General features: G+C 45.2%; 2 protein-coding genes across 5 annotated transcripts; both read right to left on the reverse strand.

The window, feature by feature from the left end:
* Positions 1–818: 818 nt before the first annotated feature.
* Positions 819–102,088, reverse strand: ube2kb (ubiquitin-conjugating enzyme E2Kb (UBC1 homolog, yeast)). Of its 4 annotated transcripts, none has more exons than XM_038791386.1 (7): positions 101,942–102,088; positions 85,589–85,682; positions 40,872–40,930; positions 36,814–36,896; positions 11,149–11,248; positions 9,673–9,801; positions 819–1,867 (listed from the first exon to the last, which is right to left on the reverse strand). In XM_038791386.1, the coding sequence occupies exons 1-7, from the start codon at positions 102,071–102,073 to the stop codon at positions 1,793–1,795; spliced, it is 672 nt and encodes a 223-aa protein (XP_038647314.1). In that variant the 5' UTR covers positions 102,074–102,088; the 3' UTR covers positions 819–1,792. The 4 variants fall into 4 exon arrangements, with proteins under 4 accessions (XP_038647314.1, XP_038647316.1, XP_038647315.1 ...); XM_038791388.1 differs by lacking the exon at positions 101,942–102,088 and adding an exon at positions 101,745–101,765; XM_038791387.1 differs by lacking the exon at positions 101,942–102,088 and adding an exon at positions 101,338–101,687.
* A 37,596-nt stretch (positions 102,089–139,684) lies between these two features.
* On the reverse strand, positions 139,685–141,765 carry LOC119963731 (POU domain, class 5, transcription factor 3-like). The gene is given in 1 exon segment (XM_038793038.1): positions 139,685–141,765. A coding segment is annotated over 1 exon segment (660 nt). The 5' UTR covers positions 141,184–141,765; the 3' UTR covers positions 139,685–140,523.
* Positions 141,766–144,179: the final 2,414 nt, after the last annotated feature.

Below are 144,179 nucleotides of genomic sequence, written 5' to 3' on the forward strand. Positions count from 1 at the left end.
CTATACATCAACATCAATTAACGCATTTAGGTGGAAGACGTGACAATGAAATCAAGAACAATTAATTCTCCATCAGGGTCATTGGTTCATGGATCCTTTTCCCACAGTGCAAGTTGATAAACAAAGCTTAGTTGACAGCACAGTTGCAGAGGTACTGCTCTTCAAGCAGAGGGGAGGTATAACTACCACAGGATGCTCATGTAGATCTTTCAGCAGTCAATTTCAGTCCAAGAACTGCATGTAGGACTTGGGACAATGGTGAGGATTTGTAGGGCAATAAGGGTTGGAGTTTAAATGTAACACAAGATTTTCCAAGACAGAGTTACAATTCTAGGGAATAAATTTAAGTCAGTCACAATGCACCAGCCTACACACAGAATGGCTGAAAAGCCGTTCTTTATCCTAAATTCTTTTGAGCCAGAAATGGAAATCTGAATGTTTAAATCACAGTTCCATGGTGGCAAAGCTTTAAAAAGGTGAACTGCATCTCAGTTAAATAAATAAAAATGTAGGCATTTTCTAAATATACAAAGCTACATTGACTCCTGTTCTATTTCCCAACAAGCGCTAATCAGCAAAAGAGCAAACTCTTCTGAAGATATAGGCAAATTCCACAATTATGAAATTTCAAATCATGGTTTTGAAAATGTATATTATACTCGTCAACGGGACACATTTTATCAGCCAATAACTGTCCATCTGTTTATCATCACAAAAAAAAATCATCTTTACTCAATTCAGCAAAGGGAAAACCAATAAATATCTCAAATTTTGAGAAATCAATTATTATATTAAATGACCCCAAGGTTAGTGGAAACTTTTAGGATGAAATACCATTTTAATACGAATAGAAAGCTTGGCTGTATATACAGGAAATATCCCATTGTTTGGAATTTTCAGTGATACCGGACAGAGTGCAGACAATCTGATCATTAACACACCTCTATTTCTATGTGAACTTTAAATTATATACAGCAAGAAAACAGCCACCTCAACCTCCAAAGTAGATTATAGAAATTGTGAATCACAAGTAGGGTGTGAATATTCAAGCACCTGTTAAGTAATTCAAAATAGTGATCACATTACTTAACAGCTACAATGACTTAAGAAAATCTAGCCTGTCAAACACTTTTTGATTGTGTCATAGCAAAGATTTTTGGAGAACAATGTAACCATGGGAGGAAATCCAAGTAATCTAGTCATGATCAGGCACACACTTGAACCGTTGATTTGATACCCATAAAAACGTAACATTCAAAAATGCCATCACATTAACTCGTGCATTAATGCCACGACTAAAGACTGAAGCAGCCTCTCACTAAATATCAAACTAAATAGAAACTCTGATCAGAAGTATTACTACAAGTAATGGCTACATAGGCCATGACACAGTCAAAAAATAGAAAACAACCATTTTCTAAGATGCAGGCCTCATTACATGTTTTTATTATCAAAAACAAGTTGATGCAATTTAAAGCCTTGGTCACTTGGTTAAACTGTACTAAAGCAGGTGTATTTGTCATCTTCAGGATGAATGCAACTCAAACTCAGGATCCTTACATGGAGAGTAGGAAAAAAATTAAAAAGTATTTCACGTTTCCCCTTTGTTTTAATTTACACAGATCTTTTGAGAGCTTTATTTACAGAGCATCGAATCCAGTCTCATTTATAGCGATTATCACATATTACAGTGATGTTTAAAATGGAATCTATGCAGAACCCAGAATAAACAAAGGGCAGAGGTGTTTGTCAATGAAAGGGCATCTGGGCTATATAAGTGATTCCAAATTCCTCAGTTACTGAGCAGTCGTTCTGTTGCACATTCCACGTCCCAGGATTGTGAAGACAAGGCCACTATTACTGCATTCTGTAAAAGAAATACAAAAGTTATAATCTGCAGAAGCCAGCATCAAGATTACATTTTCTAATTTTAAATTAGCTATAATTAGGTATACCAAAAAGGGTTGATTGGTCAAATGGAAACCATGGAATGACATACAAAGTCAGATAATAGTAAATAAAATTAGTTAAGAGTCCATAATTAAGCAATTTGTATACAAAGTCTAGATAAAGTTAGCTTGTTAACATAAACAGAGCAATGCAAACTCTCTTAAAGCACCATGAAAAGGGGGGGTGGAGGGGAGAGAGAGAGAGGGGAGAGTACCACAATACATGCATTGGTAATAGCAGAAACTCACTTGCTGCACAATCCCTCAAATCTTAATTGCGACATTTATTGAAGCCAAAAACTGAGGGTCACGTATTTATAAATGGAAGACATTTTATGAGCAATCAGGTAGTGCAATCCTTACATAAGAACAAAGAAGCAGCAGTAGACGATTTTTCCTCTTGAGCCTGTTTCATCATTCAATAATATGATCTGTGGCCTAATTCCAGATACCCACCTTTGTTCCATGTCCCTCAATGTTTGCGGTTCGGAGAAATCCAACAATCCCAGATTTAAAATTAACAAATGACTCAGCATCAATTGTCATTTTGCAGAAGAGAGTTCCAAACCTCGTAGAGGTTATTTCCTAACCTCACTTTTGAAAGACTTTGTTTTATATTTTATGCTATGTCCTCTAGCCCTAGACTTTTGAACCAGCCAAAATAGTTTCACTTTCAGTTCCGAGTTTAGGTATGATTCTCGCTAATCTGTACTTCACTTCCTTCAAAGCCAATATATACTACCTACAGTGAGGTGCCCAGGACTACTTGCAATATCCCAACTGCGAGCAGGGTATAGCCGAAGCATGATTTTTACTCCTTGTATTCTATTCCTCTATATATAAAGGCCTCTACATATAAAGGCCAGCATTTCACAAGCAGTTTCAATTATTTTTGTGCCTGCTCTGACATTTCAATGGGCTATGTACACAGACCCCAAAGTCGTGTTTGGCCTCAACTATTGCTAGCTTCTCACTGTTTAGAAAGTAATCTGACCTCCTTTTGCAGGACCAAAGTGGGTGCCCTCACACATGTCTGTGAATAAATCTATTTGCCACAGTTCTGTCTATACACTTAATCCATTAATATCTCTTGGATTTTTGGCAATCTATCCCATCTTTCTGATGTAAACTGTCTCTGAAGCATGTTAACTTCTTGTCTTTTTTAATTTTAATATAAATTTAAAGTACCTAATTAATTTTTTCTCCAATTAAGAGGCAATCCACCTACCTGGCACATCATTGGGCTGTGATGGTGATACACATGCAGACACAGGGACAATGTGCAAACTCCACAAAGACAGTGACCCGGGGCCGGGATCGAAACCGGGTCCTCAGCACCGCGGGGCAACAGTGCTAACCACTGAGCCACCCATGTTAAATTATTTTTGATCAACTCCCATTGACTTGTCATTTCAGCCATTAAAAATTTGAACCGTTTATAGTGGACAGTATCTGTCTTATCTTGTTCAAGCACGCCTTATCTAAATCTAGCTGCTCCATATTTTTCCTTTCTTAAAAAATATTTTTATTGATGATTTTTCATTTTTAACATAACCATATAAAAACAGATGTCACAGGTTACACTATAAAAGAAACACAACCAACAGTGTAGACCACTTCCAACCTCCAAATAACTGATGGTAACTAACTCTTGGCTGCAGTTCAGGTAAAACCCCCAACCAACCCCCTTGACCGTGTATTTGACCGTCTCCAAATGCAAAAATTCCATAAGGTCACCTAACCAGGCCGAGAAACTGGGCAGAGTAGGAGTCCTCCACCCAAGCTGAACTCGCCTCTGGGCTAATAACGAGGTGAAGGCGAGACCATCCGCCTTCACCCCCCTCTGCAGCACTGGCTAGTCCGATACCTCAAAAATGGCCATTAAAGGACAAGGCTCCAGCTCGACATTAAGAATTACTGACATGGTGTTAAAGAAGGAGATCCAAAGGTTTAGCAACTTGGGACATGGCCAGAACATATGACTGCAGTTAGCCGGCCTCGGAGAACACCAGTCAGTTGGTCTCCACCCCCAAAATGAAACCACACATCCTGACCTTGGTCAGATGGGTTTCCTCTGGGTGCTCCGGTTTCCTCCCAGTCTAAAGATGTGCAGGTAAGGTGGATTGGCCATGCTAAATTTCCCCTTAGTATCCAAAAAAGTTAGGTGTGATTACTGGATTACAAGGATAGGGCGGACGTGTGGGCCTAGATAGGGTACTCTTTCCTAGAGTTGAATGGCCTCCTTCTGCATGGTAGGGATTCTATGAGCTGTGAAAGGTACACAGTAGGAGGGGGGCTTTCGGCACCCTTTAGCAACCCCATGATTCTGCCTCCTCGAGCGGTTTTCGAGATGGGCAACCGTAGCATTTTATTCTCACCAGAGCGCTTTCAGCCTCCAATTCGCCATGCTTCAACAAAGCCATTTCCATGCCCTTAAATCGCCGCACCATGCTTCTTTACCTTCTGAGGTTTTCTCAAGCTTCGACAGTAGGAGACCCCCGGCTCCTCTATCGATTTTCGATGGTCCTCAGACATAACTCTCCATTGCTTCTCGAACGGTTTCTTGAATCAGTTGCTTGTACACCAGTAAGCATATCGGTCGTGTTTGGAGCAGCCAGAATCACAGGAGTAGGCCCCATCATTTTCTCCAACAAAGAGCCTTGTGAAGATGCCGAATCCGTCGACAAAGTTCTATCTGTAGGTTTCTTTCCCCTGGCCTTTCTTGGCATCTCTTTAATATGTACACCTTAAATTATCTAGGATTTTACGAAAAAATAACCCAGATTTCTCCCTACATGCCGCCAACGGAAGTCCGTTTCTCCTTTCAAGCACAACTTTGAATTCCATCATATTATGATTGCTATTAGGTAAATAGTTATCCGCTTTTTAGACTAATAATTAAATATGGTGCATTAACCATTCAAAATCTAATGTTCCCTGCCTCCAACACCACAGAATCACTGCCACAGCCGCCTTAGGCAATTCCTTTCTATTTTTCTTCCAGAAGTTAAATTGGGCAATGTTAATTCAGGCAGAGCTCATTTAAAGCCTGATAGTCCATTAATACAGCGTTAGCAGAATCTTTGTAACATATTCCATGATAACAACCATGGACAATAAGAACTACTTGTAATTGTACAACTCCATTAACCTAATAAAATATTCAACAGATTTTTAGAGATAGTATGAAATCAAATATGACACTGAGCCACACATGGAGACACGAGGGCAGATGACCAAAACCTTGGTCCAAGAGATAGGTTCGAAGGAGTATCTCAAAAAGGGGAAACAAGGTAGAGTCAGAGATCTTTAGGGAGAGAATTCCAGAACGTAAGCAGCTGAAGGCACAGCCGTCAATGATGGAGCAATTATCAGGGGCGTTCAAGAGGCTGGAATTTGAGGACTTCAGGTACCACAGGTTAGGGATGAGGCCATGGCGCAAGTGAAAACAAGGATAATAATTTTCAAATAAAAGCATTGCTGGATTGGGAGCTAATGTAGGTCAGAGCACACACAGGTGATGGGTGGACAACATTCTGTGCAAGTTAGAACAGGGAAATGTTGACAGCATTCAGAGGTCAAAACAGTCACAAATTTTCTCCAACTGGGGGGGGGGGAAGAGAAGATTTTAGAAAGTGCTCGTGTATTTGAAACTGTAAATAGCAGAAAGTTGTGCTGTTACATGGTATATTTATCTGAAAACTAAACTACAGCTTCGTTAAGATCAACTTTTTCAGAGACACATCTACCCACTTTCCATAAAGTTCAAAATACTTCTGAACAGAAAGGTTAATCATACTGTCTCTAAACGTGAACCTTTTGTCTTCACATATGCCAACAGACTTGCTGAGTCTTTCCAGCAGTTTCTGATTTTATTTTCGATTTCCAGCACCCGCATATTTTGCTTTTATTAAATGGCTAGACCAAGTTAGTCTAAGTTTCCAACGGGCTGCAAAACGGGGGGAAAAAAGCCCTTGAAGCTAGGTTTTAGCCTATTACTTATATTGTACTATTATATTGGGCAGTGAGAGCCAGGAGGAAACAAGAAATAAGTGATGTTGAAAGTTAATTTCAAAATGGATTCAATGCATATTAGAAATGCATAATATTTCTTGTATTTAAAACTACTGTGAATGTAGATTTCAATGACATGGGTTAACTGCATTAGTAAACTTGCTTCTGTCACTTTTTTGCTGTATGGTAAGTCTTTTGCCCCTTCTCACCTTAAAATACTGCAGTTGTTTGAGGCAGTGGCTCAATATGCTCAAAAAAGGTTAGGAGGGGTTATTGGGTTACAGGGATAGGGTGGAAGTGAGGGCTTGGGTAGGTTGGTGTGGGCTTGATGGGCCGAATGGCCTCCTTCTGCACTGTATGTTCTACGTTTCATGCAATAATAATAATCTTTACTGTTGTCACAGGTAAGCTTACATTAACACTGCAATGAAGTTGCTGTGAAAATCCCCTAGTTGCCACACTCCAGCCCTAAAAACATTTCGGCGCCCTCTCCATATCTTTTTATAACAGTGGCCAGACATGTCTACCAAGCTTTGATACATGTTTAGATAACTTCTCTACTTTTTAATTCTGACCGACGAGTGCTTGGTTTGAATTTTGTACTGTCTTATTAACCTGTTCAGTATTACATATTCAGTTCTATCTATATTATAGATCCTTCACTCATCTATAGCTACCATATAATTTACTCCTCCAGTGCTCTGTTGAACTTGTGAAGTATTTAAGCAATGTCAGTTGCAGCTCTTGGCTATATTTGAGGGGCCAACAATATTCAACGTTTTGCTGCCCCAAGTCCCACTACTTCAATTCTGAAGCATTTCACTTCAGACTACCAATAATACAATAAATATCAAATTTGTTACTAAATTGTAACTTATTTGGCTTGTTGAAATTTTGCTTTCTAATAAAGCCCAGAACATTCCCAGAATAGTTAAATGCTGATAAAACCATCTTAAGGAAACCATCATACTGCAGCCTAAACACACAAGGCAAAACAAAAAAGGCAGTCATTCCATGACTGTAGCTGGACACCCAGGACACAAATGCAGAAGTGGGTTTTCTACTCACCAAAGGTTTAAAAACCCATTGCAACTGCAAGCCCAACACTTTTTCGCGTCAGGTCTGTGCACAATTCCAATTCTAAAAGCCACATTCATTGCCCAAATCATGACAAGTCGTTCTCATTTGTACAATCGCCAGAAGTTCCACCATCCCTGATATTGCCAGCTCAATAAATAGATGCATTTTAAATAACAAATTCTGGTTCAAATAACCAGCAAAAATATATCCATAAAGACCAATGCATCAACACAGTAGGGATGTGAATAGAAGAGGACATTCCAATGAACAGTGCAAGAGGGCATGCTAGGAGCAGCACCAGACATGCCTAACAATGTGTCAACCTGGTGAAGCTACATGACAGGAAAACATGCATGCCAAACAGCAGAAGAAGCATGTGACAGACAAAGCTAAACAATCCCACAAGCAATGGGTCAGATCGAAACACTTCAGTCCTGCCACATCCAGTTGTGAAAGGTGGCGGACAATTAAACAAATCACCGGAGGAGGCGTCTCCACAAATATCTCTATCTTCAATGGTGGGGAATTCCAGAACATTAGCTTAAAAGAGAAAGTTGAAGCATTTGCCAGGTATCTTCAGACAGAAGTGCCAGCCAGATGTTCCATCTTGGCCTCCTCCTCGAGTCCTCAGCATCACAGATGCCAGTCTTCAGCCATTTTGGTTCACTCCATGTGATGTCAAGAAATGGCTGAAGGCTCTGGATACTGCAAAGGCTCCGGACCCTGAAACATAGCAGCAATAATATTGCTTCGGTATCTGAGAAATCACAAATGGTGCTGAACATTCTGCAATCATCAGCGAACATCCCCACTTCTGTCCTCATGGAGTGAAGGAATGAATGAAGTTTAAAAAAAATTTTTTTTTAGAGTATCCAATTATTTTTCCAATTAAGGGGCAATTTAGCGTGGCCAATCCACCTACCCTGCACATATTTCGGCTGTGGGGTTGACACGGGAGAATGTACAAACTCCACATAGACAGTGACCCAGAGCCGGGATCGAACCCGGGTCCTCGCGGCCATGAGGCAGCAGTGCTACCCACTGCGTCACCGTGCTGCCCAAGGAATGGATGAAATTGAAGGGATGGGTGCAATCATTTTAGAACTATAAGCTCAATAAGTCGTCTCAATAAAGTGATATTGAAAATCCTAAAAGAATGAAATAATAAGAAATTTGAAGCAAAAGTTGAAGAGACATGGACTGTATTTAGGCCAGGAATTGCAATGAGAGGGGGGATATTTAACCCAAGAACAATCTTTGATAAACATATGGAAGTAAAGAAAAACATTCACATGTGCCTCATTGATGACAAAGCTCTATCTGCAGAATCGGACGAGGCTCTACAAAATATAAAATCAAGTAAAATCTAGAAACTTAGAATACGAGGCTGAAGTTCAGTTCAGAACAAACAAGATATCTACATCAACCCAAATAGCACAGATGGAGTCAATAGCAAGGCTCAATAAAGATCGTTTTGTGCTTCCCAATGCTGAATAGGAGTAACTTGTGATTCACTAAGGACTTCTTCAGCACAAGATATTAAGGGTTGAGAAAAGAGACACAGCTCAATACCATCAGGTTGCAGTTGAAAGCAGACCTGGTGATTTTCTATAATTTCACCAAGAGGTAGCATGTAGGTTAGGGGGCAGACCCTGACGACAGATCCTTAGAGAACCTGGAGAGGAATAGTGCAGGTGGAGGAAGAGGAGGATAGCGATTTGTGATATGGCTCGGATTGGTAGAAATAGAACCAGTCCACAGAGTTAACACCTGAGAAAAAGCATGACAGGAATGGCATGACCTACCAGAATTGTACACTGCGGAGATGCCAAGGAGCACAGTACACCACTGCCACAGTACCAGCAACAAATATTAGCATTGTGAACATAATAGGATACATAATATAAAAATCATAAATTTTAATCATGGTCAACAGTAAACCAGTTGAATTTCTTTCCCTCTTTCACAGAAAGAGATGTTCAATCTGATTTTGTTTTCAGGAATTTGTCAGAGAAATGTATCACTTTTTTAGATAAGGAACACATTTTTTTTCCCCTTACTGAATTTCTTCTTTCATAGAACTCGAGGATTCTCATAAATGAACTCGGTAGTTTCAATGCGTTAAAAAATTATTCCCCCTTTCCAGGACAAGAACATGTAATTTATAAATTTACTCTAACGATTTGATAAGCTTTGCCCATTTAAAGTTAGATTTTCCAAGCCCTTACATTTGGATAGGACATTAGACTAAGCTTGCTTCTCTTTGATTTATTAAGCTGGCTGTATTCAAAGAAGTAAAGATTCTCCTATTATCTTGATCAACATTTACTCTCCCAAGAGATATCAAACACAATAAATATATAGATTAAGTGATCTTTTTATTTCATGTTTGTTTGTGGGTCACCAGGGATACTGATGGCTGCAATTCTGTCCAAAATAGTTATTGCATTTCAAATGCAATTCTTTTGTTGTGTAATTTGACGGTTTCAACACAATGCGATGCCATATATAGCAAACGTACAAAAGGCGAAGAACCAGATATAATGATTATGCTAAAGTTGTAAGTGCAAAACTGTCTATAAGCGAGCACTTACTGCATGTGTTAGATAAAATTACTCTTAATACTTACTTTATCAAAGCCCATAGCACACAGTTTGTCTACCTTTCTAGTGTACTCGGGGCTAGGAACTGGTGCTCCAGCATACACGTGCGCCCAGAGTCGGGCTGTCTGTTTAAACATCTCTGGATTTTGCTTGTACTGCAGAAAGAACATACTCCATAAGCACATTGCTCAAATAGAGGCTATAAAGAAATTACATTAACTTACTGTTACTATCAATATTTTCAGAAAGACAATTTTTGAATTTGAAGATGAATTAAACGTATGCTTTAAAAATATACAAAGGTGTGGCAGCACAGTGGCTAGCACTCCAGCCTCATGGCACAGAGGTTCAAGGTTCAATCCTGGTCCTGGATCACTTTCCGTGTGGAGTTTGCACATTCTCTCCGTGTTTATGTGGGTTTCACCCCCACAACCCAAAGATGTGCAGGTAGGTGGATTGGCCACTCTTTTGAGGTCCACCAACAAAACAGAAGAAAGGAAAACAAACTGAGGGACAAAGCAAAAAAGGGCCGTTCCTGTTAGGGGTACTGCCCAAAAATAACAAAGATCAACGGAAACTTAAAAACATCAAATAAGAGTGCAGTTAAAAGGGGCCAATAAAGCACCCCACCCCTTGCAGTGCCCATCAGGCTCAGAAGGCCTCAATGGTGCTCGTGGACACCGCATGCTCCCTTTCCAGGGACATCCGGCGCGAATGTAGCCGCAGAAGAGGGGCAGACAGTCTGGCCGGACGACCAGCTTGGTCACCCGCTGCCTGGACCTATCGTCAGACCCAGGAGCAGGTTCACAAGGAGGTCCTCCCCCTTCCCCGCCCCTTTCCACTCCGGGTGCCGGTAGATTAGGAGCGTGGGGCTGAAGTGCAAACAAAACTCCAGCAAAAGATTGGTTAGAAAACTAAAAAGGGAGTGCAGCCTAAAACATGCACATAGACATATCCACGGACTCCACAATGCTGCAAAAATGGCAGGCTACTTGGGAGTCCTTGAACCGGTGCAATCGGTGATTGTACGGCACTGCTACATGCAACACCCTTCACCCCAGGTCCCCAAGATTGAGGGGGAGGACTCCTCCAGAGAGGGACCTCCAGTGGGGACGTCCACCGCCAGACAGCAACAAGGCACACCATGGCGTGTCCGGACCTTTTTTTTTTTTAAAACCTAATACTCCATTTTAAGTTAATAATTGTATATGGCAGTTTGAACGATCACAGGATTTGTCCTGTCGAGATTGATTACAAAAGAATGCTGAAATATAATTCAATGTTTAGCAGCGATTTCTTTCATTTTTTGTAAAACTGGTTATTTCCCAGATAATTCCTGGGTAAGAACACCCTGTGATGTAACATTAACAGTACAGGACAGGAAGGTTCTCAGTTGTTCTGGAAACTGACCCGTCCCAATATTTGGGTGTTTAGTCAATTTTTTTTAATTCAAGAGCATAATTCAACTGCATTGTTCTGGTTGCTGCCATGTCTTTGCTAACCTGTTGTGCCACGACTGCATCCTGTGGGTCATCTGGTTCAGCTGCTGCCAGTAAGGCTTGTAATGATAATAAAACTGTTCTTAAAGTCATAGCAGCTGCCCTAAAAATAGAATGGAGCAACAAAGTCAGTCACTGAACAGAGGACAAAATTCCAGATAGTTCAAATTCAACAAATTCCCGATCTTGTACAACTCACTCCTGAAAATTCATTTTTTTAGATTGTGAAAAGCACGAAAGTATTAAATAAAAAAGTGCTTTCAGGCTTCCTCCTAATGAGGATTACAAAAGGCAAAGGTCTGGGGCAGATTCCTCATCAACAGTGTTCAGAATATAGCACTCTAGTGTAACCTAGAATGAGGGAGAATAAATAATGCTATTCAGACAATAACTTAAAATAAAATATCATACTGGTATCATCTTTGAGAATACTTGAACTCCCAAGTTAGCTTGGTCATAGTCATGGAGTTTTACAGCACGGAAAGAGGCCCTACGGCCCATCAAGCACCTAACTATTCTAATCCCATTTTCCAGCCCTTGGCCCGGAGCTTTGTATACTATAACATTTCAAATGTTCATCTAAATACTTCTTAAAAGGTGTGAAGGCTCCTGCCTCTATCACTCTATCAGGCAGTGAGCTCCAGATTCCAACCACCCTCTGGGCGAAAAGGTATTTCCTCACATCTCCTCTAAACCTCCTGCCCCTTAACTAAATCTATGCCCCCTGGTTATTGACCTCTCCACCAAGGGGAAAAGTACCTTCCTACCCATCCTATGTCCCTTATAATTTTATAATGTGGAGATGCAGGCATTGGTCTGGGGTGGGGACAATAAGAAGTCTTACAACATCAGGTTAAAGTCCAACAGGTTTGTTTCAAACACTAGCTTTCGGAGCGCAATTCCTTCATCAGGTGAATCAAGAGGGGAGTTCTACAAACAGATATATAGATAAATTCAATGATGCAGGATGATACTTTGAATGCGAGTCTTTGCAGGTAATTAAGTCTTTACAGGTCTAGGAGGTGCAACTGTAGAAAGGGATAATCCCAGATTAAAGAGGTGTCAATTGTCTCAAGCCAGGGCAGTTGGTAGGATTTCGCAAGCCCAGGCCAGATGGTGGGGGGTGAATGTAATGAGACATGAATCCAAGGTCCCGGTTGAGACCGTGCTCATGTGTGCGGAACTTGGCTATAAGTTTCTGCCCGGCGATTCTGCGTTGTCGCGCATTCTGAAGGCCGCCTTGGAGAATGATTACCCGAAGATCAGAGGCTGAATGCCCTTGACTGCTGAAGTGTTCCCCGACTGGAAGGGAACATTCCTGCCTTGCGATTGTCACACGATGTCCATTCATCCGTTGTCACAGCGTCTTCATGGTCTCGCCAATGTACCACACCTTGGGACATCCTTTCCTGTAGCGTATGAGCTCCATATGAGGTAGACAGTGTTGGCCGAGTCGCACGAGTATGTACGGCGTACCAGGTGGGTGGTGTTCTCACGTGTAATGGTGGTATCCATGTCAATGCTCTGGCACCTCTTGCATGGCAGGTTGTGTTGTGAGGTTGCCATGGCAGGGTTGTGTGGCGTCATGGTCGCTGTTCTCCTGAAGGCTAGGTAGTTTGCTGCAAACAATGGCCTGTTTGATGTTGCTCGGTTGTTTGAAGGCAAGTAATGGGGGTGTGGGGTTGCCGTGGCAAGATGTTCGTCTTCATAGATGACATATTGAAGGCTGCGAAGATGTCGTCGTAGTTTCTCCGCTCCAGGGAAGTACTGGACAACAAAGGGTACACTGTCGGTTGTGTCCCGTGTTTGGCTTCTGAGGGGGTCGGTGTGGTTTTTAGCTGTGGGGCGTTGGAACTGTGGATCGATTAGTCGAGTGACATATCCCATTCTTACGAGGGCATCTTTCAGTATCTGCAGGCACTGAGGGTGTATAATTTTACACACCTCAAGCAGGTACCCCATCAGCTTTCTCTGCTGCAGGGAAAACAACCCCAGCCTATCCAATCTCTCTTGATACCGAAACACCCCAGCCCAGGCAACATCCTGGTGAATCTCCTCTGCACCCTCTCACTTCCTTCCTGTTGTGTGATGATCAGAACTGCACAGAGTACTCCAGCTGGGCACCAACCAGCACTTTATACTGCTCCAGCATAAACTCCCCACTATTATATTCAATGCCTTGGTTAATAATGGTAAGTGTCCCCAAGGCCTTTCTAACTACCTTATCTACCTGTCCTGCTGTCTTCAGAGATCTGTGAACATGCACACCAAGGTCCCTTTGATCCTCTGTGCTTCCTGGGGTCTGACTATTCCTTTGCCTTCTTAGTCATCCCAAAATGCAGTAACTCTCACTTTTCAGGGTTAAATTCCATTTGCCCCTCATCTGCCCATATAGCCAGAATCTATATCATCCTGAAATCCAAGGCCTTGCTCCTCACTATTTACTACACCACCAATTTGTGTCATCATTAGTTTCGGGACTTCCAGTAGCGGGGGGGTGCTGAGCGGTTGCAGGAAAGGTGGCTCTCCCCTCCTGGACGTTTGGCACTTTTAGACCTAAAATAGACCACTAAGCCTGCAAACCAACCAGCCTGCAAACCAACCAACCAACCCCCCCCCCCCCCCCAACTTCCTCCTCCAAGATAACCACAGATACAGAGAGATGTCTGCGAACAACTCAAAAAGCAAAAGTGATGATAGAGTTAGCAAGAGTTTGGAGAGAAAGAACAGGGCAAACACACAGAGCAAGACACAACAGAGCGGGCCGGGTCGCTGATGTACATGCCAGACTACCACCGCCCCGCCAATAAGGCAGTGGATGGAGCACATAACGCAGGTGCTCCTAAATCATTAAACTGGAGATGATGGCAACGGTGAAGGCAGTGGATGCTTTGACCTCATTCAAGGAAAAGACAGAAGCGCAGAAAGCAACGATAAGTGGGCTAGGACTATCCAACCTGGCGGAATTTCAGGTTGGAGAAAATCCAGGGATCGGAGAAATGTTCACCAACTTGCTCCAAGACCTGTTCATAACCAGTAACCAATAAGGTGGGGGGGATGAGATTCAGGACAAGTCACAAAATAGGGGAAAGGAAAGGGACAAGAACATTGGGGGGGGGGCAGGGGGAGAAGAGAGAAGACAAAAGCACACAAGAAAAACACTTGACAGGTAGAGGAGAAGAAAAACGCAAGGGACAGTTTGCTTGTAAATTACTGCCTGAACCACAGTGGCTACAAATGTTTGTGAATACGTGTGTTGGTCTTGTTATGCAAAGTTTGCAACGCAATGTGAAAACACTAATAAAAAAATGTTTTTAAATTATTGGTTTCTGTACCGAGGAATAGGAAACAATAGCAGCTTCACGTTAAAAGGTCAGAATTTAGTATACCCACAAAACAGGAAATTCTAAGCCCAAACTATGGAATTCTAGTATATTCAGTGGTGCCCAGTCCTGACATTTTCAATCATGTACAATTCTCAGCCAACTCTATTATTTTTGCAGTCAGACCTGCTGAGATTGTCCAGTATTTTGTTTTAGATTCCAGCATCTGCAGTTATTTGCTCTTATCTTTTTGCTCGTGGGTTAAAAAGGAATATGGCTACTGTAAAAGCTGCAAGTTAGTTGGCAGCTTTGCACAAATTTTAAGTACAACTTAATAACCATTTAGTTAATAACCACTTAGTCCAAAGCAAAATCTAAAAGGTGCCTGATGAAAATGCTGATTCTATTTCCTTGAGCATATTTTTACAATTTTGCCACTTGCGCACAGAGTACTGGTCAGTATAAATGCATACCAGGGGGCAGCATGGTGGTGCAGTGGTTAGCTCTACTGCCTCACCGCACCGAGGTCCCAGGTTCAATCCCGGCTCTGGGTCACTGTGTAGAATTTGCACATTCTCCCCGTGTTTGCACGGGTTCCGCCCCCACAACCCAAAGATGTGCAGGGTAGGTGGACTGGCAAATTGGCCCTTAATTGGAAAATATTAATTGGATACTCTAAATTTATATTTTTTTAAATGCACATCAATGAGACTGTTTTAGTTTTGCTCAGCACCTTCAGAGGAGAAAAAACTTGGTGAAAAGTGTTTAAAAACTGTGTACTAAATGTTAGATTGCAAAACAACTAACGGGAATGAGAGGAAAGGAATGAAATTCCCTCGTTAAACATCATGTCAAAACGACTTGAAATATCACACAGGACAATTTCCATACTGCTAATATCTGTTGCAGAATAGCCAAATAAAGTGAAACTTACTGAACCTGGCTCTAAATCCATACATTTCAATTGCTGCCCATCTCTGTCTCCTCTTCCTCCTCCACTCCTGTTGCTCCAACAGCCCTCCCCACCACCACTATCAAAATACAACTGAGCACTTCACAGCATCTACAAAAATAAGTGCAGTCAGCCCATAACGTCACATGTGGCCGATTTCATTTTTTTTAAAAACCTATGAAGGTAGACTATTAACAGGCAGCAAACAATTGTAGCTCTTTAAAATTGTCCTAATACTAAGTAGCAACAGTCCTGAAAAGATCTGATTTTTAAAAATCTTATGTTTTACTTAGTTAAGATAAAGAATGGATTCTCCTGTGGCTGCAGATTTTTTCCAGCAAATGTCTCAGCAAAGAAGAACTTCCCCAAGTGCAATGCTCGGTCGCTGCTACTTTGTTGCGATAGGTACATTTCTCAAATTAAGGGAAGGAAAAATTATCCAGGGGTCCATTCCTTACTGAGACTGGAGGAGAAAAGGGAAACAAACTGCAAGAGTAATGGAAATAAATGAAACTTATTAAGGAGAAAACAAAACAGCAATTTAAAAGAACATTTTTGCCATCATTGACAAGTATCAAGACCGTTTTTATTACACGTTTCCTATTTGCAAACTGAATTCTAGCTCCTTTTTTAAGATTTTGGACAATCAATTTATTTATTAATTAGTAATCTATACAATATATGTGACTACAGATCTGCAATATTGAGGCTTACATTTAACTGCCCTCTAAAGTAGCTTAGCTAACCACGCAATTATATCAAAACCGCTATGAAAACCGCAATCAAAATAAAACCAGAGGAACCGGACATCAACTGAAGGACAGAATTCTACACATCCAAGGCACACCCAGGACAGTGAACCCTGTAAGGGTGTCCTCACTAACACCTCGTAACTTGTGCCAACATTTTTGAGAGTTGAGCTAGGTAGAACAACGGACAGCCTGGAAGTCATAGTCTCAGGCAACATCGCAAAGCTTCTCCATCACCATCCCGAGTTATGTCCTGTTCCACCAGCAGGACAGACACACCAAGAGGAGACAACACAATGGTATGCAGTCAGGAGCGTATGGCCCTGGGAGTCCTCAACAATAATTCCAAATCTCATGTAACCTCCCAAGTGGCAGGGTCAAGGATGCCATAGAACTGCTGTAGGGGAAGGGTGAACAGCCTAGAGGTCCCATTTTAGGAACTATGACAAAGGTAGAAAGAGAAATTACATCCTGCAAGCAGACTTTAGGGCCGAGTTGGTCAAACTCAGGGTCGCGACCCACAGGCAGGTGTCGGGAGGGTCAATCGGACGTGGAGAAGTGCCCAACAGCCACGGCCAGCTTTTAGATCGAGAATGCCGGCCGCAGCTACCAGCAATCGCAACATTTTGCCTTCCTCCATCCGATTGGCATTCAGATTATACAATGGGTGATTACCTTTCCTAACATCACATCCGACGTCTAATTGTTCTTCTGACCAATAGGAGCAAGTGGGGGCGGCATTTCCGGCGGTGGACTGTTGGGAGCCCGGCCTGTGAAGGGCATGGAGAGCGACAGAGTGAAGTTTGTGTGAGGGACGAGAATGGCGGGTCACAATGCTGGCAGTCAGCACCTGTGCACTGGCTTCCACAAGTACTTCAATGCCTACACCATCACAGGGAGGATGAATTATGTGATAGCTACATAAACACGGATTGCTGCAATTTGTTTGTTCTTCTAACTGAGATCCAAGAAGAAGGCAGCAATCACAGAAAATAAATGTGTGGTTATCCCCTGGGACAGGCCAAGTGGAATTTAAAGGCTAGCATGTTAAATATGTGTGAATGTTTGAAACCTCTGCAATCTGGTCATTATATTGGTGTATTAGAAGTTATCAGTCTTCACAAATAAAATCATGGGACACGGTGTTGTTTAACAAAAAAAGAGTGCAGTCTGCATGCATGCCCCCTCAGGCAGATCCGGCAGTGCTCAGGCCCTGTGCCCGATGTCAGCGCGTATCCCAGTACCATCTCGTCCTGACGTCAACGTGCTGTCCCAGGACCAAATTTCTTTTTAAAAACGGCAGAGTCTTTGCACCAGAAGTGGTGAGCGAGCAGGTCACATTCCAGACATGTACACGGATGTCAGTCGATCCCTGCTTTGGCCGCAAAATCCTGGAGGAGATTCCTCCGTTTTCTAGCTGCCAGCAAGCAAACAACAAGAGTGAGTGAAGAACTGAAAATTGATCGATTTGTAATAAGGAAGAGAAGGCCAGAGACACAAACAGGCCAGGATTTCACAACTGAATGGATAGCTTCTCAGAAGACTTCAACGCAGGTCAAAGCAGTACTGGTGTAAGCTCCAGGGCCTCTGATGAACAATCCATTAAGAAGCTGAAAACGGAAACAAAGCAGTATAAAATATGTTTTCTTGATATGGCTTTATTAATAATGCCAACACAAATCATGATGCAAAGCCCATGTGCATTATGTGCAGGAAAGTAGTGACAAATGAAAGATTAAACTTTCAAAACTTCAAAAGCATTTGAAGACTAAGCATGGCGAGTTCGAGGACAAACCTCTTGATTTTTTTTCAAAGGATGCAGTGAGAACTTAAATCGTCAGCTGAAGCCCTTAGCAGAAATGTAACATTTGAGTGATGAAGCAAGTCAGATTGTGGGGTCCAAGTCGGCTCATGGGTCACAACGGTCAGCCAGCGCGGGTCGCGACAGTCGGCCAGTTGGTAAAAAATGGGTCCCAGGCAAAATAAAGTTTGAAAAACACTGCTTTAGGTAGGAAATTGAAAAGCAGGACTTTAACATTGGTAATCCGGATCCGGATAACCCCTGGTACCACGCAAGAGTATAGGATTAGAATTCGCGGTTTGTGAATTGCAGTGGACTTAGGCATTCTGGGAGTATAGAGTTGATGTGTCTCATGACCAACCTCTCAAAGTACTTCATAATGATCGATGTCAAGGCCACCAGACGATAGTCATTGAGGCACGTTGCCTGGTTCTTCTTTGGCACTGGTATGAAAGTGGTATGATCTTCTTCTTGAAGAATGTGAGGACCGCGGGACGGAGTAGGGAGAGGTTAATGATGTCTACAAATACATCCACCAGCTGCTCCACGCAGGATCTGAGTGCACGACCAGGGAACCCGTCGCTTTCCAAGGGTGCACTTTCAAGAACCTGTGACGATAGGTATAGCTGTGTCCGAGGCTGCTGGGGCAGTTGACAACGGTTTCCTGCTTAATCGAGCATAGATTGTATTAAGTTCATCGGGGAGGGGTGCGTTGCTGCCGAAGATTCTGCTCAGCTTCGTTATGTCCCCACCCAGGGAGGAGACACCAGAAGTGATCATCTCCCCCGACGCAGAGAAGGCCTTTGACTGGGTGGAGTGGAAATATCTCATGGGGTACTGGTACAGTTTAAACCAGTGTTCACTTCATGGGTGAAACTGCTGTACATCGCTCCCATTGCATACGGACGAATGCCAACAGCTCAGGCTACTCCCAGCTGCACAGAGGCACGAGGGAGGAAGGCCCATTGTCCCCTCTGCTTCATTCTGGCAATTGAGCCGCTGGTTATCATGTTCAGACCAGCAGAGGGGTGGAAAGGCATTCACAGGGAGAGACAGGGAAGAGTCTCTCTCTTTACGGATGACCAGCTCCTCTACCTAAATAGCATTGATAAGACAATCGTCTCCGAGGGACTTCGGAGCCTTCTCAGGATTATAAACTCAACCTGAGCAACAGTGAAATCTTCCTGGTGAACCCAAGGGAGGAGAAGCAGAGCTGGAAAACACCACCGTTCAAACAGACCTAAGCCAAGTTCAGGTACCTGGGGATTCAGATAGCCCACAACTGGAATCTGCTCCACAAGTGGAACCTGTCCAACCTGGTGGAGGTGGTAAAGAGGGACCCGCAGAGGTGGGATTAGCTCCCACGCTCCCTTGTGGGGAGAGTGCGGATAATAAAAACGAACATACTGCCAAGGTTCCTCTTAATATTCAGATCAGTCCCAATCTTCGTCCTGTAGCCACCTGGGGTGGCCACGTCCCGATTCCAAAATGGATACTCGTAAAGAGTGCAGGGAAAAATGGACAGCACTAGAAAAACAAGCAGATGCAAGGTTTCCTGTGGACTGGAACTTGCAGAACCCAGACAGAACTGAAACTACAAGCCATTAGCATAGTAATGAGCTATCTCCGGGGACAAAAAGAAACATTTAAGCAATCGGTACCAGGACAGACTTCCCGGCGTCAGTGGAAGCTAAAACAAAGGCAGGCCAACGGTTACCTAGAGCCCGCCCAACAATCAGGGAACGACCCCGTTATTGGAGAGAATCGATACAAACGATTGGGACATGGTCCAATGAATTGGGACCAAGTCCAGGGTCCGCCCAGAAGGGCGCGAAACCCCTTGGGGTATAAAACAGAGTCGCCAAGGTCAGTTCGCTCTCTTGAGAACTCTTACTTTCTCCATCTTCACCTTGGTATTTGGCTCTCAGCGACGAGAGGCCCGCCAAGCACCAGCCAAATAAGTATAAGGTCCACACATGCTACGAGATAGGCGCTCCTAGCTACTATTCTATACCAGTTCGAAGCCAGCAGTATCAGAACCGGACAACGGCCATTGTTCCTCTGACTGAGTGGGCCACTCGAAGCTAAGTATAGGCTTTTAGTAGTAGTTGTAGTTTAGTGAGTAGAGTTTGTGCATGAGTAATAATTGATTGTGTGTGTAAATAAATGTGCATTGATTTCAAACTTACTAATTGATGTATCGAGTCATTGATCAGTATTCGGCTTTGAACCCTGTGGTGGTATCAGAAAGATACCTGGCGACTCTTGAGCAAAGGTAATTAAAACAGAGCAAATTAAGGGAAAGCACAACGAGCAACAGTCCCCAAATCCTTCTTCACCAAGGTGGACAATCTAATCTTGGCCTTCCTGTGGATGGGAAAGAATCCCAGGATCTGCAAATCCATCCTACAGAGGGGGCAGCGCTTAGGGGACTGAGCACAGCCGAATCTCCTGTTTTACCATTGGGCAGCAAAAATGGCTGGGGGAGCTAGAGACGGAATGGGTACAGATGGAAGAGACCTTCAGTATTGGTACGTCCCTGCTGGCACTGGCCTCCATCCCATTCACAACCCCAGCCAAGTACTCGATGAGCCCGATAGTGGTAGCCACACTAAGAAGCTGGAAGCAACTCACACATCACTTCAAACTGAAAGACATGTTCGTCACAGGCCCCATCTACACAAACCATTGATTCATCCCGTACAAAATGGGCACCACGTATAAAACCTGGAGAAGGGAGGAAGGGCTGTACAGGGTGTATATGCACACGGTAGAGTAGACACCCTGGGGGAACTAACATAGAAGCTGGAGCTCCTGAAAGGGAACAAACTCAGATGTCTCCAAATGAAGTCCCTTATCGTTCCCAGAGTTACCCAGACACACCTGACTGGACAGAATTAGCACAGGACGAATTACGGACGACTCGAGGAGGTAAGGGCCCCACTAGATTAAATAACAGGTGGAAGAACTGGGCATCTGGTTAGGGGGAGGATTCTGGAGCGAGATACGACACAGGGTGAATTCCACCTCCTCGTGCACAAGGCGGAGTCTGCCAGCAGCTGAAGGGGTACATAGGACACACCTGACCAGGACATGCATGCACGGGCTTTTCCCCAGAGGTGGAAGGATATGTGAGCGGCGCCAGGGTGATCCAGCCAACCACTCCCACATGTTCTGGTCATGCACAAGGCTGGCCAGATTCTGGACCACCTTCTTCGAGGCCATGTCCGATGTCGTGGTGGTGGAGCTATGCCCATTACTGGCTGTCTTCGGGATGTCAGAGCAGCCAGGATTCTTCAAAGGAAGGGGAACCAACGTCAATCCAGACCTACGCATCCCTAATTGCCCGCCAACTCCTCCTGCTAGGATGGAAATCGGCAGTGCCACACAAGGCCTCGTACTGGCAGAATTCCTGCAGATCAAATACATAAAATTTGCCATCAGGGAGTCGAATGAAGAGTTCCACCTCAGGTGGAGGCAGTTCATCGGCATCTTCGAAAACCTTCGGCATTCACTCACACCACAACGAAGGAAAAAAAATGTTTGCACTACACCCGTGGTATGGGTGCTTAGAAGCAGTATAGTAACACTGCCCTGTGAATTGTTCAATTCTATCTTGAATACTCTAAGTTGCAAACATCCATTTCTTCATGTTATAGATTTTGATTATATTTTTTGTTTATTATACATGAAACACTTCTATGGGCAGCATGGTGGCACAGTGGTTAGCGCTGCTGCCTCACGTCACTTAGGACTCGGGTTCGATCATGGCCCCGGGTCACTATCCATATGGAGTTTGAACATTCTCCCAGTGTCATAGAACATAGAAAATTATAGCACAGAACAGGCCCTTTGGCCCACGATGTTGTGCCAAACCTTTGTCCTAGATTAAGAACAAATTAATCGACACCCTATCATTCTACAGTAATCCATGTACCTATCCAATAGCCGCTTGAAGGTCCCTAATGTTTCCAACTCAACTACTTCCACAGGCAGTGCATTCCATGCCCCCACTACTCCCTGGGTAAAGAGCCTACCTCTGACATCTCCCCTATATCTTCCACCATTCACCTTAAATTTATGTCCCCTTGTAATGGTTTGTTCCACCCGGGGAAAAAGTCTCTGACTATCTATTCTATCTATTCCCCTGATCATCTTATAAACCTCTATCAAGTCGCCCCTCATCCTTCTCCGTTCTAATGAGAAAAGGCCTAGCACCCTCAACCTTTCCTCATAAGACCTACTCTCCATTCCAGGCAACATCCTGGTAAATCTCCTTTGCACCTTTTCCAAAGCTTCCACATCCTTCCTAAAATGAGGTGACCAGAACTGCACACAGTACTCCAAATGTGGCCTTACCAAGGTTTTGTACAGCTGCATCATCACCTCACGGCTCTTAAATTCAATCCCTCTGCTGATGAACGCTAGCACATAGGCCTTCACAGCTCTATCCACTTGAGTGACAACTTTCAAAGATCTATTAACATAGACCCCAAGATCTCTCTGCTCCTCCACATTGCCAAGAACACTACCATTAACCCTCTATTCCGCATTCATATTTGTCCTTCCAAAATGGACAACCTCACGGTAGCATGGTGGTTAGCATCAATGCGTCACAGCTCCAGAGTCCCAGGTTCGATTCCCGGCTGGGTCACTGTCTGTGTGGAGTCTGCACGTCCTCCCAGTGTGTGCGTGGGTTTCCTCCGGGTGCTCCGGTTTCCTCCCACAGTCCAAAGATGTGCGGGTTAGGTGGATTGGCCATGCTAAATTGCCCGTACTGTAAGGTTAATGGGGGGATTGTTGGGTTACGGGTATACGGGTTACGTGGGTTTAAGGAGGGTGATCATTACTCGGCACAACATCGAGGGCCGAAGGGCCTGTTCTGTGCTGTACTGTTCTATGTTCTATGTGCTCACACATTTCAGGGTTAAACTCCATCTGCCACTTCTCAGCCCAGCTCTGCATCCTATCTATGTCTCTTTGAAGCTGACAACAGCCATCCTCACTATCCACAACTCCACCAATCTTCGTATCATCTGCAAATTTACTGACCCATCCTTCAACTCCCTCATCCAAGTCGTTAATGAAAATCACAAACAGCAGAGGACCCAGAACTGATCCCTGTGGTACGCCACTGGTAACTGGGTTCCAGGCTGAATATTTGCCATCCACCACCACTCTCTGTCTTCTATCGGTTAGCCAGTTTGTTATCCAACTGGCCAAATTTCCCACGATCCCATGCCTCCTTACTTTCTGCATAAGCCTACCATGGGGAATCTTTTCAAATGCCTTACTAAAATCCATGTACACGACATCCACATGCTTGGTCACCTCCTCAAATAATTCAATAAGACTTGTGAGGCAAGACCTACCCCTCACAAATCCGTGCTGACTATCCCTAATCAAGCAGTGTCTTTCCAGATGCTCAGAAATCCTATCCCTCAGTGCCCTTTCCATTACTTTGCCTACCACCGAAGTAAGACTAACTGGCCTGTAATTCCGAGGGTTATCCCTATTCCCTTTTTTGAACAGGGGCACGACATTCGCCACTCTCCAATCCCCTGGTACCACCCCTGTTGACAGTGAGGACGAAAAGATCATTGCCAACGGCTCTGCAATTTCATCTCTTGCTTCCCATAGAATACTTGCATCTATCCTGTCAGGCCCGGGGGACTTGTCTATCCTCAAGTTTTTCAAAATGCCCAACACATCTTCCTTCCTAACAAGTATCTCCTCGAGCTTACCAGTCTGTTTCACACTGCCCTCTCCAACAATATGGCCCCTCTCACTCGTAAATACTGAAGAAAAGTACTCACTCAAGACCTCTCCCATCTCTTCAGACTCTATACACAATCTACCGCTACTGTCCTTGATCGGACCTACCCTCGCTCTAGTCATTCTCATATTTCTCACATGTGGGCAGCACGGTAGCATGGTGGTTAGCATAAATGCTTCACAGCTCCAGGGTCCCAGGTTCGATTCCCGGCTGGGTCACTGTCTGTGCGGAGTCTGCATGTCCTCCCCGTGTGTGCGTGGGTTTCCTCCGGGTGCTCCGGTTTTCTCCCACAGTCCAAAGATGTGCGGGTTAGGTGGATTGGCCATGCTAAATTGCCCGTAGTGTCCTAAAAAGTAAGGTTAAGGGGGGGGTTGGGTTACGGGTATAGGGTGGATACGTGGGTTTGAGTAGGGTGATCATTGCTCGGCACAACATAGAGGGCCGAAGGGCCTGTTCTGTGCTGTACTGTTCTATGTGTAAAAGGCCTTGGGGTTTTCCTTGATCCTACCCGGCAAAGATTTTTCATGCCCTCTCTTTCCTCTCCTAGTTCCTTTCTTCAGTTCCCTCCTGGCTATCTTGTATCCCTCCAGCGCTCTGTCTGAATCTTGTTTCCTCAGCCTTACAGAAGTCTCCTTCCTTCTCTTAACAAGACATTCAACCTCTCTTGTCAACCAGGGTTCTCTTCCCTGCCTGGCAGGGACATCATATGTCTGCGTGGGTCTCACCCCCACAACCCAAAGATGTGGCTAGGTGGACTGGCCACGCTAAATAGCCCCTTAATTGGAAAAAACATTTTCAAAAATGTTTTTAAAATAAAATAAATGGAGGGCAGCACGGTGGCGCAGTGGGTTAGCCCTATTGCGTCACGGCGCCGAGGTCCCAGTTTCGAATCCCGGCTCTGGGTCACTGTCAGTGCGGAGTTTGCACATTCTCCCCGTGTTTGCGAGAGTTTCACCCCCACAACCCAAAGATGTGCAGGGTAGGTGGATTGGCGACGCTAAATTGCCCCTTAATTGGAAAAAATAAATTGGGTACTCTAAATTAAAAAAATAAAAAAAATAAATGGAATATATTCAGAACAGATCTCGAAGCTCAATTAGTTGGGGGGGGACGGGGGGGGGGGACAAAACTGAAGTATTTGCCACCACATTCAGTCAGAAGTGCCAAGTGGATAATCCATCCTAGCCTCCTCGAGGTGCGCAACATTACAACTACAAAACTGGAAGCTGCCCACAGAAATTGTCAGATATGCCCTGTCCACAAAAAGGTCAAGTCAAATCAGGCCAATTACCACCCTTTCAGTCTTTCTGATCCATCAACAAGTGGTGGAGTCAGCAAGAGTGCTACAAAACGGCCAATCCTGGCCAACAAACTGTTCACTGATGTAGTTTGAATTTTGCTATAGCAACCCAGCCAGAGTCAAATAAAGTACAAAAGAGCAGAATGCCAGGGGTGAGGTGAATGCTCTTTCCATCAAGTTAGCATTTGGCCCAGTGTGGCCGAGCCCGAGTAAAATTGAAATAAATTAGAATTAGCAGGGAATAACCGTTCACTGACTGGAGTCATAACTAGCCCAGAGGAAGATGGCTGTGTTTTTTGGAGGCCAATCACCTCAGCCCTAGGTCACTGCTGCAGGAGTTCCTAGGCCTGTGTCCTTGATCCAACCATCTCCAGCTATTTCATCAATGACCTTCCCTCGATCACAAGTCAGAAGTAGGGATGTTCACTGATGCACTATTCAGTAACATACGCTACTCCTCAAATAATGAAGAAATTTGTGCCCCCAATTTTTTTAATATAGAAATTTAGAGTACCCAATTATTTTTTCCAAATAAGGGGCAATTTAGCATGGCCAATCCACCTCGCCTGCACATCTTTTTAGGTTGTGGGAGTGAAACCCACGCAGACATGGAGAGAATGTACAAACTCCACACAGACAGTGACCTGGGCCGGAGTCGAACCCGGGTCTTTAGCACTGTGAGGCAACAGTCCCAACCACTGCGCCACCGTCGCCACCCTGCATTTGTGCTCAAAGTCTAACCACCTCCTCTTGACAATCAATGGGATTACCATCATCAAATCCCCCAACAACATCCTGAGAGTCACCGGAGACCAGAAACCTAATTAGTCCAATCACATAAATGTTGTGGCTACAAGAACAGGTCAGAGGCTGGGTATTCTGTGCTGAGTGACTCACCATCTGACTCCCCAAAAGCCTTTCCACCATTTACAAGATACAATCAGTATTATGGTGGGATGGAATACTCTCCATTCATCGAGATGAGTACAGCTCTAATACTCAAGCATCTCATCATCCTCCAGAACAAAGCAGCTCACTTTACTGGCACACCAATCACAACCATAAGCACTCACTACCTCCATCATAGGTGCGCCATGGCAGTAGCATGTACCATCTACACGTTGCACTTCCGCAACTCGCCAAGATTCCTTTGATAGAACCTTCCAATCTTAAGTCAGATCCAAAAGTTCATGATAATATTAAATCTTTATAGCATTCAATCATACCTATGAACTACAACTTGCACTCTGTTGCACCAGCACGTTATGTTCATTTTCAACATTACCTGATGTTGTGCCAGGAGTCTGGTTGTAATCTCGAATTGATGTGTACCAAACTATGGGCAGTTAGGGAACTAATTTGAGACAGCTATTATTAATTTCATGCATCTATACAACTGGTTAAGAAAAAGTTCTCATCTCAGGTTTTTTTATAAACATTTTATTAAATAATTTATGGTTTATAACAATAAATACAAATGTAAACATAGTTCAGTGCGTAACCCATCATTCAACCTCCCACTCTTCCCGCCTACTCTAAACACAAAATAGCCTAACTAGCCTCTCCTCTCTCTCTCTTCTCTTCTCTTCTCTTCCCCCCCCCCCCCCCCATCTCCCCTTATTGAATCTGCTGACAGTTTAGTTTTCTCCAAGGAAGTCGATAAACGGCTGCCACCTCCGGACAAACCCTAACATTGATCTTCTCAGGGCGACCTTAATTTTCTCAAGCCTAAGAAACCCAGCCATGCCACTAACCCAAACCCCTGATTTTGGGGGCTTCGAGTCTCTCCACGCTGGCAATATCCGTCTCCGGGCTACCAAGGAGGCAAAGGCCAAAATGTCAGCGCCTCTCGGCCTCTGGACTCCCGGACCTTCCAAACATCGCCACCTCTGGACTCGGCGCCACTCTCGTTTTTAGCACCGTGGACATGACATCCGCAAATCCCTGCTAGTATCCCCCAAGCTTCGGGCATGCCCACAACAAGTGGTCATGGCTTGGGGGCCCTCCCGCTCACCTCACACACCTGTCCTCCACCCCAAAGAACGTGTCCACCCGGGCCACTGTCATGTGTGCCGTGAGCCACCTGGAATTGTATCAAGATGAGGACACGTTGTCTCTGCTCAGAGCATCCTCCCACAGACCCACCTCTACCTCTCCTCCGAACTCATGTTCCCATTTACGCTCACGCTCACCCATCTGGGTTTCCTCACACTTGATAAGTTCTTTATAGATTTCCGTACCTTCCCCTGCCCCATCCTAGAAACTAACCCTGTCCTGTATCCCCTGTGGCGGTAGGAGCGGAAAGGTCGAAACCTGCCTTCGCACAAAATTCTCTATCTGCAGATATCGGAACCCATTCCCTCCCGGCAATTCAAACTCCTCCTCCAAATCCTCCAAACATGGAAAGCTCCTATCGATAAATGGATCCCCAGCCTCTCATCCCTGCTCTCCGAAACCCCCCATCCAGCCTCACCGGGACAAACCAGTGGTTGCCACAGATTGGAGCCCACACCGACGCGCCCTCCACTCCAATCTGCTTCCGCCACTGCCCCCAAACTCTGAGCCACCACTACCACGCGGCTTGTGGAGTACCGGGCCAGCGAGAACGGCAGAGGAGCAGTTACCAATGCCCCCAAACTAGTGCCTTTACATGAGGCCGCCTCTACCCGCTCCCACAACAACCTCGCCCCCACTACCCACTCATGGTATATTTGCCGCCCAGTAATAGTTTTTAAAGTTCGGCAGTGTCAGCCCACCTACCCCTCGACTCCGCTCTCACTTTCTATACTCGCGGGGTTTTACCCGCCCACACAAAACCAGAGATTACCCTATTCACCCGCTTAAAAAAGGTCTTTGAGGGCAGCACAGTGGCGCAGTGGTAGCACTGCAGTCTCACGGCACTGAGATTCCAGGTTCGATCCCAGCTCTGGGTCACTGTCCGTGTGGAGATTGCACATTCTCCCCGTGTTTACATGGGTTTCGCCCCCACAACCCAAAGATTTGCAAGGTAGGTGGATTGAGCACGCTAAATTGCCCCTTAATTGGAAAAAAATAATTGGGTACTCTAAATGTTTTTAGAAAGGCCTTTGGTATAAAAATAGGGAGGCACTGGAAAACAAACAGAAATCTCGGGAAGACCGTCATTTTTATGGTCTGTGCCCTCCCCGCCAGTGACAGCAGGAGCATGTCCCACCTCCAAAAGTCCTCCCTCATTTGTTCAACTAACCGGGTCAAGTTTAATTCATGAAACTGCTGCCATCCCCGTGCCACCTGAATTCCCAAGTAAAGAAAACTCTCTCTCCTCCCTCCCTCTCCCTCTCCCCCTCCCTCTCCCCCTCCCTCCCTCTCCCCCTCCCCCTCCCTCCCACCTCCCCTCCCACCTCCCCTCCCACCCCCCTCCCCTTTATCAAATAGCTGTAGTGGGTGTACCTTTAAGAAATGGGTGTTTATCAAATAGCTGCAGTGATGTCAGAGTGTGGGTGGAGCTGGGTTTTGGTCTGTGGCTTTTTACTTTCGCTTTGAGCAAAAAGCTGGTGTGTGTCTGTGTTTTACTTTCATTTTCAGAGTTGGAACTGCATCCAACCAAACAAGGCTCTCTTTGTTAAAGAGGGTAATTTTCATATTGGGGTTGGTAGGAAAGATTAAGAGTCACTTATAGAGTACTGTATTTTGGGGGAGGGGGGGGGGGGAAAGAGTATTTGAGTTGATAGTTGCTAAGATGTTTACTGTGTGTTTATAAAATGTTATCTGGATTCATAGAATAAACATTGTTTTGTTTTAAAAGTACTTTAGATCTCTGTTGCATCACACCTGTAGAGTGGACCCTTGTGCTCCCCATAACCAAAATCTATTAAAAGTTGTGGGTCAGACGAACTCCATGATACACTTTGGTGTTCTCGAAACCTTGGCCCATAACATGAGTAAATTAGGCCTTTAGTCTCTGCAGTGAAGTCTATAAAAATAAGAGGCAATCTCATTTGAAACATAGAAGATTCTGAAGGGGTTTCAGAGGGTAGATGCTGAGAGATTGTTTTCACGTGCTGGGGAATCTAAAATAAGTGGGTGGGGGGGGGGGGGGGGGGGAGAAGAGAGAGAAGAGTCTCAGGATAAGGAGATGATCAGTTAGGACTGAGATGGGGAGAAATTACTTCACCCAAAGGGTTGTGAGAATCTTTGGAATTCTACAGCCCAGAGTGTTGTGAACAGTGCCTTTCAAACAGTGCTTCAAAATTAAATACATTTAAGGCTCAGAAGGACAGATTTTTGGTCTTTCGTGTAATCAATGGATATGGGAAGCTGGCAGGAAAGTGCAGTTGAAGCCGGAGATCATATTGAATGGCGGAGCAGGCTCCAACAGGCTGTATGGTCTACTGCTGCTCCATTTCTTGTGTTCAATTGACCAGTCTGCAGTTACTAGGAACAAACTTGTACCCTTTCTTGAATAAGGGCATCATGTTTGCTTCTCTTTTAGGGTCCTTTTAATCTTAATTATAGGGGATGGTGGTGGCGTAGTGGTGTCACCGGACTAGTAATGCAGAAGCCCAGGCAAATGCTCTGGTGATACGGGTTCAAATGCCACCACGCTAGTTGATGGAATTTCAATTCAGTTAATAAATCGGCAATTAAAAAGTAGTCTCAGCAACAGTGACCATGAAACCACTGTTGATTATCAGAAAAACCCATATGGTCCATTAATGTTCTTTAGGGAAGGAAATGTGCCGTCTTTATCTGGTCTGACCTACATGTGACACCAGACCCACAGCAATGTGGTTGATTCTTAAATGCCCTCTGAAATGGCCTAGCAAGCCACACAGTTGTATCAAGCCACTACGAAGTCTACAAGCGGAAATGTAACAGTAGATCACCCAGCATTGAGCTATGCACAGGAAACAACAATGGAAAATCAAGCCCAGTTCACCCTGCAAAATCCTCCTTGCAAACATCTGGAGATGCCAAAATTCGGGCAGCTATTCGACAGATTGGTACTGCAGCAGCGTGACAGTCATACTCATAAAACCATACCTTACAGATAATGTCCCAGACACCGCCATCATTATCCCTGGATAGGGCAGCATGGTGGTGCAGTGGGTTAGCACTGCGGCCTCACAGCGCCGAGATCCCAGGTTCGATCCTGGCTCTGTCTCACTGTCCGTGTGGAGTTTGCACGTTCTCCGCATGTTTGCATGGGTTTTGCCCCTGCAACCCAAAAACTTTTATTTATTTTTTTATAAATTTAGAGTACCCAATTCATTTTTTTTTTTTCAATTAAGGGGCAATTTAGCGTGGCCAATCCACCTAGTCTGCACATCTTTGGGTTGTGGGGGCGAAACCCACACAAACACGGGGAGAATGTGCAAACTCCACACGGACAGTGACCCAGAGCCAGGATCAAACCTGGGATCTTGGTGCCGTGAGGCATCAGGGCTAACCCACTATGTCACAGTGCTGCCCCCACAACCCAAAGATGTACATGCTAGGTGGATTGGCCATGCTAAATTGCCCCTTAATTGGAAAAAATGAATTGGATACTCTAAATTTTAAAATATAATAATAATTATCCCTGGATATGTCCTGTCCCATAAACAGAATAGACCCACAAGTGGTGGCAACACAGTGGCACACGCTCGGGAGTAAGTTTCCCCGCGGATTTTCAACATCAACTCTGGACCCCATGAAATCTCATTGCATCAGGTCAAACATGAGCAAGGAAAGCCCATGCTGATTACTACCTATTGGTCCCACCTCAGCTGATGCATCCATGCTCCTCCATGTTAAACATCACTGGAGGAAGCACTAAGTGTGGTTGGGTACAGAATGTACTCTGGGTGAGGGGCTTCAACGTCCATCACAAAGACTGGCTCAGAGGCACCACAACTGACCGAGTTGGTTAAGTCCTAAAGGACCTAGCTGCCAGACTGGGTCTGCAGCAGCTAGCAAGGGAACCAACAAGAGGGAAATACCTACTTGACCTAATCCTTGCCAACCTATTTTTCGCAGATGTATCTGACCATGACGGTATTGGTAGGGATGTGACCAATGCACAGTCCTTGTGGAGCTAAAGTTTCGTCTTCACATTGAGTGTTGTGTGGCACTGCTACTATGTTAATTGGGATAGATTACCAACAGATCTAGCTACTCAAAACTCGGCCCACAGCACACCTCGATGCCATCAGAGGCAGCAAATGTGTACTCAACTGCCATACAGGATCCATCCTGGTTCAAACAAAGTCCAGGTGCAGCATCAGACAGATCTAATGATCTAGATATGAATCTAGAAAAATAAACCTGTTAAAGCTACAACACAGGACTAGCTACAAGCCAAACAGCAGCAGTGGCATGCAATAGACAGAGAGGTAAGCAATCTCACAACCAACAGTCAGATCCAAGCTGTCCTGCCACATCCAGTCGTGAATTAAACAACTCACTAAAGGAGTAGTCTCCAGGGAGAGGCCCAGCATATCAATGCAAAAGAGCAGGCTGAAGCTTTTGCAACCATCTTCAGCCAGAAGTGCTGAATGGATGGTCCATCTTTGCCTTCTCCTGGGTCCCCAGCATCAAAGATGCCAGCCTTCAGCTAATGCAATTCACTCCACGTGATATCAAGAAATGACTGATGGCACTGGGGACTGCAGAGGCTATGAGCCCTGACAACATTTCAGCAATAGCACTGAGGACTTGTGCAGTGCCCTTAGCCAAACTGTTCCAGTACAATTACAGCATTGGCATGGCAGTGCAGGCATGTCCTGTACACATAAAGCTAAACAAATCCAGCCTGGCCAAATACACCTGACATGTCTACTCTTGATCATCAGCAAAATGAGGGAAGAAATCATCGGCAGTGCTATCAAGCAGCACTTTCAACAATAATCTGTTCACTGGTGCTCAATTTAGAATCCGCCAGTGTCACACTGTTCCTGACTTCATTACAGGCTTGGTTCAAGCATGAAAAAAAAGCTGAAGTCCAGAGGTACGATAGCACAGTGCACTGTTGCTTCACAGTGCCAGATACCTTGGGTCACATTCTGTGCGGAGTCTGCACATTCTCCCTGTATCTGCATGGGTTTCCTCCCATAAGTTCCGAAAGACATGCTTTTTAGGTGAATTGGACATTCTGAAATCTCCCTCAGTGTACCCGAACAGGCAGCGTAGTGTAGCGACTAGGGAATTTTCACATTGCAGTGTTAATGTAAGCCTACTTGTGACACTAATAAAGATTATTAAGAAGGCCTCAGTTTGGACCCCGATACGGGGCAACCACCGGTTTTCACCAGGGACAATAGATAGTGGGTTTTTGAGTTGGCATAGGACAGGCATCAGGCGGATGGGGGACCTTTTCCTCGACGGGAAGTTTGCGACCTTAGAGAAGTTGGAGGGGAAGTGGGGTCTCCCCCGGGAATACTTTCAGGTATATGCAGATTAGGGCATTTGTTAAGCGGCAGGTGGCGGAGTTTCCACTATTGCCGCCAAGGGGGGTGCAGGATAGGGTGCTCTCGGGGACGTGGGTTGGTGAGGATAGGATCTTGGCAATTTATCAGGTGATGCAGGAGGGGGAGGAGGACTCGGTGGAGGAGCTGAAAGGGGTAGGAGGAGGAGCTAGGGGAGGAGATCGACGAGGGGACGTGGGCGGACGCCCTGGGGAGGGTGAATTCGTCCTCTTCTTGCGCACGGCTCAGCTTAATTCAGCTGAAGGTGCTGCATAGGGCACACATGACTGGGGCCAGGCTGAGCCGGTTCTTTGGGGGTGAGGACAGGTGTGGGAGGTGTTCGGGAGGCCCGGCGAATCACACCCACATGTTCTGGGCGTGTCCAGCGTTGGAGGGGTTTTGGAAGGGGGTGGCGGGGACCTTGTCCAAGGTGGTCGGTTCCAGGGTGGAACCGGGCTGGGGGCTCGCTATCTCCAAAATGCACTGTAGGAGCTCATCAAAGCATCTTCCAAATCTGCAAATCTACCACATGGAAGAGCAAGGGCAGGAGATGCATGGGAATAGCACCATCTGGAAGTTCCCCTCCAAGCCACGCACCATCCCAGCTTGGAACTATATCACCATTCTTTCACTAGGTAAATATCCTGGAACTTCCTCCCCAACAGCACTGTTGGTGTACATACTCCACATGGAATGCAGCAGTTCAAGAAGTCAATACACCACCACCTTCTCAGGGGCAATTAGGAATGGGCAACAAAAATTGCTGACCTAGCTGGTGACACCAATGTCCCTTAAAGAATGTAAAATATAAAAACTGCCATTGTTTTATTCTGTTTTTCATTCATCAGTCTTATTTTCATCGTTACTTCCCAATTCAACCTATTGCACTTGGCCTGATTCTCACTTGAAGAATTAAGATGAAAACACATTTGGATTCTCAGTTCACTCAAATTTGCTCGTACCTACTAAAAGAGAGCATAGGGGAAAGAAAATGTTCATGCCAGCTGGCTCCTGTAGGAACTATGTGGTGTTCCTTTTCATGATTTGGTGGTTAGTGGTGGAGGCAGAGACCCTAAACCCCTTTCAAAAGTACCTTGGCCTTAAGTGTTGTAAGATACGGGTCTATGGGTCAGGTGCAGGACGGTGGGATTAGAAAGGGTACCGGGGGGGGGGGGGGGGGGGGGGGCATGATGGCACAGTGGTTAGCACTGGTACTACAGCACTGAGGACCCGGGTTCAAAACCAGGCCCTGGTCACCGTCCGTATGGAGTTTGCATATTCTCCCCGTGTCTACATGGGTTTCACCCCCACAACCCAAAGATGTACTGATTAGGTGGATTGGCCACACTAAATTGCCCCTTAATTGGAAAAAAAAATAATTGGGTACTCTAAATTTATTTTAAAAAAGATAGGGCACCTGGGTGTCCTCCGGCTGGCATGAAGATGGGCAGAATGGCCTCCTACTGTGCTGTAACTTTTCTATGGCTTCTATGATTTCTACACAATTGCTATTTCCACCATTTGAGGTATTCAGGTCTGCACTTTATAAACTACATTTCTAACTGTTGAAAAATGCAAAAACAAAAAACTTACATATTTAGGAAATATACACAAATTTACTGCTACAGCCCCAAAATTACATAATAATAATAATAATCTTTATTATTGTCACAAATAGGTTTACATTAACACTGAAACGAAGCCACTGCAAAAAGCCTCTAGTCACCACACTCCAGCACCTGTTCGGGTACACAGAGGGAGAATTCAGAATGTCTAACAAGCACATCTTTCAGGACCTGTGGGAGGAAACCCACGCAGACACAGGGAGAATATGCAGGCTCCGCACAGACAGACCCAAGCCAAGAATCGAACCTGGGAAGCAACAGTGCTAACTCCTGATTTCTGTAAAGTACATTTCAAAATTGCTTCAGCTATTTCTCCAATTTGAAACACTTGTTTGGAACAATATAATCATATGCTTAGTGAATCATTGAAGCCTTAGGTCATACTATAATATTAAAAGTGATCAGCATCATTATAATAGTATGGAATTTAGCCATCTAAGCATGCTTCACATTTATGCAAAATGGTTCACACCCATGTTGAGTTGTCATATAAATGTGGAGTTACGATGCAGCTCAACTTAAGGTGTGGAAAGAGATACTGTGAAAGGGTAGTCTCACATTGCTTATATTTGGTACTGAATGGAATGCAATTCCTGTGCAGTGACAAGTTTTTTTTTTAAGTACTCATGTTCTTTATAAACCTCCTGGACAGTTTAAACGCTCGATAGTGCAGACACGAGTTTCTAGGAACACAAACATTTGTGATTACCAGGGAGAGCAACTTCACATACACATGCAATGGCATAAGAGCGGAGCTCTGTGCTGAGTTCCACCCAGGCCATTAAATACTACATACTGTACCTATTGCTGGGAACAAATGCACCATCTACCCAGTCAGAATAGCTCATCCAACTACTTCTAGTAGTTTATGCATCAGCACAAACATCACAATAGAACGGAAAATCCAGGGGAAGCAAAAGTGGTCTGCAGAATATTCTACACAAATACTGTGCACTTTGTTCTATTGAAATACAGCAATGACCACAGTGCAACACTACAATAAAAAGTTATTACAGCAGCATTGAATCAACTACAGTGCTTTATGCCGAGAATTTTTAATGCAAGAGAAAGAGACAAAAATAGCAATGAAAAGCCATTTAGTTATCAAGATCTTGAAAAAACTGTAAAGGAGATACACTAGAATGGTGCGTAGAATAAAGGACATGAGGCAAGAGAAGCTGGTACTGCTCCTTTTATGTCAAATAGAGATTTAACAGAATTGTGCAATCCCATGGACAGTTTCACTCAGTAGATGGGAGAAAATGTTTTGATTTAATATAAACAGCAAAAAAAAATCTAAGGGGGAAACAAGGGGACTTTTTTAAAAAATGTACTACATGAAAAGGTGATGGATGAAAGTTTAATAGCAACTTTAAAGGGTTATAATAGTGGAAAAAGGGACAGCATGGTGGTGCAGTGGGTTAGCACGGCTGCCTCACGGCACCGAGGTCCCAGGTTCGATCCCGGCTCTGGGTCCTGTCTGTGTGGAGTTTTCACATTCTCCACGTGTTTGTGTGGGTTTCGCCCCTACAACCCAAAGATGTGCAAGCTAGGTGGATTGGCCATGCTAAATTGCCCCTTCATTTGAAAAAATGAATTGGATACTCTATAAAGTTAAAAACAAATTATAATAATAGTGGAAAAAGCAGGAGAGGGTGGGACTAAATGAATAAGCTCCGTCAAAGGGTCGACACACACGAGACGGGCCCAAACAGAATTATAACAGAGTGGAGACCAGGAAGGAAAATCCTCAACGGTTACAGTGAAAGTTAGAGAGTGTTCCTTTTTATATATGAATGCATCGCAATGTGCAGCCAGATTTTTGTGATATAATTAGATCCTACATAGTGTATATCTGTCAAATTATATTCCTGATTCAATTTAGAAAATTACGGTAATTCATTAAAGACTTAAAACCTAAAAATCCTTACTTAGCATTGGTAGCTGTGTTGCTGACCAGAGCAACTTAAATAAAACGCTAAGTGAATCAGATTTTCCTAATACAATGTAATGGCTGTAGTTATGTTCTGTCGGGCCTTTCTCATCAGAAAAAATGTAAAACATTTAACCCTGTAAATGGAAATATTGGGCAGCACGGTAGCATAGTGGTTAGCACTATGGCTTCACAGTGCCAGGGCAGGTTCGATTCCCAACTTGGGTCACTGTCTGTGGAGACTGCACGTTCTCCCTGTGTCTGCGTTGGTTTCCTCCAGATGCTCCAGTTTCCTCCCACAAGTTCCGAAAGACGTGCTGTTAGGTAATTCTGAATTCTCCCTCTGTGTACCCGAACAGGTGCCTGAATGTGGCGACTAGGGGCATTTTACAGTAACTGCATTGCACTGTTAATGTATGCCTACTTGTGACAATAAAGATGCTTTTTTAAACATTCCTAAATTCCAGAGATAAGCCGCAAAGCCAAGAGGCAAGGTTGGGTGTGGGAGAGGCAAAATTGCATCAATCGGATCACACAACCCCAGATCAAACCCAAGACAAAACAACAAAATCCCCAATACTGAACACTGATACAGGTCCCATTAAGTGCACAACATTGAAATGGAATTACCTAAAACGGAGCAACTCAAAACAGGGATTTGGGACTTATTATACAGTTCCATAAAACGAGGATTTTTTAAAAATCATGAACAGTATACAGATGTTCTCATGATTTTAAAAAGGTAAGATTGCATGCGATACAAGAACAAAGACTGAGGAACTTACCATTGATCTTTCAGAATATCCAAACAAATGGCTCCTGTTACTGAACTAATGTTTGGATGCCAGATTTTTGTAATAAACCGAACCTGAAAGATAGAATCATTTTCCAGTAAGGTTAATAAAAAAAAGGAAACAAACGTCAATTCCCGGAACATCACAAATAATCAAAATAATTTCCTGAATACAACTGGAGAATTATGAACCCAAGTAAGACTAATTAATATCCACTTTCTGCAGTGAAGCAAGTGATTACCTACAGTATTTGTAATTATCAAAATTATCCTAACAGTACATCAAGTACAGTAGAATCTGTGTTATCCGGCATGCCCAGGAAATGGGTGGTGCCAGTTAATCAAAAATACCAGTTAATGTGGAATTACATTACTCTAGACACAAGAAAAGGTGTGGGATACAAAATTGACCAATTAAGTTAATAATTTCAATTTAAAACTCTCAGAACAACTTTTCAGATTTACAATTTTCTTTTGATTCGTTCAAGGGACATGGGCTTCGCTGGTTGGGCCAGCATTTATTGCCCATCCCTAATTGCCTTTGAGGGGGCAGTTAAGGGTCAACCACATTGCTGTGGGTCTGGAGTCACACTTAGGTCAGACAAGGTATGGTTGGCAGATTTCCTTCCCGAAAGGACATTAGCGAACCAGGTGGATTTTTATGACAATCGACAATGGTTTCATGGTCATAATTAGACTTTTAATTCCAGATTTTCAGCTAATTCAAATATCACCATCTGCAGTGGCGGGATTTGAAAGTTGGTCCCCAGAGCATTACCCTGGGTTTCTGATTTACTATTTCAGTGACATTACCACTATGCCACCGCCTCGCCTTTTCTTTTAAAGAATGAATTATCTGAACACAAAGTGATCAGCTTTTTAAAATATTCGACCCATCAGATTCCAGTCGGTAGAATGGCAGATTTAATCAAATTCTTATTAAACATTCTATATGCCAAGTATTCTGATTATGAAGTTTGAGACCCTTGAATGTTGATTATTTACTCAGAGTGGGTGAAAACCCTCGTTCACATTGTTAAACATAGCACAATATTTTTAAAATTTCTACAATCTACACCAGGTGACAAAACTTGCCTATGGTACTCAAGTTAAAATGGCAAAAAAAATTGTGATGAGCCAATTGGCTTTCGGATTGCCAAAAAGGCATAGACTGTAACTGGCACTTTGGGAATACCGGTCTGAGTTTTCCCACAGGCTTCAGACCTCCGAAATCAGGACTAAATAGGGGCCCACGGCCACACTTGCCAGCAGTGAGGAGTCAGTCTCCAGTTGGCCACCTCCTCAATTGCTGTCCAGTGGGCTCCTGACAATGCATACCCTGAGGTCAGTCCCATTGGGTGAGATGGGGACAACTAAAACAGGGCGCAGGTCTTGAGAACACATCGACCTTGAGGCACCTCGCTAGCCTGCACAGAACACAGTCAATGAAGACACCTGAAGCCAGTAGGGAAATTATGATGGAGGGGAAACACATCATAGGATCGGACCGGCCACAATTGCATCCTTTCATTCACGCTGCCCAGTTATTGGAGCATGGTGCCTCAAGCTCCAACATCCTCAAGACCTGTACATGGAGAAAGCCTGCAAACGAACTTGCAGTTCCGGCACATTGGTGCTGCTCCAAAAGTGAGTTCCAGTGGTGTTGCAAGGTTAACCACCTTAATACTTTATATAGAAGCAAAATACTGCAGATGCTGGAAATTTGAAATAAAAACAAAAACCATAATTAGCTGCCTGCCTCAGTGGAGGGGACAGCGAATTAAGTTATCAGCATGATCCTTATCAATTGTGGTGGCAATCTAAGGACTTGCCTTCCCAACAGTTTTCCCTATTTTCCAGGCCTTACACCCCTCATCTTAGGGAATATCCACAGATATTTCTATCATGGTGGTTAAATTTCACACTGGTGATAAAGTAATAATTTTTCAAAACATATTATGCTTGTATAACAAGCATATTTTTAAAAACTCAACTTGAAAACCTTACTTCACTACTGATGCAGAATTTGCTTTTGCTCGCTACAAATTAATGCAAGAATATAAATTTCTTGACTAGTCAACTCAACAGTTTACATAACTGTTGAGTTATGTAAAAATGCATTCAGTACTCAACTTTGCTTATGTCAGACTGTACGTTTTAAGGCTGCTAAATATATTTTCTTAAATGAAAAGGTTTCATCAACTCAACATGGTAGCAGCTGTCCATGTGTGGAACAACTGAGAGGTGCTCTAATCAGTTAGAAATATAGGCTGCACACTTGCCATGACAAAATGCTTATGTGCGCCTCACTAATGTGCAGATATAATGTACTTCTATTACACAATTTGCAAATGTATACCATCATGGTTAACCTCAAAATATGCAACAATATTTTCTAACCAAAAACAACTAGTATTGAGGATTACATTTTCTACCAGAGGGTAAGACAATGAGAAATAATTTAAAATTAGGAAGTTAGAGAAAACAAGGAATCTTAAATCTTTATACCTCTTTTGATTTACACTCCAACAACCAGGGCATGAGGTCAATCAGTATTACCAGGCAGAAAATTACTTCTCAAATTCAAAATTTACAAGCACTTCTTCACCTCCTGATTGTGGATTATTCCTGTCTAGTCACCAAATACCATACACAAGGCCTTGAAAATGCAGAATACATGGTACAACATTTGCACACGTAATATCTAACGATTTTTAAGATATATACACACAACTCCCTCCAACAAAAGCAGACCGAACTTCCATCTTTAAGATCATGACCACTTTTCTTTAATGCATTTGTAGTTTTCCATTTCAAAAATGTCAAATTTCTGTCAAAATGGTTTACATGTTGACATTGCAGCATGCCATAAAATTGTTTGCCATTGAGATAAAGGGCAGTAACAATGTGAATATGGATCAAAACAGAAGCATGCTTAAAGAACTTGCTGAAACAAAATTTTGCGACTTCGCTAACAAAGAAAAAGATGAAATATACTCAGGTATAGAAAAATAAAATGACGAGCATCCGCATACAGTCATGTCTTTCCTGACCTCGTTATGTCCAAAAATAGGTTTAGCTCAGTTGGCTGGACAGCTAGTTAGTGATGTACAACGAAGCCAACATCGCAGGTTCAATTCCCGTACCGGTTTAGGTCATTCATGAAGGCCCTGCCTTCTCAACCTTGCCCCTCGTCGGAGGTCTGGTGATCTTCAGGTTAAATCACCACCAATCAGCTCTCCCACTCAAAGAGATAAGCAGCCTATGGCTATCTGGGACCATGGAAACTTTATGTTCTATGTCCAAAAGCAATCAATGAAGTACAAGTAAGAACAATTTGTGCACTGCAAGATTTCACAAACACCAATTAAATAAAAAAAATCTGATCTGTTTTTCATGATTCTTTCATGGGATGTGAGCATTGGCAAGGCCATTTCAGAGAACAGTTAAGAGTTAACCACATTGCTGTGAGTCTGGAGTCACCTGTCAGACAGACCAAATAAGAATGGCAGATTTCCTTCCCTAAAGGACATTAATGAACCAGATGGGTTTTTACAACAATTGAAGGTAGTTAACATAATCACCATTACTGAGACTAATTTGATATTTCCAGATTTATTAATTCAATTTAATTTCCACCAACTGCCATGGTGGTGAGTACTCCACAATCGTTTGACAAGAGATGAGAATGTTAACACTGAACCAATGCGGACACCAAGTAGAAAAGTACACAGCAAATGAGGCTCATAAGCTCATTAATATCTATTTTTGAGAGAAGGGGAGGGGAAAGAGACGAACACTGTTTTGAAGACTTCTCTCAAAATTTAAACTAACACAAAATCCATTTGAAGATGCAAAAATAGTTCAAACATTGACAGTGTTTAACCGATAGCTACATTAGTTTAAAAGACAATATTTAATTTATGGTTGAACTGCCAGCAGGTATATAGCCGAGAGTCACTCATTCCTAGTTTTAATACTGCTAATAAATTTGGCAGTCATTCCCTGTTTTTTTAAATCCAGAAACACATGTATACAGACATGTCTCACCTTTGGAGGATTAAATGGATATGTTTCTGGAATTTTAATTTCTAGTTGATACCGCCCTCCTGCATAAATACAAAGCAGATACATTAGAAAGTCATTTAACAGAGCACCATTTCATTTTGTGTTTGAAACATACACTATAATTTTTTAAATACTGGAAATTATACAAGCTTTTACACTGCGATGTCAAATTTAAATGTGTTTTTTCCAAATGTGAAATACTACTGGCCCACCATGACCCTAGAATTCTATGAACTCATACAATTTAGTCAAATCAGTAAGTTAACAGAAATCCAAGAATAGCAAAGGACAAAAAAAAATAGCCACCGAATCTGCAACATATCTTCCACCCAAAAAAATCAATTGTCATCTTTGGGAAATACCCATCTAATAACAGCAGATGGAATTTAACCTGAAGATAATTTTGAGATTAAACTTCATTCCTGCCTCGCAGCCCAGATGACTGTGAACAATAAACATGATTTGAATTTCTTCCCCCCCCCCCCCCCCCCCCCTCCCTTTAAGATGTTATTAGATTTAACAGTGCAGTTTCACACATTATCAAACCTTGTAAATTAGTTTAAATATTCCACCCACCCCCACCCCATTGAAGATTTTCTTGAGGGCAACTTTTCAAGTTTCAGGGACACCATTTTGGTTTTCGGGGCCTTCCCCCCCCCCCCCCCCCCATTTTAACATTCAGGATACACTTCATCCTTAATATTTTCCTTCTAGGGCAGCACGGTGGCGCAGTGGTTAACACTGCTGCCTCACGGCACCGAGGTCCCAGGTTCGAACCCAGCTCGGGGTCACTGTCCATGTGGAGTTTGCACATTCTCCTCGTGCTTGCGTGGGTTTCACTCCCACAACCCAAAGATGTGCAGGGTAGGTGGATTGACCATGCTAAAATTGCCTCCTTAATTGGAAAAAATTAATTGGGTACTCTAAATTTTAAAAAATACATATCTTTTCCTTCAAATTTGGATTCTACACACCAACTCAATTTACAATAATAAATTAAACTCAGATTAATCTCAAATTCCATTATTTGGCACAAAGAAACAGAAATTGCAGGGCTAAAGAGAAAGAGCATGGGTGTAAATCTACAGAAAAGGTTCAATATAAGGAATGAGATTCAATTCAACTAATCAAGAACTTTGATTGTAAGTTGACTGAGCTTCAATGACAACTTCGATGAGCATGTCCTCAGAAAAAGCAGGATAATTAATATTGTTGCAACGCGTTAGAAATATCAGTTCAAAGTATAAAATTACTGAACATAATGCTCCAGCATCTATCTTCACCCCACTGGGATGACAGAAAGAGAGAGAGAGAGACAGAGAGAGAAAACGTGAGGTACCGAGAGAGAGAGAGAGAGAGAGAGAAAGAGAGAGAGAGAGAGAGAGAGAGAGAGAGAGAGAGAGAGAGACACACAGAGAGAGAGAGAGAGAGAGAGGGGGGGGGCAGAGAGAGAGAGGCAGAGATGCTGTCCACCATGCTGGACACGCCCAAGGCACAGACCATTCAGAGTTGAAGCCAGGTCCAGACAGTTATAGGCAAATCCCCAGGACCTGAAGCTGGGACCCAGCGAGCCGCCACTGACAGGGGAACAAGCGCTGGCATGGAGCCCGCAGTGGCACCTCCCCAACAGGAGAGGCCCAAACAGTTAGCATCTGTTCAGACCAAAGCCAAGACCCACTCTCCCAAAGTGGGATGGTCTCCACATCCCCAACTGTCGCATCCACCACCTAGTGCGGACTAGTGCACCCCAACTAACTGACCACCATTGAGATCCTGGAGCTGGCTGACAATACAATCTGGAGCAACAGGAAGATCCACATCACCCTCTGCCACCTGAAGCTGGTCATGTGCTCAGTAACCTGCTGGTAAAACTCACCACAGTCCAGGGCCGGACGGGTCCTGCTAAACATACCCAAGAAAATTGACACTCCAGCAAGGTAAAAGCACATCAGAAAAAAAGGAGGGACTGGTGATAGGAGGAGCTGGAGCAACATGGGAGAAAACAAATCTGTGATTGGGGCCATAGCTCCTCACAGATTCTGGGCGAGATCTTCCATAGCCAGACGCCAAAATCGGGATCGACAATCGAGCAGAGAATGGCTTCCGACGTCGGAATCGACGTGAGCACCGCGGTGTTTAGCGGCACTCCGCTTCCTCCAAATCGGCGTCAACGAGACACACGCCACTGTCGTAGCACCATTGGCGCGTCATCAGCTGGCCCACCCACAATGCTCTGCCTCCGATAGGCTGAGTTCCCGACGGCGCAGGCCATGTGTGGTTCCAGCGGTTGGGAACTTGGAATGCCAGCTGCAGACAGTGTCCAGCACCGCCACACTTGGCTGTAATCTGTGCCGCTGGCCAGGGGGCTTCTGCTAAGGCTGGAGGGAGTGGTGGGGGGTGGCTAGGGAGTAGGCTGTGGGGTCGGGGTGGGCGGCTAATGGTCCAGCACGTCTGGCGCCATGTTTCTCGGCACGACCAGTGGGGGCGTAGGAGAGCGCAGCTGCAGCTCGTCAGCCCTGCTCATGCATGGCCCTGGACCCGGTGATTCTCTGGCCGTTCTTCACGCGATCCGCAGGTTTTCATCACGGCGCCAGTGCTAGCCCTTCACTGGTTATGGAATCGGTGAGGGGTTCCCGCCGATTTTCCAGTCGTGGAGCACCACGGATTCTCTGCTGACGCCAGCACTTAGCCGCAGAAACGGAGATCCAGCCCTCTGTCTCCTGAGCTCACTGCTCCTTCATAAAATTAACAGTCGGCAACCTTTCTTGATTTTTTCACATCAGGTTTGAGGGCTATTTATGCAAATTTGCCCATCACTCCTGTATTTTTGAACCCCGACTCATAGAATTACATAGAATTTACAGTGCAGAAGGAGGCCATTCGGCCCATCGAGTCTGCACCGGCTCTTGGAAAGAGCACCCTACCCCCTATCCAAGGTCAACACCTCCACCCTATCCCCATTACCCAGTAACCCCACCCAACACTAAGGGCAATTTTGGACACTAAGGGCACTTTATCATGGCCAATCCACCTAACCCGCACATCTTTGGACTGTGGGAGGAAACCGGAGCACCCGGAGGAAACCCACGCACACACGGGGAGGATGTGCAGACTCCGCACAGACAGTGACCCAAGCCGGAATCGAACCTGGGACCCTGGAGCTGTGAAGCGATTGTGCTATCCACAAGGCTACCGTGCTGCCCACTCGGTACAGGCAAGCATGAAATTAACATTCATGTTGCAGGACAGGCTCATAGCAACATGATTTCAAGTGACATAATATTGTGATCCACACTTATCCACTACATAGTCTGGTAATGCCATAAAACGGGTGTAATAATTTTTAAATACAATAATGCTATAAAGGTTGCAAAGATTTTTTAATACAGTAACTTGATTTTTTTTAATGTTTTAATTATCATTAAAATCATAACTTCAGCAATTGTTCAGCAGCCAGATCTATTCCTGTAGATATTTTAGAAAAGTTAACATAAAGGCTACTGTGGCATGCAAAAACTCATACTGGAATCATTTATTTTGGTCTTATTTCCAGATTTAATTTGGCTTTCAGGATGTAGTTTGGTCAATAAAACGGTTCAGGTTGATGCTAATCTTTTTACTTCTCCACATTGCTACGAAACATACTGATGCAGAACATTTTTATGAAAACTGCTATCACAAGTTATTGTAGCAGCATGTAGCTTTTCCCCAGTAAATAAAGTTTTTTCCATACAACGTCACATCATAGTTTTAAAGTTCAATATCTTATGAAATCAGGTAATACCATTGCTGTCACCAAAGAATTTTGATCTTAATTCTATTTAATCTTGGGAACAGTGGTCACTGTTATCTATAGTGTTGCTTTTAAATCAGAGTACTACAACAACATCATGCATTTATATAGCAGGTTTAATATAGCACAGTACCCCAAGGTGCTTCACAAGAACATTAAACAAAATCTGACAAGTTAAATAGGATACTTTAATACATTAATTCAAGAAATGTTGATATCAGTGTTTTTAGCTCATCCCCAATTACCTCCAATGGTGGTGGTGAGCCACATTCTTGATCGCCGTGTCCTTGTGGTACTCCCCACAGTGCTGTTCAGAGGATGCTCTATGACTTTGACCCAAAAATGATAAAAGAACAGCAATATATTTACAAGTCAGGATGCTGTGCGTCTTGGAAGGGGTAATTGAAGGTGGTGGTCTTCCTATGATCCTGTTGCCCTCACCATTGCTGGCAGATGTCACAGATTTGGGAGGTGCTGTTAGAAGACTTGACTGCAGTGGACCTTATAGATTGTACACACTGCAGATATGGTGTACTGATTGCAAAGGGAGTGCAATCAAGTGGACTTTGTCCCGCATCATGCAAAGTTTCTGGAGTGTTGCTGAAGCAGCATCTTTCCAGACAAGTTGTGAGCATTCCATTACATTCTTCACATGAGTCTTGCAGATGGTGAATGGTTCTTCACACGAGTCTTGCAGATGGTGAATGGTTTTGGTATATCAGGTGGTGAGTCACTCACCACAGAATACCAAACCTCTGACCCCTTTTGTAGCCACAGTATTTATGGCTGGTTCACTTAAGCTTATTACCAATGGTTATCCATAGAATGTTGACGGTGAGGGATTCAGTGATAGTAATTCCATCGAACTTTGTGGGGAGATGACTAGATTATTGTTGGGAGAGGATCATTACCTACTACTTGTGTGGCACAATTGTCACTTGTCAGTTAGCATCCCAGGCCTGAATGTTGTCCAGGTATTGCTGCATATACTTGCTGCATTCACCTGAGGAAGGAGCAATGCTCCGAAAGCTAATGATTTGAAACAAACCTGTTGGGCCTTAACCTGGTGTTGTAAGACTTCTTACTGTGCTCACCCCAGTCCAACGCCGGCATCTCCACATCATTACCGTACCAGCCTCCCCGAACAGGCGCTGGAATGTGGCAACTGGGGGCTTTTCACAGTAACTTCATTTGAAGCCTACTTGTGACAATAAGCGATTTTCATTTAATTTTCATTTTTCATATAGGCATGGGCTCTTCAGTATTCGACGAATTGCAAGTGAAACGGAACACCGGGGGTGTTCTCTGATGATTGCACAATGTGACCTTATGATGAAAAGGAGGTATTTAATGAGCAGCTGAAAATGGTTGGGGCTACAACACTGCCCCGAGAAATTCCTGCAGCAATACCTTGAAGCCGAGATAATTGGCCTTCAACAACCATTTTCATTTCGACTGCAGCCAGTGGAGAGTTTTCCCCCCACAATTGGCATCAACTTCAATGCTATTAGGGTTCCTTGTTGCCACACAGTTAAAAAGGTGTCTTGATGCCAAGTGTCGTCATTCTCATCTGACCATAGATTTGGCTCTTTTGTCCATGTTTGGACCAAAGTTGTAATTAGGTATGAAGGGGAGGGTTCCTCGTGGAATTTAAACGGAGCATTGGTGAACAGATTATTGGAAACTGTTACTTGCTAGTACAGCTGACAACACTTTACTGATGGGTTAAAAGTTGCCGGATGGGGCAGTGATTTGTTGGATTGCAGTTATGCTAAATTTTGTGGATCTGACTTACCCAGGTAATTTTTCACCTAGTAGCATAGATGCCAATGTGTATGTACTCGAACAACTTGGCTAGGAGGCCAGCTACCTCTGGCAAACACGTTTTCAGCACTACAGTCCGAATATTGCCTTTGCCCCATCCAGTGCACTTAGCTGTTCCTTCTCCCAATTGCATTCTCTGAAGGCGGAGACCTCAGGAGAAGGCAGAGATTGATTGACTCATCTGGCACTTCTGGCTGAAGATGTTTGAAATTGGTTCAGCCTTATGCTTTACATTCACATACCGAGCTCCACCATAATTGAGGATAAGAATGTACATGGAGCTTCCTCTTCCAATTATTTATTTGATTGCCCACATCGATTCACAACTGGATCTGACAGCACTGCACAACTGTGTTCTTAAGGCACAACCAAAACTTGGTCAAGGAAGTTGGTTTCAGGGAGCATCTTAAAGAGAGAGAGGTAGAAAAGTTGAGAAAGAATTCCAGAACTTGTAACCCAGACAGTGGAAGACATGGCCGCCACAAGTCGGGTCAAAAATGGAAGAATGTAGACTTCTTGGAATGTTGTTGGAGATTAAATTGCTAGGAGGGCCAAGGCCACGGAGAAATTTGAACACAAGGATAAGAATTGTAAATTTTAGAAATTGCTGTACTGAAAACCTATGTAAATGAGCAAGCAAAGAGGTATTAAGCAAATAAGACTTTGTGCAAAGCACATTTATAATGAAGCTCTTACATCATGTAGGCACATCAGCAAGGCCACTGTCTTCAAACAATGTGGCATTCTGGGATTTAATAAAAAAATCAATTTAATTTCTAGGTTCTGTTAATTTGCCCATAATTAGAACTTTTTTTTTAAACCTTTACCAGGGCACATAGATTTTAACTCTGACTAGGCGGCAAGGTGAACTTAATTTGAGGTAATTATTTGGCATGATGTATCATTTGGAGTATGATTCATGGATCTTTTATCGCCCGATAATCAGAGTTAGAAGTATAAAACAAGAACCCACAAGAATTGTGAGCACTACAGATGTGGTGCTACAGTTTGGCTCACTGCAGTGGGAATCCTGGAGTTTATCACTTGAGATGTGATGGGGCAGCACGGTGGCGCAGTGGTTAGCACTGCTGCCTCACAGTGCCGAGGACCCAGGTTCGATCCCAGCCCTGGGTCACTGTCCATGTGGATTTTGCACATTCTCCTCATGTCTGTGTGGGTCTCACCCCCACAACCCAAAGATGTGTAGGATAGGTGGATTGCCACGCTAAATTGCCCCTTAATTGGAAAAACAATTGGGTACTGTAAAACAAAAAATGTTTTAATCATTTGGGATGAGAAAAGGAGGATCCTTGGATCTGGTAGAACTGAGGGAAAGGAAGAATTTAAAAGTAGATCTGGCATGTTTTGGGCATGCCCTAAGCTTAGAGGGTTTTGGCAGGGTTTCGCAAAGACAATGTCCACGGTACTCAAAACATGGGTGGTGCGGAGTCCAGAGGTGGCGATCTTTGGAGTGTAGGAAGAGTCGGGAGTTCAGGGGGCGAAGGAGGCCGACGTCTTGACCTTTGCCTCCCTAGTAGCACGGAGACGAATCTTATTAATGTGGAGGGACACGAAGCCCCCGACTGTAGAGGCCTGGGTTCCTCAGTCTCGAAAAAATAAAGTTTGCCTTAAGAGGGTCAATGGTTGGGTTCACCTGGAGGTGGCAACCGTTCGTTGACTTTCTCGGGGAAAATAAAAATGTCAGCAGAAGCAGAACGCCAAGGGGATGGGGGCAGGTCTGTTGTTTTGTGGTTGGGGTGTGTGACGATTGTGATGGGGGTGGAAATGTTTATTGTACCATGTTTATGTCGCTGTTTTTGTTATTATTATAAAAACTTGCAAATAGCCTAATAAAAATATATATTTTTTAAAGTAGATCTGGAAAAAATCTCTCCACAGGCAAGGCAATGAACTAAATAATTTTGGACGAAATGTAAACTTTTCCAGACATAACAGTAGATAAAGTGCATGGCAACTTTAACAATTAACACAGGGACATAGGAACAAGAGTAGGCCATTCAGCCCCCTGTGCTTGTCCCACCATTCAATGAGACCATGGCTGATCTGTGGCCTAACTCCACATATACCTGCCCTTGGCCTAAATCCCTGAATAACTTCACTGAAGAAAAATCTGATTTAAAATTAACAAAGTGTTCTGGCTTCAACTGCTGTTTGTGGGAGAGTTCCAAACCCCTACCACCTTTTAGACCAGAAGACCATAAGCCATAGGAGCAGAATTAGGTCACTCGGCCCATCGAATCTGCTCCGCCATTCAATCATGGCTGATATTTTCTCACCCCCATTCTCCTGCCTTCTCCCCATGACCCCGATCCCCTGATTAATCATGAACCTATCTATCTCTGTCTTAAAGACACTCCGTGAATTGGCCTCCACAGCCTTCTGCGGCAAAGAATTCCACAGATTCACCACCCTCTGGCTGAAGAAATTTCCCCTCCACGCCCACTCTATCCAGGCCTCGCAGTATCTTGTAAGTTTCAATAAGATTCTCTCTCATCCTTCCAAACTCCAACGAGTCCTCAAACGTTTCTCATATGACAAGTTCTTCATTCTAGGGATCATTCTTGTGAATCTCCTCTGGACCCTTTCCAAGGCCAGCACATCCTTCCTTAGATACAGGGCCCAAAACCGCTTACAATACTCCAAATTGGGTCTGACCAGAGCCTTATACAGCCTCAGAAGCACATCCCTGGTCTTATATTCTAGCCCTCTTGACATGAATGCTAACATTGCATTTGCCTTCTTAACTACCAATTGAACCTCCATATTAACCTTAAGAGAATTGTGAACAAGGACTCCCAAGTCCCTTTGTGCTTCTGATTTCCGAAGCATTTCCCCATTTAGAAAATAGTCTATGCCTAAATTCCTCCTTCCAAAGTGCATAACCTCACACTTTTCCACATTGTATTTCATTTGCCACTTCATTGCCCACTTTTGCACAAAGTAGTGCTTCCTGACACCTCTCCTGAATGGTCTGTCCCTAATTTTTACACTATCCCCCCTAGTTTGAGAATCTCCAATCAATAATTTATCTTTATTCAAACTGCCTTTCCTGTTAATACTTTGAAGGCTTTGATCAGGTCACTCCTTAACCTTCTGAAGTCTAGGGCAAACAGGCCTAATTTGCGTATTCGCTCCTCGTAACTTAACCCCTGTAGTTAAGGTATAATTTTTGTAAATCTACATTTCACTCCTGCCAAGGTCAATATACCCTCCCTCTGGGTCACTGTCCGTGTGGAGTTTGCACATTCTCCCCGTGTCTGCGTGGGTTTCGCCCCCACAACCCAAAAGATGTGCAGGGTAGGTGGATTGGCGACACTAAATTGCCCCTTAATTGAAAAAAATAATTGGGTACACTAAATTTTTTTATTTTTTTTAAATATACCCTCCCTACAGTGTGGTACCCAGAACTGCTCTCAGTACTCCAAGTGGGGTCTAACCAGAGTTTTGTACAGCTGCAGCATGTCTGGGTCTTTATACTCCAATCCTCTACATTTAACAGTTAGCATTCCATTAGCCTTTTATTATTTTCTGCACTTGTTTGTGGCAGTTAAAGATCTATGCAGCTGAACCCCCAAGTCTCTTTGGACACCCACTGGACTTGATCTCTTCCCATTTAGAAAGTGCCCTGTTCTGTGCGCTTTTGGTCAAATTGGATAGCCTTACACTTGCTTACTTTTAATTCCATCTGTCACAGTTTTGCCCATTCACCTAGTCCAGTGTTTTTCAAACATTTTTCCTGGGATTTACCTTTACCAATAAGCCGACCTTCGGGATCCACGCCGGCCGATCTTTGCAGCACACCATTTCCTCTTACCTTTAATGCAGGTGAACCTGCGTGGTCCTCATGATCTCACTCCAATCACGTTCACAGGAGAGGGCAATGTGCACATCAGGTGCAGAATTCAACCAGTTCCTTTGTGCTGTCTTCATCTTTACGAAAATCCTCACAAAGATGACATGTAGGTCATTGTGAAGGGCAATAGCAACACAATGCTTATTTTACTCAGCACTGGATACTCCTTGGAGACACTACTCCAGAATGCTGACAGCCTCAAGGATTTATGACATTTTAATGTGTTGTCACAGGTGAGGTGCAGAAGTTCAGTCTCTTCGTTTGGAGTCAGCTGTCAGTTAATAATTGATTATGGGTTCTCAAACTCAGAAGGACTTTTCACCCATCTCTTCTCTTTCAAAATCTGAAACTTCTTCGGAAAGTAGCGACAAAAACTGTTGATTAACGCAGCCAGATGCGATTAAACAAGGCTTGCCAGTCTATTATCATGTACTAAAACTGTTTTCTTCGATGTGGTGTAGCAGTGTGGGGAATGTTTTGGCTTTGTACTCACACTTGCCACACTTTCAATGACTTTTGGAAAGCATCTATTTCTTCAGTGCCGAAAGCAATCATCCCTGCCTTGCAATTTGAAGTTCAGTTCCTTTAGAATTGAAAAAATATCTGCAAATAGTTAGTATTCGACTCTCATTTGCCAGTACTTCCCTGCATAAAACATGGGCTTTGCATCCTGATTTGTATTGGCACAATTAACAAAGCCATACCTCAAGAAATCTTTATACGACTAAGTTTCTGATTTCAGTTTCTTCTTAGTAAGCTGATCAGCAGAGGCCCTGGAGCTCTGTATACAGCTCAAACTAGCACTGCTTTGTCCTGCCTTAGACGCTCCTCAGCAGCTCACACCAGCACTGCTTTGTCCTGCCATGGACTCGCCAGAACATCTCTCCAGCATATTCAGTGGCAAGATCCTGGCCTGTTTGTCTCTCTGACCCTCTTCCTTAGAACAAAATGATCCATCTTCATTTCTTCATAGTTCTGTTCGCAGCTAAAAAATGGAGAAATCGCTCCTCCATGATTTCACACCAAAAGCACAAATGTACGGCACGTGACGTCAGTGCATGTACCAGGGGTGGGACCCTCTCTCTGGCGCCGCTTCTGGCGGGAAGACTGCATCGTTCGCATTTAAAACCCGTTTGCAACCAGCATTCTCAACTTAAAAGCTGGTCGCAGCCGGCATTCCTAAAAGCCAGTCGCGGTCGTTGGGTGTTTTTCCTGTGAAAGGGAACACCGCGACAGATTGCTCCATGGCCCTCCCGACGCCCGCCACAGCCCACCTGCAGGTCGCAACCCGCAGTTTAAAAACCCCTGACCTAGTCTGTCAATACCTGCTTGCAAATTTATGCCATCATCTAGACTGTCTATAATGCCACCTAACTTTCTACCATCAGCAAATTTGGATATATGAATTTCTATGCTATCATCCAAGTCGTTAATGAATAATGTGAATAATTGAGGCCCCAAAACATATCCCTGTGGTACACCACTAGTCACATGTTGTCAATTAAAGTACTTATCCATTTTCCCCATTCTGTTTCCTGTCACTCAACCAATTTCCCAACCATATCAATAATTTGCCCTCAACTCCATGGGCTTCCATCTTAGTTAACAGTCTCTTATGTGGGACTTTATCAAGTGCCTTCTGGAAGTCCATATAAACAACATCCATAGACATTTCCCTATCCATTAACTTAGTCACCTCTTCAAAAAATTCAATGAGCTTTGTCAGGCAAGACCTTCCCTTCACAAGTCCATCCTGGCTCTCCCTGATCGACCAGAATTTTGAGTTGTTCCAGATTCTCCCCGTGTCTGCGTGGTTCTCACCGCCACAACCCAAAGATGTGCAGGGTAGGTGAATTGGCCACACTAAATTGCCCATTAATCAGAAAAAAAAAGAATTGGGTACTCTAAATTAAAAAAAGAATTTTGAGGTGTTCAGTTACCCTATCCCCGATTATGGACTGCAGCAATTTCCCCACCACAGATGTTAAGCTAGCCGGTCAGTAATTCCCTGGCTTCCCCATTCCACCCTTCTTAAAAAGTGGAATGACATATGCAATATCCCAATCCAGAGGGATTACTCCTGAATCTAGGGAACTCTGAAAGGTTATAGTTAGGGCATCTACAATGTGCTCCCGGACTTCTTTTAACACCCTCGGATGGCAATCGTCAGGTCCTGGAGATCTGTCACTCTTTAGTTCCATTAATTTCCTAGTTACTGATGCTATACTTACTTTAATTGCATTGAGTTCCTGTCCTCTATTGACTATTAATTTTTTTAGGACTTCCGGTTATCCTCCTTTTCAACTGTAAATACTGAGGCAAAGTAATATCCAACATGTCTGCCATTTCTCCATTATGAAAATCTCTATTTTCAGCTTTTAGTGGGCCCACATTGCTCTTGAAGTTATACAAGCATAAAAATATCAAATACACCATCATTCATGTCAAAACATTTCTTCAATAATTCAAAAGTTCATGCTTTTATGCTATTTTCATGCAAGTGTTGTGAAGATGGCACCACTCTACTAAAATAGCTTGTAAAGAAGTCCTTTAGACTGCAACGGCAATATCAATGAGAACTATTTTTCTTTGCACTGACACTTAACTTTTAATGCAACTGAACCTAGTGTCAGAGCCTGACCAGATTTCTTGGAGGGCAATATTACTCTCCTTTTGAGACACTTTAGACCAAATTTATATTGATGGTTTGCATTTCCACAAAGGAACTTTGATTTTACATAAAATGTTACCCAGAAGTTACCTCAGGTTTTCTACTCAGGGACAGTGAAGCAAGCCATTTTTTGTAGAATTAAGTACTCAAAATTCTATTTTTAATGGGCCAATCAAAAAGATGCAATGTCAGGAAACAAAAACAAAGTGTGACAGATACAAAATACGTAGTAATGCACATTTAAAATGTCACTAGGAAATCTCCTGCAGCTTTGCTAATGGCAATTCAGATGGCGTGGTGTTTCAGAAATAAATGGGCCACCAATACTGGTCTGTTATTCTTGAGGCTACAGCGTCTAAGTGCTTTTAAGAGAACACCAGTTAGATTTAAAGTTCAACTGCCATTCACGTTGCAAGTCAGAACTCAGGCTTTCTTTCACTTAAAAAAAAGATGAGATCAGTAAACTCCATCAGAAGTTAGACATGCTAATAAATCAGATGAAACTAGATGCTATAAAAATAATAAAAGGACAAAACTAAAGGCTCTGCATCTAAACGCACCAAGCATTCGAAACAAAACAGATGAACTGAGAGCACAAATTTAATTTAATAAATACAAATCGGATAGCCATTATAGAAACATGGCTACAGAATGACTGAACTGAATATTGATGCGTATGTGACATTTCGGAAGGACAAGAAGTGAAAAGGTGGAGGAATATCTGTTAATTAATTATGTTTTAGCACATTAGAGAGAGATGATCTAAGTTAGGACAGAGTATAAAAGAAACAATGGATGCTGGTCAGAAAGGTACAGCAATAATCATGGGGGATTTTAATCTACATATAGATTGGAAGATAACAGGTGGACAATGGCAACATGGGTGAGGAACTCAAATGTTTTAAAGATAGTTCCTTACAACAGCATGTTCTGAAACCAATCACAGGGCAGGCAATACTAGATCTGGTATTGTGCAATAAGATAGGATTAATTGACAACCTCAGTGAAGGCATTCTTAGATAGCAGCGATCATAATATGGCTGAATTTTACATTCAGTTTGAGGGAGAGAAGAGTGCGTCCAGGATAAGAGAATGAATGTGGAGCTAGCTAAAGTGAACTGGCAAATGTGCTTCAGGGAAAGATCAATAGAGGTTCAGTGGCAGACATTCAAAGGGATATTTCAGAATACACCGAATAGGCACATTCCAATGAGAGAAAAATTCCAAGGGGAAGACTCATCATCCATGGCTAACTAAAAAGTTAAAGATAGTATTAAATTTAAAACAAACACACATATTTGCACAAAGTCAGAAGATTGGAAAGAATATAAATAACAGCAAAGAATGATCAAAAGATTGCTACGGTGGTAAAAATTAAAAGTACAAGGGAAAGCTAGCTAAAATGAATAATAAAAGTTTCTACAGATATTTAAATAATGGGTGACATGTGGTGCAGTGGTTAACACTGCAGCCTACAGTGCTGAGGACTCGGGTTCAAATCCCGGCCCTGGGTCACTCTCCCTGTGGAGTTTGCACATTCTCCCCATGTCTGCGTGGGTTTCACCCCCACAACCCAAAGATGTGTAGGTTAGGTGGATTGGCGATACTAAATTGCCCCTTAATTGGAAAAAAATAATTGGGTACTCTAAATTTAAATATATATATATTTACATAAGGGTTAAAGTGAGCATTGGTCCTACAGAAAGTACATCTGGGGAATTGATAATGAAAAGTAGGGTGATGGTAGATGAATTAAAATAGGTATTTTGTATCAGCCTTCACTGTACAGGACACAAGTAACATCCCAGAAATAGCTGTAAATCAGGAAATGGAAGGGAGAGAGGAACTCAAGAAAATTATCACCACGGAAGTGGTATGGAGAAAATTGTTGGCTCTGCGGGCTGACAGGTCCCCTGGTCCGGATGAAATTCACCTTAAAGTCTTGAAAGAAGGGCTAATGATATTTTTGACGCATTGATTTTAATTTTCAAAAATTCTCTAGATTCAGGGAAAGTACCATTAGATTGGAAGAGAGCAAATGTAACCACTTTATTCAAAAAGGGAGGGACACAGAAAGCAAGAATCTATCGGCCAGTTAACCTAATATCTGTCATCAGGAAAATGTTAGAGGCCATTATTAAAAATGTGATAGCAGAGCACTTGGAAAAATGCACGGCAATCAGGCACTGTCAACATGGTTTTGCTAAAGTGAAACTGTGTTTTAACAAATTTATCGGAGTTCTTTGAAAAAGTCACATGTGTTGCGGATAAAGAGAAACTGGCGGGTGTACTGTACTTAGATTGTCAAAGGCATTTGGTAAAGTGCCCCATCTAAGGTTATTGCAGAAAATAAAAGCTCATGATATGAGAGGTAACATATTGGCATGGATAGAAGATTGGCTGGCTAACAGGAAAACAGTTGCCATAAGTGGGTCCTTTTGGTTGACAGGTTGCGACGAGTGCCACAGGGATCGGTGCTGGAACCTCATTTTTTCAATTTATATAAATGACTTGGATGAAGGGACTGAAGGTACGGTAGCTACATTTGCCGATGACACGAAGATAGGTCGGAAGTTCAATTGTGAAGAGGATGCAATGAAGCTACAAAAGAGACATGGATAGGTTAACTGACTGCGCAAAGATCTGGCAAATTAACTATGATGTGGCCAAATGTGAAATTCTCCATTTTGGCAGGAAGAATAAAAAAGATTATCTGTATGGTGAGAGATTGAAGAGCTCTCAGATGCAGAATGATCTGGGTGCCCTTGTGCATGAATCACAAAAGGTTAGCATGCAGGTACAGCAAGTAATTTACCTCCTGATTCCTCAAAGCCTTTCCACCACTACAAGTCAGGAGTGTGATGGAGTACTTCCCACTTGCCTGGATGAGTGCAGCTCCAATAACACAAGAAGCTTTACAACATTCAGGATAAAGCAGCCTGCTTGATTGACACCCCTTCCACAAATATTCACTCCCTCCACCACCGACGCACATTAGCAGCAGCGTGTACCGTCTACACGGTGCACTGCAGGAACTCACCAAGGCTCCTCAGGTAGCACCTTTCCAAACCCACGATCACTACTACCACCTAGAAAGATAACGGCAGCAGATACATAGAAATACCACCACCTGGAAGTTTCCCTCCAAGTCGCTCACCATCCCAACTTGGAAATATATAGCCGTCGCTTCACTGTCGCTGGATCTAAATCCTGGAACTCCCTTCCTCAGTAGGTGTACCTGCACCACATGGACTGCAGCGGTTCAAGAAGGCAGCTCACCACCACCTTCTCAAGGGTAATTAGGGATGGGCAACAAATGCTGGCCCAGCCAGCAAAACCACACCCCACAAAATTGAATTTTTAAAAAAGTAATTTGGAAAGCTAGAGTGTTATCGTTTATTGGGAAGGGAATTGATTACAAGAGTATGGAGGTTACACTTCAGTTATTGGTGAGACCACATCTGGAGTACTGTGCACAGCATGGTCTCTTTATTTAAAGGAAGATGCAAATGTGTTAGAAACAGTTCAGAGAATGTTTATTAGACTAATACCAGGAAGTCTAATGAGGAAAGGCTGGACAGGTTAGGTTTGTATCCACTAGAGCTTAGAAGAGTAACAGGCGACTTGATCCAAACTATTAAGATCCGAAGGGCCTGTTCTGTGCTGTACTGTTCTATGTTCTATCACCAGAATGACAGGGAGTGGGATAGCTTGATCTTGGTTTCGGACAATGCTCGGCACAACATCGAGGGCCGAAGGGCCTGTTCTGTGCTGTACTGTTCTATGTTCTATCCTGAGAGGCCATGACAGATGGATGTGGAGAGGATGTTTCCTCTTGTTGGAGAATCTAGAACTAGGGGTCACTGTTTCAAAATAAGGAGTCATTCAGTCAGAGAGATGAGGAGAAATATTTTTTCAGAGGGTCGAGTGTCTCTGGAGCTCTCTTCCTTTAGAGGCAGTGCAAGCAGAGTCTTTGAGGATTTTTTAAGGCAGAGCTAGATAGATTGTTGAATACAAAAGTGGTCAAATGTTACCCAGGGGTGGGGAGGGCAAGAATGTGGGGTTGAGGGTAGCATAATGATGCAGTGGATAGCACTGCTGCCTCACGGCGCCGAGGTCCCAGGTTCAATCACGGCTCGTGGTCACTGTCTGTGTGGAGTTTGCACATTCTCCCGTGTTTGCATGGGTTTCACCCCCACAACCCAAAAATGTGCAGGCTAGGTAGATTGACCATGTTAAATTGCCCCTTAATCGGAAAAAAATGAATTGGGTACTGTAAATTTATTTTTTAAAAAGAATGTGGGGTTGAAGGTTACAATTCAACCAGCCACGATCGTATTAAATGATAGAGCAGGCTAGGGGTCCGGATTACTCCTAATTTGTATGTCCACATGTTTTCTCACCAGAACTGTGAAGTTTAGGGGGAAGGCCGAAGGCATTGTAAGCTTCAAGTCCAATTTGCTGAATGTGATCAATCCTGCAGTCAGAGATTTCTTAAATGAATCTAACCCAGCATTTCCATCTCTTGAAGAATAACCTACACAATCGTCCTTCATCTTTATATCGAGACCACTGAATTCAGCATGAAGTCAGCTGAGTCACCAAACTACAGATTGTATACTTGTTTCCTTTTTTTCAAACAAAAGCACTAATTTAGCCAATCTATCCTTCCCCATTCTTAATTTGTATTTGGTGTCTGTTTGAACTCTCGAGTGTGCACGCACAAAGTCAGTGCATATTTTATTATTTTACTTAAGATCAGTTTTACGTATAATGAAGCCAACCTCTTTCTTTGTTAAACTCCAGAAACCCTGTCATTTTGGCTCAGAGCATGGCACATAAACAGCTAAAAGTGTTCACTGAATTGCAAAGTATACCCATTTCAAAAAAAAAAATTGTTGCAGTCATATGAGAAGAGAATACAGGAGAGAGCTATTTGACCTCTCCTCATCTGGTTGCAACAATGCTTAAGAATTTATTTTACAACTGGCATGCATTAACAAGCATAACAGCTCTAAAATTATCTAACAACAGCACACCAAGACACACGTGTATCTACTGATTCCCCACACAGTCAGTTTCCCAATCTCAGCTGTGTGCTTTTGAAATCTAATCCAGGCAAATCACCAATCAGAAGACATCTTTAGGAAAGCTTTTTCTGGTTCCTCTCAGAAATACACTGGCAGGATAAAGAGTTGCAAGGATGGAAGCTGCTCTCCAATTCATCCAGTTATGAAAGTCACACTTCACAGGGAGACAATAGAAAAAAAGAAACAAAATTATATTTCGGAAATTCAAAAATGTTGAATCTTCATTTTGCATGCTCTCCTAATATTTGGTTGCCTCGCAGTATCTTGCTCATCTATTAATTTCCCATAACAATTATATAAGTTGCAGCTACAACAGCAGTTCTATGTCCTATAATACAAGAGCTATTCTACTAGATCACGATTGACAGGGTCCTTCAACTCATTTGGCTCCATACCTCTGGATATCTCTACAAAAATCTATAGAATCAATTTTAGACATTGCAATTAATAATAATAATAATAATAATCTTTATTATTGTCACAAGTAGGCTTACAACACTTTCTGTGAAAATCCCCTAGTCACCACACTCCGGCGCCTGTTCGGGTACACTGAGGAAGAATTCAGAATGTCCAATTCACCTAACAAGGACATCGTTCGGGACTTGTGGGAGGAAACTGGAGCACCTGGAGGAAACCCACGCAGACACGCGGAGAATGTGCAGATTCCGCACAGATAGTGACCCAAGCCGGGAATTGAACCAGGGACCCTGGCGGTGTGAAGCAACAGTGCTAGCCACTGTGCTGCTGTGCCGCCCATCAATTGATCCAGCATCCACAACCTTTTATTTCCATTACCCTTCTTTGTGAAAAAGTGTTTTGCTTTCACCCGCATGGCCGAGTGCTCATTTTAAAATCACATCCCCTTGTTCTGGATTTCCCCCAACCAGAGGCAACACTGGGTACCGATTGTATCAAAAATTGCTTTACTTTAAACACCCCATTTAGATCATTCAATTGCCTAAATTCAAGGGAATTCAAACTAAGTTTCTCTAACCTGTCCTCCTAATTTAACCCTTTAAGCCCAATCATAATTCTGCTGAATTGGCAGCACTCCAAAGCCATATATTGTCTTAAAAGGCAGGAGCTGTAGAGCTAAGGAATTTAGGGGTTCAGGTGTATGGTTACAAGTAAAAAATAAAGGCAATTGGAATTTTGAAGTTTATTTTAAGCAGATTTGTATACAAAAGTGAGGAAGTGACGCTTTAGTTATACAGACGCCTGATCAGACCTCAACTGGCATGTGCAATTAATTTTGGGCATTGAACTTCAAGGAAGTTCACAAGTAGGCTTACATTAACACTGCGATTAAGTTATTGCAAAAAGCCCCTCAACGCCACATTCTGGCGCCTGTTCGGGTACACTGAGGGAGAATTCAGAATGTCCAAATTACCTACCAGCACGTCTATAAAGACTTGTGGAAACAGCTCCCGGAAGAAACCCACACAGACAACACAGGGAGAACATGCAGACCTGCACAGACAGGGACCCAAGCTGGGAATCGAACCTGGGATCCTGGCACTGTGGGGCAACAGTGCTAACCACAGTGCTCCTTGCTACTCCATGTGTGGTCAACTCCAGCCCCAAAGGCTCCGGAGTCCCAACATAAGGGAATTAACCAATAATGTGTATTTTCCGGAGATCTTTGACCCTTGACTCTCCAATGACTTATAGGTACCCGATTTGTGTGTAAAACCTTTTAAAACTGTTTATAACAAGAGATAAACACGTTCTATTATTACCAATACACCAGTCTGCTAACCTAATTATTCCCCAAACCTCACCCACCCACCAAACCACCACCCCCACCCCATTTCAGGTCGATTCAATCCTTTTTTTTAATGTTTCCAATTAAGGGGCAATTTAGCATGGCCAATTCACCTACACTGTACATCTTTGGGTTGTGGGAGTGAGACCCACGCAGACACAGGGAGAATGCGCAAACTCCGAATGGACAGTGACCCGGGGCCAGGATCAAAACTGTGACCCTGGTGCGGTGAAGCGACGGTGATAACCACTGTGCTACCTCTGAGTGGCAGAGCGATCTAGGCATGCATGTCCACCGATCACTGAAAGTGGCAACGCATAGAGGTGGGGGACATGGGGTGGTTTCTGGACGAGCTGGAATTTCCCCAGGTGGAGGAAGCAAAGAGGCAGGCATTGGATGAGCCCCTGGAACTGAGGGAGATGCTGGATAGTATCAGGGGTATGAAGTCAGGGATGGCCCTTGGGCCGGATGGGTACCCGACGGAATTTTATAAAGAATTAGCGACGGACCTGGCACCACATCTGTTGGGGTCATTTAATGAAGCACTGGTGAAGGGGGAGTTGCCAGCGACAATGACGAAGGCAGTAATCACACTAATCCCAAAAAAAGGGATGGACCCGGTAGAATGTGGGTCATATAGATCCAGATCACTATTGAACATGGGTGTGTAAGTATAGGCTAAGTTGTTGGCAGGGAGGATGGAGGACTGCGTCCTAGGGGTGGTTGCAGAAGATCAAACAGGCTTCGTCTTCACTGGCAGTTCGCAATAATGTAAGACGGCTGTTGAATGTGGTGATGATTCCATCGGGGGTTCAGGTACCAGAGGTGGCGGTGACCATGGATGCGGAGAAGGCATTTGATCGGGTGGAGTGGCAGTACTTGTTCAAGGTTTTGGGAAGGTTTGGGTTTGGGCCGAGATTTGTGGCATGGGTGCAGTTGCTGTATGTGGCACCAAAGGCAAGGGTGAGGACGAATGATATGAGCTCATGAAGCTTTGATTTACACAGGGGTACGAGGCTGGGGTGCCCGCTGTCGCCGTTGCTGTTTGCGCTGGCCATAGAGCAGTTGGTGATAGCTCTCAGGGGGTTGGCAGGAGTGGCGGGGGATTATGAGGAGACAGAGGGAGCATCGAGTGTCACTCTATGCCGATGACCTCTAGCTGTATGTTTCGGATCCATTGGAGAGTATAGGAAGGATTATGGGCCTGTTGGGGAGGTTTGGAGGGTTCTCGGGGTACAAAATGAATATAGGGAAAAGCAAGGTATTCCCGGTGAATGAGCTGGGACAGCGGGCTAATTTAGGGGGATGCCATTTACGGTAGCGAGGGATAGGTTTAGGCATTCGAGGATTCAGATAGCCAGGGGATGGGTGGGGCTCCATAATTGGAACTTAACAAAGCTGGTGGAGGAGGCCAGGGAGGAGGAGGCCAGGGAGGATCTTAGGAGATGGGATACACTGCACTTAATATTGGCTGGGAGGGTCCAAGTGATTAAAATGAATATTCTGTCGAGGTTCTTGTTTATTTTTCAGGCTCCTCCGATCTTTATACCAAAGGCCTTTTTTCGGAAAGTGGACACGATTATCTCGGAGTTTGTATGGACGGGGAAGGTGCCGAGGGCGGGGAAGACCCTCCCTGCTACAGAGGCAGAGGCAGCAGGGGGGCTGGCATTGCTGAACATGTTTCATTATTATTGGGCAGTGAATGTGGACAGGTGCGGCGATGGTGGGAAGGAGAAGGGGTAGAGTGGGTTAGGATGGAGGAGGAATCTTGTAAGGGGTCTTGTTTGAGGGCTATGGTGACAGCAGCGTTGCCATTGGCTTTGAGTAGGTATTCAGGGAGCCCAGTGGTGCAGTCCACAGTGAAGATATAGAATCAGCTGAGGAGGCATTTTAGGGTGGAAGAGATGTCGGTGCTAACTCCAGTTAGCTAACTGCGAGAATCATGGGTTTGAGGAGGTGAAAGGAAGTGGGGCTGGTCAATATGAGGGATTTGTATTTGGAGGAATGGTTCGCCAGTCTGGAGGAGCAAAGGGAGAGGTTACAGCTGCCAAGGGGGAGCGAGTTCAGGTATCTGCAGGTAAGGGACTTTGCGCGAAAGGTCGGGAGGGGGTTCCCTAGGTTGCCGGGATATACCCTGCTCGAGCGACTGCTGCTTCCGGATGTGGAAGGGGAGGGAAGAATTGGGGACAGAGACAACTGGCTGGGGGAGCAGGGAGGCAAGCGGGTGGTGAAGATCAAGGAGAATTGGGAAGCAGAGTTGGGAGGGGGCATCAATTGGGGAGTATGGAGTGAGACACTGCGTAGGGTAAACGGGATCTCCTCTTTTGCAAGGATGAGCCTGATACAGTTTAAGGTGGTGCACGGGGTGCATATGACTCAGGAGAGAATGAGTGGGTTCTTTCAGGGGGTAGCAGATGAGTGAGAGAGGAGTGGGCTGTGGTCAGTAAATCACGCGCACATGTTTTGGGGTTGCAAAAAAATTGGGAAGATTCTGGGCAAGAGTGTTTGCAGTCTTAGCCAGGATAGTGGAGGAGGAGGTGGACCCGGACCCTTTGGTGGCGATATTTGGGGTTTCAGAGAAGCCAGAGCTCATGGAGAGGAAGAAGGCTGATGTTGTGGCCTTCGCCTCTCTGATTGCACGGCGGAAAATTTTGTTGGAGTGGTGGTTGGTACTGCCACTGTGGTAGCGACTTGGTTGGGTGGCATGTACGACTTCCTGCAGTTAGAGAAGATAAAGTACGAGTTAAGGGACTCAGCAGGGGCTTTGAGAAAAGTTGGGGCATGTTTGTGACCGTGTTTGAGGAGTTGTTCGTCGCAGGAGGGTGTGTGCGCGTGTGTGTGTGTTGGGGGGGGGGGGGGGGGGGGGGGGGGGGGGGGTTTATTTGCTATTACCTGTTTTGATACATGTTTGTAATAAAATGAAATGTAAATGAAAATCGATTATTGTCACAAGCAGCCTTCAAATGAGGTTACTGTAAAAAGCTAGTCGCTACATTCCTGCTCCTGTTCAGGGAGGCTGGTACGGGAATTGAACCGTGTTGCTGGCCTGCCTTGGACTGCTCTAAAAGCCAGCTATTTAGCCCTGTGCTAAACCAGCCTGTTTTAAATATATTTTAAAATCTTTTCAATACATTTTTAAAAAAGAAAGTGGCAGTGCATGTTGATAAGATGGTCAAGAAGGCAGCACAGTAGCACAGTGATTAGCACAGTTGCTTCATAGCTCCAGGGTCCCAGATTCGATTCTCAGCTTGGGTCACTGTCTATGCGGAGTATGCACGTTCTCCCCATGCCTGCGTGGGTTTCCTCCTACAGTCCAAAGATGTGCAGGTTAGGTGGATTGCCCTTAGCGTCCAAAGAAAAGGTTAGGTGGGGTTACGGGGATAGGCTGGAGGGGTGGGCTTGGATAGAGCGCTCTTTCCAAGGGCCAGTGCAGACTCGATGGGCCGAATGGTCTCCTATTGCACTGTAGATTCTATGATTCTAAGGCATACGGCATGCTGGCCTTCATCGGTCAGGGCACTGAATATAAAAATTGGCAATTCATGTTGCAGCTGTACAGGACCTTAGTTAGGCCTCATTTGGAATATTGTGTACAATTCTGGTCGCCACACTACCAGAAGGATGTAGATGCTTTGGAGAGGGTACAGGAGCGATTTACTAGGATGCTGCCTCGTATGGATGTTAGATAAACTCGGTCTGTTCTCACTGGAACAACGGAGGTTGAGAGGCGACCTGATACAAGTCTACAAGATTATGGGTGGCATGGACAGAGTGGATACTCAGATACTCTTTCTTGTCAAGTACTACGGGACATACGTTTAAAGTGCATGGGGGAAAGTTTAGAAGATGTGCAAGGCAAGTTTGTTTTTTTTACACAGGTGGTAAATATATGGAACGCCCAGCCTAGGGAGGTGATGGGAGCAGGTATGAGAGCGGTATTTGAGGGCATCTAGACAAATATATGAATAGGGTGAGAATGGAGTGACACAGACTGACTAAGTGCATACGGTTTTAGTTTAGGCAGGTACCATGGTCGGCGCAGGCTTGGAGGGCCTGCGCGTATTGTTCTTTGAACCTGGGTCCTCAGTGCAGTGAAGCGTCTGTGCTAACCACTGCACCACTGTGCCGCCCAAGGTCGATTCAATCCTGACTGGTCTCCATCAGATTAATCTTCAGCCTCACTGAGGTATGGTGGGCATTCCCCACATGAGAGTTTAAAGACATTTTTTTAACAACCGGCCTTGCCTGCAGCTGAACTGAACTTCCTTGAGTCAATCTCACTGTAGACAAAGGTCTTTGCTTTGCACCTTCAGACAGAGACCCATCAATCAGAGAGATCAGGACTTGTACTCTCCAGCTTCTTGATCAACCAAAACTAACTTGGAAAAACAGTCACGCAAAGAATGCCTACCAGCTCAGCTGAGGAGAAATTTGAGCTTCCAACTGGGTGTTTGAGTCAGATCCACCCCTTTCAGGGAGAGAACACAAGCCTTCTTCAGCTCTGTCCCAAACCAAAACTAAAAACAGAGCCAGCCTGCCTTTTCTAGCAAAACGTTCTGCAACAGCTCACACGAATCCGAATAGAGCGCCCATCAAAAACCCAAATTGCAAAAGGACTGATTGGCTGCCAGCCAAATCCAAAGTGACATCTTGGGCCATGCCGGCACACTGGATTGAGGGGTCTGCGTGGGCCAGTTCAATAGCAGGTTGCGGGGAGGATCCAAAAGAAACCAGCAAAACAGTAATTAAAAGGGACTCATGCATCACACAAGGATTTAAAAGAGATTTCTTTCGACACAAAGACCGCAGAGTAGACATGTTAAGTGAGTGGGCAACAACATGGTAGATGGAGTATAATGAGGGCAAGTCTGAGATTGTTCACTTTGGTCATAAGAATGGAAACTAGAATTTCTTTTAAAAAGGCATGCAACTTGCAAATGATGACCTTCAGAGGGGCTTGTGTGTACACCTACAAGAAAAACAAAGTTTGCATGCTGGTATAGTAAACAATTTTAAAGGTAAATGGCATGATGCCTTTTGTTACAATGGAAATGGAGTACAAGAATAAACAAGACTTGCTACAATATTTCAAGACTTTGGTGAGACCACACATGGAATATAATATGTAGTTTTGGCGTCCATATTTAAGGAAGGATATACTTGCATTGGCGGTAGTACAGTGAAGGCTCGCTAAATTAGAGAGGCTGAGTAAATTAGGTCCATATTCTCTGAAATGTAGAATAATGAGAGGTGATTTCATTGAAGCATACAAGATTCTGACTGTGTAGACAGAGGTTTTTTTCCTGGCTGGGGAATCTAGAATATGAGGGCGTATTCTCAGGGTAAGGGGGGTGATCATTTAATACTTTACTACTTGAGGAGAGACCACTGCGCATCATGCTGCCCCACTCTCAATATATTTTAAACTTTTTTAGCTTTGATAAATTAGACAGATAAAAAATAATTAAAAACATGAAATTTTCAGGTTTATACCGAAATGGAGCTAGGATACTTCTTAACTGTTCTGACAGTCAAAAATTAACCAGCAATATCAAACAGATCCCAATATGCAAATGAAAAGAGGTAGAGCAAGGCACTGCATGGATTGCATCTGGTCAGTTCCAGTCATTCCATAAATCGAAACAAGTCAGTGCTTATACAACAACGTATGAGCATTTGTGGCATATGAAAATGGGTGAAGCAACACAATAAGCGTTTTCACAAAAATATTTCACAAGTTAAATTATGATTTGTTTGTCTAATTAGACTACTTATTGTTCTAATTCTCGTTTTTAACAAAATGGTATTTTTGTTGAGTACATAAATATTTCCATTAAAAATTGCACATATGATGTAGCAATTTTGCTGAAATAATTAAACTAAAACATGGTGTCACACGACTCAAAAAAGACTTGAGCAATCATACACAAAGTCTTCCTCATAAGTAGAATAAATGTGGTATTCAACTAAAAGGAAAATAATATTTACATTTCTATATGTGTCCAATATTTCAAAGCACAGTCATTTGTGTAAACAATAAAACAGCTATTTTTACAGAGTAAGATTCAACAGTGACGATATATATATAGCCAATTTTGGCAATATAAATTTATCAAGGAATGCTAGACATAGAGAACTCGCTGCTTCCCTTCAGCACAGAGGTCTATTCACATCCCCCTGAACAGTTAGTTAATGGATTAGCCTGTATCACATTCAAACTTAGGTTGATAAGTGACAAGTTAATAAGTGACAAATAACATTTGCACCATAGTGACCATCTCCGAAATAAAGTAGTTTTTTCAAATTTAGAGTACCCAATTATTTTTTTCCAATTAAGGGGCAATCTAGCATGGCCAATCCACCTAGTCTGCACATCTTTGGGCTGTGGGGGCGAGACCCACACAAACCCGGGGAGAATGTGCAATCTTCACACAGACAGTGACCAATGGGGCAGGATCGAACCTGGGTCCCCAGCGCAGTGAGGCAACAGTGCTAACCACTGCACCAAAAAGCCACACTGAAAGAAAGAGTTTAACACCTCCCTTGACATATAATGTCCATCACTAAATTCCCCACCTGGAGATCATCACTGAGCAGAATCCTAACTGGAACAGGAACATTAATCTTCAAGAGCAGGACAGAGGCTGATCATTGTATGGCAGGTGGTTCCCCTTCCAACTCCTACAGAACGAGTCAGGGGTGTGATGGAATACATTCCACTTGCCTGGGTGAATGCAGCTCCACGCACAAAGCTCAGCACCATCCAGGGCAAAGCAGCCTGCTTCACTGTCACACAAATAACTTTAAATATTCACTCCCTTCACCATCGGCGCAATGTGCACACTGCAGCCACAATCATCATGATGCACTACAGCAACTCACCCTAGATTCTCAGAAAGCACTTGCCAAGCCCACAACCTCTACCAGCATACTTGGATCTCCTAACTCGAGATTCACAGAGCAGAAGGTGGTGCATGATGTTGCCACTACCTGCAAGTAGTCATACACCATCCTGACTTGGAAATGTATCGCCATAAGGCAGCACAGTAGCCCAGTGGTTAGCACTGCTGCCTCATGGCGCCAAGGGCCTGCGTTCGATCCCGGCCCCGGGTCACTGTCCTTGTAGAGTTGCCACTTTCTCCCGGTGTCTTCGTGGGTCTCATCCCCACAAGCCAAAAAGATGTGCTGGGTAGGAGAATTGGCCATAAGTGGGAAAAAAAGAATTGAGTACTCTAAATTTATTTTAAAAAAGGAAATGTATCCCCATTCCTTGATCAATGGTTCAAAACCCTGACTCCCTACCTCTGGGAGTATCTTCACTGGAGGGACTGTGGGGGTTCAAAGCAGCAGCTCACCGCCACCTTTTCAAGGGCAATAAGGGATGGGCAATAAAAGCTGATCTTGTCAGTGATTCCTACCTACATCCTGTGAATGAATACAAAATACACGGTCTTAATCAGCAAGGCAAAACTTTGATCCTTCACTGGAATCCACCACCCTCTCCAGGCCCCTGTTCAGTTTGAGCCAGATCACTGAAAACTTCCTTCCAGAGCTGAACTTTAAACCTAGCCACTACCAAGATCACTTATTTGGGGCAGCATGGTGGCACAGTGGTTCACACTGCCGTCTCACAGCCCCGAGGTCTCAGGTTCGATCCCAGCTCTGGGTCACTGTCCGTGCAGAGTTTGCACATTATAAATATAGAGTACCCAATTCATTTTTTCCAATTAAGGGGCAATTTAGCGTGCCAATCCACCTAGCCTGCACATCTTTCGGTTGCGGAGCGAAACCCACACAAACACGGGGAAATGTGCAAACACCACAGGGACAGTGCCCCAGAACCGGGATTCAAACCTGGGACCTCGGCGCCGTGAGGCAACAGGGCTAACCCGCTGTGCCACCATGCTGCCTGAGTTTGCACAGTCTCCTGTGTTTGCGTCAGTTCCACCCTCACAACCCAAAGATGTGCAGGATAGGTGGATTGGCCACGTTAAATTGCCCCTTAATTGGAGAAAATGTGATTGGGCATTCTAAATCTATTTTTAAAAAAAGATCACTTATTTGTACCAGCAAGGTACTGTCCATCTTAATCTAATGTCATCAATCCAAGTGCCATGTCTAGTAGACTTGACATTTCCAATGTACGTCTTCATGGCCTCCTATTCGTTATAAAATATAACTTGTTCAAATTGAGGTGTTTATACCCGATTCGACACTTGCCTACATTAGTTCCCGGTTTGTGGACTGAATGGAATAACCCTGTCCTAGACATCAAGCCCCCTCTACAGCCTCATCCCTTTCCAATGCTGCAATCTCTCCATTTGGATGTTGTCATGCCTATTTTTATTCTCCAAATCTAGATTTGTCCCTCTTTTGCCAACCACTGGTAGCACAATCTTCACCTACCTTAACATCTATTGTCAGGAATTTCTCCCCATTATCTCATTAGTTCATTATCTTTGGAAACCTTGAACTCCATTCTACAATTGTTCCTAGATCTCATATTTTGACCACTGGTTTATTCCTTTAATATTTTAATCTATTTTGTCATGTCTCTGGGGTTGTACATTAAAGACTTCAGTTACTCCGATTAATATGGAATTACCCCTGAAGGAAATACACCAAACAACATAGCAATTCAGAACAAGAATTAATTTTTAAAAGAGGCACGCTATCAAAGCTTTTCAACTTGTACTCATCAGGACAGGCACAAGAATATCAAATTTCAAGGAAAACAACAATATAATCTGCATAAGAAAAGGGGTGCTGATTGGTTCGGATGTTGGCACGGTACAGCAAAGGTTTTTTTAAAAATTGAATATTCCTTTTCGATCAACAAGCTCAAATGAAAGCTATACATTTAATAATAATATTAATCACTTATTGTCACAAGTAGGCTTCAATGAAGTTACTGTGAAAAGCCCCTAGTCACCACATTCCGGCACCTGTTCAGGGAGGCCGGTATGGGATCAGAATCATTGAATAGAATCATAGAATCCATACAGTGTAGAAGGAGGTCATTTGGCCCATCGAGTCTGCACCAACACTTTGAATGACCACACTACCTAGGCCCAATCCCCCATCCTATTGCTGCAACCCCACCCCAAGAGGAAATTTAACATGGCCAATCCACCTAACCTGCAGATCTTTGGACTGTGGGAGGAAACCGGAACACCCGGAAGAAACCCATGCAGACATGGGGAGAAAGTGCAAAATCCATACAGACAGTTTCCCAAGATCAGATTTAACTCGGGACCCTGGCAATGTGAGGCAGCAGTGCTAACCACCTCGCTGCCCTCTTGTGGTGTTGAAGCAACTTTATGTAATAACCTGTGAACAGGCAATTTTAGGTTTAACATTGTGCAATGAGACATGATTAATTAAAAATGTTGTACTCAAGGAGCTGGGGAGGAAACGTACTCATGATTTGAAAACATTTTATATATAGAGTTTGAGTGTGATTCAGTAAAATCCAAAAGTAGGGTTCTTAAGTCTTAATAAATCAAACTAATAGGTATAAGGGGAGAACTGGCCAAGATAGATAGGAAATCTATATTGAAAGATAGGAAGGTCAGGTGGCACAAGTGGTTAACACTGCTGCCTCACGGCGCCGAGGTCCCAGGTTCAATCCCATTGTCCGTGTGGAGTTTACAAATTCTTCCCCTGTCGGCCTGGGTCTCACCCCCACAACCGAAAAGATGTGCAGGGTAGGTGGATTTGCCACACTAAATTGCCCCTTAATTGGAAAATAAAATAATTGGATACTCTAAAAAAATGTTTAAAAAGAAAAAGGTAGATAAGGAATAGCAACTTTTTAAATAATTAATTCATAAAACACAATTAATAGTTAATCTCTGAAGAAATAAATAAAATTGCCATGGGAAATAGGTTACAACCACGGCTACCAAGATTAGTTACAGATATAATCAAATTAAAAGTGTCCTGGAGTTTCCACATAGAACAGGATGTGTACTCCAAGAGGCTGAGATACTCTGCCATGCCTCTATTTGACAATTTAACTAACAAAGCACTGGCAAAGACAAATAGTACTAGAATAGGAAATAATAAGGTATTAGGGGAGGCACAAAAAGGAGGAACATAATAAGGTTTAAACTAAGTTTTCAGTACATGTATGTGAGTGCACAGGGTAAATAAGGTTGGAGAGCTGCAGGTGCAGTAATCCTATGGGAGTATGATTCAGGGCTCAAAATAAAGTGCAGGACTGGGTAGTCAACATTCCTGCATACAAAGTGTTCGAAAGGATGGCAATGTAGATTAAAGATGGTGTTACAGTGCTGGAGAAAGATGTTCTAGAGGGTCAAGGACAGGATCAATTTAGTTAGTGCTCAGAAATAATATAGGTACCATTACACTATTATTCTATAGACCTCCAAATAGTGGGAAAGATATAGAAATAAGTTTGCAAGGAAATTAAATTTGGTGTAAAAAGTATATAATGATAATAAGGAACTTTACATCATTACTATCCTAATCTGAATCAAGATGAATAAAGGACAGAGAAGCAGAAGAGAATTTTCTACATTATTGTGTTTCCAGTCCAATAAGGAAAGAGGCATTGTTGGATCCGGTTCTGGGAGTGAGGTGTGTCTACTGCACCAAGCGTCAGTAGGTGAACATTTAAGGGACAGTGCTCAAAGTACTGTACAGTTTAGCTGGCTATGGAAAAGAACAAAGAGTAGTCCAGAGTAAAAATAATTAAATGAGGGAGGACCAATTTCAATAGGTGAGAAAGGATCCAACTCAGGGAAACTGGAATCAAAAGCTGGCAAGCAAAACTGGAATTCGAAAAATTAAAAGCCTTTAAAGAGGCCATTGTTTGGATACATTTCAGATACATGGGCAGCACAGTGGCATGTGTGTAAAAAAAACTTGCCTTGTACATCTCCTCTAACCCTTGCCCCTCGCACCTAGTAGTGCTGCCTCACGGCATCGAGGTCCCAGGTTTGATCCCGGCTCTGGGTCACTGTCCGTGTGGAGTTTGCACAGAAAATACTCCCCGTGTTTGGGTGCGTTTTGCCCCTATAACCCAAAGATGTGCAGGGTACGCTAATTGGGGAAAACATTGAGTATAATTTTTTTTTTAATATTTCAGATACATTCCCATGAGGGAGAAGATAGAACAAAGAAAAGTACAGCACAGGGACAGGCCTTTCGGCCCTCCAAGCCTGTGCCGACCATGCTGCCCATCTAAACTAAAATCTTCTACACTTCCTGGGTCCGTATTCCTCTATTGCCATCCTATTCATGTATTTGTCAAGATGTCCCTTAAATGTCACTATCGTCCCTGCTTCCACCACCTCCTCCGGCAGCGAGTTCCAGGCACCCACTAGCCTCTGTGTAAAAAAACTTGCCTTGTACATCTCCTCTAACCCTTGCCCCTCGCACCTTAAACCTATGCCCCCTTGTAATTGACCCCTCTACCCTGGTAAAAAGCCTCTGACTATCCACTCTGTCTATGCCACTCATAATTTTGTAGACCTCTATCAGGTCGCTCCTCAACCTCTGTCGTTCCAGTGAGATCAAACAGAGTTTATTCAACCGCTCCTCATAGCTAATGCCCCCCATATCAGGCAACATCCTGGTAAATCTCTTCTGCAAGCTCTCTAAAGCCTCCACATCCTTCTGGTAGTGGCGAACAGAATTGAACACTGTAGAACAATTCAGAGCTCTCTGAATGCCCTAGCTGACAACAGAAAGAGAGAGCAAGAAGCAGAAAGCAGCGCGCATGGTAGATGTCAGGTTGATAACACGAGAACAAGGCTGAATACAGAAATTGCAGAGTGTAAGTGTAAGAAGAAATAGAGGCAGCAAATAAACAGTATGAGAAAAGACTGGCAGCCAACATAAAAGGTAATCCAGAAGTCTTCTCTAGGCATATAAATAGTAAACAAAAACATAGTAAAAGGAGTAAGACTAATTATGGGACCAAAGAAGGCGATTTACACATGGAAGGGGGCATGATTGAGGTACTAATTCACACTTTGTCAAAGAAGAGTCTGCCGAAGTCTCAGTGAAAAATTAGGTAATTAAGATTCTGGATGGGCTAAAGTTTTGATAAAGTGGAGATAACAGAAAGGCTGGCTCTAATTCAAGTTGAAACGTCAGGACTAAACTAGATTCATCTGAGGAAATTGAGGAAGTGTGGAAATTTCAGAGACGGACCATAATCTTCCTATCCTCCCTAGAAATGGAGTGGTGCCAGAGGGCTGGAGAATTGCAAATGTTACATCCCTGTAGAATGCAAGGATAAACCTAGCAACTCCATGCCAATCAGTTTAATCACAGCGGTGGGAATACCTTCGTAAACAATAATCAGAGACAAGATTAACAATAACTTGTATAAATATGGCTTAGTTAGGAGAAGCCAGTGCTGGTTTACGTGTGAATCCTGTTTAACTAATTTGATTGAGCTTTTCATGTAACCATACGACTTAAGCCATTCAGCCCTCAAGGCAGCTCCGGCATTTGACAAGATGATGGCTGATCAAACTGTGCCCTCAGTTCTATTTTCCTGTCTATCCCCATAGCCTAGGGTTCCCTTGTCAATCAAGAATCTATTGAGCTCAGCCATAAAATATTCAATCACCCAGCCTCTACTGCTCTCTGGGGAACAGAATTCCAATCTAATGACCATCAGAAAAAAATAATTTCTCATCTTCTGTCTTAAATGGGAGTCCCCTTATTTTTAAACTGTGCCCCCTCATTCTAGAGGCAAGATAAACATCCCTTCTGTCTCCAACCTGTGTGCCCCCCTCACAAACTTTATTTTAATGCGTTCACTGCTCATTCTTCAAAACTCCAATGGTCACAGGCCCAACCTATCCAACCTTTCCTCATAAGGTTACACCTTCATCCTAGGAGTCAAGTCGAGTGAACCTTTTCTGAACTGCTTCTAATGCAATTATATGCTTTCTTAAATAAGGAGACCAAAACTGTATACAGTACTCAGGATGTGTAGGGTGGTACAATGGCATAGTGGTTGGCAGTGCTGCCTCAAGGCAGTCTCCGCTTAATCTCCATAATGTAGAGACGACTGCATTCGGAGCAGGGAATATAAAAGATCCCCATGAGATGGTTGAGAGAGTTGGTAGGTTTGTAGTGAATATTGATATAATGAATATTCTATCCCTCTCTCACCTTCACATACTCTTGACACTTCCGTTCCTTGACCTCTGTGTCTCCATTTCTGGCAACAGACTGACCACCGTTTTCATTACAAACCTAGATATTGCCAGACCTGCTGAGTTCATCCAGCATTTTCTGTTTTTATTTCAGATTTCAAACAGCTGGAGTATTTTGCTTTTATTTATGCCTTCACAATCATATGCTTTGTATAGACTACTTATCTCCTCTTGACAACTCACTTTCCTACCTTTGCATCATCAGCAAATTTAGCAACCATATATTCAGTCCCTTCATCCAAGTAATTGATATAGATTGTATATAGTCGAGGCCCCAGCATAGATCCCTATGGTACTCCATTGATCACAACTTACCAACCTGAAAATTATCCATTTATCCCTACCCTCTGCTTCCTATTAGCTAACCAATCCTCTATACATGCCAATAAGTTAACCCTTACACTATGAGCTCCCCTGTTGCGCAGTAAGCTTTGCTGTGGCACGTTATCAAATGCATTTTGGAAATCCAAGTACACCTTACATGTCAGATTCTTCTTTATCCATGTTATCTGTTACTTCCTCAAAGAACTCTAATGGACTAAATAAACATGGTTTCTCTTTCACAAATCCATGGTAACTCTGCCTGATCACATTATGATTTAAGTACCCTGCTTTAATCTCCTTAATAATAGATTCCAGTATTTTGCCTATGAGAGACATTAAGCTGGCTGATGAAGTGCCAAGGAGCATTAATGAGGAGACTGTGGTTGATACAACATGTCCACCCACTCCATCAATCTTTGTCTTCTTGAAGTATATCACTATCCTCCTCACAGCTCACAATTAAGTTGTGCGTCAAGTTCAAATTTTGAAATAATGCCCATCAAACCTAAACCATTAACACGGATTTTTAAAACGCAGTGGTTCTAATAGGGAACGCTAGGAAACTCCACTATACACCTTCCTCCAGTATGAAAAACAATTGTTCACCACTACTCCGTTACCTGTCACTCAGCCAAATTAGTACCCATCCTCCCTCTGTCCCTTTTATTCCGTGGGCTGGCAAGCCCATTATGTGGCACTTTATCAATCACCTTTTGGAAGTTCACCTAATCAAATCAGCCGCCTACTGGAAAACCATATAAATAACATCCAAAAACAATCCCTTGTCCACTACTTTAATCACCGATTCATGCAATTAAATCAGTTTCATCAAGCATTGGCTACACTTTACAAATCAATGTTGACTCTCTGTGATCAACTGAAAATTTCAGTTTTCAGTCATTCAATCCTTAATTATAGATGTTAAATGTTTTACTGACAATGGATCTTAACCTAACTGGTCTTCAATTCCTTGGTTTCCCCCTCTCTCCTTTCTCAAGAGTGAAATGTGCAATTTTCAATCTAAAGGACTGGTTTCCAAATCAAGAGAACTTTGCAGCTGCCCTAACTATAACCGTCCAAAGTTTTCAGCTACTTCCCTTAAGAATGGGAATCATCTGGTCCTGCGGATCCACCACCCTTTATCATCATTATTTTCTTTATTACTGTGAATTTGCTTCCAGCAATTTTAATGCTGGATCGTAACATCTCCTCCAAACCACACAACCTTCCACTGCAAAAACTGACGCAAAGTAATTATGATTCATGCACACCATTTCCTTATCATTGACAACACCATCATTATCAGTTTAAGAGGGCCACATCACTCCTGCCTATTCTCTTTAACCAAAAGGAATTGTAATGTTGCTAATTTTGATACCTCTTGCAAGTTTCTTTCATACTCCCTTTTTAAAGCCCTGTTTTGGCATCCTTTGTTGTTCTTGCAACAATTGAAGGAGAAATTGCAGGTAATAACAGAGGACGAAGAAGAAAGATCAGATCGGCAGATAACATTAAGATGTGGCTAGAGGGGGGCTTGGAAAAAGCCAAAGAAGCAAGGCGGTGCCAATGGTCCCATCAAGGCTATGGTGTAAATGGACACGGTTTTCTGCATTTTTCCCAATAACCAGGACCGTTACGAGTTTTTTTGCATTTTTCTGTTTTGCCTTTAGATTTTTGCTGTCCACTGCCTCTTTTAGTCATCCATTACGTTTTTTTTGGCGAGTGCAGTACTTCTATCACGTGAAATGCTTCTTGAACACCACTCACTCATCTTTTGTCATTTTACCCATGAACAGATTTGCCCAGTTTACTTGGAACAGCCTCCGTCCGATTACACTGAAGTCAGCCTTATCTAATTATAGAATTTTAGTAGCTGTTGTGCGCTTCACAGTCACATTAGCTTTGCTATTTGATAAACGTCCATTCACAATAAGCTATTAACTGAACGTGGCTCATTAAATCTAATAACCAAACTTGTTGGTTCTCGGACATGTTGCAGGAAACTATCCCGAACACAATAAAGTCACTACCTTTCAAATATGAGTTGATTGGCTTATACTAATCGATGTAAAAGTTGAAATCCCTCATTGAAGTTATTGCTTGACTACATGCCTGTTTGATTTCTATATCTATGCATTCTACTACTTCACAGGAGCTAATGGGTACGCCCACTCTCGTCTTAAATCGTTCTATGTTTCTTAATTCTACCCATGTCTTCAAAGCCTTTTGCTGCTTGTCAACTCCTCCCTCATCATTGAAAGTGATTCTATTTTTACTCACCAAGGCTACTCTCCTCTCCCATTACTATCTTCCTCATCTTTCTTGTAGACCTTATATCTTGGTATATTTAGCTTCCAGTCCTGACCTTCTTGCAACCATGCCTCCAAAAGAACTACGATGGTATTCCCTCCAAGTTGAATTTGAATCTGCAAATCATTAAATTTATTCCCTATACTCAAGTGATTTGTATAAAGAATGCTCATTTAAATCATATACCTTAACTCATCCTTTTGCCCTAATGTTTTACTGACCCATTTAATTCCTCCCTTTGATTTAATTACATCTTATCTTTTAACTTTCCCTATACCTGCAGTATCTGAAGCAGTTTCGGATTGTTAGTCTACTCCCTTTCATTTGTTTTAGAACCATTATTTATACTAACTTTTCCACTTGGGCCCTCCATTCCAATTACTAGTTTAAAGTTGTGACTGCCCTATTTATCCTTTATGCTGGGGCCCTAGTGGAGGCTGTTCCAATGATACAGTTGTTTACTGTACCAGTATTGGTTCCAATGTATCAACCCCTCTTTTCCACACCTCCTTCAACTGCATGTTCACTTCCCCAATCTGCTAATCCTTACACCAATTTGACATCTTGGATAATAATTCCGAGATTCTAACACGTGAAGTCCTGTTCACTATCTTAGGTCCCAGCTCTCGATACTCTCCAACAGGACCTCTTACTAACTCTATCCTCTGTTGTTGGTCCTAACATGGATCACAATGACTCCAAACTTTCCCTATACTTCTCCACCGATATGCAGTCGAGGGGAGAGTTGTCCAGAGAGTCTTCAACATTGATACCAAGCCCATGAGGTTTCATAGCATCTAGTCAAACATGGACATGGAAACCTCCTGCTGATTGACATCTATTGCCACTCCTTTTCTGATGGATCTGTACTCCTTCATCTTGAACACTGATCGGAAGTAGTACAGAGGATGGCAAAGGCACAGAATAACTATGAGTGGGAAACTTCAAAGTCCATCGCCAAGAGTGGTTCTGTAGCAACACCACTAGCTGAGCTGGCCATGTGCTAACGGTCATAGCTGATAGGTTTCATCTGGAGGTGATAAGGGAGTCAAAGAGGGGATCCAAGAAGGAGGAAATGCCTACTTGACCTCATCCTCACCAATCTATCCGTCACTGATCCATCTGTCCATGATAGTATAAATAGGATGGGATAAACTTCAAAAAGATCTAGCTACTCAAAGCTGGGCACTCATGAGGTGGGGCCGGCCATCAGCAACAGCAGAATTGTATTCAACTACATTCTGCAACCTCATGGTGCTTAATATCAGCAGGGAGGTAAACCCTGGTTTAATGAAGAGTACAGGCAGGCATTCCAGGAGCAGCACCAGGCACAGCTAAAAATTAGGTGTCAACCTGGTGAAGCTACAACACAGAATTACACGTATGCCAAATAACGTGAACAGTATGTATAGGCAGACAAGAGATAAACAAACTCCACAACCAACTCTGCAGTCCTACCACAACCAGTCATGAGTGGTGCTGGACAATTAAACAACTAACTGGAAGAGGCTCCACAAATATCCCCATCCTCAATGATGGTAGATCCCAACACATCATACATAAGGCAAGGCTGAAGCATTTTCAACCATCTTCAGCCAGAAGTGCCGAGCGGATGATCCAATGAGCCTTCTTGAGGTCACCAACATCACAAGACGCCAGACTTCAGCCAATTAGATTCACTCCACATGACATCATCAAGAAATGGCTGAAGACACTGGACACTGCGCTAGCTATGAACCCTGACAACATTCTGACAATCATACTGAAGATTTGTGCTCCAGAACTTGCTGCGCATGTATCCAAGCTGTTCCAATACAGCTACAACACTGGCATCTATCCAGCAATGTGGAAAAATGGGCAGGTATATCCTGTCCATAAATATCTAGTCAATTACTGCCCCATAGCAAAGTGAGCGAAGGGGTCATTGACGGCGCTGTCAAATCGCACTCACTGAGCAATAACCTGCTCATTTTGAGTTCCGCCAGGGTCACTGAGCTTTCGACCTCATTACAGCCTTTGACCAAACATGGACAAAATAGCTGAACTCCAGAGGTGAGGTGAGAGTGACCATCAAGGCAGCATATGACTTAATGTGGCATCAAGAAACCCAAGCAAACCTAGAGTAAATAGAAACTTCAGGTACTGAAGTAGTCAGTGTCCATTTACAACAAGATCTGGAAAACATTCTGGTTTGGATGGAAAGGTGGCAAGTAATAGTCACACCACTCAAGTGCCAAGCAATGACCATCTCCAACATGAGAGAATCCAACCATTATTCCTTATTCTACTCATTGGAATTTTAAAAAGAGTGAGAAGTGATCTCATTGAAACATATAGGATTCTTTAGGGGCTTGACAGGGTTAATACTGAGAGGATGTTTCCCCTCATGGAGGAGTCTAGGACCAGAGGGCATAGTCTCAGAATAAAGGGGCGCCAATTTAAGACGGAGATGAGGAGGAATTTCCTCTCTCAGAGGGTGGTGTGTCTTTGGAACTCCTTGCCTCAGAAAGCTGTGGGGGCAGGGGCTGAGAGTATATTAAGGCTGAGACAGATTTTTGATTAGCAAAGGAATCAGGGTTACTGGGAGAAGGCAGGAAAGTGGATGTGGGGAATGTCAGATCAACCATCATCCTATTGAATGGCGGAGCAGGTTCGAGGGGCCAAATGGCCTACTCCTGGTCATATTTCTTATAGTCTTATGGTCTGGGATTTATAAATAGGCGATGTGGAACACAAGTGCAAAAGAAGTAACCTAAATCTATACAAATAATTAGTTAGGCCACAATTGGAATATTTAGTCCTGTTTGCTGTGCCCTACTTGAGGAAGAATTTCACAGACATTAAACAATTGCATAAATATATTAAGTTGATAATACAGATCACAGTTTAGTTTAAGAGGAAGTAAAACAGAATCGTTGCAGTGGAACAGAGGAAGTTAAGATGAGGCTTGAAACAGAGCTATATTAACTAGGAGTCATAAACCACGCAGAAAAAATACATTGGTTGGCAAGTCTGTAACAAGACATAGACTTAATTCATTTATTTTCATTGCCATTTGCCACCCCACCCCACCCCCTCTCCTTACTGAGTCATTTTTTCCTTCAATTATTTTCAGGTTCCCATCTCCATTATTCTACCTGGAAGTCTATTCCCTTTTTTGTGCAAATAACTTTGTGACTGGAATGTACAATTGCCCAATTTGCAGTGAAGATCAATAATATAGTTCCTATTGGTGAAGATAATACTTTTCCTCTTCTAGCATGCTCTTTATGGATGGAAGATAGAATAGTTCAGATTACAACACAAAAAGGACAGAAGTTTCAGCTGTTTCCAAGCAGCAAATGATGTGATTGAATACCTGCCTGGTATTCACATCAAAACTTCACATTATTCAGCAACTTCACATTATTCAACAATTCAAATTAAGTGGCTTTGAATTAACAATAGACTATAGTGATATTGCAAAATGCTATCCAGAACACAGCTACACATACGAGTATTTCTTAGACCATGACATGTATGTTTCTCCCATGCGAGTGACTAGGTAATCCAAATTTATTGGCGTTTTATAACTAACATCAGAGTTATCTGTCATGGCAATGATCTGTACTTTGACTTCCCTATGACACTGAACAGTTCAGCAACTTCATTATTCCACTTTCATAGACAGAACCTTCCAGTCACATCACACAACTTATCAGAAAAATCTGCCTACAATTTTCCATTTACTGTCCTTTTTGGGAAGAAAAAGGTACACCTTGCACAGCACCTGATTATCTATGGTAGTGAACCTTGGAAAGGTGCATTTTAAAATCAAATTGTATTTATACAGCAAGATTTGCAAGAACAGTGGAGAGCGAGAGCGGGAGAGACAGACAGAGAGCGGGAGAGACAGACAGAGAGCGGGAGAGACAGACAGAGAGCGGGAGAGACACACACACACACACACGAGAGAGGCAGACACACACACACACACACACGAGAGAGGCAGACACACACACACACGAGAGAGGCAGACACACACACACACACACACGAGAGAGGCAGACACACACACACACACACACGAGAGAGGCAGACACACACACACACACACACGAGAGAGGCAGACACACACACACACACACACGAGAGAGGCAGACACACACACACACACACACGAGAGAGGCAGACACCCCCACAGACACCCCCACAGACACCCCCACAGACACCCCCACAGACACCCCCACAGACACCCCCACAGACACCCCCACAGACACCCCCACAGACACCCCCACAGACACCCCCACAGACACCCCCACAGACACCCCCACAGACACCCCCACAGACACCCCCACAGACACCCCCACAGACACCCCCACAGACACCCACCAGACACCCACACAGACACCCACCAGACACACACCAGACACACACCAGACACCCACCAGACACCCACCAGACACCCACCAGACACACACACGCACAACAGAGACCCACACACCAGACACCCACACACACACACCAGACACCCACACACACACCAGACACACACACACACCAGACACACACACACATACCAGACATATACACACATACCAGACATACACACACACACCACACACCAGACACACACACACAGAGAGAGAGACACACACACACAGAGAGAGAGACACACACACACAGAGAGAGAGACACACACACACAGAGAGAGAGACACACACACACAGAGAGAGAGACACACACACACACAGAGAGAGACACACACACACAGAGAGAGACACACACACACAGAGAGAGACACACACACACAGAGAGAGACACACACACACAGAGAGAGACACACACACACAGACAGAGAGACACACACACAGACAGAGAGACACACACACACAGACAGAGAGACACACACACACAGACAGAGAGACACACACACACACAGACAGAGAGACACACACACACACAGACAGAGAGACACACACACACAGACAGAGAGACACACACACACACAGACAGAGAGACACACACACACAGACAGAGAGACACACACACACACACACAGAGAGACACACACACACACACAGAGAGACACACACACACACACAGAGAGACACACACACACACACACAGAGAGACACACACACACACACAGAGAGACACACACACACACACACAGAGAGACACACACACACACACACAGAGACACACACACAGAGACACACACACAGAGACACACACACAGAGACACACACACAGAGACACACACACAGAGACACACACACAGAGACACACACACAGAGACACACACACAGAGACACACACACAGAGACACACACACAGAGACACACACACAGAGACACACACACAGAGACACACACACAGAGACACACACACAGAGACACACACACAGAGACACACACACAGAGACACACACACAGAGACACACACACAGAGACACACACACAGAGACACACACACAGAGACACACACACAGAGACACACACACAGAGACACACACACAGAGACACACACACAGAGACACACACAGAGACACACACAGAGACACACACAGAGACACACACACAGAGACACACACACAGAGACACACACACAGAGACACAGACACACACACAGAGAGACAGAGACACACACACAGAGACAGAGACACACACAGAGAGACAGAGACACACACAGAGAGACAGAGACACACACAGAGAGACAGAGACACACACAGAGAGACAGAGACACACACAGAGACACACAGAGACACACAGAGACACACAGAGACACACAGAGACACACAGAGACACACAGAGACACACAGAGACACACCGGATACACACCGGATACACACCGGATACACACCGGATACACACCGGATACACACCGGATACACACCAAATACACACCGGATACACACCGGATACACACCGGATACACACCGGATACACACCGGATACACACCAGAGAGACAGACAGGGAGTCACAGAAAGAGAGAAAGAGAGAGAGTGAGAAAGAAAGGAAGAGAGACTACGGGGAGATGCCAGGCAACTATATTTGGGACAAGAGTCATTGGAAGGCTCTTCTGAGCCCTTTTAGCAGCCACCCGAAAAGCAACATTAGAAGAGTTCAGTAATTAGAAGCACATCCCCCACCCACTCTCCAACCCAAAGTGAATGCTTGATCAAGAGAGAAAACACAGAATTCTGCCCTTAAAAGTAAATAGAAACAAAATACGAACCCTACATTGTCTTATGTTGTGTCATGGAAGAACATGCTGCAACCTGGAGTAGTTGAGGTGAATAACATAGCTGCTTTTAAAGGAAGGCACACGAACAAACAAGGAACAGAAGAATATGTTGTTGGGGTGAAATGAACTGAAACGAGAGGAGGCTCATGTAGCTCAGATTTGTTGAGCTGAATGGGTCTGGAGGAGATTACAAAATGGGGACGGTGAGGCCATGAAAAATGCGAAAACGAGAATTTGAAAATCAAGGAGCAGCAAGCAAGGGGTGATTGGTAACCAAGATTAGATGCGAGTTGGAACAGAGGGAGCAGAGTTATGTACAATGGCATGATATTCAAATAAACGGGCAAGATCAACACAATGAGATCTGGACAGTACTTGCAGACAATGAAGCCATATAATTACAACATAGTGCTTTGAATGTAGTAAGATATCCCAAAGCAGTATAAACAAAATATGACACCAAGTCACATGCGGAGTATTAGGGTAGACAACCAAAAGCTTAATCAAAGATGTAGGTTTTAAGGAGTGTCTTTAAAAAGAGGACAGTGAGGTAGAGTGTTTAGGAAGGAAATTCCAGAGCTTAGGGCCCAAGCACATAAAGACAGTCACCAACAGTGAAGCAATTAAAACCCAGGTGCTCAAAAAGCCACACTTAAGAGGAACTAAGATAACTCAAGGAGAGTTTTTGTGGCACAATGGGTAGCATCCCTGGTTCTGAGTCAGAAGCTCCAGGTTTGAGTCCCACCCCAGGACTTGGTGGCCAAGGAAAGTGTTCATAAAATGGCTAAACAAGTTAATTAGCAATCTGCAAAATCTTGCGACATACACTAGTGGCATGCGGTTGGAGCGGGAGAGATTCCGAGTTAGCCATGTGATGGAAAGAAAGTTCGAGCCCTACCATCACTATCCATGGCTCCAGACTACAACATGTAAAAGTGCATGTTTCATAGCAACTCAGACTCCATGAGCGATCTGTAGGACACCACCATCAGATACCTCGAGCGGGTTGTGAGGCTGGATTACAAGATGGGGAAGGGGGAGGCCATGAAAGAAGGTGAAAACAAGAATTTGAAAATAGAGGTGCAGCAAGCACGGAGTGATTGGTAACAAAAATTTGAAGCGAGTTAGAACAAAGGGAGCAGAGTTTTAGATGACCTGAAGTTTACAGAGAGTAAAAAGTAGATTGTCAGCTAGATGTGCACTAGAAGAGTCAAGTGTAGAAGTTACAAACAAGAACATTTATATAGCACCAGTAATAAAACATCCCAAGGCACTTTACAGTAGCCTTATGAAACAATCCCCTCAAAAGACGATGCTCAGGCAGATGCGAACGGTTTGGTCAACAATATCGGTTTTAAGGAGCATTTTAAATAAAGAAAAAAAGGCAGTGAGAGATAATTCCAGAGTTTAGAGCCCTAGCAGTCAACGGTCCTGCCATCAATGGTAGAGCAATTAAAATTGAAGACGTTCAAGAGGCCAGAATTAGTGGTGTGCAAAATTTGCCGTTGAAATGTGACAAATACCTGCAAGAAATCCAAGGCACGGCAGGAAATTTCAAAATATCAAAAGAAAGGGCATTCCTGTGTCTTCTGATTGGAAGAGAAGAGAGACAGAAATTGTAGGAGCTACTGCACCCTCAAATCACAGATTCTGTCTTCCATGTTCACTGTTCCGGTTCCTGCAATTAAATGTCCCCTCCCTCCCACTCTTGCTTCTCCTCCAGAGACAAAATCTATTATTGGAAGAGCAGCAAGGGCAGAAAGGGAACCAGTGATTGGAGGTGCAGCAGTTATTCTGGCCCGTTCCACTACTGCCACACAGGAGACTTTGGCTGTGCCTAAGCAATTGCTACAATCAGATGCTGGATGACAAGAGGCAGTGGCTAGAAACCAAATAATGAGGCATGGAGCAAAGATCAGGTACGGTTACATTTTCACTATATCACATGTTGTTCCATCCAATTTTTTCTATTTATAAAACTACCTTGTTTGTATCAACTCCAATTTTGATTTACTGTGCCAGTCAATATGTGCAAGTTGCACATTCGGTGTCAAGGCCAAACACAGTGTTCAGGTCCAGCACCTAGAAGCGAGGAAGTAATTGGAAATGGAATTTTGCAGCCCTGGGGCAGACAGAGATTGTTGGGGGAACTGGGACTGGCTGTTTCAGCCTTCAGATATCTTCTCACGGGTAGAGGGACCCTTTATTGTTGCATTACATCTTCAAAAGCGAGATGTGGGGTAAGTTTCCCCTCCCATCATAACTCCCTTTGCAGCTGGAACCTTTGATATTAAAAAATATCTCTTCTAAGTTGCAGAAGGCAAGAGACAACTGTCAACAGGGCAGATTGTGCGTTACTCGGATGCAGTGTGGCACACACGGCAAAGGTCACCTGGGATCTACAGCATTGTGACATGCTACCAGAGATATTGCTTCAATTTCTTCTGGAATAATCTGTTTGACAGCATTCTGCCAATGTTTGATTGAATAGCCACTGAAAAATAATTAATTATGCTGATACTTTCTGTGACTGTGGAACACCCCATAAAATGAGTCAAAGACGTACAAAACCATCCACCAAACAAATTCTTGAAAGTGAAATTTGGGCCATCCTCAAAGCTTTGACAAAGATACCTCCAGACTCGAGAAACGTTAGCTCCCTTTTCTCTCCACAGATGACCTGCTGAGATTGCCCAGTATTTTCTGCTTGTTTCAGTGGAAAAGCTCCTATTTCCCCAGCACCTCTTTATGATTGATTGAACAAAATCATTTAATGAGATAATCTATTATTGGTGATGTTGATTGAGAAATAAATGTTGGCCAGGACACGGAGAGTTCCCTTGCTATTCTTTGAATAGCGCCAGAGAATCTTTTACCTACACCCAAAATGGCACATAGTACAGCAAAAGTCAGCATTGCCAACAGTGCAATAAGTCTTCAGGAAAGCACAGAAGAGTCAGTCTACATTAAATGCTGTTAACACTGATCACAATTTCCTCAAAAAGCTGAACTGAAGCACAACTGGACCTTTACAAATCCACGCTGTTACCGATTAGCCCATATTTTTTAAGGTATATATTAATTTCCGTGTCTGTTCTGGACCCTAGACACTCACCCACAATAGAAATTAGATTAATTGGCCTATGGTAGATTAATTGGCCTATAGTGTGCAGGATTATCTCTTCTGGCCTTTCTTAATAGGGAACTAACATTTGCCATCCGCCAGCCCTTTGGATTAATTCAGATTTTCAAAGAATCCTGGAAAATGATGGTTAGTGTCTCTGACCCCTCTCGAATATCTTTCAATATCTTTGGACATGTACCATCTGGGCCGAATGACTTCTACATTTTAGACACCCTTTCTTAAAAACACATGAGAGCCATCACTAGGTCTTCCCAAAAATTTACATCTTAAGCTAGTTTAAAATTCAATTCCAATAATTTAACAAACATTTTTTCTCCAAAGTTGAATTGTTGAAGAATTACCGTTTGTCTCTACTAACCTTCAGGAAAGAATTTTGATATTCTTCACTTATATAATAGAATATAAATATATTGATTTAAATTACACTTTAATGCTCATAGTTTACATTTTGCATAATATCACTGGCTAATACCTTCGTACGGTGTGTCAGGAGGCCCTGCAATCTCTCCCCTCAATTCTGTAAAGTTTTCATCTACGAGTTCCACTTTTATCTGATTCTTGCTGGTCTTAAAAAGAAAAAAAAAGCACAGGATAGATTAAGTTCCAAAACAATACAGTAATATTTGCATTTAACTTTTTCTTCTTCTCTATACATATCGTCATCGTGGCTAGCTGCAGACTAGTTCATGTTCATATAACCTAATTATTCATAAATTAGAATGAAATGCAAGATGATTTCAGAAACTATAGTCAACTGAATAGTACTGCAGCAGGCTTATCAGAATTACTAAGGGTAACTTTAAAATTAGTTTTCACTATTTGGGGTGTATTTTTACTCTGAAATATTCACGGGGTAACTTTAAAAAAATGTACTTGGGAGTTGCATTGCTTTTGCATTAATGTCGGTCAGAGGCTCTGTGGAGACTTGGATTACATTAAATTGAGCTTAAAAACTGGCCAACTACAGTATAACGGGTACAAAATCAAAGATCCCTTGACCATTTGACCTTTAGGAGATATTCTAGCCACGTAAATAAGTTTTACCATCAGCATTTACAAGCTTCAAATTTCTTCAAAAATATTCTGCTCTTTTATTCTACATCCAAAGTGATTAACCTCACACTTCACCACATTATATTCCATCTGTCAATGGGCATACAGTGGCGCAGTGTCCGTGTGGAGTTTGCACATTCTCCCCTTATCGGCATGGGTCTCACCCCTACAACCCAAAAAGATGTGCAGGATCGGTTAATTGGCCAAGCTAAATTACCCTTAATTGGAAAAAAGAATTGGGTACCCTAAATTTATTTTAAAACATAAATAGTGAAAACGTATTTTAATGTTACCCCCTAGTAAGTCTGAGAAACCTGCTGCAGTCCATCTGCCACCTTGTCGCCCACTCATTTAAATCTGGCTATCTGTTTGCAGAGTCAGTGTTCATCTAGCTTTTTATCATCAGCAAAGTTATTACATTATGTGGCTTCGTCTTGATTGTAAATAGCCGAGGTACTAGTTGATCTTTGTGCCATACGGTGAGCCTGCCAACTTGAAAATGCCCGATTTATCCCTAATCTATCTATTCTAATATATTACCCCTCCTCCATGAGCCTGTTTCTTGCATATTAACCTTTTGTGTGATCCCTTATCGAATGTCTTTTGGAAGTTCAAGCATACATCTACTGGTTCCACGAGCCTAATAGTTACATCCGCGCAAAACGTTATACACTTGTCAAGTATGATTTCCCTTTCGTGAAACCACTTGACACTGTTTGATCATATTATGATTTTCTAAGTGTTCAGACTTCCCAGATAATAGATTCTAGTATTTTCTTCGATGACTGATGTCAGGCTAACTAGCCTGTAGTTTCCTGTATACTCCTTTGTTAAAATAAATTTAGTGTACCCAATTAATTTTTTCCCCCCAATTAAGGGGCAATTTAGCATTGCCAATCCACCTAACCTGCACATTTTTGGGTTGTGGGGATGAAACCCACACAAACACAGGGAGAATTGTCCTGTATACTCTTGCCCTCCTTTTGTGAATAGGAAGAATATGATCATACTTGTTTGAGCTGCTGGACCTCATGCATCCCTGTTTAGTGCCCAACATGAGATATAGCCTCATCTTTCACATGGGAATACACTGAGCACTGATGACACCTCTACAGCCACGGACTGTTCATGAATGAGGAAAACCACAGTCTATCTGATCTTCCAGCAATTTATTTAACCATTAATAACCTTCTAAAGAGGGGCGGCATGTGGCGCAGTGGTTAGTACTGGGGCTGCGGGGCTGAGAACGTGGGTTCAAATCTCGGCCCTGGGTCATTGTCCGTCTGGAGTTTGCACATTCTCCCCATGTCTGCATGGGTTGCACCCCCACAACCCAAAGATGTGCAGGTTAGGTGGATTGGCCATGCCAAAATGCCCCTTAATTGGAGAAAAAATAATTGGGTACTCTAAATTTATTTTTTAAAAACCTTCTAATCGATTGCAGAAAATAGGTAAACTTAGAATGCACTTATGCGACATTGATAGAAATTCAGGCAAACTATGGGATTTGGAGACTTCATTTGCATAGCCATCTGGAGAACTAATCTGGACCCATGGGGATTATGTTGGTTGTGTGCGCATTGTGATTTCGTAAACAGCTAGGTACATTTTGGGGAATTTGATTTACTTTAAAACAGGAAGCAAGACATCCAACAAGGCAACAACATTCAGGGTTTGTAAAGATAGTTGCTCACGCGTCCTGGGGGTCAAAGATTTGCAATTTAGGATTGAGACTATTTATAATAGATTCTGGCAATTTCCCTACTAGCAAGATCTTTTCTCTCTCCCTACCTTCTTAAATAGTGGGATGGTATTTGCTACCTTCCAATCTGCAGGAGCCATTGCAGAATCTATAGAATTTTGGATCACCAATGATCCACTATCTCTACAGATATCTTTTTCGACACTCTGGAATATATAATATCAGGTCCCAGGGACATATCAAATTTCAGTCCCATTGATTTCTCCAATACTCGTACTAATTTCCTTCAACTCCCCATTCTCCCTAGTTCCTTGGATCTCTCCATCTGGGAGATTTTCCGTATCTTCCTTAGTGAAAACAGGCACAATATATTCATTTAGCTTTTGTGTTCGCCATTAGGAATTCTCCCGACTCTGCCTGTAATTGACGTGCATTTATCTTAGCCAAATACTTGATTTTTACATATAGAAGCTTTTACAGCCCGTTTTTATGTTTTTTTTGCTAGATTGCATTCATATTCTATTTTCCCTTTTTTTTTTAAATCAGTTTCTCAGCCTCCTCTTTCTGTATTCTAAAAATCTTCCAATCCTCAAGTTTACTACTATATCTTGCAACTTTCAAAGCATGGATTAAGGATTGCTAATAGACAGAAAACAGTAGGAATAAACAGGTCATTCTTATGTTGGCAGGCTAGTGGGGCACAGCAAGGCTCAGTCCATAGGCCCCAGCTGCTCACAATATAAATCAATGATTTGGATGCAGGATCAAATGTAATATTTCAAAGTTCACAGATGATAAATAGCTATGTGGGAAAGTGTGTTGCGAAGAACATGGAAAGCAGCGCCAAGAGGATCTGGACAGACTTAGTGAGTGGGCAAGAACGTGACAGATGGAATATAGTGGGGAAAAATGTGAGGTAACCCACTTTGGCAGAGGAAGAGATGTGCACACTATTTCCTAAATGGTAAGAAATTAGAAAGTGCACATGTACAAAGGTGTTCTTGTCCATAAGTCACCGAAGGCCAACATGCAGGTGCAGCAATTAGGAAGGTTAATGGAATGTTAACCTTTATTGCAAGAGGATTTGAGTACAGGAGTAAAGAAATCTTGCTTCAATTGCACAGAAGCTTGGTTAGACCACACAAGGAATACTGCGTGTGGTTTTGGCCCCTTTTCTTCAGGAAGGATATTATGGTCATTGAGGTGTGTAACAAAGGTTCACCAGACTTGTTCCAGGGATGGCAGATCCGTCTTATGAAAAGAAATTGGGCAAAATGGGCCTGTATTCTCTAGAGTTTCAAAGAACTAGAGGTGATCTCATGGAAACCTACAAATACTTAAAGGAACAGACAGGCTAGAGGTTTCCCTTGGTTGGAGTCTAGAAACAGGGGACACAATTTCAATACAAGGAGGAAGCCACTCAGGACCGAGATGAGAAATCTCTTTACACAGAGGGTTGTGAATGTTTGGAATTCTCCACCCCAGAAGGCCATGGAAGCTCAGTCACCGAGTAGATTTAAGATGATAAGATTGATACATTTCTAATTAACAATAACGTAAAGGGTTAGGGGGATAGTGTGGGTAAAAGGCATTAAAGCATCCACATCGACTTGCTTGATGGGCTAAATGACACACTCCTGTTCCTATGATCCTACCTACCAAGCACTGTTTAGGCAAACAGGTCTGCAAATCAAATCCATCTGCTACTGGCCCTCTTTCCACACTTTCTTTGAGATTGTTACAAGGCAAAGCAGCAATTCTGAAAACAGTATGTGTATGCAGCTTAAAACAACAAGGGATGATGAAATTATGGGGCCCTTGTTTCCACAAAATATTTAGAAAAAACCATAAGAGTTCATCTAACACATTGTTGAAATATTAAATCACAGCTGACAAATATTTATGTGCATCATCCGCCATTTTCTGCTGATTATTCTGACCTTGAGAGTAGCCTCGCCTCTTCTGAAGAAATATTTAAAAAATTCAAATTCAAACATCTACCATGGTAAGACTTAAACCTGGAACCCCAGAGCATTGCTCTGGGTTTGTGGTTTACCAGTTCAGTGATCTATACTCTGTTGTGAGGCGAATCAAATAACCAACTAAAATAAATCAAATAAACTGATGGGAACAATGTTCAGCTCACCCATGTCTGCCACAGGATGATTTTTTTTTAATTGAAACTATCCGCCATCGTGGGATTCAAGCCAGAGACCCCAAAACTTTAGGTTTGTCGTTTTACCAGTGGCCTATACCACTAGGCCACAAGAGGGCTTATTTTAGAGCAAATCAAATAACTAGGTAAGATAAATCAAATAAACCAAGGGGCACAAAAGTGAGCCTGAAACCCCAGAGCATTGCCCCAGTTCAGTGACCTATACCACTAGGACATGGAATGGTTTATTTTAAATTTCAAATTCAATCATTTACCATGGTGAGATTGGAGCCTGGGACCCCAGAGCATTGCTCTAGGTTTGTGGCCCACCAGTTTCATGACCTATATCCTATTTTGAGAAACAAGAGAGCATTGCCTTCCACACGAGGTTTATTTTAGAATTAAAATTTAACCAGCTACCACGATGAGATTCAGACCTGGAACCCGAGCATTGCTCCAGGTTTGTTGTTTAACAGTTAAGTAACCTACACCATTAATCCACAGGAGGAATTCGAGCCATGGACCCCAGAGCATTGTGGCTTACCAGTTCAGTGACCAAGACCATAAGCCCCCAGTAAGAACTCTAAAAAATTTTACCTTACCCATGTCTGCCACAGGACAATTTTTACCATCCACCATGGTATGATTCGAGCCTGGAACCCCAGAGCATTAGCCTAGGTTTGTGGATTACCAGTTCAGTGACTAGGCCACAGGAGAACAGGCACATCCCAATTTATGGAGACTTCAAATCCCAATTAGCTTCTAATTGACCAAGTGTGCTTATTAGCCCACTTCCCAACTGGATTACCCAAGAGGTTTTAAAGCAACAGGTTAGCTAATTAAAAATCATAAATATGCTTCACCCACCTTAAGTAACAGTAGAGGAGATCAGAATCAGAATTACAGAATAATACAGCACAGAAGAGGCCCTTTGGCTACTCGAGTCTGCACAGGCGCATGAAAAACACCCGACCTGCCTATCTAATTCCATTTGCCAGCACTGGGCCCATAGCCTTGAATGTTATGTCGTGTCAAGTGCTCATCCAGGTACTTTTCAAAGGATGTGATGCAACCCACCTCTACCACCCTCCCAGGCAGTGCATTCCAGACCATCATCACCCTCTGGGTAAAAAGGTTTTTCCTCAAATCAAAGTAATGATGCCCACAGACAATTATACATTGGATTTAAAAATATTTTAGCACTGTTACATATTGAATTTTGCTATACAACAGGTAAACCATGTCCTTAAATGGTGTTTAAAGCAGCAAAATTAAATGGTGGAATAGAGCTGAAAATTGTAACCAACCAAATATGAGCTAACCTGCAGTTTACAAAAACTGAAAAATTAGTACATTTGGTTTGCAAGGGGTGAGTTTTTCTTTTTCCTTGTGAATTCCAGAAACACTGAAGTATCAGCAATAATTTTTGAATGAAACGCTAAATTCTACAAGTTGTCGGAATAACTACTTAAAAGGTAGAAAATAAATTGGAGTCCTAAAAATAATTGGAACTACAAAATTACAGAAATTTGAATTCTATGCAGGAGGCTAGATTTGAAAACACAAATGTAGCAAATTCAGGAAGGCAACTAATCAGCATTGTATACAACAGCTACAGTTTAATTACTGTACAAAAATGTTTATCAAAAAATTAGTTTCAGGTCATCAGTCTGCAACAACTTTTATTTTAAAAGTTTATCTCCCAACAGTTTATTTTTCACACAAGTTACATTTCCATAGTTTTCCTCACAAAAAGGAAGGTTCTTCACATGGTGGTGGACCACAAGCAGAAGAGAGATAGGAAAATAGGAGGGGCAAAAATTAGTGTTGAAAAAAATTATTTTATGACCGCTTAAAATGCCGGCATAAGTGAATATGCTGAATCAGAAGAGCGCCAGACGGTGGTGGCAAAGTAACTCGAGGACAACGAAGTAACATTGAGGCAACAGAGGTTCATACAACTGGGGGAAGCTGCGGGTTATAAAGGCGGGAGTAAGAATCTTGAATTCATCGCCATGAGCATGCAGATCCAGTAAAACTTGGCACGGCAGAGGGAATATAAGAAAAAGAACAAGAACGTGGCTGGCAACATTCTGAATGGGCTGATGTTTAAGCAGATTGGGGGATAGAACACTTTTTTTAAAATCCAACCATGGTTACTTCCAAAATGCTGCGAGAAGGTGTGTTAAAGCGGAACAGGTTATTCGTGAAGGTATGCTTACTCAACCTTGCCTTTCACCACCCGAGGTGTGGTGATCCTCAGGTTAAATCACCACCAGTCAGCTCTCCCCCTCAAAGGGGAAAGCAGCCTAGGATCATCTGGGACTATGGTGACTTTACCTTTAACCATGGAAAAATTAAAGGTTTGAAATGTAAAATGAAATTTGTTTATTATTTTCCTGTTAAAGGTCTGAGCAACAAATGCATCATAACCACACACTAAAAGGAGAACAGCAGACAAGTATTTCTGGAAAGAGCTATGACTTGAACTTTTAAATGTCATTTCCTTTTTATCTGTTAACTTTCAAAAGAATCTAAAATTTTGACAGTGATTTTACACGTGAAAATGAGGCTACTAGTGGGCAGACATGAGAAACATTAAAAGATACTAACTCAGTTGTGGGAGTGGTTTATAAGTCCCTCTAACAGTAACTACACTTTTGGATGGAGTATACAGGAAGAAATAATGGGGGTTCGAGAAATGTACGACTATAACCACGGTTGATTTTAATCTACATACAGATTGAACAAATCAGATTGGCAAGGATAGTCTGGAAGGTGAGTTTGTAGACAGCCTTCAGGCAGGTTTCTTAGAGCAGCACGTCCTACAGTCAACCAAAGAGCAGGCTATTCTAAGATCTGATAATGTGCAGCGTGACAGGATTAATTAATGACCTGAGAGTGAAGGTGCCCCTAGGTACCAGTGATCATAATATAACTGAATTTAATTTTCAGCGGATCACGTGGAGATGCCAGCGCTCGACTGGGGTGGACACAATAAGAAGTCTCACAACACAAGGTTAAAGTCCAACAGGTTTATTTGAAATCACATGCTTTCGGAGCTCAGAATCTACAGTGCAGGAGGCCATTCGGCCCATCGAGTCTGCACCGGCCCTTGGAAAGAGCACCCTACCTAAACCCACAATCCCACCCTATCCCGGTAACCCAGTCACCCAACCTAACCATTTTGGACACTAAGGGGCAATTTATCATGGCCAATCCACCTAACCTGCACATCTTTGGACTGTGGGAGGAAACCGGAGCACCCGGAGGAAACCCACGCAGACAGGGGAGACGGTGCAGACTCCGCATAGACAGTGACCCAAGCAGGGAATCGAACCTGGGACCCTGGAGCTATGATGCAACTGTGCTAACCACTGTGCTGCCACAGGTGATGAAGGAGCAGCGTTCTGTACGATTTCAAATAAATCTGTTGGACATTCAGTGGAAGGAGAGGAGTGGATCTAACACTAGTGTTTTAAACTTAATAAGAGAAATTGAGGGAATGAAAACATATTTGGCTAAAGAAATAGGTCAGCAGAGATGCAGTGGCAGACATTTAAAGAGATATATCAGAATACTCAAAAATTCATACCAGCTAGAAAGATGGACTCCAAGGGAAGGCCACTAACATAAGTGGCTATCGGAAGTTAAATATAGTTTCAAATTGAAAGAAAAAGTATATAACTCCACAAAGATGAGTGGCAGGTCTGCAGATTGGACAGAATATGAAAAACAAAACTAGGTTAAAGAGTATTAAGGAGGAAAAAAATGAAGTACGAGAGAAAGCTAGCTAGAAATATAAAAACAGATAGTAAGAGTTTCTACAGATATTTTAAAAGGGGAAAAAGTGAGAGTGATGGTTCTCTAAGAATGTGAATGGGGAAAATGAGGAAATGGTGCATGAATTGAACAATAATAATAACTTGTCACAAGTAGGATTCAATGAAGTTACTGTGAAAAGCCCCGAGTCGCCATATTCCAGCCCCTGTTCGGGGAGGCCGGTACGGGAATTGAACCCGCGCTGCTGGCATTGTTCACCATTACAAGTCAGCTGTTTAGCCCACTGTGCTAAACATTTTGTGTCTGTCTTCACTGTAGAGGATGCAAAAAACATACCATGTCCCAATCAGGGAGGTGAAGATGAAGTGGGAGGAAGAGTTGGGAGGGGAGTTGGAAGTCAGAATATGGGAAAAGGCCTGAGGAGAGTTAATTCATCCTCGTCGTGTGCCAGACTTAGCCTGATCCAGTTCAAGGTGGTTCACAGGGCTCATATGACTGTGGCCCGGATGAGTAGGATTTTTGAGGAAGTGGAGGATAGGTGGGGGAAGCCCGGCGAATGACGTACATATGTTCTGGGCCTGTCCGAAGTGGAGGGGATTCTGGCAGGAATTTGCAGACGTCATGTCAGAGATCCCGGAAGGGAGGGTGACTCAGAGTCCGTAAATGGCAATATTTGGGGTATCGGAAGATCCGGGGGCCCAGAGGGGGAGGGAGGCCGACGTACTGCCTTCTCCTCCCTGGTGGCCCGGAGACAGATTTTGATGGGAAGGAGGGACTCAGAGCCTCCAAAGTCAGGCTAACCAAGTGTGGGTTAGCGACATGGCAGGGTTACTCAGTCTTGAAAAATTAAGTTCGCCTTGAGAGGTTCGCCCGGAGGTGGAAGCCGTTCATTGACTTCTTTAAGGAAAATTAAACATCAGCTGTGGGGGGGTGTATTTTAATGGTGTTGCGTGTGTCGGCCCGCTCGGTTGTTTAAGAAATGTTAAACTGTGAAAATTACAATTGCTTCAGTAAAATATTTTCTAAAAAAAAAATATACCAGGACTAATTGTGAGTCAGGAGGTGAAAGGGTGAGAGGAACTCAAAACGATTACAATCACCAGGGAAAGGAGGCAGCACGGTGGTACAGTGGTTAGCACTGCTGCCTCACAGCACCAAGGTCCCAAGTTCGATCCCAGCCCTATTTCACTGTCCGTATGGAGTTTGCACATTCTCCCCGTTTTTGCTTGGGTTTCGCCCCCACAACCCAAGATGTGCAGGGTAGGTGGATTGGCCACGCTAAATTGCCCCTTAATTGGAAAAAATGAATTGGGGACTCTAAATTTTTAAAAATCACCAGGGAAAGGGTATGGAGAAATTATTAGAACTAACAGCTGACAAATCCCCAGGTTCTAATGGACTTAATCCTTGGGTTTTAAAAGAAGTGGCTGCTGAGGTAGTAGATGCAATGGTCTTAATTTTGAAAAATTCCCTAGTTTCTATAAAGGTACCATCAGATTGGAAAATGGTGAATGTGCCTGCCCTATTCAAGAAAATGAGGCAAAGCGGGAAACTACAGGCCAGTTAGCTTAATATGTCATTGGAGGGCAGCATGATGGCGCAGTGGTTAGCATTGCTGCCTCACAGTGCCGAGGTTCCAGGTTCAATCCCGGCTCGGAGTCACTGTCTGTGTGGAATTTACATATTCTCCCCGTGTTTGCATGGGTTTGGCCCCCACAACCCAAAGATATGCAGGATAGGTGGATTGGCCATGCTAAATTGCCCTTAATTGGGAAAAAATGAATTGGGTACTCTAAATTTATTTTTAAAAATGAATATGCCATTTGGAAATTACTGGAATCTATTAGCGTTTATCGTGGGGCACTTTGAAAGTCTCAATGCAATCAAGCAGTCAACAATTTAATGAAAGTGAAATCATATTCAACTAATTTATTGGAGATTTTTTGAAGAAGTAACAAACAACATGGAAGAAGGGAAATCTGTCGATGTGCTATACTTGGATTTCCAGTAGGCATTTGACAAAGAGTGACAGCGAAGGACACTATCCAAAGAGCTCATGGTGTAGGGGGTAACATATTAGCATGGACTGAGGATTGGTTAGCTAACAGGAAGCAAAGAGTAGGGATAAATGGATTTTATTTCAGGATGGCAAGATGTGACAAGTGAACTGAAACAGTGATCAGTGCTGGGGCCTCAACTATGAAAATAGTAATAAAAATAATTTTAAAAATGTACAATTTATGTCAATGACTTGGATGAAGGGGCTGAATGTATGGTTGCTAAATATGCTAATTACACAAAGATAAGTAGGAAAGTCAGTTGTGAAGATGAGATAAGAAGTCTGCAAAGGGACCGATACGTTAAGTGGGTGGCAAAAAAATTTGGCAGATGGAGTTTAACGTGGGAAAATGTGAACTTGGTTCACTTTGGCAGGAAGAACAGAAAAGGAACATATTCAAACGGAGACAGATTACAGAAATCTGCAGTACAGAGGGATCTGGGTGTCCTGGTCCACGAATGAGAAAATGTTAGTGTGCAGGTGTAATGAGTGATTAAGGAAGACAAATGGAATGTTATAATTTATTGCAAGAGGAATGGCATATACAAGTGGGGACGTTTTGCTACAGTTGTACAGGCCATTGATGGAATCACATCTAGGGCACTGTGTACAGTTTTCATCTCCTTATTTAAGAAAAGATACAAATGCTTTAGAAGCAGTTCAAAGAAGGTTCACTCAATAGTTATCTGGGATGGGGGTTTTATCTTATGAGGACAGGTTGGGACTATATCCATTGAAGATAATTTCTCAATTTTCTAAACGCAAGATGATCCTGAGGGGACTTGACATGGTGGATGTTGAAAGGATGTTTCTCCTTCTGGAAGAAACTAGGAGAAGGCACAGTTTAAAAATAAGGGGTCTCCCATTTAAGACAGAATGGAAGAAAAGTCTGAGGGTCGTGAATCTTTGGTACTCTCTTCCCCAGAGAGCGGTGGAGGAAGGTAAATTAATATTTTTAAGGCAGAGGTAGGCAGATTCTTTACTAACAAGGGAGTTAAAGGTTCTCGGGCGTAGGCAAAATGTGGAGTTCAGGCCATAAATCAGATCAGCCATGATCTTATTGAATGACAGAGCAGGTTCAAAGAACCAAATGGCCTACTCCTGGACCTAAAATGTATGTCTGTATGCCCAAGCTAGCCAAATCCTGAAAGACATAACCACCAGACTGGGCCTGTAGCAGATATTCAGGAAAACATGTGGGGAAAACCTACTTATCTGGTCATCACAAATCTACCGGTTGCAAATCATCTGGCCATGGCAGTATTAGTAGAAGTGACCACTACACAGTTCTTGTGGAGACGAATTCCCCTTTTCATGCTGAGGACAATCTCCATTGTGTTGTGTGGTGCTACCACCATGCTAAATGGGATAGACTAGAACAGATCTAGTAACTCAAAACTGGGTATCCACAAGGTACTGTGGGGTATCAACAATAGCAAAACTGTATTCAATCACTATCTGTAACTTCATATCCCAGCATAGTCTACCATTATCATCAAGTAAGGTGACCAACCCTGGTTCAACGAGGGGGCAGCACGTGGCACAGTGGTTAGCATTGCTGCCTACGACACCGAGGACCCGGGTTTGAATCCTCATGCTGGGTCACTGTCCGTGTGGAGTTTGCACATTCTCCCTGTGCCCACATGGGTTTCACCCCCACAATCCAAAGATGTGCAGGTTAGGTGGATTGGCCATGCTAAATTGCTCCTTAATTGGAAAGGAAATAATTGGGTACTCTAAATTCATTTTTTAAAAAGGAAAAAAACCTGGTTCAATGAGGAGTGCAAGAAAGCATGTCAAGAGCAGCACTAGGCATACCTAAAAATGAAGTGCCACGCTGGTGAAGCTACAACAAACCCACAATAAACAGGTCAGAACAAAGCTGTGCAGCCCTGCCACATCCAGTAGTGAATAGTGGTGGACAATTAAACAACTAATTGGAGGCGTAGGTCCCACAAATATCTCCATCCTCAATGCAAAAGATAAAGCTGAAGTATTTGCAACCATCTTCCGTCAGCATTATTGATTGATGATCCATGCCTCCTGCTGACATTCCACAGATTATATCAAGAAGCGACTGAAGGCAATGGATACAGCAATGGTTATGGACCCTGACAACATCCCAGCTGTATTTCTGAAAAGTTGTGTTGAAATGAAAATCACTTATTATCACGAGTAGGCTTCAATGAAGTTACTGTGAAAAGCCCCTAGTCGCCACATTCCGCGCCTGTCCAGGGAGGCTGGTACGGGAATCGAACCGTGCTGCTGGCCTGCTTGGTCTGCTTTAAAAGCCAGCGATTTAGCCGAGTGAGCTAAATCAGCCCCTAAACAAGCCACTGTTCCAAAACTAGCCACTGTTCTAGTACAGCTACAATATGTCAACTACCTAGCAATTAAGAATAGTGTCCAGGTGTGTCCTGCCCCCAAAAGAGGACTAATCCATTTAGGACAATTACCATCCTATTAGGCTACTCAATCATCAGCAAAAATGATGGAAGGTATCATTGAATGCTATCAAGCAAAACTTACTCAGCAATACCTGCTCAAAGATGCTCAGTTTGGGATTCAACAGGGCCATTCAGCTCCAGACCCAATTACAGTCTTGATCTAAACTTGTGGAAAAAAAAGAGCTGAATGATGGCCAAGAAGGTCAAGGCAACACAGATACTGAAGCGGTCTGAACCTGCAAGTAACAAGTCCTGGACAACATTCCAGCATGGGCTAAGTGGCAAATGTCATTCACGCCACACAAGTGCCAAGAAATAACCATCTCCAAAAAGAGGAAACCTAACCGGCCTAGATTGTGATTCTACTGCTGCCATAACCAAATTCCTCACCATCAACATTCTGGGGTTTACCACCAACCAGAAGCTCTGGACCAGCCACATAAATCTGATGACAAGAGCAGGTCAGAGGCTGAAACTCTGTGGTGAGTTACTCCCCTCCTGTCTCTCCAAAGCCTTTGCAATATCTAGAAGACACTGAGGACTGTAATAGAATACTCTTCACTTGCCTGGTGAGTGCAGCTCCAACAGCACTCGGTACCCCATCCACTACCTTAAACATTCAGTCTTTCCACTATCTGCTCACAGTGGCAGCAGTGTGTACCTCTACAAGATATACTGCAGCAACTCACCAAGGCTACTTCGACTTCCAAACCCACAACCTCTATCACTTCAATGGACAAAGGGCAGCAGATACATGGGAACACCATCACCTGGATGTTCGTCTCTAAGCCCCACACCATCCTCTTGGACCGAAATCACCTTCACTGTTGCTGGGTCAAAACTTTGAAACTCCTCCCCATCAGCACTGTAGGTGTCCCTACATCACATGGACCGTAGTGGTTCAAGAAGGCAGCTCACGACCTCCTTGTCGGTCCATTGTCTGTGTCGGCCATCAAACACCTATCTATTCTAATCAGACAAGAGATTAAAATACCTCTGTAAAATAATGTCAAATGTTTTATTAACAAATTTAGCTGTAGATAGTTGACCATACAATAAATGATGAGTATCATGTTTGTTTTGATGTAGGCAATGCCATTCTTGTCCACCTATAGTTAGGGTACCCCAGAAACTTTTCACAAGATAGGGACTGTGCATCCTTGAACTGTAAATTTTCCCAAAGTACAACTCTTGAGCAAGACATATTGCTTGGCTTTAAAACAAAGAGCGATAAAGTGTTAATGTCTGGCTCTCGCACATAGCACTCTTAATTCGAAGTCCAAGTTCGAGTGGCAGCACCAGCCACAGCATGGGGGCATAATCTATACAGAAACCCAACATACTGAGGGATGCTATATTGTCACATGTGCCATCTTTCAATGAGGTCCTGTCTGGCTGTTCAAGTAAACATCAAAGATACTGGAGCAGGTTCTCTGGCGTCTCCGCTGTGTGATTCTGATGGCAGCGGGACCTTCTTGTCCCATCACTGTCAATGGGATTTCCCATTGAATCCACGCCACAAAAGAAACCTGTGGCAAGGGTGCGCTGTCAGCAGGACCACACTATCAGCAGGACCGGAAGATCCCACTGGCGTGAACAGCCAGGAGATCTCGTCCACAATTTTTAGAAGATCAGTTATTTCTCCCTACATGCTGTTCAATATTTCTACCTCTGTCAAGATCACTAAAACACAGTTCAATCACTGTTTGTGGGAACTTGTGCACAATTGGTAAACATATTTCAAAAGTAATTAAACACTTTTTTTTAAAGTACCTAATTCTTTTTTTCAATCAAGGGGCAATTTAGCATGGCCAATCCACCTACCCTGCACATCCTTTGGTTGTGGGGTTGAGACCCACGCAGACACAGGAAGATGTGCAAACTTCATGCAGACAGTGACCCACAACTGGGATCGAACCGGGTCCTCAGCGTCATGAGACAGAAGTGCTAACCACTTAGCCTCCAGGTCACCCGAAAGTAATTGAACACTTAAGGATATCCTGAAATTGTAACAGTGCAAATAAATAAAGCTCATGTTTTATTTTAAGGATATATACTTATAATGATGTGCAATACAAAGTGGTGATGCAAGCAGATGGTTCTGTGCTATTGGAACTGGTCATACTGTAACTACAAAAAGGCAAGTAGCCCATTACACCAATGTTTTATAAACTGCTTAAAGATGAGAAACTGCTACATTGCGAAAGAAATTAAGTATCAGTTGGAGCCTAATTATATGTAGAGAACTACATTTTTTAAAAATTCAGTTGTCAGCTGCAGAAATTCAAATTCAATATTATCAGAAACTTTATACTATTGTTTTGCTTAATGTTGTAAAATTGCAATCCTGTGTTCTCTTTTTTATAATTAACTGAAGTCAGATACAATGGAGGAAATGCACGACTGAAGTCAAAAACATACTAAAAACAAAATAATCAATTGTCAATTACGAAACTAGATATCATCCACCCATACGATGTCATCTGATACTATTAGTTCTAAACAAAGGAAAGTCTAAGAATGAACATTAGCCTGAAAGACATAAATTGCATATCCTAATCCCACCCAGCACATGAGCTCAACCACACAAAACATACCCATTTACCAAATCAAAGTGGGTGTCTGGCACGGTAGTGGAAGAATGTTACACGCCTACAACCCTAGCAACAACCTGAGTGCTCAAGGCATCACCCAGACCTCCTGAAATCCGGCATTTGAACCACTTCACCGCGATTCACTACCAGGCCATCCGCATGACGCTGTTAAACGGCAGATTCGACATTTGAAGCATATTTTTTTTAATGACCTGTACTGAGCCGCGCAACCGCTCCCCGGACTTTCCCGAAACCGCCTCAGGCGCCTGTCCATCACCCTGTCCCGTGTCCCATCACCCTGTCCCGTGTCCATCACCATGAAACTCCCCATACTCTCCTCTCCCCTGTTGTGGCGGTCAGTCAACCAAGAGAAGAAGGTGCGGACGGATTTGGAGAGGGAAGGTTTGGGGGGGGGGCGCGAGTCTCACCTCTTCGCTCTTCAAGACCTCCTTAAACTCTCGTTTAATTCGCTGCACTGCGATATTGGCCATTTCGACGCGCTGCTCGGCCTCGGCTCAGCCCTCCTTACAACATCAGACTATCAGCACGGCCAAAATGGCGGCGCTTCCGCGCAGGCGCACTCCAGCAGCTCCGTCAGGCGAATGGGGTTGGCGAGAAGCGCGAGCGAGCGGGTGGCGGTGCCGGGCTCGCGGACTCGGTCGCTGACTGGCAAATGTGGGAACGGTGCAAACCTGCTCGGCTCTAATCTTCATTCAGTACACTTAGGCCGCTCGTACTACTGCCCCGTGTACACTGGACAGGGCCAAACCTTCACCCCTGACCTGCACCGGTGTCAAGTGACATCTACTGCAAGTGCACCTGTCATAATACTCACTCACTCATTTCTCCCCGACCTGTTGATGTATTATTGCGGCTCAGTGAGGAGGATAATGTTACGCATCGTGGGGGCCATATGCATCCGACGGTAGCCATTGCTTGCGTCTATCTTTGCACCCTCGCACTTGAGGGCGTTCGTGAAAATAATGTAGTTTGTTAATCACGACGCTGTACTCGGAAGTAATATCGACCCACCTCGATCTCTTCGTCGTTTGCTCTGAATTGTTCACCCTGCTTAATGTGTGGAATAACTTGATCTCCAGTTGGAGAGTTATTGATCCTAAAATCGAGAGCAAACCGTTCTGGCAGGGTTGCATGTGCAACCATCTGCTGGGGTGGATAACATAACTAACCTATTAAAGTGATTTTTTTTTCTACCTCGGTCTTCTTACTGGTCAGCCTGATATCCATTTGTCGTTTGAAGTTTTCTTGTTTGGATTTTAACGTGGGACCTAGTGGTATTTCTTTTAAGCAGGAAATATGATAACAAATGCTACTTTCCTGTTTGTAATGTGTATAGATCTGACAGCAATTGCAGAATTATTTCGGGGGAAATAAATATTCTACTTAAATAATTTTATAAAATAAACTAATTTTTTAATGAAGCATTTGGTGTAATTTTATTGATAGAAATCATAAAATTGTTGTTGAAATATTATTTAGACCGTTTTGCAATACTCTTAAAAGTCAGGATAGTCGATCACATATTTAGCTGTGTTTCCCATTTGCCATCTCTGACAGTAATACAGTATTGGATTCATAAAGAGCTGGGTTCTAATTGTTAGGTGAATAAATATCCTGGGGTGCCACATTCAGTGCTGCACTGCAGTCATATGCTGTGTGCAACACAATGTACTCCACCAGCTACAAGGAGCGCTGAAAAAAATACACTCAATGAAGCTCCACCTTTTTGAAAAAACAAGAACCAGAAAGCACAACACAGTGGCAATGGAGTGTCTGTGACTAAAAACCCAAACATTTTAAATTAGTTTAATGCTGAATTAATTAGACTAAGAATCAATTCAGATTAGTACCAGAAAGAGAAAAACTGCATGAATCAAGTGAAAATGAAATAGATTTGCAGCAATAAATGCTACAATCCACGATGAATTGGGAGGCTGCTGGTATAATTGAGCCTTTTGGGAAGCTTAAACAGCAATTTTCTAAAAGACACTAAGGTAGACGAGAAACAGTTAAATCTGTTTTATAGCTGAGTGAAGACAGACAATTTGTTTTATTTGTTCACGGGATGTGAGTATCGCTGGCTGGACCTGCATTTATTGTACATCCCTAATTGCAATTGAACTGAGTGGCATTTAAGAGTGAACCACATTGCTGGGGATCAAGATATAGCTCAGCTAATAGATAATGTGTTCAATGGTCACAGATCATATACATCTGACAAACAATCACCAGCAAGAAAAGTCAGATACATCAAGTAAAAAAAAAAACACTTCAGGCCACAGTGAAAGAGATGAAGAACTAATTGTGGGAGAACAAGGCTGCTGAGTTTCATGAAGCTGCTGAGAAGCATGACCTGAAAGGTCAGGGTGGCACAATGGTACAGTGATTAGCACTGCTGCCTCACGGCGCCGAAGATCCAGGTTAGATCCAGACCCCGGGTCACTGTCCATGTGGAGTTTGCACACTCTCCCCGTGTCTGCCTGGGTGTCACCCCCCACTTCCCCCAACCCAAAGATGTGCAGGTTTGGTGGATTGGCCAAGCTATATTGCCCCTTATTGAAAAACAAATTAATTGGGTACTTTAAATTTATTTATTTTTAATTACCTGAAAGGTCTCCATGAAGGTCCAAACTCTGTCTTTTTAAAAAATTCATTAATGAGATGAGCCTGTCACTAGCTAGGCCAACATTTCCTGTCCATCCCTAGTTGGCCTTGAGAAGGTGGTGGTGAGCTGCCTTCTTGAACCACTGCAGTCCATCTGGTGGAGGTACGTCCGCAGTCCTTTTACGGAGGGTGTTCCAAGATTTTAATAGTGAAGGAACAGCGATATATTTCCAAGTCAGGATGGTGAGAGACTTGGAGGGGAACCTCCAGGTTTTGGGGAGTCAGGAGGTGAGTTACTTGCTACAGGATTCTTATCCTCTGACCCGCCCTTGTAGCCAAAGTATTTATATGGCTAGTCCAGTTCAGTTTCTCGCCAATGGTAATCCCCAAGATGTTAATGGGAGGGATTTAGCGAAGGTAATGCCGTTGAATGGCAAGGGGATCTGGTTAGATACTCTCTTATTGGAGATGGTCAGTGCCTGACATTTGTGTGGAACAATATCCAGGCCTGTTCTTGCCACTTGTCAGAACAGGCCTGGATATTGTCCAGGTCTTGCTGCATTTGTACATGGACTGCTTCCGTGTCTGAGAAGGTGCAAATGGTGCTGAACATTGTGCAGTCTGCCACTTCTGACCTTATGGTGGAAGGTAGGAAATCGATGAAGCAGATGAAGATGGCTGGGCTTAGGACACTACCCTGAGGAATTCCTGCAGTGATGTTCTGGAGCTGAGATGATTGACCTCCAACAATCACAACCATCTTCCTTTGTGCCATGTATGACTTCAACCAGCTCAAGGTTCCCCCCTGTATCCATTGGCTCCAGTGTTGCTCAGGCTTCTTGATGTCACACTCGGTCAAATGCCACTTTGATGTCAAGGGTAATCACACTGACCTCTGGTGTTCAGCTCTTTTGTTCATGCTTGATCCAAGGCGGTAACAAAGTCAGGAGCTGGGTGATCCAGGTGGAACCCAAACTGACCGTCCATGAGCAGGTTATTGCTGAGTAAATGCTGCTTGATAGCACTCTTGATGACTCCTTCCATCACTTTTCTTTTTAGAAAACATTTTATTGAAGTAATTATAATTTTAACATTTAAGCATTCTAAACAACAGAGCGGTCGGACACACGCAACAACATCACAATAACATATCCAACTGCCCTTCCCCCCCACCCCCCCCCCCCCCACCCCGCCCTACCTCCTGACTGCCCATATATTAGATTCCCTATCCTTATTCTCCAATGCTATGCCTCCCTTTCCACCCCCCCCCCCCCATTCTGCTGATGGTCAGTTGTTCTTAAAGAAGCCGATGAACGGCTTCCACCTCCGAGTGAACCCCTGAATTGAACCTCTTAAGGCAAACTTATTCTTCGCCAGCCTGAGAAACCCTGCCATGTCGCTGACCCACACCCCTTACTTTAAAGGCTCTAAGTCCCTCCATTCCAGCAAAATCCGTCTCTGGGCCACCAGGGAGGCAAAGGCCAAAACGTCGGCCTCTCTTCCCTCCAGGGCCCCTGGATCTTCCAACACCCCAAATATTGCCAACACTAGACTCGGAGTAACCCTCCCAGCACCTCTGACATGATGTCCGCAAATCCCTGCCAGAATCCACTCAGTTTCAGACACGCCCAAAACATGTGTACGTGATTCGCCGGACTTCACCGCACCTCCCACATCTGCCCTCCACCTCCTCAAAATACCTCCTCTTCCGGGCCACAGTCATATGAGCTCGATGGGCCACCTTGAACTGGACCAGGCTAAGCCTGGCACACGACGAGGATGAATTGACTCTCCTCAAGGCCTTTTCCCATAGTCCGACTTCCAACTCCCCTCCCAACTCTTCCTTCCATTTCCTCCTCACCTCTCCCATTGGGACCCCTTCTCACTCCATCAATTCCTTGTATATTTCCGAGACCCTCCCTCCCCAACCCCTGTTTTTGACATCACCTTATCCTGCAGTCCCCTTAGAGGGAGGCGAAGGAAGCCTGGGACCTGCCTCCGGACAAAGTCCCGCACCTGTAGGTACCGAAATCTGTTCCCACCCGGCAACTCAAACTCCTCCTCTAATTTCTCTAGGCTCGGAAAACCTTCTTCAATGAAGAGATCATCAAATCTCTCAATCCCTGCCCACTGCCACCTCCTAAAGCCGCCATCCAGCCCTCCCGGAACAAAACGGTGGTTATCACAGATCAGTGACCACACCGACGCCCCCTCCAGTCTCATGTGCTGCCTCCATTGCCCACACACCCTCAGGCCTGCCACCACCACTGGGCTTGTGGAGTACCGAACCAGCGAGAACGGCAGAGGTGCCGTTAACAAAGTCTCCAAACCCGTACCCTTACAGGACGCCGCGTCCACTCGCTCCCACACCGACCCCCACCCCCCAACCCCCACCACCACCACCCCCCCACCCCCCCACCACCACCCCCAACTTCCTAACCATCGATATATTCGCTGCCCAGTAATAATTAATCAAATTCGGAAGGGCCAAGCCCCCCACCCCGTTCGAGAAGGACCTTTTTCACTCTCAGGGCCTTACCAGCCCATACAAAACCCGAGATCACCGCATTCATCTTCCTGAAAAATGCCTTTTTTAAAATAAATTTAGATTACCCAATTATTTTTTCCAATTAAGGGGCAATTTAGCGTGGCCAATCCACCTACTCTGCACATTTTTGGGTTGTGGGGGCGAAACCCACGCAGACACGGGGAGAATGTGCAAACTCCACACGGACAGTGACCCAGAGCCGGGATCGAACCTGGGACCTCAGCGCCGTGAGGCGGTTGTGCTAACCACTAGGCCACCGTGCTGCCCCTGAAAAAAGCCTTAAGGATAAAAATTGGAAGACATTGAAACACAAATCGCAATCTCGAGAGGACTGTCATCTTCACAGTCTGTACCCTCCCTGCCAATGACAGCGGGAGCATATCCCAGCTCCGGAAGTCCCCTTTCATTTGCTCAACCGCCCTGTCCAAATTTAACTTATGCAGCTGACCCCAGTCCCTTGCCACCTGAATCCCCAGGTACCTAAAACTCCTTCCCACCACTTTAACTGGTAATTCCCTCAGTCTCCTCTCCTGCACCTGTGCCCGGATCACGGACACCTCACTCATTAAACCCATGTTTAATTTGTAGCCTGAGAACCGACCAAATTCCTCCAATATCTCCATAATCCCAGCCATCCCCCCCCCCCCCCACCCCCCCCCCCCCCCCCCAACGGATCTGTTATGTAAAGGAGAAAGTCATCCACGTAGAGTGAAACCCTATGCTCCATCCCCCCTTACTATCCCCCGCCAGATGTTCAATGACCTAAGCACCATTGCCAAGGCTCTAAGGCCAGGGCAAACAGTAGTGAGGAGAGTGGACACTCCTGTCTCGTCCCCCAACACAAACTAAAATATTCTGACTGGACCCAGTTGGTCCTTATATTCGCCACCGGCGCCTGATATAACAGCCAGACTCAGTCAACAAATCCCTCCCCAAACCCAAACCTTCCCAGGACATCCCACAGGTAGTTCCACTCTACCTGATCAAAGGCCTTTTCTGCATCCATGGCTACCACCACTTCAACCTCGCGTCCATCCGCTGGCATCGTTATCACATTTAAGAGCTGTCTAATGTTTTTTTTTTAAATAATTTTTATTTAAAAATTTTGAATTTATACAACAACAACGAACCATAATAAAATACCAAAAATAACAATAATATTAGCAATCATAAACATTTGCCCCACCTCCATGAACAACACAGCATATTAACAACAACGCAAATTAACACAATATTAAGTTACATAATAGAAACTGCAATAAGGAACACCCCCCTTCCCCGGGTTGCTGCTGCTATTGACCAAGATACCTATCTTTGAGCCAGGAAGTCCAGAAAAGGCTGCCATCGTTTATAGAACCCTTGTATTGATCCTCTCAGGGCAAATTTGACCTTTCCAATTTTATAAATCCCGCCATGTCACTGATCCAGGTCTCCACACTTGGGGGCCTCACATCCTTCCACTGCAGCAAGATCCTTCGTCGGGCTACTAGGGACGCAAAGGCCAGGACACCGGCCTCTTTCGTCTCCTGCACTCCCGGCTCTACCGCAACTCCAAAAATCGCGAGTCCCCACCCTGGTTTGACCCTGGATCCAACCACCCTCGACACCGTCCCCGCCACCCATTCCAGAATTCTTCCAGTGCTGGGCATGCCCAGAACATATGAGCGTGGTTCGCTGGACTCCCCGAACATCTGGTGCACCTGTCCTCACCCCCAAAGAACCTACTCATCCTAGTCCCGGACATGTGGGCCCGGTGCAGCACCTTAAATTGGATAAGACTAAGCCTCGCACATGAGGAGGAAGAGTTGACTCTTTCCAAGGCATCCGCCCAAGTCCCGTCCTCTATCTGCTCGCCAAGTTCCTCTTCCCATTTAGCCTTCAGCTCCTCCACTGATGACTCCTCCACCTCCCTCTCCGACCCACACCCCCGAAAGCACTCTGTCCATTGTCCCCCGCGAGGGCAGCAAAGGGAATCCCTCTACCTGTCGCCTAGCAAACGCCTTTACCTGCAAGTATCTGAACATGTTCCCTTGGGGAAGCCCAAATTTATCTTCCAGTTCCCCCAGGCCCGCAAACCTCCCATCAATAAACAGGTCCCTCAATTTACTGATGCCCACCCTTTGCCACCCCCTAAATCCCCCATCCCTGTTCCCTGGGATGAACCGATGATTGCCACCCAATGGAGCCTCCATCGAGCCCCCTGTTTCCCCCCGTGCCGTCTCCACTGTCCCCAGATTCTTAGGGTCGCCGCCACCACCGGGCTCGTGGTAAACCTCTTAGGGGAGAGCGGCAACGGCGCCGTTACCATGGCACCCAGGCTCGTACCTCTACATGACGCCATCTCCATTCTTTTCCATGCCACCCCTCCCCCCTCCATCACCAATTTACGCACCATTGACACATTGGCCGCCCAATAGTACCCCAAAAGGTTGGGCAGCGCCAGCCCGCCTCTATCCCTCACTCGCTCCAGGAACACCCTCTTCACTCTCGGAGTCCCATGTGCCCACACAAAGCTTAAAATACTGCTAGTCACTCTCCTAAAGAAGGCCCTGGGGATAAAGATGGGCAGGCACTGAAAGAGGAACAAGAACCTCGGAAGCACCGTCATTTTGACGGACTGCACCCTCCCCGCCAACGACAATGGCAGCATGTCCCACCTCTTGAACTCCTCCTCCATCTGATCTACAAGTCTGGTGAAATTATGTTTGTGAAGAGTCCCACAGTCCCTGGCCACCTGCACCCCCAGGTACCTAAAGCTCTCCCCTGCCCGCCTAAGCGGGAGTCTACCAATTCCTTCCTCCTGGTCTCCAGGGTGCACCACAAACACCTCACTCTTGCCTAAATTTAGTTTATAACCTGAAAAGGTCCCAAACTCAGCTAGCAGCTCCATCACCCCCGGCATCCCTCCCACCGGGTCCGCCACATACAGTAACAGGTCATTGGCATACAACGACACCCTATGTTCCTCCCCACCTCGCACCAAACCTCTCCACCTCTCTGAATCCCTCAACGCCATCGCCAGCGGCTCGATTGCCAGTTCAAACAACAAGGGGGACAGGGGGCAACCCTGCCTGGTCCCTCGGTAAAGCCGGAAGTACTCCGACCTCCTCCCATTCGTGGCCACGCACGCCATCGGGGCCTCATATAGCAGCCTCACCCATCTAATAAACCCTTCACCAAACAAACCTCCCCAACCCCATCCAGCGCCACCACTATCTCTGCCTCCCCCTCAATCGCAGGCATCATGATGACATTCAACAATCTCCGCACATTCGTGTTCAGCTGCCTTCCCTTCACAAAACCTGTCTGGTCCTCGTGTACAACCCCTGGCACACAGTCCTCTATCCTGGTGGCCAGGATTTTTGCCAGCACCTTGGCATCTATGTTGAGGAGAGATATGGGCCTGTATGAACCACACTGCTGGGGGTCCTTGTCCCTCTTTAAAATTAACGAGATCAGCGCCCGCGACATCGTCAGGGTAAGAGCTGTCTAATGTTGAACGTCAGGTGACGTCCCTTCACAAATCCCATCTGGTCCTCCCATATCACCTCCAGGACCCAATCCTCTATGCAAGAGGCCAAGATCTTTGCCAACAATTTTACGTCCACTTTTAAAGATAGATCGGCCTATACGATCCACAGTTCTCTGGATCCTTATCCCGCTTCAGAATAAGGGAAATCGATGACTGCGATAACATTGGGGGAACACTCCTAGCTCCTTGGACTCATTAAAAACCTTTACCAGGTGTGCTGAATTATAAACCTACTAATTCACACTGTGTTCCAGTATATGTATTGTGTCCTTGTGGGCTCTGTATACGAGCCGTTGCACGGCTCTGCCCATAGAGGGAGATGAGGAGTTTGTACTGGGCTCCACCCTTGGCTCCGCCCATGGCTCCGCCCATGGCTCCTCCCACTAACCGGAAGTATAAAGCTTTGCAGTCGTGAGCCTGGTGCCAGTTCATCTCGTCGCAGGCAGGCTCTGTTGTAAGATTATTAAAACCACTGTTCACTTCCAATCACGTGCCTTGTGAATTGATGGTCACATCACCAGGAACGGCCCCAGCAGCCCGGAAAACATTTTGTCGAATTCAACCGGGTATCCATCAGGTCCCTGAGCCTTACCCAATTGCATCACCCCCAATCCGTCTATAATCTCCCCAAGCCCGATTGGGCCTCCCAAGCCTTCCACCTTCCATCACTTTACTGATGATCAAGAGTAGACTGATGGAAGAAGCTACCCCAGAGTGCAGTGGATGCTGGTACAGTGAATAAATTTAAGGAGGAGTTACACAGACTTTTAATTGGTAATGGGTTAATGGGTTATGGAGAACGGGTAGGATGGTGGAATTAAAATCAGGATGACACGAGAAGACCAGAAGACATGGGGGCAGAATTTGACCATTCAACCCATCAAGTCTGCTCCACCATTCAATCATGGCTGATATGTTTCTCATCCGCATTCTCCTGTCTACTCACCATAATAAATCCATTAAAAAAGCAAAAGTACATTTATATAGGAACAGCACTGAAAAGTAAAGATGCCATGCTAACATGCATTGAAGCTCAATGCAAAAGCAAAATACTGCAGATACTGGAAACCTGAAATAAACACAGATGATGTGAGGAATGTCTGGCCGCATATGTGGAAAGAGAAGCAGGTTGATGACCTTTCATCAGATATGGGAGGGTAGAAATTGTGGTGAACGTATTGCAGTAACCATTCACCATATATGTACCTATACTGTACCACGCTGTTGCCCATGAGGGCTCCACCTATGGACCATTGTAAGGTATTACCTGTGATGTATCATTTTAGTGCCTTTGTGGGCTCCACCCCTAGCTCCTTGAGGGGAGGTATAAAGAGCAGTAGCCCTGTAGGCGGCTCTCAGTAACAGAGCAGTCGCAGGCAGGCACTGTTCTAGTCGATTAAAGCCACTGTTTACATCTACTCTCTGTTTCGCATGAGTTGATGGTCGCATCAATTTAATCGACTACAACACTACTATGGAATCTGCCCTCATACCTGACTGACTGGAACTCGACCCACAGGCCGTGGAGGCCAAAGGGATTTTTTCACACTGGCTCCGCTGTTTCGAGGCCTGCCTCGCCGCCTCCTCCTTGCCTTCCATCTCCGACGCTCAGAAGCTGAGCCTCTTCCACGCCGGGGTGAGCCATCGAATCTCTGTATAACTCGAGGAAGCCTCCACATACGCAGACGCCCCCGCGATGCTGAAGCGCCTATACTTAAGACCCATGAATGAGGTGTACATGCAGCATCTCCTTATTACTCGCCACCAACGCCCCAGGGAATCGCTTGAAGAGTACCTACGCGACCTCAAAGACCTTGCGCGAAGTTGCAACTACCAGGCTGTTATGGCCACTCAACATATGGAGTCAGGTCCAACTACGTGAGACAGCGCCTACTCGAGAAGGGTTCCCTAGACCTGGAAGAGACGGTAAAGCTAGCCTCCTTCCCAGAAGTAGCGTTCCAAAGCCTCAACACGTTCCCGTCTGAACGTGAACCCCCTCGTAGACCCCCGACCAAAGAGTACCCCAGGCCTGTGCCACACGGCTGCCCGCACAACACGGGGGACTACCCTGCTATTTCTGTGGCCAGCCTCAGCACCCCAGGCAGCGCTGCCCAGCCCGGAATGCAAACTGCAGTGACTGCGGAAAAAAAGGACATTTTGCAAAGGTTTGCCTGGCCAGATCTGATGCACTATCAATTACGCGATGACGAGAGTAAAATATAATCGAGGCTTTATTACACTGAGATGTATGGCCTCCTACAGCATCTGACGAAATGGCTGCTGTACAGGGAGCACACATATTTATACCCCGCATGACGGAGCCAGCAGGCAGAGATCTACCCCCATACCTGTAGTACAGGGGCCTTACCGTAAAACACACATATATACAGTATATACATCAGTGGTGACTACCACATTCACCCCCTGTTAAAAAAATGAGTCTAGCAGGGGTGGTGGAAAACAATATACAGAGAGTTGTATTTAAATTACAGATAATATTACAAATTCAGGCGGTCCGGTGCCTTAATCTGCCGTCGAGAGCGCCGCAGTGCTGGTGGTGACTCAGGCGGCGGCTTGGCCTTCGGTGACTCCGGGAGCATGTTGAAATCCTCTTCATCCCCGGGTGGGAGCAAGGGGAGGACGGATTGTCCCAGAGCGGGGGCCACAGTGGGGTGCACCGGGGGAAGGGAGGGTGGCGCTGGGGGGGGGGGGGGGGGACCCAGCCAGTGCCAGGTCCCTGAGGGAGACTGTGTCTTGGCGGCCGTCGGGATACGCTACGTAAGCGTACTGCGGGTTGGCATGGAGTAGCTGTACCTTCTCAACCAACGGGTCCACCTTGTGGAGTCAAACGTGTCTACGGAGGAGAACGGGTCCTGGAGCTGCCAGCCATGTTGGGAGCAAAACCCCAGAGATGGACTTCCTAAGGAAGGTAAAAAGACGTTCATGGGGGGTTTCATTAGTCGCGGTGCACAGGAGCGACCGAATAGAGTGAAGTGCATCGGGGAGGACCTCCCCAGGGGCTGGTTTAGCTCACTGGGCTAAATCGCTGGCTTTTAAAGCAGACCAAGCAGGCCAGCAGCACGGTTCGATTCCCGTACCAGCCTCCCCGGACAGGCGCCGGAATGTGGCTGTTATGCTTCTTGAAAGAATGCTCAAAGTCGTCTTTAGGTTAAGGATGATTTATTGTGTCCCACAATAAATTACAGATTACACTTGAGAAAAGGCTGCTCTTCAATGTTCTGCAACTAGGCCCCAAACAGACTCTTGCACCTCTTGCCACTCCAACCCCTCCGGTTTCGAGTGGCGGAGGCGGGCCTTCGGCGTTCCTTTTATGGGTGTCCCCGCCCTGCCCCCTGGTGACTCAGGCGAGGATCACCACATCCCCCTTCTTCACTTTTTTTTTTTTTTTTTTCGTAGTTGCAGAGCTGTAGTAAAACACAAAGGTAAAGAGTTAGGTTTATATATATATATACACAGAACAGGGCAGGGCGATGCATTTGTCAGTCCATGTTCACAGGTTCAGACGGTCAGGTGCACGTCTGATCCGTGTAGACCTCCTGAGTGGGCTTGGAGATCCAGGGTCGTTTGTGTCCGTGCGGACATCTGCTGCTGGGGTGTCAGGAAGATGTATGACCGTGTCCTGTGGATCCAGTGTGTCCTGCAGATCGAGTGTCGGAAGGACCCGTGGACGAGGTGTGACCTTCAGAAGGTCTCGCCGATTTCGTCGAACCATTGTTCCATCATCCGACTGCATGACGTAGGACCGTGGCGATGTTAGGCGGAGGACCACCGCCATTTTGGACCAACCCCCAGCTGGGTTTCGCAGCCTCACTGTGTCGCCGATGGCCAACGGTGGCAGTACCTTGGCCTGCTTGTCATAGTGCTGCTTTTGCGCTTGGCGCTGTTGACGCATTTGATCCAGGACAGGCGAGTGATCAGGATTGGTGAAGTGTAGCGCTGGTAAAGTTGTCCGCACATCCCTGTTGAAAAGCATCTGAGCTGGAGATAGTCCCGAGCTCAAAGGTGACGAACGGTACGATAGGAGGGCCAAGTGTACGTCAGATTTTGAGTCCGCAGCCTTGCTGATGAGTTGCTTGACTATGTGGACACCTTTCTCCACCCTGCCATTCGATTACGGAAAGTGGGGACTCGACGTTATGTGCTGGAAATTGTAAATCTTGGCGAAGTCCGTCCACTCCCAGCTGGCAAAACAAGGACCATTGTCGGACATGACCGTCCATGGGATGCCATGCCTGGAGAAAGTTTCTTTGCAGGCCTTGATGACGGCTGCTGCTGTGAGATCCGGGAGTTGCAGGACTTCCGGGAAGTTGGAGAAGTAGTCAATGATCAGGACATAGTTGCGGCCCATGGAGTGGAACAAATCAATGCCCACTTTGTCCCATGGTGACGTGGCCATCTCATGCTGCTGCAGTGGCTCCTTGCATTGTGCCGGTCGATGGCTTTGGCACGTGTCACAGGAGAGCACCATGTTGGTGATGTCCTCGTTAATCCCTGGCCAGTAAACAGATTGGCGCGCTCTCCTTTTGCATTTTTCGGCACCAAGGTGCCCTTCGTGAATCCTGTGGAGGATGTCCGCCCGGAGAGCCATTGGAATGACGATCCTGTCGTTCCGCAGTATAATGCCATCGACCACGGATAGTTCAGTCTTGACATTCTGGAACTGTGGGCACCGCCCCTTTGGCCAGCCATGCTGCAGGTTGTGTAGGACTTGAAGGAGGGTGGCGTCCTCCTGTGTCGCCTGACAAATTTGCTGCAGCTTCTCGTCCGTTGCCGGGAGCGTCTCCTTGCACCACTGTGCATGAGCTTCCACATCATTGATGGACGCCAGTGGCGGGTTGTCAGCGTCCATGGCTCGTGATAACGTGTCAGCTATCACAAGGTCCTTGCCAGGGGTGTAGACCAGCGTGAAGTCGTACCTGCGCAACTTCATCATCATGCGCTGTAGGCGCGGCGTCATATCATTGAGGTCCTTGTCAATGATATTGACCAGCGGCCTATGATCCGTTTCCACGATGAAAGTGGGGAGACCGTACACATAGTGGTGGAATTTGGTCACTCCTGTTATTAGCCCTAGGCACTCCTTTTCTATCTGTGCATACCTGCACTCTGTGGCGGTCATCGCCCGTGAAGCGTAAGCCACTGGAACCCAGTCCAACTGGTCATCCTGTTGCAGTAGCACAGCACCAATCCCATGTTGACTGGCGTCAGTGGAGATCTTGGTAGGTTTCACCGGGTCAAAAAATGCAAGCGTTGGAGCTGCCATCAGCTGGTATCTTAGATCATCCCATTCAGCCTGGTGAGCCTGGGTCCAGGCAAACTCCGTGTCCTTCCTTGTCACGTTCCTCAACGCCTTTGTCCGTGCTGCCAGGTTGGCTGGTGACTCAGGCGAGGATCACCACAGTGGCGACTAGGGGCTTTTCACAGTTACTTCATTGAAGCCTACTCGTGACAATAAGCGATTTTCATTTCCTGCCAGTGTGAGGCCATAGGACCAGCTGGACGGCCCTCCAGACCATCTAATTCTCCCACTCCACCTGCCCGTTTCCCTTGGGGTTGTAGCTGGTCGTCCTGCTCGAGGCAATGCCTCTGTTGAGCAGGTGCTGGCGCAGCTCATCGCTCATGAATGAGGATCCCCTGTCGCTGTGGACGTAGGCGGGGAAGCCGAACAGAGCGAAGATGGTGTTGAGGGCTTTGATGACGGTGGCAGACGTCATGTCGGGGCATGGGACGGCAAAGGGGAATCGGTAATATTCATTGACCACACTCAGGAAGTACGTGTTCCGGTCAGTGAAGGGGAAGGGCCCGCAAACCGCACCGGTCAACCATTCGGTCCATCTCTCGTTGGAAGACCGAGACTCCATTCGTGACACCAATGGGAACCCTTAGGAAGTGGTAGAGCCGCCCATCTGCTTCGAATGCAGTGTACTTGCCATCGTCTGGGCGAATGGGGAGCTGATGGTAGGCGGACTTGAGATCCACCGTGGAAAAGACCTTGTATTGTGCGATCTTGCTGACCAGATCGGATATGCGGGGGAGAGCTGCGTATACCTGTTGATGATCTGACTATAATCGATGACCATCCTAGGCTTCTCCCCGGTCTTTACAACCACTACTTGAGCTCTCCAGGCTCTGTTGCTTGCCTCAATGACTCCTTCCCTCAGTAATCGCTGGACCTCCGACCTAATAAAAGTCCGGTCCTGGACACTGTACCGTCTGCTCCTGGTGGCGACGGGTTTGCAATCCGGGGTGAGGTTTGCAAACAGGGAAGGCGGATCGACTTTGAGGGTCGCGAGTCTGAAGACGGTGAGGGGGGGTATAGGGCCGCTGAATTTAAAAGTTAAGCTTTGGAGGTTACTTTGAAAATCTAACCCTCGGAGCGTGGCAGCGCAGAGGTGGGGAAGGACGTAGAGTCGGTAATTTTAAAACTCCCTTCCCTGGACCATGAGGTTCGCTATGCAGAACCCTTTGATCTCCACTGAATGAGACCTGGAGGCCAGGGAGATTTTTTGGTTAACTGGGTGGATGGGAAGGGAACAGCGCCTTACCGTGTTGGGGTGTATGAAGCTCTCTGTGCTCCCGGAATCGATCAGACAGGATGTTTCATGCCCATTGATGAGCACGGTCGTCGTTGCAGTCGAGAGCATTCGGGGCCGAGACTGGTCCAGGGTCACCGAGGCGGGTCGTAGCAGAAGTTGGAGATTTCCTCGGGCGGTGTGCCGTAATCCGAGTCGGGGTCCTGAGAGTCCAGCCAAGATGGTGGCGCCCGGAGGCCGCACATGGCTCGGGAGAAGAGGATGGCGGTGCCCGCTGGCCGCACGTGGCTCGTGGAGAGGGTTGTGATGGCGGTCCCGATTCGCCTCCAGAGACCGCAGCAATCGCCCGGGCGTTGCATACTGCCATGAAATGGCCCTTTCTGCCGCACCCTTTGCAGATGGATGAACGGGCCGGGCAGCGCTGTCGGGGGTGCTTGGCTTGCCTGCAAAGGTAGCAGGGTTGCCTGGCAGTCTCGCAGCTCAAGCTTGTGGGGGGATGGGGGATGCCTTGAGTCGGTCGCGGGGGGTGATGTACCATCAATTGGACACGAGTCGAGATGAAGATCCAAATATAAGGCTTTAATCGACTAAATGTGTGCCCGGCAGTCCACTTACAGAGAAAGGCCGACGGCCGGGTCCTACGGGTTCTTATACCCCGCCTCGCAGGTGGGACTACTTGCCTCCCAACCAATCGGTGTAAAGGGAGAGAAAATAAAATGTGCAACATGTACATTGGAATTCTGAATGACACGAAGAGTCCGATAAAAGTCCAGTGGAAACATCAGATCGACATGATCAGTCTGTCGGGCGCCCTCGATGTTCTGCTGGACCGTCGCAGCGGTGCCGGTGATGTCGGGCCGATGGCCGTCCTTGACTCCGGGAGTGGCGGTTGTGATCCTGTGTCCGTACCCTTGGTCGGTGCCAGTGAAACTCTGGCTGGGGGAGCGGGTTCCTGTGCGCTGGGTTGCGGGGGCAACGGGGGGAATGGGGACTGGGAGGAGGGCATTGGTGTGGGGTGTTGAGGCCGCATGCTGGCGGGTGGCAGGTCTCGAAGGGAGACCGTGTCCTGCCGACTGTCGGGATACTCCACGTACGCGTATCGTGGGTTAGCGTGGAGTAACTGGACTCATTCAACCAATGGGTCGGACTTGTGCACCCGCACATGCTTGCGGAGCAGGATGGGCCCGGGGGTGGCCAGCCAGGTCGGGAGAGGGGATCCTGAGGACGACTTCCTAGGGAAAACAAGAAGACGTTCGTGGGGTGTTTGGTTTGTGGTAGTGCAGAGGAGAGACCGAATTGAATGGAGGGCGTCGGGGATGACTTCTTGCCAGTGGGAGATAGGGAGATCTCTGGACCGTAGGGCCAGTTGGATGGTCTTCCAGACTGTGCAATTCTCCCGCTCGACCTGCCCGTTACCCCGAGGGTTATAACTGGTCGTCCTGCTAGAGGCGATGCCCCTGCTGAGCAGGAATTGACGCAGTTCGTCACTCATAAAAGAGGACCCCCGGTCGCTGTGGATGTACGCGGGGTAACCGAACATGGAGAAAATGGAGAGGAGGGCCTTGATGACGGCCGTTGTGGTCATGTCAGGGCAGGGGATGGCGAAAGGGAAGCGGGACTACTCGTCAATCACGCTCAGCGCCGGCCCTAGGGGTGCTGGCACCCCGGGCAAGCTGAACTTCGGCGCCCTTGGGGGGGGGGGGGCCCGAGGGGGGGGCGGGGCCGAGGGGGCAGGGCCGAGAGGGGGCAGGGCGGGGCCGAGAGGGGGGGCGGACCCGGGGGGGGGGGGCGGACCCGAGGGGGGTGCGGACCGGGGGGAGCGGACCGAGGGGGGCCGCCCTGGGGGAAGGCGGCCACCGCGCATGCGCTGGTTGGCACCGGCCCAACTGCGCATGCGCGGGACCCGAGTCTCTGGCGCCCCCTAGCACATGGCGCCCCGGGCGACTGCCCGAGTTGCCGGTGCCTTGAGCCGGCCCTGATCACGCTTAAGAAGTAGGTGTTGCGATTGTTGGAGGGGAGGGGACCCTTGAAGTCCATACTAAGACGTTCAAAAGGGTGAGACGCCTTTACTAAATGCGCTTGCTCGGGGCGGTAAAAGTGCGGTTTGCACTCTGCGCAAATGTGGCAGTCTCTGGTCACGGTCCTGACCTCCTCGATGGAGTAGGGCAGGTTGTGGGTCTTGATAAAGTGGTAGAAGCAGGTTACCCCTGGATGGCAGAGGTCCGCATGGAGGGCGCGGAGGCGGTCAATCTGCGCGCTGGCGCAGGTACCGCGGGACAGGGCATCAGGAGGCTCGTTGAGCTTCCCAGGATGATACAAGATATCGTAGTTGTACGTGGACAACTCGATCCGCCACCGCAAGATCTTGTCGTTCTTGATCTTGACCCTCTGTGCATTATCAAACATAAAGGCCACTGACCGCTGGACTGTGAGGAGGGTGAACCTCCTGCCGGCCAGATAGTGCCTCCAGTATCGCACAGCTTCAACTATGGCCTGTGCCTCCTTTTCCACCGAGGAATGGCGGAGTTCAGAAGCGTGGAGGGTCCGGGAGAAGAAGGCCACGGGTCTGCCTGCTTGGTTCAGGGTGGCCGCCAGAGCTACATCAGACGCATCGCTCTCGACCTGGAATGGGAAGGACTCATCGATAGCACGCATCGTGGCCTTTGCGATATCCGCTTTGATGCGGCTAAAGGCCTGGCGGGCCTCCATCTACAGGGTAAAGGAGGTGGACTGGATGAGGGGCGGGCTTTGTCAGCGTAATTCGGAACCCACTGGGCGTAATAGGAAAAGAAGCCCAGACAGCGTTTGAGGGATTTGAGGAAGTTGGGGAGAGGGAGTTCCATCAGGGGGCGCATGCGTTCGGGATCTGGGTCTATCACTCCGTTACGCACTACATAGCCGAGGATGGCTAGACGGTCGGTGCTAAACACGCACTTATCCTTATTGTAAGTGAGGTTAAGGAGTTTTGCGGTACGGAGGAATTTTTGGAGGTTGGTGTCGTGGTCCTGCAGACGGTGATATTATCAAGATAAGTCGTAAGTCGTATTGGTCAACCATTCGGTCCATCTCCCGTTGGAAGACCGAGACTCCATTTGTGACACCGAATGGAACCCTGAGGAAGTGGTAGAGGCGCCCATCTGCCTCAAACGCGGTGTACTTGCGGTCACTCGCACGGAGGGGAAGCTGGTGATAGGCGGATTTAAGATCCACCGTGGATTAACCAGGTCGGAGATACGGGGGAGAGGATAAGCGTCCAGCTGCGTAAACCTGTTGATGGTCTGACTGTAATCAATGACCATTCGGTTTTTCTCTCCAGTCCGAACTACCAGCACTTCGGCTTGCCAGGAACTGTTGCTGGCCTCGATGACTCCTTCCTTCAATAGCCTCTGGACCTCGGACCTGATGAAGGCCCGGTCCTGGGCACTGTATTGTCTGCTCCTAGTGGCGACTGGTTTGTAATCCGGGGTGAGGTTCGCCAATAAGGAAGTGGGGTCCACTTTGAGGGACGCGAGGCTGCAGACAGTAAGGAGGGGAATAGGGCCGCCGAATTTGAAAGTCAAGCTCTGCAGGTTGCACTGGAAATCCAGTCCTAAGAGTGCTGGTGCGCAGAGTCGGGGGAGGACGAGGAGTTTGTAGTTTTTTAAAACTCTCCCTTGGACCGTGAGGTCCGCTACGCAGCACCCGGTGATGTGGATGGAGTGCGAATCTGAGGCTAGAGCTATCTTATGCTTGACTGGGTGAACGGGGAGCGCGCAGCGTCTTACCGTATCAGGGTGGACAAAACTTTCTGTGCTCCCGGAGTCTAGTAGACAGCTCGTTTCTGGTCCATTGAGAAGTATCTGTGTCGTTGCCATAGAGAACGTGCGTGGTCGCGACTGGTTGAGAGTCACTGCAGCGAGTCGTGGCAGGAGGTCTGAGTCGTCTTCATTTACAGAGTAGTACTGGTGGGGTCTTCTGTGTTGGACCAAAATGGTGGCGCCCGTCGGCCGCAAGCGGAGTTGGGGCCCCAAGGTGGCGGCGCCCAGGTCCCGCACATGGGGTCGGGGCCCCAAGATGGCGGCTGCCGGGACCCACACGTGGCGTCCAGGGCCCAAAATGGCGGCGCCCGTAGGTCACTCGTGGGGGCTGGAGTCAGGGGCAGAGAAGTCCGTGGGTCACTCGTAGTGGCTGGGAGTAGCGGTAGGGGGGCCTGTGTGCCGCGCGGGGCCCTGGGGGAGCGCGGGGGCAATCCGCGGTCGCTGCACGGAACAGCAGCGACCGACTTTGACTGACAGGCCAACGAGTATTGATCTTTCTTCCCACAGCTTTTACACACTGCGGAGCGGGCCGGACAGCGCGGGCAGGGGTGCTTTGCTAGGCCACAGAAATAACAGCGAAGCCCCGTGAGCTTATCGGGGTGCCCCGCAACGCAGGCCTGGGGGGGTCGGAGTAGGCGGGGGACAAGGGGGTTGCATGCCACGTTGCCCAAGGGGCTGCCGTGGGGCCGGGGGCATATGCGCGGGCGTTTCAGTTGGCAACCTCCAGGGAGGATGCGAGGGTCCGTGCCTCAGTGAGGCTCAAGGTGTCCTTCTCTAGCAACCTCTGGCGAATTGCAGAGTGTTGCATGCCTGCAACGAAGGCATCATGGATTAACAGTTCTGTGTGCTCTGCCGCAGTAACCTGTGGGCAGGCGCAATTTCTCCCCAGGCCAACGAGGGCCCGATAAAATTCGTCAAGGGACTCACCGGGAAACTGTTGCCTTGTAGCTAGGAGATACCGTGCATAAACTTGGTTAACAGACTTGAGGAAATGTCCTTTCAGAAGGTCCATGGCCGCGTCATAATCTCGTTCGTCCTCAATCATCGAATAGAAGGCGGTGCCCACGCACGAGTGGAGGATGTGAAGTTTCTGCTCCTTGGTGCGCTGGCTGTCTGTGGTGGAGAGGTAGCTGTTGAAACCCGCCAGCCAGTGTTTAAAAGTTGCTGACGCGTTTGTAGCATGCGGGCTGATACGGAGGCAGTCTGGTTTGATCCGTAGCTCCATTTTAAACTTCTAGTCGATTAAATTGATGTACCATCAATTGGACACGAGTCGAGATGAAGATCCAAACATTAGGCTTTAATCGACTAGTTGTGTGCCCGGCAGTCAACTTACAGAGAAAGGCCGACTGCCGGGTCCTATGGGTTCTTATACCCCGCCTCGTAGGTGGGACTACTTGCCTCCCGACCAATCGGTGATCAGTCACATGACTAGCCTCAACCAACCAGCCGAGAGGCACATGACCGGCCTGAGCCAATGGGCAGCAAGTGTTCTGCACCAATGGCAGATAGGTACCATAAACCTCCTAGTCATATCACCACAGGGGGATTCAACGCTGCCCAAGGGGCTGGTGCGCGGTCGGGGCCGTAAGCGCGGGCGTTTTGGGAGGCCACATCTAGGGAGTTAGCAAGGGCCCATGCCTCCTTGAGGCCGAGTGTCTCTTTCTCCAGCAATCACTGGCGGATTTGGGAGGACAGCATACCTGCAACTAATGCGTCCCGGATCAAAAGTTCTGTGTGGTCGTTGGCCAAAACTTGCGGGCAGTTACAGTTCCTCCTTAACACCAGGAGAGCATGGTAGAACTCCTCCAGTGATTTCCCAAGGATTTGACGCCTTGTCGCTAGTAGATGCCGGGCGTAGACCTGGTTTACAGGGCGAATATAGTGTCCTTTTAGCAGATTCATCGCAGCCTCAAAATCGTCCGCGTCCTCGATGAGGGTGTAGGTTTCTGGGCTCACTCTTGAGTGTAGAACTTGCAATTTCTGGTCCTCTGTGGGTGTAGTTGTGGCCGTCCTGAGATATCCATTGAAACACGCCAGCCAGTGTTTGAACGTTGCTGCTGCGTTGCCGCATGGGAGCTGAGTTGCAGACACTCCGGCTTGATCCGGAGCTCCATTCTTTAAAATCTAGTGCAATAAATTGATGCACGATCAATAACCCCAGAAGCGAGATTGGACGACAATTGAAGGCTTTATTGCACTAGATGTTTCCCCCAGCAGCGCAGGTACAGAAGGCAGCTGCTGGGGAGACACGGGCTCTTATACTCCGCCTTACTGGGCGGAACCAGCAGGCATGCTTAACCAATGAAACAGCAGTCTCAGGTACCTCCCACACCAATGGTCTTACAGCATTATTCAGAGGTACCGTAATATCTCTAATACCGACTACCACATTATACATCAGTGGTGACTACCACAAGGTCCAAACCCTCTGATGCACTATCAATTGACCACACAAGCGAAGTTGTAGTCCGAACTGAAGGCTTTAATAGACAAGATGTTTCCCAGCAGCTCAGGTACAGAAAGGAAGCTGTGGGGAACACATGGGCTCTTATACCCCGACTTACAGTGCGGAGCTACCTTACAGCTCTAACCAATGGGTGACTAGTGTTACATACCATTGGGCCAATGAGCAGCGAGCCTTCTCCACTAATGGTGGCTCGGCATTGCTAGTTACCGTAATACCTCTAGTCATACTACCACACCCTCAAAATCGCAGGTCCGACCCTCAGACTCACAGGCCCGCAGATTCCGCAGTGTAGCAGCTTGCCCGCCAGCTCCACCCCCGGACGCGTCATCGGCCTCGTGCTATCCGTGGAGGCAGCCATCTCCAAGCCCGCACACCATGTGCGACTTACGGGGGTGGCCATCTTGGCCATCCTCGCCCATGCGGCCCGCTACGTGCGACTCGTGGGGGCCGCCACCTTGGGCACCATCTTCCTCACCGCCCAACACGTGTGACCAATAGGGCCGCCATCTTGGCCGCCATCTGCAACGCTGCCTGACCCGTGCGACCGACGGGGGCAGCCATCTTGGGACCACCCCAGCACCTCCGACCACGCCGGCTACCTGCAACTCAGCGCGGTCACCCTCGACCAGTCATGACCCAAACACCTCCAGATGTCCATGATGACCGTCCAGGTAAATGGACACGAAACACCTTGCCTGTTCGACTCTGGAGCACGGGGAGCTTTATTCATCCAGACATGGTAAGACGCTGCTTGCTCCCAATCTTCCCGGCGCACCAAACCATCTCCCTCGCTTCTGGGTCACACTCGGTGCAGATCCGGGGGTCCACTACCGCAACCCTAGCAATACAGGGCGCCGAGTACGCCAATTTTAAGTTATATGTGCTCCCAGACCTCTGCACTCCTCTCCTGTTGGGACTGGATTTCCAGTGTAACCTCAAGAGCCTAACTCAGAAATTCGGCGGGCCCCTACCCCCACTCACCGTATGTAGCCTCGCGATACTAAAAGTCGACCCTACCCCACTCTTCGCAAACCTCACCGCTGACTGCAAACCAGTCGCTACCAGAAGCAGGCGGTATAGCATTCAGGACAGGACTTTTATCAGGTCCAAGGTCCAGCGACTCATGCGGGAGGGGATCATCAATGCCAGCAATAGCCCCTGGACAGCTCAGATGGTGGTCGTCAGGACCGGGGAAAAGAACTGGATGGCTGTAGATTACAGCCAAACCATAAACCAGTCCACACACCTTGGTTAATCAGATCACATACTACCAGGTGTTCTCCACGGTGGATCTGAAGTCTGCGTACCATCATCTCCCAATCCACCCAGAAGATCGCCACTACACGGCCTTTGAGGCAGACGGCCACCTCTTCCACTTCCTCTGAGTCCCCTCCGGCGTCACAAACGGGGTCTCGGTCTTTCAAAGAACCATGGACCGAATGGTGGACCAGTACGGGCTGCGGGCCACATTCCCGTACCTGGACAACGTCACCATCTGCGGCCATGATCAGCAGGACCACGATGCCAACCTCCAGAGATTTCTCCAAACCGCCCAAACCCTTAACCTCACTTAGAACAAGGAGAAATGCGTTTTCCGCACAACCAGACTAGCCATCCTCGGCTACGTCGTGGAAAACGGGGTTCTAGGACCCGACCCCGACCGTATGCGCCCCCTCCTGCAACTTCCCCTCCCTCACTACCCCAAGGCCCTGGAAAGGTGCCTCGGGTTCTTTTCCTATTACGCCCAGTGGGTCCCCAACAATGCGGACAAAGCCCGTCCACTAATAAAGGCCACCACCTTCCCACTGGCGGCCAAGGCCCGGCAGGCCTTCAGCTGCATCAAGGCAGACATCGCCAAAGCCGCAATGCGTGCGGTGGACGAGTCTGTCCCCTTCCAGGTGGAGAGCGACGCATCAGAGGCCGTCCTCGCCACTACCCTCAATCAGGCAGGCAGGCCGGTAGCATTTTTTTCACACACCCTCACCGCCTCTGAAATTCGACACTCCTCGGTCGAAAAAGAAGCCCAAGTCATCGTGGAAGCCATGCGGCACTGGAGGCACTACCTCGCTGGTAGGAGGTTTACCCTCGTCACCTACCAACAATCGGTAGCCTTCATGTTCGATAATACACAGCGGGGCAAAATGATAAGATCTTGAGGTGGAGGATCGAACTCTCCACCTATAATTACGATATAGTATATCATCCTGGGAAGCTCAACGAGCCCCCAGATGCCCTGTCCCGTGGCACGTGCACCAGCACGCAAGATGACCGACTCCGGGCTATCCACGATGACCTCTGCCACCCGGGGGCCACCCGGCTTCTCCACTACATCTAGGCCCACAACCTGCTCTACTCTACTGAGGAGGTCAGAGCCATAACCAGGGACTGCCCGATCTGCGCGGAGTGCAAGCCGCACTTCTATCGACATGATAAGGTCCACCTGGTAAAGGCATCCCATCCCTTTGAGCGCCTCAGTATCGATTTCAAAGGGCCCCTCCCCTCCATCAACCGCAACACATATTTCCTCAACGTCATTGACGAGTTCTCCCGCTTCCCCTTTGCAATCCCTTGCCCGGACAAGACCACTGCTACCGTCATTAAAGTCCTACATAGTGTCTTCACTCTGTTTGGTTTCCCCAGGTACGTTCACAGTGAACGGGGCTCATCGTTCATGAGCGATGAACTGCGTCAGTATCTGCTCGGTAAGGGCATCGCCTCGAACAGGACTATCAGTTACAAACCCCGGAGAAACGGACAGGTGGAGAGGGAGAACGCGACGGTATGGAAGGCTGTCCTCCTGGCCCTATGGTCTTGGAATCTCCCAGTCTCTCACTGGCAGGAGATCCTCCCGACGCACTCCACTCTATTAGGTCCATCCTTTGCACGGCCACAAACGAGACCCCTAATGACCGCCTGTTTGTTTTCCCCAGGAAATCTACCTCTGGGGCCTTGCTTCCATCCTGGCTGAAGACACCGGGGCCTGTCCTACACCGCAAACATGTCAGGAGCCATAGGTCTGACCCCCTGGTCACGAGGGTCCAGCTCCTAACACCAACCCCCAGTACGCATACATAGAACAGCCCGACGGCCGACAGGATACGGTTTCCCTCCATGACCTACCGCCCACAGGTTCCACGACCACCGCCACCCCAACTTACCCCACCCAACCTACGCTCACCATTGACCCGCCCCGACATGGCACCCGCACCCCCTCCCGCCCCCCATTCCCCCTTCACAGACCCACAGGAACAAAGCTCCAGAAGACACGCTCCCGGAGTCCGTGTCTGTACCCGCACCGGCAACTTCACTACCCATGCCAGCACGGATGAGTTTGACACCCGGGCCAGCTGCGATACCAGAGCTTCGGCGATCACAGCGCACGATCTGGGCGTCGGACAGGTTGGACTTGTGAACCCTTCACCCCCTCCGGACTTCATTTTTTTAACAGGGGGTGAATGTGGTATTGCAGTAATCATTCACCATATTTGTAACTGTACCATGCTGTTGCCCATGAAGGCTCCACCTATAGACCATTGTAAGGTATTACCTGTGATGTATCATGTTGGTGCCTTTGTGGGCTCCGCCCCCTTGAGGGGAGGTATAAAGAGCAGTAGCTCTGTAGGAGGCTCTCAGTAACAGAGTAGTCGCAGGCAGGCACTGTTCTAGTCGATTAAAGCCACAGTTTACATCTACTCTGTTTCGTGTGAATTGATGGTCGCATCAGAAATGTAATAGGTTTTAAGCAGGTAAAATAGGAGAGGTTGGAAAAAGAACAAAGGGAAGAGTTGAGAGAGGGCACAGGTGAGAGACATTAAATGACTAAGAATTTGTGGGGTAGACACAAAGGAAGTGATATTGGGACAAATTAATAAATAGAAAAGATGTGAATGATAAGATAATGAACAGTTGCTTTCCAAAACTAAGAACAAGAATTTAAGACTGAAACAAGGAACGAAACAATATGGGGCAGGAATTATGGTCTGAAATTGTTGAACTCCTGAAGCTTATAATTGAAAGATGACAGGTTGGATTCCTCCGCCCCGCCCGCCGCAAGATCGGCACACATTGGCCTCGGGTGGGATTCTCCAGTTGCCGGGCGAACACGACTGGAGAATCCCGCCTGAGGTATTGTTTCTTGAGTTTGCATTGAGATTCATTGGAACAACGCAGTCGGCTGAGGAGAGAGAGGTCAATGTGAGAGCAAAGTGAATAATTGAATATAATTGAATAATTAGGCTGCTGGAAGCTCATCCAGACTGAATAGAGGTGTTCTACAAAGCTGTCTCCCAATCCAAATTTTATCTCCCCAATAAAGAGCAGAATGCACGGTGAGCAGTTCTGTCACCTGGAAGGTCTGTTAAAAGGTCTTGGATGGAGGGGAGGGAGGAGATAAGAGGTGCTTCAAATCCTACTTGCATGAAAAGGTGCTGTAGAAAGGTGACAGAGTGTTTAGGGGGATTGACAAATGAACAAAGGGTGTTGCAGAGGGGAGAGTCCCTTTGGATCAAGTTGAGTGGTGGAAATAGCTAAGGATGGTCCCTTAAATATGGTTGGTGGGATGGATAATGATAACAAGGTAAACCGTACTGTAGTTTTGGGAGTAAGAGAGGGGAGGGATGAGAGCAGAAGTGTTGGAAATGAGCTGGACATGGAGAAGAGACCTGCCAACTATGCTAGGGGGGGGAGGGGGGGGATATCTTCGGTTCAGTAAAAAAGGAAGGCATCTCAGAAGCATTGGTGTGGAGAAGGTTGCATAATCAGAACAGATACAACAATAACAGAGAAACTGGGACAATGGAATGAATAAAAGCAAATCACTGCGGATGCTGGAATCTGACATGAAAGAGAAAATGCTGGAAAATCTCAGCAAGTCTGGCAGCATCTGTAGGGAGAGAAAAGAGCTAACGTTTCGAGTCCGATGACTCAAAGAGACAATGGAATGAAGTTCTTACAGGAAACAGGGTGTGAGCAAGTGTTTGTCGGAGTCAGTGGGCTTATAATGAATGTTCGTTGATTGTTTCAATTTCTGGGGATATCCTGAGAAGTCGAGGAAGGGAAGAGAGGAGATGGAGATGATATAAGATCAGTCATGATGAAATAGCAGAGCAGACTCGATGGGCCAATGGCCTAATTCTGCTCCTTTATCTTATGACCTTATGGTAGGGGGTAAAGGGGCAGCACGGTGGCGCAGTGGGTTAGCCCTGCAGCCTCACGGCACCGAGGTCCCAGGTTCGATCCCGGCTCTGGGTCACTGTCTGTGTGGAGTTTGCACATTCTCTCCGTGTCTGTGTGGGTTTCGCCCTCACAACCCAAAAGATGTGCAGGTTAGCTGGACTGGCCACGCTAAATTGCCCCTTAATTGGAAAATGAATTGGGTACTCTAAATTTATTATTTTTTTTAAAATGATAGGGCGGTAATTGGCTGTTTTGGATTTGTCCTGTTTCTTGTGTACAGGACATAGCGGGGCAATTTTCAACATTGCTGTGTAGATGCCAGTGTTGTAGCTGTGTTCGAACAGCTTGGCTAGGGTGCAGAAATGACTGAAGCACATCTTCAATACTACTGCCAGAATACTTGGAATACTTGGCGTTATTAGCCAAGGCATAGATTATGAGAGCAGGGAGGTTATGATGGAGTTGTGTAAAACGCTCATTAGGCCACAGCCTGAATACTGTGTGCCATTCTGGTTGCCACACTATAGGAATGTTGTGATTGCACTACTGAAGGTGCAGAGGAGATTCACCTGAATGTTGCCGAGGTGGAGTGTTTCAGCAAGAAGAGAAGTTGACTAGGCTGGGTTGATTTCCTCAGAGCAGAGAAGGCTGAGGGGGGTCCTGATTAAGGTGTTTACAATTATGAGGACCATGATGTGGAGATGCCGGCGTTGGACTGGGGTGAGCACAGTAAGAAGTCTTACAACACCAGGTTAAAGTCCAACAGGTTTGTTTCAAACACGAGCTTTCGGAGCACGGCTCCTTCTTCAGGTGAATGGAAGAAGGAGCCGTGCTCCGAAAGCTCGTGTTTGAAACAAACCTGTTGGACTTTAACCTGGTGTTGTAAGACTTCTTACTGTGCTCACCCCAGTCCAACGCCGGCATCTCCACATCATGGCTACCATTGACACCGCAAACTGCCGGCTCAAAGTGGAGAGGATCTCCAGGAAGATCGCGCATATAGACACTGACATTCAGTTTCTACAAAGATGCAAAAAAGCAGACAAGATCCCGAAAGGACTACAGATCAAAAACCCACTCAAGTCGACTTACAACACAGACTACGCTGAAAGACTCTGCCACCGCACCTCTGTCACACTCCTCAAACACCTCGTACACCAACTCTACAGCAGTCGACGCAACCTGGAAACCAAGAGAGAGGCCATATTCTCAACTTGCGCTCAGGACACAGCAGACCAGCTGCGGAACACCGCCAAACAGATGAGACAGCAATACTATGCCACCTACATGCACACCAAGAACAGGAAGCTTGAGAAACTTGGCATCACCACCAGCAGCAATCAAGCTTCTCCCGGTACAACAGTCGAAAACAATACAGGGAAATCCATTGTCAACTTGTCAGACTACACCCTTCAACCAGACGAAATCGAAGTCCTCAGCAGAGGGCTCAATTTCTGCACCACCACCAAAATGGACCCCATCAGTCTCGCGGCAGATACGGAGGAATTCATCAGGCGAATGAGGCTCCGGGAATTCTTCCACAGACCCCAAGAGGCCGACAGCGAACCCAGGGACACGACCAATGAACCGGAACAGCAGACCGCGAGATCTGCAGTGCAGCAACCGAAAAGGAAAGAGTCAAATTGGACCCCTCCGGAAGGCCGCTGCCCTAGACTCGACATGTATGCTCAAGCCGTCAGAAGTCGTGTCAATGCCAGATTCATCACTCGCAATCACAAGGCAGCCTCAAACGTCACCCAAGCACAACGCAACGCCATCCGCACTCTCAAGACCAACCGCAACATCGTCATCAAACCAGCAGACAAAGGAGGGGCCACCGTCATACTGAACAGAACAGACTACTGCAAAGAAGTATACCGACAACTCGACAACCAGGAACACTACAGGCAGTTACCCGCAGATCCAACCAAGGAACACATCCGCCAACTCAGCAGACTGATCAAGACCTTAGATCCAGACCTTCAGAACACCCTACGTGCTCTCATCCCACGTAATCCCCGCATTGGAGATCTCTACTGCCTCCCGAAAATACACAAGGCCAACACACCAGGCCGTCCTATCGTTTCAGGCAATGGGACCCTGTGTGAGAACCTCTCTGGCCACATCGAGGGCATCTTGAAAAACCTCACCTGAAGAAGGAGCCGTGCTCCGAAAGCTCGTGTTTGAAACAAACCTGTTGGACTTTAACCTGATGTTGTAAGACTTCTTACAATTATGAGGGACATAGATAGGGTAGATAGGAAGGAACTTTTCCCCTTTCAGAGGGGCAATAACCAGGGGGCACATAATTAAGGTGGGGGGGGGGGCAGGAGATTTAAAGGGAACTTGAAAAAACCTTTTACCCAAAGGACGGTGGGAATCTGGAACTCACTGCCTGAAAAGGTGATAGAGGTGGGAATCCTCACATCAATTAAGAAGCATTTATATTGGGCAGCATGGCGGCACAGTGGTTAGGAATCATAGAATTTACAGTGCAGAAGGAGGCCATTCAGCCCATCGAGTCTGCACCGGCTCTTGGAAAGAGCACCCTACCCAAGGTCAACAACTCCACCCTATCCCCATAACCCAGTAACACCATCCAACACTAAGGGCAATTTTGGACTCTATGGGCAATTTATCATGGCCAATCCACCTAACCTGCACATCTTTGGACTGTGGGAGGAAACCGGAGCACCCGGAGGAAACCAACGCACACACGGGGAGGATGTGCAGACTCCGCACAGACAGTGACCCAAGCAGGAATGGAACCTGGGACCCTGGAGCTGTGAAGCGATTGTGCTATCCACAATGCTACCGTGCTGCCCTCACGGCACCAAGGACACTGTCCGTGTGGTGTTTGCACATTCTCCCTGTGTCCTGTGTCTGCGTGGGTCTCACCCGCACAACCCAAAGATGTGCAGGGTAGGTGGATTGGCCACATTAAATTGGAAGAAAAAATTGAGTACTTCAAATTTATTTTTAAAAAAAGAAGCATTTATATGAGCACTTGAAATGCCATGGCATACAAGGCTATGAGCCAAAGCTGGAAAATGGGATTAGAATAGAAAGGTGCTTGATTGCCAATGTACACATGATGGGCTGCAGGGTCACTTTTTGTATTGTAAAACTCATTCGGGCAAGTTTCTCCATTCAGGAGACTGTTCTCCCGCCGGAGTTGAAATGCCATGGCGAGGATCGTGAGGGATTCCTGATGGGATCCTACTGTTGGGCTACCATTTTGATCAGATCAGCCCACCACCCAGGATTGTCTAAGCCCTTCCCCCACGTACAGGGGTGACCCGACCAGCCTGTCCCCAGAGACCCCTAAATAGGTGGACCCCATGGAGACCTCCAAAATAGGCTGACCCCCCCCCCCCCCAGAGAGCCACTAAATAAAGGGACTCCCCACAGCCCCCCCCCCCCCACCCATCCCAGAAAAGAGACCCCTGCCTGGAAACTAGGGAGCAGTCCAGACAGGGACAGGTGAAAAAAATTGTTGTAACACTCACCTGGGTATATAGCTGCTGGCTCAGAGGAAGCACAATGTGTCAATTCCTGGAAAGCGTAAATGAGTGACCTGTGTTAAACCCCTCAGATCCTTGAGCTGCAAACCATTAATTAACTTACCTTCGTGAGCTGTGATTGACAGCTTCCACAAACACATCTGTGAGCCTTGCTTCATTCATCTTTTTCATGGTTCAGTAGCAGGGTGTTCTGACCAGAATGTTTACGAACATCAGCCACTTCAAATGAATTCCAATTACCCCTCTTCACACTTGAGCGATTTTGAAGTGCCCAGCTGGAATTTGACAGCACATTGGCAGCAATTGACAGCACAGTCTGGCATTGTGGGGGGAGGGGTGGCCCTCCGGTAGATTTTGGTAACGACTCCCTTAAGGGGTTTACCTCCTTCACCCACTGCAAGGCCCATCATATCAGGGTCACACCAGTAAATAGTCATTGAGACCCATTTGTATTTTCCCACCGGCACGCAGGCAAGAAGCCTGATTTTGCTGCCAGTGGGGGCCAGAGCATTGCAGTGCCGATCCCATTTTTACCCCAGAAGCCCGATTCTCCACTGCACCAAGAACTGCACTGCAGGCAACGGAGAATTTTGCCCAATTGTCATGTGAGAGTACCTTTAAGAAATGGGTGTTTAAGAAATGTACCTTTAAGAAATGGGTATTATCAGTGATGTCAGAGTGTGGGTGGACGTGGGCTGTCTGTCAGCTTTTTACTTTCATTTTAGGCTGTTTGTTGCATGGGGTGTTTTCGTTTTGTTTTCAGTGCTGGCGCTGAAGCTAGACAGAGCAGGTGTACTGTTGATCTCTCTGCCATGAAAAGACTATCTCGTGATCATTTGGTGAATTCAGAATTATAAATGCTCTCAGTAGTGAATGTAAACCTAATGTGCTTCTGGTAAAAGGTGTTTTAAGTCTTATGGATGTTAAAAGGAAAGCTTAAAGGATTACTTAGTGTTGTATTCTTTGGGGGTTGTATTTGAATTAATGGTTGCTAAGATGTTCACTGTATGTTTTAAAAAGGTTAACTTGAGTTCATAGAATAAACATTGTTTTGCTTTAAAAAATACTTTTCCATTTCTGCTCTACCACACCTGTAGAGCGGGCCGTCTGCTCCCCATACCACAATCTATTAAAAGTTGTGGGTCAGGTGAACTCCATGATACACTTTGGTGTTCTTTAAACCCTGGCCCATAACAAATTGGGGGCTTGAGGGGGATAAAAGTCTATCTATTGGATTGGCTTAGTGAACTTAAAGACAGTGAGGGGTGAGCATATTGTTGTTGGTTGAATGTAGTATACAGATGGAGAGTGTGATGATAGAATCCAATACTAGGGTCCTATGCTTGAACAAAGGGGACTACGATAGAATGAGGAAGGACCTCGCTAAAGTAGACTGGAAACAAATATTTTATGGTAGGACAGTTGAGGAGCAGTGGAGTACTTTCAAAGAAATCTTTTGTAGTGCTCAACAAAAGTATATTCCAGTGAGAAGGAAGAATTGTAAGAAAAGAGGTAATCTACCATGGGTGTCTAAGGCGATACATGAGGCTGTCAAATTGAAAGAGAAGGCTTACAAAGTGGCCAAGATCAGCGGGAAACTAGAAGATTGGGAAAACTTTAAAGGTCAGCAGAAATCCACGAAAAAAGCCATAAAGAAAAGTAAGATAGAACACAAAAAAAAAACTGGCACAGAGTATAAGGACAGATAGCAAAAGTTTTTATAATTATATAAAACTAAAAAGAGTGGCTAAAGTAAACATTGGTCCGTTAGAGGATGAGAGTGGTCATTTAGTTATGGGATATGAAATGGCGGAGGCATTGAACAAATATTTTGTATCGGTCTTCACAGTGGAGGACACTAATAACATTGCCAGCAATTGACCGAGAGAAGAAGGTAGGTGAGGACCTGGAAACCATTACTATCACGAAAGAGCAAGTGTTGGGCAAGCTAATGGAGCTCAGGATAGATAAGTCTCCTGGCCCTGATGGAATGCATCCCAGGGTACTGAAAGAGGGTACGGCTGGAGTAATAGCAGATGCACTGGCGGTAATTTTCCAAAATTCACTGAACACTGGGGCAGTCCCAGAGGATTGGAAAACAGCAAATGTGACACCACTGTTTAAAAAGGGAAGTAGACAAAAGATGGGGAATTATAGACCGGTTAGCGTAACCTCTGTTGTGGGGAAGATGCTTGAGTCTATTATCAAGAAAGAGATAGGAGGGCACCTATATGAGGATATTGAGAAAGAGCGTCAAAGTCGAAGGCTTGGTGGGAATCTATTTAAATATGTCCAAGCATTGCCAAGGTTTGATGAGGAGGAGGTAGAAACCTTTTTCATTTCATTTGAGAAGGTAGCCTAACAAATTAAATGGCCACCGGACATATGGGTATTACTGATTCAAATAAAGCTGATAGGTAGGGCTAGTGAAATGTTTGCTTCACTACCGGAGGAGGTATCTGGGACTTATGAGGAGGTGAAAAAATACATCTTAGGTGCATATGAACTAGTGCCTGAAGCCCACAGACAAAGGTTTAGAAATTTAAGGAAAGAATTTGGTCAAACATACATGGAGTTTGAAAGGATCGAACAGAGTAATTTTGATAGGTGGATAACGGCTTTGAAAATAGACCAAACGTATGAAGTTCTCAGAGAAATTATACTTTTGGAGGAGTTTAAAAATTCAATTCCTGATGTAGTGAGAACTCCTGTGGAAGAGGAGAAGGTTAAAACCATGAGGTTAGCAGCAGAAATGGCAGATGATTATGAATTAGTTCATAAATCAAAGTTTGGTTTCCGACATCAGTTTCAACCTGTGAGGGATAGAAACTGGGGGCATGAGAAATACTCGAGTGGTAAAGGTAAAGGTGATCTGATGGGAGATAATAAGGAGAGTGTATCTTAGATTAAAAAAGAAATCCAGAAGGGTGGAAAAGAAACAAAAAGTTTCAAATGTTCTCACTGCAATAAACTAGGCCATGTAAAGTCACAGTGTTGGTGGCTGAAGAAAAGCACTGGAAAGGCTGATGTGGTAAAATAGGATAAGCCAGTGGGGTTTGTTAAAGTGGTAAAGGAAAGCCCAAGTGAAGCAAAGGAGGTTCAAAAGATTGTACAGCCTGATCAAGAGGTGATTGATAAGAAGGTGCCAGATCTCTTTAAAGAGTTTACTTGTGTGGGTAAAGTTGTGTATCAGGAGGAGTAAAGAAGTCACAATTTTAAGAGATACGGGAGCTAGTCAATCTTTAATGGTAAGAGATGAGGAGTTATGTAGTTTGGGAAGAATGTTGTGGAATTCAGGGTGAGAGGAGTAGTGTTCAAGTCCAGTGAAGAGTGGTGAAGTGGTACTAGGAGTAATAGAGAAACTATCTTGTCCAGGAATACAGTTTATCTTAGGTAATGATATAGCTGGATCTCAGGTGGGAGTGATGCCTACTGTGCTTGATAAGCCAGTGGAAAATCAGACAACTGAAGGGTTGAAGGATGAATATCCTGGGATATTTCCGGATTGTGAGGTCACAAGGTCGCAAAGTCACAGGTTAAGATGAGAGGACAAATCAAAGAGTGAAGATGAAGTTGAAGAGCAATTATCAGAAACGATTTTTGATCAGATGGTTGAAAAAGAACAAGAACAGGTGGAGGATGAGGCGGATATTTTTAGTTCAGGAAAATTGGCGGAGTTACAACAGAAAGATATAGAAATAAAATGGATGTATCAGAAGCATATACGGAAGAGGAATCTGAGTGTATACCAGAGTGTTATTACCGTAAAAGTAATGTCTTGATGAGAAAATGGAGACCTCTACATATGCAGGCAGATGAAAAGTGGGCAGAGGTTCATCAAGTAGTATTGCCGGTGGAGTATAGAAAGGAGGTGTTGTGAGTTGCACATGAGGTACCAGTGGGAGGTCATTTGGGAATAAGGAAAACTCAAGCTAAAATCCAAAAACATTTTTATTGGTCTGGGCTACATAAAAATGTAGTTAAATTTTGTCAATCATGTCACACATGTCAAGTAATAGGGAAACCTCAAGCAGTGATAAAACCAGCGCCCTTAATACCCATTCCAGCATTTGAGGAACCTTTTACACAGGTCCTAATTGATTGCGTAGGACCGCTTCCTAAAACGAAAAGTGGGAATCAGTATCTTCTGACTATCATGGATGTGTCTACCAGATTTCCAGAGGTCATTCCAGTACGTAATATTACAGCTAAAAAGATTGTGGAGGAGTTACTTTAATTCTTTACTAGATATGAACCACCCACAGAAATACAATCGGATCAAGGATCAAGGTTATTCAAGAAGTTATGGATAGCTTAGGAATAAAACAATTTAAATCAACTGCGTACCATCCAGAATCACAGGGAATGTTAGAAAGGTGGCATCAGACATTAAAGACAATGTTGAGGACTTATTGTCAAGATTATCCAGAGGATTGGGATAAAGAAATTCCATTCGGTACTGGTTTTTTAAGATTATTTTTATTCAGGTTTTATCAAAACATAATTTTTGCATAACCAATAACAACATTTAACAAAACAAGGTGAACGTTAACATTATATCATTATATAAAGAAAAAAGAACAAGAATACACAACATTTCCCCGCCCCCCCGGAATGCTGCTGATGCTGACATTTTAATGCTCTCCTAGAAAGTCGAGGAATGGCTGCCATCTCCGAGAGAACCCCGTCATGGACCCTCTCAAGGCAAACTTTATTTTCTTGAGACTGAGAAACCCAGCCATGTCACCAATCCAGGTCTCCACACTCGGGGGTTTCGAGTCCCTCCACATTGAAAGGATCCATCTCCGGGCTACCAGGGAGGCAAAGGCCAAGACCTCGGCCTCTTCCGCTTCCTGAACTCCCGGATCGTCTGACACAGCAAAGATCGCTATCTCTGGGCTCGGCACCACCCACGTGTTTAGGATCTTGAAGATTGCCTTAGCGAATCCCTGCCAGAATCCTTTAAGAGCTGGACATGCCCACAACATATGGACATGGTTCGCTGTGCTTCCCGCACACTTCGCACATTTATCCTCCACCCCAAAGAACTTGCTCATTCTCGTTTCCGGCATGTGTGCCCGGTGGACCACCTTAAACTGGATAAAGCTAAGCCTGGCACATGATGAAGAGGAATTAAACCTGTTTAGGGCATCCACCCACAGGCCCGCATCCAGCTCCCCGCCTAACTCCTCCTCCCACTTGCCCTTAATTTCCACCACTGGGGCTTCCTCCACCTCCTGTAGTTCTTGGTAGATGTACGACACCTTCCCCTCCCCTACCCAGGTGCTGGAGACCACTCTATCTTGTATCCTACGTGGGGGTAGCAACAGAAATGTCACCACCTGTTTTTTAAGAAAGGCGCATACTGAAGGTATCTAACGGCATTTCCAGGGGGCAAATTAAATTTCTGCTGCAGCGCTTTGAAGCTGGGAAAAGTCCCATCTATGAACAGGTCCCGCATCCTTTTAATACCTGCCTTATGCCAGCTTTGAAACCCTCCGTCGATCTTGGCCGGAACAAATCTGTGATTGTTGCATATCGGGGTCCAAACTGAGGCTCCCTCCACCTCCCTGTGTCTTCTTCACTGACCCCAGATCCTTAGTGCCGCCGCCACCACTGGACTTGAGGAGTAGCGCGCCGCCGAGAAAGGCAGAGGTCCATTCGTACTGCTTGCAATTAGGGATGCACCTAATGAGTCAACCAAATTTAGTCCTTTTGAACTAATTTTTGGTCATGAGGTAAGAGGACCATCTAAATTGATTAAGGAACAATTGGTGAGTGAGAAATCGAAAATTACATTATTGGATGACATGTCAAATTTTAGGGAACGATTAACTAGAGCAGGTGAATTGGCTAGACCACATTTGAAAGTTGCACAAAATGTGATGAAACGGGTCGTGGACAAGAAATCCAAAGTTCGTAGTTTTCCCAGTGCAGATAAAGTTTTAGTGTTGTTACCAGTGGTAGGTGAACCTTTAAAAGCAAGGTTTTATATGGACCGTATCAAATTTAAAGGAAATTAAGTGAGGTTAATTATGTGGTAAAAACTCCAGATAGAAGGAAAACTCACCAAGTGTTTCATGTGAATATGAAAAGGTACTTTGAAAGGGAAGGAGAGAAAAAGGAGGTTTTAATGATTCTAACTCAAAGTGACGAACCAAATCCAGATGACTGTGAATTTGACATACCTCAAATTAAATTGGAAAACGAGGATGTTCTTAAAAATTGGGATAAATTGTTGAGTTACCTTCCAGAAGAAAAACGGACTGACCTGAAAGAGTTATTGATATCACGTGGACAAGTTTGTAGAGATAAATTGGGAAATACTAAAATGGCTATACATGATGTAGATGTGGGAAATGCTGTTCCAATCAAACAACATCCATACAGACTTAACCCTTTAAAATTGGCACAGGTTAACAAAGAGATTGAGAGTATGCTTAAAATGGCATAATTGAAGTGGGTTGCAGCCAATGGTGCTCACCCATCGTGATGGTACCTAAACCAGACGGTACCCAACGGTTGTGTGTGGACTATCGAAAGGTTAATGCAGTTACAAGAACGGACTCTTATCCTATCCCATGTTTGGAGGATTGCATTGAGAAAGTGGGACAATTAGCTTTTATTTCCAAATTGGATTTACTTAAAAGTTACTGGCAGGTACCTTTATCCGAAAGAGTGAAGGAGATTTCAGCTTTTGTGACTCCAGATGGTATATACGAATTCAAAGTTATGCCATTTGGCATGAAAAATACCCCAGCCACATTTCAATGGTTAACTAACAAAGTCATTTCAGGATTACCCAATTGTGGAGGATACATCGCCGATCTGGTAAATTTTCAGCCAGACATGGAAAGAACATTTAATTCATCTGATGGAGTTATTCAATCGACTTCAGGAGGTGGGGTTGGTGATAAACCTAGCCAAAAGTGAATTTGGAAAAGCCCAAGTCACTTTCCTTGGCCATACACGGTATGTGAAACCAACAGTTATTGAGGTGTTTCCGATACCCTCGAGACGAAGGGAAATAATGCGATTTCTTGGCATGAGTGGATTTGATCGAACATTTGTGCAAACATTTTGTAGCGTGATTGCTCCACTGATGGACTTGCTGAAGAAACGTCAAAAATTTCAGTGGACAGCGGACTTTCAACAGGCATTTGACGGCCTGAAAGCTGTGATAACTAATGCTCCTGAGTTGGAGAATTAAAAGGGACTGTGTGATCAGATTAAACTAAAGTATCTGACTTTAAAGTGAAATGCAGAGGCGTAGAGAAATGGGCAGATCGTGCAGAGACCTTTTTGTTCAAAGAGACTGTCAATCAGGAAATATTTCAGTTGGAGGAAGAAGAAAAAAAAAGCACTATATTAGTATACCTGTTTGCATGTGTTGTTTTTTGAAACAAAAAATTATATTTACTGTGTGCATTTCGTAAAGAATGGTGAAACGGTGAAAAATGAAACCATCTTGAAGTTGATGGTTTTTGTTTGGGGGGGAGGTGTCATGTGAAAGTACCTTTAATAAATGTGTGTTTAAGAAATTTACCTTTAAGAAATGGGTATTATCAGTGATGTCAGAGTGTGGGTGGACGTGGGCTGTCTGTCAGCTTTTTACTTTCATTTTAGGCTGTTTGTTGCATGGGGTGTTTCGTTTTGTTTTCAGTGCTGGAGCTGAAGTCAGACAGAGCAGGTGTACTGTTGATCTCTCTGCCATGAAAAGACTATCTCTTGATCATTTGGTGAATTCAGAATTATAAATGCTCTCAGTAGTGAATGTAAACCTAATGTGCTTCTGGTAAAAGGTGTTTTAAGTCTTATGGGTGTTAAAAGGAAAGCTTAAAGGATTACTTAGTGTTGTATTAATTGGGGGTTGTATTTGAATTAATGGTTGCTAAGATGTTCACTGTGTGTTTTAAAAAGGTTAACTTGAGTTCATAGAATAAACATTGTTTTGCTTTAAAAAATACTTTTCCATTTCTGCTGTACCACACCGGTAGAGTGGGCCATGTGCTCCCCATACCACAATTTATTGAAAGTTGTGGGTCAGGTGAACTCCATGATACACTTTCGAGTTGTCTAAACCCTGTCCCATACCAAATTGTTTATTTTTTTCTTTTTTTTTAAGCAAAACAATGTTTATTCTATGAACTCAAGTTAACCTTTTTAAAACATACAGTGAACATCTTAGCAACCATTAATTCAAATACAACCCCCAAAGAATACAACACTAAGTAATCCTTTACGCTTTCCTTTTAACATCCATAAGACTTAAAACACCTTTTACCAGAAGCACATTAGGTTTACATTCACGACTGAGAGCATTTATAATTCTGAATTCACCAAATGATCAAGAGATAGCCTTTTCATGAATAGAGATCAACAGTACACCTGCTCTGTCTGACTTCAGCTCCAACACTGAAAACAAAACTAAAACACACCCTGCAGCAAAAAGCCTAAAACGAAAGTAAAAAGCTGACAGACAGCCCATCTCCACCCACACTCTGACATCACTGGTAATACCCATTTCTTAAAGGTACATTTCTTAAACACCCATTTCTTAAAGGTACTCTCACATGACACAATTACTCTAATATTGTCAGGGCCCATAGCCTTTCCAGTATCCAGTTCCTTCAACTGTGTTGATGTGGACCTCCAGAGGAGTCTGAAATAGATCATCCACTAGGCACTTCTGATTTAGGATTGTTGCAAATGCTTCAACCTTATCTTTTGCACTGCTGTGCTGGGCTCCTCCATCATTGAGCTTGGGGATATTTGTGGAGCTTCCTCCTTCAGTGATTTGTTTCAATCACCATTCACGGCTGGATGTGGCAGGACTATGGCCGCAAAACTAATGGTACAACACCCATCTTCTCAATAGAGGGCATTCAGCTCCTAACAAACAGGAATAAAGTTCTCCCTCATTAGGCAAATACTTTTTTTTCACCTGTGACAGATTTATTTAGGCGGAGCATTTCCTTCAGTCTGGGGCACCACAGGAAGGAACACTCATCACCAAATAATACAACACAATCAGACAGCGTCAAGCAAATCTCCCAATTACAGGATTAAAATATTCAGATACATCTTTCATGAAAAGATTGCTAGAACTAGAGGGGAGAATATTTTATATTGTGAAACATTCAGTACATTAAAAGCCACTATTCCAATAAGTTAGAAAATTCCCATTAAATATTTTCATAAAAATAGGCCAAAAGTGTCGAATCCCATTTGTAATCAGAGTTGGGGAAAGGAGAAAAAGGAGGATTGGAGAGAAAGGACAGGAGGCAATATTGAGAATTAGTATTGGATGAATCCCTCAACTTACTTCCTATGCCCAACGTAGTTTAGAGACAACATTCAGCCATTTCTACCAACTTGTATCACTAGAATCAAGAGTCCTTGCACCCGCGTTCAGAGAAAACCACAGATAATCCTCTAACTGGTGTGACTGCCCATGGAGACAGCTTGGGTGCAGGGAGACATGTACATAGGGGTGGCACCTTGGCTGCATTGTTTCCTTGGGTTACTATGGGGTCAGGTAGCATCAGAGCATTGGGCGACATGTGAAGTGGACTCCCCTTGTCGATTTGTACACCATTTTCCTCCAAACAAGTCAAGGCCATCCTCTTCCCCTTCTGCCTCCTATTGCAGAACCAAAACCAAACTCGGAACATCACTTTATCTAATCGGAGGTCTTCAGCGATCTGGGAGGCTTATTTGCTCGTGGGCTTGGGGCATTTCATGAAATAGGTCTCCAAGTTTCTTTTCACACCATTCTCAATGCTAGTTCTCCTCTTCCATTTCCTGGACCGATCCAGAACCTGTTCCACGTTACAAATCTCATTGTTCTCTGCATCGTTCAGCCAGTGCTGAAGCATTGGTTTCAGTTTGCACATGTTTTTGAAACTCAGCTGTAGTGCTTCAAACCTGCAGATTGTGGTCTGACTGAACATCTTCCCATAGAGATTCCCCATAACTAATCCAACGTCAGCCTGTATGAAGTCAAATGTTATTCGCTTGTATCTCAGCTCTTTGGCAAATTGTTCCATTTTCTTTTTGGTCGGGTATTCCTCCTCGCTGTCGCCGGACTAACCTTCCTCACTGGTTATCCCGGTGGAGCCTGTGTTGTGGGCAGATTGGCTGCTGTCTCTCTTTTGCGAGGGGCTGGGGTTAGTGGGGTAAATCTGTGGGGAGAAGGAAAGCTCCCAAATGCAGAGTAGGTCTGGCTGGGCAACCGTGCAGAGGAGGAGGAGGAGGACAAGCTGGAGGTTGAGTTGGCCGAAGAGGAGAGAGCAGGCTGCCAAAAGGTAGTGCTCCATCGGTGATTGTATGAAGGAGCTGGGGCAGTGGGCGAGATGTATCTCCCATCCTGGGGATAACCTCAGCAGGGCTCTTCCCACTGACTCGTTGTACTCAGAATCACAATGTGGCTTTGGTGCTGGACAAGGAACTGTCAACATGATCTCTGTGGTGCGTCAAATTCAAGACGTCTTGCAAACAAAACAAGTGCTTCTACATTAAAAAAAATTTAGAGTACCCAATTCATTTTTTTTCCAGTTAAGGGGCAATTTAGCGTGGCCAATCCACCTGCCCTGCACATCTTTGGGTTGTGGGGGCGAAGCCCACGCAGACACGGGGAGAATGTGCAAACTCCACACGGACAGTGACCCAGAGCCGGGATCAAACCTGGGACCTCGGCACCGTGAGACTGCAGTGCTACCACTGCGCCACCGTGCTGCCCCAAGCGCTTCAAATTGTGTTCATTGACCTGACCAAGGCCGTTGACACAGTAAGCCCTGAAAGCCTATAGAAGCTGCTGTGCAATTATGGCTTCCATGAAAAGATGGTAATTTATACTGACAGTTTGTTCTCAACCATTTCCAAACTGGCATGATTTTTGTCTTCCCGTTCATGCTGATACAATCGTTTCGCTGTCCAGACTAACCTGACATTCTGATAAAATGTCAACTCTGTTTCTCTCTCCACAGATACTGCCAGATCTGCTGAGCATTTCTAGCACTTTCAATTTTTATTCTGACACACCAACCACTGCCAACAGTTCCCGAAGGCACTTACAAAAGCTTGCCATTGTTTCTAGATCCACAGAAATGAGCATATACTTGTTAATATAAATTGTAAACAATGTCATTAAATCAGTTTTGATTAATTAAATTTTGGTAAACATACAGCATTTACCCAACTATATCTCCCACCAATATTTCCTCCAATTTTTCTTCATTGTGGGCAACCTGTTTGGACTGCATGGTACATTTCAGATTGCCAAGCAGCCACACACCTGAGCAGCTTGGGGGGAACATTATCTCCCACAATAGCAGGTGTTCTAACTGCAATAAAGCAAAATACAGCAAATCTGAAATAAAAATAAAAAACGTTGGCAAAACTCTGCAGGTAAGGCAGCATCAGCAGAGAGAAAACAGAAGGCGCATTTCAGGCCTGTGATTTTTCATCAGAACTGAGGAAAGTTAGAAATGTAATACATTTTGAACGAGTGAAAAGGGGCGAGGAGCAGAAGAAGAAGAAAAGGAAGATCTGTGATAGAGTGGAGGGCAAGTGAAATTAATGGCAAAAGGTTCATTGTTCATCAACCAAAGGAAGTGGCAATGGTAAAGAAAAGGAGCGAAAGATGTGTCTATATGAGATGTGAATGGCTGGAGAGCAGCCAGCTGAATGCAAAGTAAAAACACGCAACAAGATGGGGCAGAGTTTTTGATCTAAAACTCAGTATTGAGAAATTTAGGGGGGATGCCATTTGCAGTAGCGAGGGATAGATTTAGATATTTGAGGATTCAGATGCCAAAGGGAATGGACAGGGCTCCATAAGTGGAACTTAATGAAGCTGGTGGAGGAAGCCAGGGAGGATCTTAAGAGGTGGGATACACTGCACTTAATGTTGGCGGGGAGGGTCCAAGTGTGAAAATGAATAATCTGCCGAGGTTCTTGTTTATTTTTCAGGCTCTCACAATCTTTATATCAAAGGCCTTTTTTCGGAAATTGGACAAGATCATTTCAGACTGTATGGGAGGGGAAGGTGCTGAGGGTGGGGAGGCAGCAGGGGGGGTTGGCGTTGCCGAACTTGCTTCATTATTATAGGGTGGCGAATGTGGTCAAGGTGCAGCGGTGGTGGGAAGGAGAAGGGGTAGAGTGGGTTCAGATGGAGGAAGAATCTTGTAAAGGATCTAGTTTGGGGACTATGGTGACGGCAGCATTGCCAATGGCTCCGAGTAGGTATTCAGGGAGCCCAGGGCTGCAGTCCACGGTGGAGATGTGGAATCAGTTGAGGACGCATTTTAGGGTGGAAGGAATGTCGGTGTTAAGGCCGCTGTGCAAGAATCATGAGTTTGAGCGGGGGGATGGATAGTTAAGTGGGGCTGTCCAAGGTGAGGGATCTGTATTTGGAGGAAGAGTTCACCAGTCTGGAGGAGCTAAGGGTGAGGTTAGAGCTGCCGAGAGGGAGTGAGTTCAGGTATCTGCAGGTTAGGGACTTTGCGCAAAAGGTCTGGAGGGGGTTCTCTCGGTTGCCGGGATTCACCCTGCTGGAGCGACTGCTGCTTCCGGATATGGAAGGGGAGGGAAGAATCGGGGATACATATGGCTGGGGGGGCAGGGAGGTGAGCAGGTGGTGAAGATCAAGGAGAAATGGGAAGGGGAGTTGGGAGGGGAGATCAGTTGGGGAGTATGGAGTGAAGCACTACGTAGGGTAAACGGGACCTCCTCCTGTGCAAGGTTGAGCCTGGTACAGTTTAAGGTGGTGCACATGATGCATGTAACTCGGGCGAGAATGAGTGGGTTCTTTCAGAGGGTCGCAGATGAGTGTGAGAGGTGTGGGCGGGGACAAGCAAATCACACGCACATGATTTGGCGTTGCGAAAAATTGGGAAGGTTCTGGGCGGGAGTGTTTCTGGTCTTCGCCAGGATAGTGGAGGAGGAGGTGGACCCTTTGGTGGCGATATTTGGGGTTTCAGAGAAGCCAGAGCTCATGGAGAGGAGGAAGGCGAATGCCATGGCTTTCCGCTCTCTGATTGAA

Source organism: Scyliorhinus canicula, chromosome 3 (genome assembly GCF_902713615.1).
Source record: "Scyliorhinus canicula chromosome 3, sScyCan1.1, whole genome shotgun sequence".
Taxonomy (NCBI): domain Eukaryota; kingdom Metazoa; phylum Chordata; class Chondrichthyes; order Carcharhiniformes; family Scyliorhinidae; genus Scyliorhinus; species Scyliorhinus canicula.

Excerpts from the sequence above, each read along its gene's own strand:
- ube2kb (XM_038791386.1), bottom strand. The coding sequence starts at position 102,073 with ATGGTTGCACATGCAACCCTGCCAGAACGGTTTGCTCTCGATTTTAGG. Across the intron at positions 85,683-101,941 it reads CAAACGACGAAGAGATCGAG|ACCAGCAAGAATCAGATAAA; the intron begins GTGGGTCGATAT and ends TTTCTTTTTAAG. Across the intron at positions 9,802-11,148 it reads ATGCAGTCGTGGCACAACAG|TACAAGCAAAATCCAGAGAT; the intron begins GTTAGCAAAGAC and ends TTCTTTCTGCAG.